General features: G+C 33.3%; 14 protein-coding genes across 19 annotated transcripts; 3 read left to right on the plus strand and 11 right to left on the minus strand.

The window, feature by feature from the left end:
* Positions 1–11578: 11578 nt before the first annotated feature.
* Positions 11579–14448, minus strand: LOC141710529 (BTB/POZ domain-containing protein At5g03250-like). Its single transcript, XM_074513093.1, has 4 exons — positions 14213–14448; positions 13769–13838; positions 12380–13603; positions 11579–12249 (listed from the first exon to the last, which is right to left on the minus strand). Exons 1-4 carry the CDS (start codon positions 14269–14271, stop codon positions 11884–11886), a joined length of 1719 nt encoding a protein of 572 aa, XP_074369194.1. The 5' UTR covers positions 14272–14448; the 3' UTR covers positions 11579–11883.
* Positions 14449–17408: 2960 nt separating this feature from the next.
* On the minus strand, positions 17409–19275 carry LOC141711453 (putative galacturonosyltransferase-like 1). The gene has a single exon (XM_074513897.1). The coding sequence runs from the start codon at positions 18938–18940 to the stop codon at positions 17843–17845; it is 1098 nt and encodes a 365-aa protein (XP_074369998.1). The 5' UTR covers positions 18941–19275; the 3' UTR covers positions 17409–17842.
* A 4070-nt stretch (positions 19276–23345) lies between these two features.
* Positions 23346–30300, minus strand: LOC141711267 (uncharacterized). Its single transcript, XM_074513668.1, is given in 17 exon segments — positions 23346–23911; positions 23913–23972; positions 24738–25057; positions 25566–25661; positions 25742–25894; positions 26004–26073; positions 26232–26331; positions 26416–26542; positions 27447–27779; positions 27967–28027; positions 28121–28213; positions 29051–29125; positions 29218–29291; positions 29392–29505; positions 29638–29770; positions 30101–30241; positions 30283–30300. Coding segments are annotated over 17 exon segments (2097 nt in total). The 3' UTR covers positions 23346–23782.
* Positions 30301–30304: 4 nt separating this feature from the next.
* On the minus strand, positions 30305–31936 carry LOC141711455 (uncharacterized). Its single transcript, XM_074513899.1, has 2 exons — positions 31422–31936; positions 30305–30694 (listed from the first exon to the last, which is right to left on the minus strand). The coding sequence occupies exons 1-2, from the start codon at positions 31506–31508 to the stop codon at positions 30320–30322; spliced, it is 462 nt and encodes a 153-aa protein (XP_074370000.1). The 5' UTR covers positions 31509–31936; the 3' UTR covers positions 30305–30319.
* A 4130-nt stretch (positions 31937–36066) lies between these two features.
* On the minus strand, positions 36067–38124 carry LOC141711454 (calcium uniporter protein 4, mitochondrial-like). Its single transcript, XM_074513898.1, has 2 exons — positions 37473–38124; positions 36067–37165 (listed from the first exon to the last, which is right to left on the minus strand). Exons 1-2 carry the CDS (start codon positions 38022–38024, stop codon positions 36707–36709), a joined length of 1011 nt encoding a protein of 336 aa, XP_074369999.1. The 5' UTR covers positions 38025–38124; the 3' UTR covers positions 36067–36706.
* Positions 38125–48469: 10345 nt separating this feature from the next.
* On the minus strand, positions 48470–53110 carry LOC141711456 (uncharacterized). Of its 2 annotated transcripts, none has more exons than XM_074513901.1 (6): positions 52651–53110; positions 50462–50597; positions 49534–49667; positions 49350–49409; positions 49179–49247; positions 48470–48902 (listed from the first exon to the last, which is right to left on the minus strand). In XM_074513901.1, exons 1-6 carry the CDS (start codon positions 52843–52845, stop codon positions 48831–48833), a joined length of 666 nt encoding a protein of 221 aa, XP_074370002.1. In that variant the 5' UTR covers positions 52846–53110; the 3' UTR covers positions 48470–48830. The 2 variants fall into 2 exon arrangements, with proteins under 2 accessions (XP_074370002.1, XP_074370001.1); XM_074513900.1 differs by having other exon boundaries at positions 49350–49412; positions 52651–53107.
* Positions 53111–58840: 5730 nt separating this feature from the next.
* LOC141711457 (uncharacterized) lies at positions 58841–63765 on the minus strand. 3 transcript variants are annotated; one of them, XM_074513904.1, is made up of 6 exons: positions 63629–63765; positions 62519–62720; positions 61564–61790; positions 61344–61466; positions 60745–61030; positions 58841–59263 (listed from the first exon to the last, which is right to left on the minus strand). In XM_074513904.1, exons 2-6 carry the CDS (start codon positions 62667–62669, stop codon positions 59031–59033), a joined length of 1020 nt encoding a protein of 339 aa, XP_074370005.1. In that variant the 5' UTR covers positions 62670–62720; positions 63629–63765; the 3' UTR covers positions 58841–59030. The 3 variants fall into 3 exon arrangements, with proteins under 3 accessions (XP_074370005.1, XP_074370003.1, XP_074370004.1); XM_074513902.1 differs by having other exon boundaries at positions 60745–61033; positions 63629–63764; XM_074513903.1 differs by lacking the exon at positions 63629–63765 and adding an exon at positions 63414–63549 and having other exon boundaries at positions 60745–61033.
* A 9925-nt stretch (positions 63766–73690) lies between these two features.
* Positions 73691–75148, plus strand: LOC141711458 (geranylgeranyl pyrophosphate synthase, chloroplastic-like). Its single transcript, XM_074513905.1, has one exon. The coding sequence runs from the start codon at positions 73905–73907 to the stop codon at positions 74979–74981; it is 1077 nt and encodes a 358-aa protein (XP_074370006.1). The 5' UTR covers positions 73691–73904; the 3' UTR covers positions 74982–75148.
* A 2061-nt stretch (positions 75149–77209) lies between these two features.
* Positions 77210–82109, plus strand: LOC141711461 (NEDD8-conjugating enzyme Ubc12-like). The gene is made up of 6 exons (XM_074513907.1): positions 77210–77367; positions 79128–79241; positions 81100–81208; positions 81374–81452; positions 81569–81685; positions 81762–82109. The coding sequence occupies exons 2-6, from the start codon at positions 79133–79135 to the stop codon at positions 81897–81899; spliced, it is 552 nt and encodes a 183-aa protein (XP_074370008.1). The 5' UTR covers positions 77210–77367; positions 79128–79132; the 3' UTR covers positions 81900–82109.
* A 705-nt stretch (positions 82110–82814) lies between these two features.
* LOC141711460 (protein BRASSINAZOLE-RESISTANT 1-like) lies at positions 82815–84899 on the plus strand. The gene is made up of 2 exons (XM_074513906.1): positions 82815–83376; positions 83805–84899. Exons 1-2 carry the CDS (start codon positions 83113–83115, stop codon positions 84504–84506), a joined length of 966 nt encoding a protein of 321 aa, XP_074370007.1. The 5' UTR covers positions 82815–83112; the 3' UTR covers positions 84507–84899.
* A 1985-nt stretch (positions 84900–86884) lies between these two features.
* Positions 86885–91142, minus strand: LOC141711462 (deSI-like protein At4g17486). The gene is made up of 4 exons (XM_074513908.1): positions 90807–91142; positions 88828–89070; positions 87563–87850; positions 86885–87475 (listed from the first exon to the last, which is right to left on the minus strand). Exons 2-4 carry the CDS (start codon positions 89033–89035, stop codon positions 87231–87233), a joined length of 741 nt encoding a protein of 246 aa, XP_074370009.1. The 5' UTR covers positions 89036–89070; positions 90807–91142; the 3' UTR covers positions 86885–87230.
* A 1420-nt stretch (positions 91143–92562) lies between these two features.
* LOC141711463 (J domain-containing protein required for chloroplast accumulation response 1-like) lies at positions 92563–103723 on the minus strand. 3 transcript variants are annotated; one of them, XM_074513909.1, is made up of 9 exons: positions 103071–103721; positions 101778–102592; positions 101280–101698; positions 101069–101174; positions 100543–100616; positions 100292–100357; positions 100140–100217; positions 99641–99817; positions 92563–92753 (listed from the first exon to the last, which is right to left on the minus strand). In XM_074513909.1, the coding sequence occupies exons 1-9, from the start codon at positions 103520–103522 to the stop codon at positions 92715–92717; spliced, it is 2226 nt and encodes a 741-aa protein (XP_074370010.1). In that variant the 5' UTR covers positions 103523–103721; the 3' UTR covers positions 92563–92714. The 3 variants fall into 3 exon arrangements, with proteins under 3 accessions (XP_074370010.1, XP_074370012.1, XP_074370011.1); XM_074513911.1 differs by having other exon boundaries at positions 100543–100613; positions 103071–103720; XM_074513910.1 differs by lacking the exon at positions 92563–92753 and adding an exon at positions 98365–98603 and having other exon boundaries at positions 103071–103723.
* Positions 103724–105560: 1837 nt separating this feature from the next.
* On the minus strand, positions 105561–108744 carry LOC141711464 (arabinosyltransferase RRA3-like). Its single transcript, XM_074513912.1, has 2 exons — positions 108393–108744; positions 105561–106997 (listed from the first exon to the last, which is right to left on the minus strand). The coding sequence occupies exons 1-2, from the start codon at positions 108579–108581 to the stop codon at positions 105858–105860; spliced, it is 1329 nt and encodes a 442-aa protein (XP_074370013.1). The 5' UTR covers positions 108582–108744; the 3' UTR covers positions 105561–105857.
* Positions 108745–111012: 2268 nt separating this feature from the next.
* LOC141711465 (zinc finger protein GAI-ASSOCIATED FACTOR 1-like) lies at positions 111013–113821 on the minus strand. The gene is made up of 4 exons (XM_074513913.1): positions 113476–113821; positions 112903–113299; positions 112463–112689; positions 111013–112051 (listed from the first exon to the last, which is right to left on the minus strand). The coding sequence occupies exons 1-4, from the start codon at positions 113603–113605 to the stop codon at positions 111246–111248; spliced, it is 1560 nt and encodes a 519-aa protein (XP_074370014.1). The 5' UTR covers positions 113606–113821; the 3' UTR covers positions 111013–111245.
* Positions 113822–116661: the final 2840 nt, after the last annotated feature.

Genomic DNA, 116661 nt, shown 5'->3' on the forward strand with positions numbered 1-116661 from the left:
AGCTCCATTCCTTAAATTACACCTTAGGATAACAAATAGGGAATCTCTTGAAGTTGCTCTTATAATGATAATATATCTAAAATGCTGAAAAATACAGATAAAAGATTTGATTTGATCCACGAAAATAATAAGAGCTCGAACGTTGTATTCATTTCTGAGAATCCGCTATCTTTTTTCATGAATATCACAGCACCATCATAACAACTATAATTAATTTGTTTATACTCTGTTAAATGGATATTTCGGATAATAACATTAAATCAGTTTGATCGAAATTGTAGAAATTTGTGATGATATGTTTAATAAATCGGAAATAAAAAGTTAGCCCCAAAACTAAATGAACAAATAACATTAAATCGGAATTGGTTCAAATTATTGAAATAAATACAATAATAGAACTATATAAGTATTTAATATTACGAAACTCGAAAATCGATTATGCTCGATTACTTTGTCAAAATTCGAGTAATTAAATAATTTTTAAGTAATAAGACTGAATACTCACTTCGATTATAATCGGTTAAACTCTAACTATCGAGTATTACTCGTCGTAGCCAACTAACTTTTAGAACCCTTGCAGTATTAAAAACAAGACCGGAATAAATGAGGGCTCCTACCTTTATAAAGATATTGTTTTCATAATTTTCGGAAAATATCAAAATTTCAAATGTTAGTTTGTTTCTAGGAAAAAATAAAGTAAAATATGATAATTATTTGGGAACAATGATTTTCTTTAATAATACAATACTTGACTACTTGACCATGGTGGACATACTGAAATCCAAGTTTGATGTTTGCAACATATTTCTTTTCTAGTTTTCTGATAGGGAAGAACAGGTGAAAATGGCATGCATCCTTGTCACAACTCACAGCAGGACAAAACATACCAAAACAAACTAGAGTTCAGTCAATTATGCACAAGTATGTTGTAATAGTATGGATGCCTACTTCGCCGGGCGTTGATTTTTAATACGTTAAGAGGAGAATCAACTGATTACATAGATCGTTTGTCCAAAATAAGAAGAAATACAAAAAGGAGCATAACAGACTGAGTTACATAATGGCGACAGAGAGTAAACATAAATGACGCCGGGTAACATATTTATATGTCTTCTTTTCATTGCCTGATTACAGCTTCTTCTTTGTCGTTGTAAGTGGTGATTGAAAGTTGAGTTGTGAAATCATTTCCAAATGTTAACTTGAACTTGAAACCTAATTTGATATTAAAAACATTTGTAATTAGTGACATATTTAAACGTGTCATAATAGACTTGTAGATTTGAAATATGTGTAACGTTATGATATACCTGATTTGTGTTTTCCTACATAGAGCCGCTCTCAACATCTTTTGGTTCGTTTGGGTCTACGAAACTGCTGCAAATATTAGTTGCGAAGTATATAGTTGCGTTGTGTACTACGTTGACCTCTTTGATGATGAGTTTGAAGTATATAGTTTGATCAGTCAATTATGCACAAGTATGTTGCATTACAAGAAGATTCTAATCTACACCAATACTAGTCCATACTCCAATCTTTGTTATTAGAATATAAAAGGTTGTCTTCTTGATCACTATTTTATCTCTTCTTCTCCTTCATTCTAAGACTAATAAAATCCCTTCTAACTTTAGACATCTGCACATATCCTCAGCAAACTAATTATTCTAAACAGCTTCTTCATATATAATATATGTAGGTAGAATCATTTTTAGCCCAGGCGTGGATACCACTTATAGATTCGTGTTCGATAACTTCTCTTAGCTAAAATGCTCATCACTTAACTCCCAAATCTCTCTTCCATCTTTATATTTTCTTTGTGCTACATACTTGATTTGCGTGAAGCCAATGGAGAGAACCATAAAATGAAACTCAACTCCGTAAAAATTACTGATATGCATCGATCTTAATATCATACTAGATTTTGTAAATCTGACTTCTCATGCATCAGCAACCAAATGTGATCATTCATGATGTTCCACTTTACACATACATTTTTCATTTGGCTTCTCTTCCGCAATGCACGGTATAGCCGGTGAAGGATTTCCTGGTGGATTGGGACGCCGGAAAGGTATGTCACGGACCTGTTAACTACTTTCTGCGATATCAGATTTCATGAGTTTAATTTTTCCATGTATACAAATAAATGAGCATTTAAAACTTTCCGAGTAACAAATTCACAATAAAATATGATATCCAAAACTAGGTAGTATTAAAACATAGAATACAAAGTTGTTTCATCAACGAACACTGCTATTGGAATACCTTAATCATTGCAATATTTGATCAAATATATTCTAAACTATAAATATTTAGAATTAAGGCATATTATAAACCAACATTCACTATACTTGAGGAGATAATAATCCCATCTATACATATCAGTTGCTTCACTCCAGAGTTCCTCTTCTAAACCGCCACCATAAAAAGGAAAAATTAAATTACCCCTTTCAATTGAAGGGACTTGTTAGGCCCTTAACCAACTATAGAGGGGTGAATACAGTTAGTATAATCAACTCGACAAAACTTCAACGGAATCAATAGTTTTTATATTATATGATAAAAACTTATTACACATGTACTTTCTCGAAAGGATTAACAATTATCCTTGAGAGCTGTTAGGTTATGCGAAAGATATAACAATGTCGCAATGCTTATAGCATGAATCTAAACTATGTTTTTATAGAGCACAGCTTCCAATGTATAAGGAATCGTATTCTATTAACAACAAGGAAACCTATACTATTGCTTCATGAGCCTCATGAGCCCTTGAATCTCAGCTTCATGAACCCTGATCCTCTCTTGTACTTCTTGGGTATTCGTCCCTCGTGTGGTTCTGAGGCAGTTGGTTAACATCAAGCATTGGTTATTTACCAGCACGCCTCCTCCTTGGATCCACATCGTCATCCGAAGATTCAGGAACCTCTTTCAGTGTAAGGTCCAGAGAATTCATGGCCCTCCGGAATGGGAGCCAAGCCGCGTATATAAGGGGTGTCTGCCCTTGATCTTCACTCCGATTAGCATGTCCACTTCCTCCAACCTCAGGGTACAGGGGCATTCCGTAAGGGGGGTTAGTGATCACAATAGTTTAATACTCATACCCAACGGGTCGAGGATTCACAGGTGCATGTAGCTGCTGAAGTTGGGAATTCGTTCCTTGAGGAGCCGGGGGATTCTTCCCTTGTGGCTGATGCTCAGTTGCCCCTATTGGGGTTCCACCTTGGGTGGAGGCATAGGATGAGTGTGGGGGTATCTCCACCATTGACGAAATCGTTTGAGTTATTTCAGCCGGTGTTCCTTCGAGGGCATTGTTTCCGCTCTGTGTTCTCACCATGGTTGTGGTTATGCTTTCCCACAGACGGCGCCAAATGTTGTGGATCGATAACTAGGTCGTATTTATTGTGTTAGGGTTCATGAGCTTCGATACTCGATTTGACTGCTCTTATGTTTCGTGACTCGATCTGTCTTAACAAGATGTCTACGTACCTTGTTGTGTGCTAAGGATCAAGTAAAAAACGCAGTTCTGATTTGTGGGGTGAGACCCCTTATATAGGCATGGGATGCCTCTGAATTAGGTTAGGGTTAGGAGACTTGATGGACAAGTCTCAGAATTAGAGTGAACTTTGGAGTTCTAGAAACTAGGAAACTGATTCCTTATCCTATGAGATTTCTTGGAGGGCAATCTCGAAAGAATTGTGTCCTTATTCGGACTCTACTTGACAGCTGATTTATCCCATATTAATCAGTTACGAAATTGATTAGTATTCAGGGTTTTGAGTCCTTTATAATGAGCATTATTGTTAGCCTAATCCGGATAATTAATGCGATTTAATTACACGATCAGGGTTTATTTTACACTGTGTCAATAAAGTGTCGGAAAACAGAGGACATAAGTTACTTCAACTAATTTTAACAAATTTAGGGATCAAAAGAAGAAAGAGCAGGGATATATATATTAGAAGAAAAAGAACAACAGGACCTCTTCCCCTCGGAGTAGTCTAATTTCATAAGCAGTGCAATAAATATAAACTTGAGAGTGATTCTCTTGCAACTCTCCATGTTTGCATGTTGTAATAACCAATATTTTTCTTTGTAAATATATATATATATATATATATATATATATATATATATTAAGTTAATTGTAGTTGAAAAAATAAATATTTATTAAATTGAGTGGGTCCATACACATACATATGCAAGATCTTAAAAATATATATATATATATATATATATTTGAATAATACATTTCTTTATATTTCAAAATATCTTTAAAATAATTATATATTATTTTATATGCTTATATGTCTATTTTTACTTGGTCAAAAAAATAACACGTTATTCAGAGATAAGATATGTGTCATTTAAAAAAATAGTGGGTGATAACTAACCTTTATAATAGCAGGGCACTATGTCAAATTTGTAAATAAATATACGTGTCTCAGCTAGTTTATTTCTTGCACATCATCTTCTTTATCAGGAATTAATTGGAAATATTTTGGACCATCATTAGCCCAGTAAGGTAAGTTAACTCTTCACACTTTATTTTATTTTAAAATCTTTTAAATATTTTTGCACTGCTTTTGTTTTAAAATTTATGGATCAAGTACCCTGTTTTAGAAATAAGAATTACCAGTGAGCTCTGACTTATGAACCGGTTAGTAATTGCGTATAGTTCTGGAACTAGCCTTTGATACCTTACTAGGGAGTGCTACTTATGATGTTTTCGGGAGCGCACACTCTATGATACCTTAGTAAGGGGCCCATTATTGACAGAAATTATGAACTTTTGATACTGTGTCACCAGTTATTTGTGGCCTTAGCGAGCTGTGGAATTTTATATTTTATATCATATGGATTTCGGAAAATGATTTTTGTTTTATAAAATTATGATACTTGATCCACTAGTGTAGAATTATTTTCTTGCTGGGCTCTTGGCTCATTTCTCACAAATTTTCAGGTGCTTAGCTTTTGGGCCATCTTAAAGGTGGACTTGATTTGAGTTTGCTCTGGAATAATATTTTAGTGATTATGTTTGTATTGGAGTTGCGTCTCCCAGGATTTGTTGTATTTTCAGCTTGGATGATTTTATTTATGTCTCGGATTTTAGAATTTTATGAAAAACTGGAAACTTATTCTTATTATGGATTTAATTTGGAGTTTTAGCTGAATATTTAAGTATAACTATTTTCTGAAAAGTCGGGGTATTACAGTTGGTATTCAGAGCCTAGGTTAACTTCCTGTAGACTGCAGTTTTAAGCGTGACCTGTGAGTTGAGAGTTTTAAAATATTAACATTTTGTTGTGACACTTGTAGATGGCAGATAATGATAATATTTGGGGTTTTGAAGATGAGATATTTGATGAGGATGATTCGGAAGAGGAGTTCATGGAGGATGAAGATGAACAAAAGCAGGAGGTAACGACCCCTACTACTATGGATGTAGGGGATTCAGCACGAATTCCTGATTATGATGATTGTGACTCTGTTACTGGACCGGTAGTACCGAGAGGAGGAATTCTTGGGGAGTTGACATATATGGATAATGATACTATTGTTTGGCTGGAGGAGCAGATTGATGAGTTGACTATTGAAAGTGGAAATTTGAAGATAGAAAGAGATGTTTTAGCGGAGGAATTGAAGGATGAAAGGAATAAGTCAAGAATTGCACAACAGACCTATAAAAAGAAATTAGATGAGATTGTCTAATTCACTAACTCTTATGATCCAAAAACTTTAGAAACATGGTGTAATGAAACAAGAGTTAAGGAGATTAATTGTGGCGCCCTCCAAACCCGGGTCAGAAGTTTGGGGTCCACAACACATACACAATATATAAACCTGTATAAGAAATATTATTTGCAATGACACTGCTTTACATAATCACGGATCGCAACAGGTTAAAGTATGAAAATAAGCCACAACCTTAACTTTTATTACAACGTACCAAATCCCAACTAATTTAACTTACAACTGAACAATATAATTATTTTTACAGTCTTACTATCTCACTACCGTAATAAGCTCCAGCTAGCTCGATCCAATTCAATCTGGAATCCTAGCTCGTACATTGAACTAGGAAACCTCGCTATCAACCGTATTCTTCTTAACTGTAGAATACATAAAAAGATTCGCAAGAGTGAGCTAACTAGCTCAGCAAGTCACAATGACAATAATTGAGGGTAATCAACGATCAAACGAGATGATTATGAAGAATCAAGTTTATTGTTAAATAATCATTAGAATTGGATATTCATTTTAAGTTTTAAAACCAATGTTAGGCTGCTGATCAGTCACGCACTAACCCCGAGCAAAGCACACAACACTGCTCTAATTACTGGATCCAAGGCACACATTGGCCTAACTTGACCGTTGATATGGTCTGACCACGAATCTGGTCCATACATAAAAAAAACTATCCAATTCTAAAGCAGTTCAATATGATAAACAATATAATCCGATAAAACAAGATCATATTCAATGATGATTAAACACTTAAATAAAAATGTAAGGAAACTTATTGATATCACAAAGGTATATCAGGTATGGGTGATAAACGGTTTTCAGCCTGTAAAAGGATCAGGTATTAGACAAATAATGATTTTTCAAGGTATAGTTCTTTGGTGTTATAAAGAATAGTTGGAGTATAAAAGTTTCTGTATTTTCAAACAATTTTGTTCCAGTACTTAGTGTTTGGTAGTTATACATTTGGGGAGTAGTATCATATTTGGGTGGTTTGGTATCTGAAAATCAACAAAGGATGGCTTACAAAGAATAAGGCTTATGGCTCGAGATCAAGAAAATCAGGGTTCAAGGTTAAATAGTTTAAAGCACTTGCAATATAAAGCATGAGTTATTTTGAATAATAGCGACATGCTATGAAACAGTTCGAAAATATTTACAATATATCTTGAAGAAAAGTTCAGAAGTACTTGCCTTACAGGGTTTAACAACTATTACTGATCGACTCTGAGCTGACTCTGTCGCTCATGCTTTATTGTCTATCCACTAGATCACCTCTGGATTCGACCTCAACACTTAAATCCTTTGATTGGAACCTTACGGAGCTTTTCGACTGACCACCAACTATCTTTCGTCCAATGCCAATTCTCAGGCATTCCGACTAGAACCTACAAGGTCGAAACACCCTAACTTAGACACTCGATTATGCTTAACATATCCTCGCTAACAATCTACCCATGCGTTAACAAAACCCGACTCGTAACACATACATTATTGCAATACAAGCATCAGTTAAAGTTCACGTCCTCAAAATTAATTCGGTGTTCATTTTCAGAAAATACGTATACTCATCATTGTATGAAATTAGGGTTATTGGTTTTGACAAAACGTTTTACTACCACATACAATCAGGTTTTGTATAAAACATACGTATATGTATTTACTTATACTCGCTCGACGTCCCGATAATCCTCGGATACGCTCCCGTATTTCCGTAGTTCGATTTCCCGGAAATCGGACAGTGTCCCCTTTGTTTATCGGACTACCCGTCGACACATCATCGACGTCAAATCAATCACAACCAGATCCAAACCAACTATAATTCAATTCCCAACCACCAATTTCAGTTAACAACGTCAATTCACAAATCCACCAATACCAATTAAATATAATTATTAATCGTATTTTATTCATTTAATTATTTTAAGATATTAGGACTCAGAATTAAATCATCATCGTCCACCGTCGACTCACCGAAGTTCACCGTAGACGGCGGTAAAATTTATCGGTGCCCGATACGTGTCGGGTTTCCAAATAAATTCAACCGATTATTAAAACCATTATCCATGCGTATTGAATTTAATATCACGAAATATTAATCAAAGTTTTCTGCAAAAAAAGAAGAAATCCAAATTAGAATTACATCAGCCCAAAACCACTGCACATAGACGGACCACACCAGGCCCAACCAAAGCCCAACCAGAAAATCACAATCACAGAACCCACACGGCCACGCGCCGCACGAACACAGCACACACACACTATCACTCGCACACACGCACAAAACACACACACTAAAACAAACACACCCACATAAGCATATACACAGAGACACACATATATGTAGACATGTAGAGCAACAGGGATAAAGCCGGGAAAAATCACCGGAATTAAACTGGAGAACTAAAATGGAGAAAAGAAACAGGGGAAACGGGTGTAAAGAGAACAGGGAAAGAGGAATAAGGGGTAAGAACAGAGGATGGAGTAATCGAGAGATTTAATGAGAGCAAATAAGAGAGATTAAGAGAGGAGAGACAAAGTTATGTGAGATAAAGAGATATATGAAACTGTGATACTCGTGTGTACATTAAGCAGTTGCCACGAAGCAATTAAACAGGACACACAACAAAAAGATAAACGGATTACATTACACGTGTCCCCGACTCGTGTTTCGGAAATTATTGGGTCGCTTTTCTGATAAAATAACGAACCAGCTGCGCATCAAAATGCATCGAAAAAATTACGAATTTTATACCAAAATCCTCGAAATATTCAAGAGGTAATAAAATGAAATAAAATTTTCAAAATTTAGTAGGGCACGTAGGTTTGAAGAGGGGATACGAAGTGAGATAAGGAGGCATGTGTCAGCATTTGAACTAAGTAGTTACAAGATGGTGTTGAACGAAGCTTTAGTAGTGGAGAGAGGATTGATGATAGAGGACAGGAAGGAAAGATTTTGAGTCTAAGAAGAGAGCTGAGCCTACAAGTGGATTTAACGAGAATGGATCATCGAGGAAGTTCAATAATCGAGGAAATTTTAATCGACGTGATTCAGGAGCTAAGCTTTCTTGTTCTAGATGTGGAAGGAATCACTTAGATAAGGATCCAGGAACACTGGAGCCTGCTTTAGCTCTGGGGAGTCGGGGCACAAGATTGCAGAGTGTCCAAAACGCGATACTTCAAAGGACAAGGGCAATAGAAACATTGGCACTCTAGCCGCGCTTGGACCAAACTATGGACGTGTATTTAAGCTTCCTACAGAGTCAAACACAAATTAAGGTACACAATTATTTCTATTATGTTTGGTTCTTAAATAGATATGTTATGTGACTTTTGGAATTTATATATTTTTATGTATGTTTAAATTTGGGAACCAATTTTTTTTTAAGGTGGTTAGAATGTAATAACCAGTATTTTTCTTTGTATATATATATATATATATATATATGAATTAAGTTAATTGTAGTTGTAAAAATAAATATTTATTAAATTGAGTAGATCCATATACATACATATGCAAGATCTTAATATATACATATATATATATTTAATTAATACATTTCTTTATATTTCAAAATATCTTTAAAACAATTATATATTATTTTATATGCTTACATGTCTATTTTTACTTGGTCAAAAAAAATAACACGTTATTCAGAGATAAGATATGGGTCATTTAAAAAAATAGTGGGTGATAACTGACCGTCATAATAGGAGGGAACTACGTCAAATTTGTAAATAAATATACGTGTCTCAGCTAGTTTATTTCTTGCACATCATCTTCTTTATCAGTAATTACTTGGAAATATTTTGGAAAGTCATTAGCCCAGTAAGGTAAGTTAACTCTTCACACTTTATTTTATTTTAAAATCTTTTAAATATTTTTGCACTGCTTTTGTTTTAAAATTTATGGATCAAGTACCCTATTTTAGAAATAAGAATTCCCAGTGAGCTCTGACTTATGAACCGGTTAGTAATTGCGTATAGTTCCGGAACTAGCTTTTGATACCTTACTAGGGAGTTCTACTTATGATGCTTTCGGGAGCGCACACTCTATGATACCTTAGTAAGGGGCGCATTATTGACATAAATTATGAACTTTCGATACTGTGTCATCAGGTATTTGTGGCCTTAGCGAGCTGTGAAATTTTATATCTTATGTCATATAGATTTCGGAAAATGATTTTTGTTTTATAAAATTATGATACTTGATCCACTCGTGTAGAATTGTTTTCTTGCTGGGCTCTTGGCTCATTTCTCACAAATTTTCATGTGCTTAGCTTTTGGGTCATCTTAAAGGTGGACTTGATTTGAGCTTGCTCTGGAATAATATTTTAGTGATTATGTTTGTATTGGAGTTGCGTCTCCCAGGATTTGCTTTATTTTCAGCTTAGATGATTTTATTTCTGTCTCGGATTTTAGAATTTTATGAAAAACTAGAAAGTTATTCTTATTATGGATTTAATTTGGAGTTTTACTGAATATTTAAGTATAACTATTTTCTGAAAAGTCGGGGTATTAGAGTGTGCTTGTTGAATGAAGGCAAGTGAAATACAACAGAATATCCTCTTCGAGTCAGGATTATCTAGAGTACTAATTTCGTACAAAAATTAAATCTCAATGTCGAAGCAAAATAATTAACGATAACAGCAGCAATTAGTAATATTGTATATACATTTGTTACATTATGAATCATTTTAAGAATTTTAGTGAATCTAATTCTCTCATTTTCTCCAAATCTATACTATATTATAATAGAGATAATTTGGTTCAACGATAATTCCCTAATTTTAATTATTACAAAAATAGATAAATAGTGTTATATATCTAATAAACTACTAAATTATTAAACTACTACTAAATATAGTATACTTATTCTACTAAACTACGAATACAACTTATTCTATTATTAAAAGATATAAATAATAGTGTTATATATCTCCCAAACTATTAAATTGTTAAACGAATCTTATATGAAGTAACTAGTTTTTTTAAATAATTTATATTGGATGGTCATGTGCGGTTGCTCATCCTACGTTACTCTAGTGTCCCCATGTTAACTCTCTGGACTCTCGGTGTATATTTGAATTTCACATACTGGATGTCCCAACTTCTCTTTTACACCGTATTCCCGAATCTAGGATAGAAAAGAAAAGAACAGAAAATAACCAATTTTTCTTTTTCTCCTAATCTTTTAAAAAATAAGAAGAAAATTTTGGAGAAAAAAATAAAGAAAACATCTTCCCAAATCTGCAGTTTTCTTTTCTTTTTTTCATAAAAGTTGTTCGGGAATAAGCTGAAAAAATGTATTTTTTACATTTCTTTTATTCGTCAGTTATAAATGTAACCTCTCTTCCTCATCTTTTACATTATTCGCATTCAAATCGTATTTTTCACCTTTCATGTATTTGATTCCGTGCTTACATATTTCATCATTATTTTGAGTATTATCCCTGAAATTGTGATGTTTCCCGTGTCTTTTTAAGTTATTAAGATAAATAATACTTAACACGAGATCCTCAAACATTCAGAAAATAGGGTTAAAACTTGCACTATTAAGAGATTAAGACACATAAATCAAATAGATAGTTCGTAGTAGCTACTATATAACCCAAAAAAATATGAAAGTGCAGGGGGTTTATGAAATTAACACGAGATCATCAAACATTCGAAAAAGTAGAGTTAAAACTTACACGACTAAGATAAACTTTATATGTAACCGAAAAAAATATGGAGGTTTATGTACCTAACACGAGATCATCAAACATTCGAGAAAATAGAGTTGAAACTTAACGCTATTCAGAGATCAAGACAAACAAATCATATGGGCACCGGCAACTTAATGAAATGTTGAGGTGCAATTTGTTTATGAATTGATGGAGTAAGGTGAGTAACAAGGTTCAGAAAATTTCTCTGTCATTCAGAAAGTAAACAAAAATAAAAATCCTGCTACAATGTTGTATAGGATCAGAAATGTAAAATCAATGAAATGCTTTGATATTGCTGACTTCTATTTTCATTTTTCTAGTTTTGCCACCTGCCTGCCAAGGTACGAGATTGGCAACTCATGACTTTCCGCAAGAGGGACAAGAACTCAACCACTGCACCAATCATTTGTTGGGTATTGGTGTTTTAGATGTTATGGCACTACTTAAGTATACCAAACAAACTCCACCTCCTCTTTCTTTTCACCACTCTCCGGAGCTCCTGTTTCATGCCTTGGCAGTCCTTCTCAAGCTCCAACACGCGTGCTTTCACTTCATCCATGCCGTCAGATTGTGCACAGCCCACTTGGCGGAGATTTTGTGAGTTTTCAAGATTTTCCGAGATAAAGAACAGGCCTGAGATTGATGTACGTAGTCGAAGCTGTTCAAAGAAAAGAACCTGCACAATGACGCGGAGAGGCAGTCTCTCATTCTGGGCCGCATGGGTGCTTGCTTCTAATGATAACTTCTGGCAGTTCATAAGCCTGCATATTTGCTCCCGTTCTAAGTCCGTCAGCCAGGGATGCGCCTGCAGTTTAACATGTGTGAGCATGTACTAGTAACAAAAATTCTAGACCTAAACATATAAATGATAAGTTTCAATATATTGAGTAGTTGTTTCATGGTTTATGTTTCAGAGCAGCTAAGGACTTTGTTACCTTCAAATATATATCAACTGCACGATAAATGCCATCAGAGAGTGGTCTGGCATAATCTGGGACAGCGGAACCAAGTGACTGAAACTTTGATAATTTGAAATTAACATCAGGTGCTACATCAGCAAGATAACCATCCACCAGATTGGCTACCACTGTAATTGCTGTCAGTGAATCAGAACTCTCAACTAACTGATTCTCATCAACTACATTTGGAGAATATGGCGCGGAAGAAATCTGCTCTGTTGACAAAAAATAATCGAGGATCCTCTGAAAACAGTCAATGTCATATAAAGTTTCTACTGAGTAGCCCAAATTTGGAATCAGAAGATCATCTAAGGATGCCTGGTCCAACTGTACCCCGACTCTTTTCTCTAGATTTTCTCTGCACGAAAGACTTGCTTGTAAGAGCATAGCAACGCGAAGTAGCCTCACAAGAAACTTAGTCTGCATTACTCCTTTCTGACATGGAAGTAACTCCACAAGTTCTTCAAGGAGAGCCCTCTGATCTGCCTCAGATGGCGTGGAAACATTGTTGCCTGGTTTAGCACTATTTGCGTCCTTGAAGCTAAATTGCCTATTCATCAGGGGAATATATTTTCTAGCATAAACGACAAGAGATCCAGCAATGTTCTCAGGTTTCATACCTACTGTTTCCACAGCTTGGATAAACATTTTATAGAAAGACAAACCTAGATAAGACACATCCTCGTACCACCAACGATCACCCAGTGATTGCGCCTTTGCTGAAGTTGATATTCCATTCCATAATATCCTGCTTTCTTTTTCTTTGTTATCATTACGAGGTGACACGTGCCTATTAAATAACTGCGGATCAGCACAAGCTTTCATTGCCAAGGAATTAACACATCTAGAAACTATACGAAGTTCTTCTGCCTGTGATAAAACTTCTTCACAGGTTTCCAGTGCTTTTATCGTGTCAGACCAGTTCCCGAAAATTTCATTCAGGAAAGCCTCTGCATGGGAAACAAGATTTCCCTCTACAATATCATCGTTCATCTGAAGAAACTCAGCTGCACATCTTACAGTAACGATATTCATAGCAGTAAGCTCTATTTTAACCCCGTAACAGAACTTGGCTATAAGCTCAAACGTTTTAGCTCCACCAGGTAAGTCACAGAGCTGCAATACCTGTACAGTACCATCATCACTAGCTTGTTCCCCTATTTGCTTTGCCAGTAGTCCACTTCTCGACAACAAAGGAAACTGCAGTACTCATCGAAAGCAGAATTTGTAAGATGTCAGAGTACAGATCAATCGATTAATTAGCTTGACAATGAAATACTGAAAGAATTAAATCAGGGACACATTTGTATAACTTAGCAACAACCAAACATGATACTTTTATGTCACAATATATGTTACATGAACCTTATGTAGATTAAACGACATTTCTCCGATCTCAATGGTAACATCACTCGGAAGCCCACTCGTGCATTGCCTGCGATTTTTAAAAAAAGCATCAACTACAGTAACAATATTTTTGAACCTACAAGGCCTAAACAGCATACAGGTAAAAGGAAAATGTTTGCTCTACAGAATTGCGTACAAAATTTGTATAGAATGACATGTGATGAGTTTTAATTGGAATGAGCCCCTTGTATTCACATCAACAAGCCCAATTAAAATATCACACATCAATTGTCATGTCATTCTGTACACCTAGCACCACTCCAGATAAAAACGTACTATGAAGGCCTATGTGTCACATTATAACATGTAACACCTTAAACTAGTTTCCCTAGCAATAATATGTTGCGAAAAATACTAATCAAAGTTCAAAAGAAAAATCTGAGCAAGAGGCATAGTAGGTACCAAGTTTGGCCTTCGCGGTGAAATGCCTCAGGTTTTGTACCGAGCTTCATGGAAGCCATGAATGTATGATATGATCTTCTGCTGAAATTTGTTATAGAATGGAAAGAAATGCAAGGAAGAAAGTGTGAGAAAACATATTAGACAAGAAGAAAATGTGGGGTTTTGGTAACTAATTTATGAATATTGTTAGAGTACTTGGCGAGATAACAGAGTGTGTCCCGAGTCTACTGGAGCAAAGAAGGAGACCAGGAACGCAGTTAGATCCAACCTGAAGATATGATTAAAATAAATTATTTATATTTTTTTCAAATATATTTGAATTGATGATCAATATTAAATCAAATACTACCTTCGTCTCAAATTATCTGTCTTGTTTGACTTTTTGCGGTCAAATTGACCGAACTTTGACCAAAATTTTCACATAGTATGTTATCGAAAATATTTATAAAAATCATATCATTAGAAAGTATGTTTAATCTACTTTAATATGTATTTTTCCGTTTTTCAAAATAATGAAAAAATAATTTTTTTGAGTCAATTTGACTATCAAAAGTGAAACATAAATTGGAATGGAGGGAGTATATTGATTTCATATTTTTTTTTATCTAGAAATGGAAATTTTTAAAAAAGCTAATTGTGAATATCTAGTCAACCTTCCTAAATATGTCGATCAAAAAGTTAAATGTCAAATATTAAAAAAAAAACCTTAGCTTATACTCCCTCTGTCACAATTTATATGTCTTGTTTAATTTTTGATAGTCAAATTGACTCAACTTTGACCGTAAATAAAAACTCATTTTTTCATTATTTTGAAAAATTAAAATATACATATAAAAGTAGATTAAACATATCTTTTGATGATATAAATTTTATAAGTATTTTCATTTGTAGTTAAAGTTGAGTCAATTTAACCGTAAAAAGTCAAACAATAGAGATAAATTGGGACAGAGGGGTTAAAATTCTCTCATACAAATTTAATGACATATTCGTAAATAGTAATAACTCATCCTGAAATTAAAAATTTACTATTTATATGAGAAAATGTTATAAACTCAGGATAATACCCCGAGCTCATCCTCCATTCTCTTTTTCTTATCTTTCTACAAGATGCCGACAAATTCTAACATCGTAATCGCATATATAGATTCATCTAGATTAGCAATCAGTGTGATTAGCTTAATTTGTAGCAAGAAAGCCTCTTCTGAGTTTGTGAGTTTCTCATTTTACATGTGTTTGTATGGATTTTCTGGATTTCTTTAGCACCACAAGCATTCTAGGGACTGTTTATGTTGTATTTTGACTTGAAGTGTTCTCATATATGAAAGTGATTATTCAGCTAAAAACAAAAATTGCATCTACTAGAAACAAAGCATTGACCATATGCGTATTTTCTACCTTTTTCTACCGTAAATTAGATGCTCATGAAATTGAAAGCACGGGGGAAGATGTAACATTTGATTGTTGTATTTTACCTACTGCACACCTAACTCATTCTTGATTGATGATACGAAAAAGATTACGAGTTGTAAGAAGTGTTTTAAAAATTTTCGATTAATCCTAAAAGATATTTGATCGGTTTAATTTTTGAAGTCCGATTAATATTTATAATTTTTTTTGAATTATATATTAGGTAAAATATTAAATATTATTAAAATATTTGAATATATCTGATTTTTTTAAATAAGGTAAATATACGATTAATCTCTTTGATTAATCCCCGATTTATCAATTAATCTCTATTCGGTACATAAACTGATTGGTGCCGATTACCGATTTTTACAACCATAGTTCCAAGTAGAGATAACCGTTTTTAAATGGGCATTGTTCGACGACAATTGATAGCCGGTAAATCATCTATCTCCATGTGGATAATCTAAACACTAAAATTAAAAAGTTATATGTTGATAAAGTGATGTGAATCATGCATTCACGTCGAATTTCCGTGTTAGATTTATCCGTGAAATTTATCGTATACAGATGATTATAATAATCGTTTGTCAGCGATCGATATCTTTCATAAATTTGTGATTTCTTTTTTAGCGGGAGTACAATGATTAACGGGATCCTGACAAACAATTAACCGGAAATTAAACCCTAAAAATCTCCTCTTAATTCTTAACAACCTCTTTAAAATCAAGCTAGTTCGGAATAAAGAAAACATGAACAGTCAATTTGGCAGGCATGATGATCCAACTGCAGATGCAGATGCTTGGCTTTTTGCGTTGTTTTATATTTTGACGTAATAACATAACCATATAAGTGAGATGTTCGTTTGATCTTTCAAAGTCATACTAGAATCAAATAAGATATCTCCTCTCCGATCATCAAATACAATACTCTACGTTGTTCGTTATAATGTACTCCCTCAATCTCATATTAGGTTTCTTGTTTTGACTAGTATATAGTCAACTTTATTATATTTTGATCGTAAATTATATTTAATATATAATTAAATAAGATTTAAAACTTATATCATTAGAAAATATATCTAATACTCTTCAAAATGTTATTTTTAATTTTTTAAAATATTGCATAAATTTGTTTTAATTTTCAGTCAAAGTCTAGTCAATTTTACTATATAATAGTCAAAATAGGACACATAATATCATATGAAAGAATAGTTTCGTACATATAAACGTTTGGTATATAGAATCTTTATTATATATTTAAAGGAAGTTATTTAAATCACCTAACAAGGATGTTGAAGACTTTTGGGAAGTAGATTCACATATTTAAATTTAGTAATCAAACATAGACACATATGACTCAATAGTTTATCTCTTATCGTCTCAGGTTCGATTTTCGCTCAACGAAGATTTAATACATCGCTTTCTCTGTTACAAAATTACATAAAATTAAGTAATCAGCTGGCAGACCATATTACATGCTAGAGGTAGAGCCGTAGAGGAGACTCTGAGATAGTGATGCTGATGTATTGTATGTACATATAATATTAAACCTTGCATTTCGTCATCTTAAGCATGATTACCGAAGTTCCAAGGTCGTGATTAAGGTAATGTTAATATAATTTATTTACTTAAAACACTTGCTAATACCGGAGACTTATGCATTGGTTACGACCATTTAATCCTAGGTATTACATTTCTCCATGTTTTGTTTACGAGGATGGGAGAACTCAAAACCGAGACTCGGATGTCATGTTAAGTAACTAGTTCAATGGTAAGTAACCGGCTCATTCAACCAGAACAATGATATATATTTGGAAAGAATGGTAGAAAAAATCTCTAAAAACAAGTAAAAAGTAGGGATGCATCTATATATTACAAAAGATATGAACACATAAAATTGATGAACAAGTAAATCTAAAACAGAGTTTACAATTTACATAACCAACATGGAGTTGAATGTATAAGCTTGAAAACATTCATGATCATCATCAGTTGTAAAGCCTACAAACTTTTTTTCTGAAGTTCAATTACAGAAATTTATGTATTCACATAAGTCTCGAACCTTCAACCTTAACCAGCATGCATTAGAGGAGACTGGAGAGGGTTTATATACTTCCAAAGATTGTTCACTTGATCTTTGAAATCAGCTTCAAAATTCTTCTTCTTCTTCTTCTTCTTCTTCTTCTTCTTCTTCTTCATTTTGTTGGTTTTAAACTTTTAGTCAAGAATCGAAAGAAAATGGAGGTTTCAAAAGATCATAAGGAGCCCAAAGAGCATCAAGAGGACAAGGCCTATTAGCATCCAATCTTACCCAAGGCTTCCCTTTCCCACTCCAATGCAACAAACTAACACGCCCTGGATGCAAATCACGACAAAGCCCGCGAAAATTATCACCGCCTAGTCCATGTTGATTCCACTTATGATCCACTGCAGCTATGTTACCAGCAAACACAAGCAAAAAAGGAGGCAAAGAGCCTAACTCATATATCCTCATTCTCTTCTGTAACTCCATCCATTCCTCGATTTTTGTCGTGTAATCACCGAGTCTCCAACGATCAAGATCAATCACCATTACCCCGGTGTTGAAGTAACATGCTTTTCTGTTAGCAAACGTTAAGGATAATGATGGATTCGACCAAAATGTTGGTGTGAAATATGTAGTGAAGTTGGCGTCGCAATATTCAGGTGCTGCCAGTACCGAATCTTGGCCTAATGGCGTTTCGGACAATTTTGCAATGTCATCGACTAATATTAAGTCCGAGTCTAAATAGACAATTTTGTTCACGCAATTCGGTAGTATGTCCGATAAGTAGCTACGTGCGTAGTTCAAAGGGCAGTCGAGGGCGGACCGGATCGAGGTGGAAATGAGACGTGCCACGGCATTGTCATCGAAATGGTAGACACGGAATTTAAGGTACGGGAACGAGTTTGCGATGGTTGCGCGAAGCAGTGATGCGTTAGCTGAAATGGAAGTCACAAAGTGGAAAATAATGTTTTGCGGACAAGAGGAGTGTTGGAGGACCGAGAGTATTGCTGCCATTGATCCCCGAATGTACATCGCGTCGAGAGTCATCGCGACGTGGATGTCGTTTTCATAGCATACGTTGTCCTCGTTGTCGTTGTTGCTGTTGTCGTTGTTGTTGTTGTTGTCATTGTTGATGAGGGTGGTGGAGGGACAGTTTGCGGAATTGTAGAACTTGGGAGCTTCTTTGAATTTGTGTAGAATAGAGATTGTGATTTGTGTACTATGTGTTGGGGCTGAGAAGGAAACTAAAATGAAGGAAAAAATGCAGAGGCTGGAGAGCTTCTGGTGTGGCATTTTGAAGTGTTTGAGGGGAATGGTAAGGATTTGCAAAGGTTTGGGGGCTTTTGAAAGACAGGGTCTGGGGAATCGAATGTTGAAATTTGGTTGCCAGGCTGGGAATTTGTAAAAGTTGGAGATTTTAACATCCCACCGGTTCTGGTGCACAAAATACAAAACTATTTAGACTTTTGACTTGATACTAGCCGACCTCCATGAATCTTAAACAGTTTACTAAATACAAAAAGAATGGAAGCTCGTTTGATCACATACTTATACTCCCTCCGTCCCACCGGGTTATTAACGTTTATGTAATCATGTAATCGATACGTATTTTAAGATTCTTAGGCTCTGTTTGAGAGTACTTTTGAACACTGCTGTGCTGTGAGAAAAAACGCCGGCGAAAAAAGTGCTGTCATGAAAATTAGACGACTGTTTGGTATTTTTTTTTAATTTATGCATATTTTGAGATATAATATATAAAAATAATGTTTTTTAGAAGGTTTGATGGTGAAACTGATAGATATTTCTTGCAAAAGTTGAAAACAACTTTTTTCAAAAGCACGAGGGACATGTTTTTGCTAACTGCAGCTTTTAGACCAAAAGCGATTTTCCAGACATCAACTTTTAGAACCAAACACCTTTCATACAGATTTTCAGCAAAAAAAATTGTTTTAACTGTCTGCAACAACAATACCAAACGAGACCTTATTTAGTATAGTTTCATAACTTATTTTTAAAAAAATCTGAATAAAAATTTAATGTTTGAACTTTTATTTAGAAAAAAAAAATTTAAAAAATAAGTTGTGGAACTGTACTAAAAAAGAGCCGCCTTAAAATGTGTGCCGAACTTTTCTATTTCAAATGTTCAAAACCTAGTGCCGAACTTTCTATTTCCCGTTGAATTGTATACATTTGATTTTGACACGGAGGTTAAGAAAAAGTGTAATTTTGTTACAAAATGTAGGAAAAACAGATAAAGTGGTAGAACCGATCAATGAAATAGTAGTTATAAGTGAAGTATAGTTACTTTTTATATTATAAAAATTTTATTATTTTTAATCCAAAAAACGAAATAAAAGTGGTTGAAACATAAATAAAGGAAAGTATATAGAAATTTACGGGATAATAGTAATTTTTAGAGAATCGTGAATCCAGCTTTTCTGCCTTTGGCAGGCAGGTACAATTACTGATGGTGAAATTGAAGCCATCTATTCTTGACACAGTATGTTGGGATATCTTAGTCGGTGAAAATTATCAACTCACCAACTTTGACATTTTATTTTTATTTTTTTGCTAATTCAACTTTGACATTTTTAATTTTATTTATATAAGAAATCTTGGCTTCAAGGTTGAGGAATGTATTGAGATGAATGTAATGAGATTGATGACAAACCACCACCCTACTAGGAAGTTTTTGTTCTAGTATTATATTTTCAAGAATCGAACCGACAACAAATAAATTATTATCACTTGAGTTATCGTATGACGCTCGTTTTTTGAGTTTTGATTACGTCAGCATTCATTCGTATCTTGGAATTATGTATTTAAATCAGATATGTAAAATATGGCATGAGCCATGAGGAGTTGAATGCCTCAATGATGAGGCCTCGTTTGCCCATTAACGTTAGGAAACATATTTATGATTAATTAATTGCTCCCTGGTACCGGATACTGTTAGAAAAATTGAATTTTTAGATCATAGTTTTATTATGTTCTTGATAATAATCCTAAAATCTAATTATTAGAAGTTGTTCCATGATATGTGAATTTAAACTTTCATATATGGTTTTAAGAATTTTTCTTAATGAAATCCATAGAGAAATAGAGTTGAAACTAGTAGCTTGTAAAAATTTGAAATGGAGAATGTGTCATTTGTCCCATATTGAAAATAAATAAAGTGAGAATTTTATTTATTTGTGATTTAATTTTTTAATTAGAATTAATTTATCAGTCGGGCTGGGTTATTGTCTCTGTTGGGCTTGATCACTTTGTAAGTGAGCTGAGTTAGATTCAATGAATCTGGACATGTAACTGATAAATAAAGACTCATAATTAAAAATATTAAAACTGATTTAATGTGTGGATTAAATACAAAAGCTGTTACATTTTATTTAAATTCAAAAACAGCAGTTTTGATTTATGTATTAAATGAGCAGTTTTGATTTCTGATATTAATGTATATTTCAGTCTATTAATGTCATGGTTGTAAGTTACACTTAGCCTCTACTATAAATAGAGGCATAAGTTGTTGATGAAACAAACCACACAACATTCTCTTCTCGTCTCCTTCTCTGCATTTCTCTCCCAAAAAATACAAGTTCGAAGGGCTGTTATTTTTCCGGCGACTGAGGTGCTAGTCGAGGTGAAGGTTTTGTTGCTGTTGTTAACATAAACTCCGAGCTGTTTTATCCTGGTGGAGATATTGCACGCATCCCAAACGCAGCAGGTAGGGAGCAATATTCTCTTCAAGAACAGCCAGGGCTTCGAGCAAGGCCCGGTGACTCGGTTGTGATCGTATTTTCTTGGCGTTTTGTATCTGTGCACCATTATTTTCAGATACGTTTGAAAGTTATGATTTCGGATACATCTTCGTTTTTCTCTTCGTTATTTCAGTTACTAATTTTGTTTACATGCATGTTTTGTTTTGTTAACTGTGGTCTTGGCCTGAACTTGCTAAATTCTTTATATATTTGCCTCTATGTTGCAATATCTGTTAGTGAAATTTACAACAGATACTCCCTCCGTCGCTTTCAATTGTTATCGTTTCTAAAAGAGTGTCCGACACGCATTTTAAGATGAATAAAAAGTATAGTTTTATACCTTTTTTAAAAAAAATTCTTTTCTTGAATAAAAGTTTAAAGATTCTATTTTTATTCAGAAAAATATTTTTTTTTTAAAAAGGTATAGAACTATACTTTATATTCATCTTAAAATGCGTGCCGAACACTCTCTCAGAAACGATAACAATTGGCCGGGATACAGGAAGGTATATATTTAGAGGAGTTCTACCTACCACAAATATTTTTTCTCAAAAATTTTATCAAATGAGATGACTCATAGATTACTGATTTTGGTTTGTGGGCGCATATGAATGCACGCGGGGTCTCATCTATCTGTACTATTATATTAAAGACGAAATATTAAAAATTTGGTTGTTGGTCATTGATAACTCAATTCAGAGTCGTCTGATCAAATCGACAAGAACTGTTAAATTAATTTTTAAAAACTAGTATTATTTAAGAGGTATAATGTTTGAATCATGCCAGCAACATATTAAAATTATAAAAAAATAGTATTATTTAAGAGATATAGGGTTCAAATCCTCGCAGTAACATATTAAAATTAAAATTTATAATAAATGATGATAAAAACAACCGTGCATCGCACGAGTTATATACTAGTATTATTATTAAGAGGATTGTCAACTATTTATGTGACACATCAGATTTGGGGTAAATTTTGGGATAAAAATTTGGAATCCCTAGTATTTTTCATATATTTATAAAAAAATCAAAATTTAAAATTGAAACATGGGCGTCAATTGGTCTCCGTGGTTTATCCCATTGCTCCCAATTAATTTCAACTAACAGGATATCCAAGTTGATGTACATGAATCAGTCAGATTCATCACTTGAGCCATCTTCTTCTTTGTCCTATACATTTACTATATGCATTATTTCTCACGCATTTGTAAATTTATACGAGGGTATGGAACTCAACTCAGGTGACTATTTAATTTCCCATCATGTTCCGGGCACCTACTTTGGTTTTAGAGGAAGGTTTGTAACTAGGATTTCAAAACAATCGGGGCAAATATGAAATTTCGTCTATATCTTGATCAGTATTCCTAAAAATCGATAGACTCGAACGAGTATTTGAAAATCGAAAGTTATCCTATACGAATTTAAGCACGAATTTAAGCGAGTACTCCAATGCTAAAAACTTGTAATCGGAAAATCAGCCGATTAGATTTTGAAGACGCAACCAAGTATATCAGATTTTTTTTTATCGTAGGTAACTCGTAACCGCTACCAAATTTGGGTACGCACTGGGTAAATCCTACGGGCTCACGCAATAGCCTGCAAACCAGTTGAATCACGGTAAACCGCATTTAAGCGACAGACTCCGACTAAAATTTTCAGCTCGGCCAGACCTTGAGCTTAGGATCAACCATGATTCCGTCCATGCTTACGGACACACGAAGATGTTAAGAGAAAAATCATATATTAATTCGCTATCATATTAACACACAAATTTATCAAATTAATTTAAATCAAATGTTTTCTACTCCAAAATTGAGATGTACACAAATTCTAATCCTTCCCTAGTTAAATGGCGTCGCTAAAAATTGAAAATTGTATAGAGAAGCTATAAAATTAACCAAAATCCAAAGATGTGTAACAAAGATCAGAAACAGCAGTAAAGTTTCTAATCCACAGCATATTAACATTGACGAGCAAAAATGAACTTAATTTACAAAGTTGCTTTTACTTTCAGGCCTTCGGCCTAAATGCAAATCATTCATAAACCAGATATTCATCTTTTTTTTTGTTTATCTTTTCTTGTACATACATTTTGCAACTACAGTTCTACATCTAGACTCCCTGCATCTCGAAAGCCTGCTACTCCTTAATGATTCCCACCTAGTTCCGTACTATTTATCTAAATTGACCGAGGACCGGGAAAGGAGACACTGCTCTATTGCACACTTAAACTCGTGCCACCTATCCCTCTACTAAAAAGAGGATAAATTACTAGTGGGAGGAAAATTTAAAGCGAAAAATAAAAATAAAACTAACTGCCTATAATATACAGTTAACCTCTTGTGGAATTATTGCTTGAACCGAGAATACTGCTTTAGACAACACTATAGGCTTCATCCAAGCTACCATAGCCTGTACACAAACCCTCTTCATTCTCATTGCTGAAAAGAGTTTGGTCCAAGCAATCAAGTGACGCGCCACATGCTTTGTTATATGACTGGCACTGCCGAGCGACACACTCTTAGCCTGTTATCACCGTCATGGTCGCACTTCTGAATAGAAATCTGAATCAACATGAAAAAACCAACATTTTACTTATATATAAAGAAAAGAGCACCCCAGCATATGTTTAGTGTAAAGCACATTAATTCTTTTTTTAGCTTATTATTTAGCAGAGTATTATTTGTTACTTAAAGATTGAATATACAGAGTCTTGAATTTGGGAGGACAAACTAGTTGCTTGAAGTGAAGCGAGAATTCAGTAAAACTCAAATACTTTAAAGACCCGGCTTGTTAGACAGACATTCAGCCATTACTTTCCATTACACGGTCAATTACAATCTAGGATGCATCCTACATGTTTTTTCCATGAGCTTTTTGATACAAACCTCTTGTTGAGTAAGCAGCTCATCCATGCTATACAGAGCTTTCTCATCTAAAACCTTAAGGTATTAGAGGTATGCCCCAATAGGATTATATATTTAACACTCCCCCTCACTCGAAAACCCATTTATGGGTCGAAGTGAGAATGTTGGGGGTGGCTGGGAATCGAACCTTAGTTCTTCCGCCAGCCTAAGCTCTGATACCATGTTGAGTAACCAGCTCATCTAAAACCTTAAGTTATTAGAGGTAGGCCCCAATAGGATCATATATTTAACACCTCTCACCTCAGCCAGTTTAGATTTACCGTTGAAATGATCAGTATATACAGAATGGTACCATTCAATACTGCAAGATCATCTTAATTAAATAATTCACAGAGTCAGGTTTGGTTTACGCGGCAGTTTTAGTACTACAGTAGTAAAGTGTTGAAAGATTAGGAAAGTTACCCAGCATGCAAGCCGCCTAGCAGCTCCATCACAGTCACCACCTCTGAAAAAGTTAAAAATTTTACGGGGACCACCAGGAAATAAGCGGTGGTAGTTAGGCTTAACAACTACTTCCTCTAATTGCTGCAATATACTCGTCTCACTAGGAGCACAGTGTTGCACAGATGCATCTTTTCCTAGCAGATCTTTGCATATCAAGAGATTTGAGGAGATCGTGGAGCTGTTTTGACATGTATAGCCAGCATAGTCAGAACAACGGAACTCACAAACCCCATTATCACAAACGCCTCCATGAAGGCTGCATTGTTCATCACAAACAGCTGCACATGCCACTCAAAAGTGTTGGATGATGGAACATAATAGAATCTATAAATGTAAAAATGCGCACACTGATATGAAAGAACTCCTGGTACTCTTGACAGCCTATTGAAATCCTTTGAAGGTGTAGTTATAAGTGTGACAGAAATTTCTTATGTCAGAAGTGTAACAATCCAACAACAAATTTTCAGTTAGAAATAAAGGTAGAATCATCGAACTCCTATCTCTCAACATATCACAACACTACATAGGTTACATGAAAACTATATATACAATCAGTCAATGTAACAATATTATGGCATGGTTTTGCGACTCAACAATGTGCATGAAGTATAAAAATTCCGTTGTTAACTGAAGTGAAATTCTGGATATAAATTCATAATCACACATTGATACAGGGACGGGAAAAAATGAATTTCCAGACTCAACTCTTATACATTTTTTATATAGTTTGTACAGTTAGAAAACAAAGATGGGACAAGAGTGAATTTTCAATAGATAAAGAATTACCAGTAGAGCAGTCGACACCAGTGCGTCCTTTTTCACATTCACAAACACCATTCCGGAGACATTTCCCATGTCCATTACAATTACTAGGACAAGAACCTGCAAGTCATTATAACAATTCTGATAACTTCCCTATCGACGAGATGCACGAGACAGAGATGTGAAAAAGAAGAACATACGCTTGCTACAATCATGACCACCAAACCCAAGAAAGCAGTGACACCTTCCATCAATACAGTCTCCATTGAAATGACAAGAATTTGGACATATTCCAGGCACAGGAACTGAATCTTTTTTACAGAGTTCATGATAAGCTGGACATATTAGCTCACCTAAGGAAAACATTTGGAAGAGACAATCAGATAATGATAACGAACCCCCTCGACAACTTGAAAACAAACATTAATTGACTGTGAACACAAGATAGTAGACGATAATTACCATTAAAGCCAGAAAACTGTACCGGTCCGCCGTGTTCAGGACATACTTTCCAAACATCGTCAACCGCAACCTAGGAAGGAAAAGTGCACATGCTAAGATGCCTCCATGGAAGAACAAAGAAGAAAACTCATTCCTTATTACTCTTTTGCCCCAACAAAAAATTCTAGTGTGCCTCTTGGTGCACTTCATACTTGTTCTAGGACTGAACAGATTAGAAAGTGATATTACCTCTAATGTATTGTTTATACATCTGTGCTTATAACAACCATTTCCTTGGGCAGTGGAGCCCCTTACAAAGCCACTACGTACTAATGATGATGTCATGCACCTAGAGACATTAATGAATAGAAGGACGATCAAATTCAAAATTCAGAAAAAACAAATCACTGCAAGCCTGTAGAACAAAAATTACCTTGAGATACTCCCTCGTACTTCACCCAACATTCTATCAGGAGGTCGTGCACTTCTAATGTCCGTACACGAACCATCAGAGTATGCTACGTAATAGGTGCAATAATCGGCCAAAGATGACTGGCCACCTGCAATGACAATGTACACAAGCCGGCCTTTAGTAAAACTTGTTCGCAGTAAACTTACTCGCACAATTTTCTTAATCTTGGATTCTTACCCCCCCCCCTACACTCAATATTTAAAGGAAGTGGCAAAGGCATTCCATGTATACCCATAACACCACAAGATAATTCTCTAAGAGTCCACTTGCCAATAAATAAAAGATGTCTAACTGGGAAAAATATGCAAGGGAAATCAAATGCAAAAATTCCTTGGTAAAATAGAAACTCCAAACATGCGTGGCAAAATTAGCTATTATTTTATTCTGTAAAGTAAATAGATCTCAAATAATGGTGCAGGTGATGAGACTTCCTAGCTTGAAGCTTCCATTTAGGTACATTGATCAAAAGATATGGGAATTTTTATTTATTAGTAACGCAGCATAGAGTGTCATCAAAGCAGAAAGATAGTTTCATTTGATTTACTTAAACGCAAGAATTTACATTAAAAAAACAACTGCAGGTAAGCAACTGACAGATGTATTCCACAATGTAGATTACATAACAATACTAACCTTTCTTTTATAGTTGATATGTGTTGTAAGGGTGGGAAAGATGAGAATTAGCCTCTAGGCCAGCAACTCAGTTACTGGTCAGTCATTCCTTGATTCTCAATTAATTCTAATTGTTTGAAAGGCTACTTCAAGAACAAAACTGATGGCAGTACAATTTTCTCCGTACATGGCGATTTAAATGTAAATTTATGAATTTTCAGGAACATTTGAGAAATTTATTTCTGGGTACTATGAAACATTTGAAAATGTGGAATCCACAGGAACGATACAAGTTATAACATTAACATATTTACGCTACATATTCATGCAGAAACATAAAAATTTAACAAAATTGCATAGATAACAATATTAAAGTATACCTTTATTAGGTTCTGGAAAATAACGTGCCCATTGAGGAAGATCGCCGCTATAATTTAATATTGGGCAGTAACCCTCGGCCTCCCTGTTGTATGTACACCCTGATAATTGTGTGGTATTGCAGCGATACGCTCCTTTCCATAGGTTGCAAGGGGTTGTAACAAAGTCGGTACCTTGGTTGTGTCCCCAATCAAGATGATCGGCCATATTATAATTAGCTTGGTACCACCCACTATCTTCCAACAAAGCCAGTGTCATCTTCGAAACAACTGACCTTGTGTCCACTGAACCCGTCATAATCTCATTCATTAGAAGCCTTTTCTCCCAGTGGGACCCTGAGGCGCAGAATGAAACTTGATTAGTGACACTGGCTCAATGGAAGAACGGGTGAAGAACGTTCTGATTAAAAAACTGTAATGTACTTCTGAATTTAAGATAAAATATATAAAGAGAATTGAATAAAATTATTCAAGATAACTAAAAGTATAGGTTTCAAACAGAGAATATAGAAGGTGAAGTAACCTGAAGTCCCTCGCCCTCCACCATCTTCTAACTCTAAGCCAGTGAAGTTCTCAGAAAATGCCTGCACTCAACAATTTGAAAAGGCATTGTATATTTCTTTATCCCGTTTTAGAAACCAAAAACTTACAGCCACTATAAGGTAAAAAGGTGATACCCCGTAATGATAGCGTGAATGCATGACAACACGAGGAAGCACCACACGTGTTACCATTCGTCCAATCTTTTCATCCTTCACTTGTTCAGTAACCTAAAAGTAGAACCAACAATTTAAAAATCAGGAGTACCGCTACTTCGACTTTTTATTGCACTACACTAATAAGAAGCTATAAACCCTTCTATTTCCGACTCCTTCATAATTGATTACAACGTGATCAAACATTTTATACATCATTTGAAGACAAACATAGCCACATCAAGAAACCCCTGAGACAGTCGTTTTGTAATTGGTGAAGACTAATCAAGTTCTGATGCGGCAAAAACTACCTATCTTAAAAGTCAAAATCCCTTTACTTGGACTAAATGGCTGGTTGGTATGTGAATGAAAGAGAAGGACCAACTGCCATTAATAACTGATAATGCAATGGTGCTACAGTGTAAATACTTTAGTGGAGTCAATGTATACTTGTGTTGCAATATCTAAGAAATGTTCTTACAACTAAGTCAACGAATTATTAAAAGGCAGCCATGCATTTTTCCCGCTCAAGTTGAGACATTTAAACAAAATAAAACCCACGAATTCTTTAAATACCTGTGTCTTTTGCTATCTGAGTCAAAGTGAGGGATTTACAAAACTCTACATTTCTCAGTCAAGACACATACAATAGTTTATAAAAGTTCCCCCAGCACTGGTATAAATGGCCCCCAAGATGACTCATGTTTAAGATCTAGGACAATTGGTGATAATTGTAAAATGACCATAATTTTAGTACGTCAATTTTTACAATAACATTGTATGTTTATGGTATCGCACTATCGCTTAGGTATCAGATAATATTCATAGACCTACTACAACTCCTCCAGATAAAATAGGACCAGCAGGAATTCAAAACTTCACGGAATAACTTGGTGAGTTATAATTATCAACCTGAATGCGACGCCTTCTCCTCTCGTCCCTAAAATGTGTAAAGGCGTGCGGATCAAAACCAAGTACGTGCATCACCTGAAAAAATTCCACATATTTTCAGTACTTCAATGAACATGAAGAAGACAAATTTTCTTTTTAAGGTATATCTAACTATAAATCCATCTTACTTCATGTATAAGAGTAGCTGAGAGTAAAATTTCTGATTCAGCAGTCAAGTGCCGGGGAGCAACATTAACATGTCCTGCACACAATAATGAACCGTCACTTGATTTGGCTAACTTTCTTACAATGAAAAGAAAATAGAGATGCTTCATAAAAATCATCCTCCATCAAGAAGGTACCTGCAATTGCACGACCCCATTGATCACGCTCGCAAGCCACCGCCCATGCTAAGGTGTTGCCTGTCGTGGGTCTTGTAGTCACTAAAAGAACCAAGTCTGCATCAGCAACACCCTCTGGAAGATGAACAAAAACAGTGAGTGGGTACACTCTGCGTGTGATATACAAACTAGAACCACCAGCGTCCACTAAACAATAACATGAGAAGATGGTGCCTGATCAAAAAACATTATATGCAATTACAATACCTTCTACGTACTCCCGGGGCAGTTGTACACCTCCATCTTGCCCACATGCAGAATATCCACTTAATTGCAAGTTCCCCCTTACACGTTCAACTGACAAGGCCCTTTTAAACCAGCCTGCGGTTTGCTCTAGAGCCTGCGTTGAGTTAGACCACAATTTAGACTCTAGCTTACCAGAGAAAGCTAACTATAACACAAAATTTCCATCTTTAATTGTTTTAAGCATCTACAGAAGGTCCCAACAACATATACACACAAACTTCTATTGTACATAGGACCAATATGGCTGAAAACACTATTGTAGTAGTTTGCACCAATGTGGTCTATTTTGCATGAACAATCCTTTGTAATAAATCAGTGTACAACAACTTATACTGTATGAAGTTTATCAATGTTGGTAACTTTATAGGCACTAAACTTAGAGCAATTTATATAAGGTACCAAAAATATAATGAGATGGTTGTACCTTACGAAGGCGAAGCTTTTTGTCTTCTCCAGCTATATCCTCTAAAGTACAATTATACCAGCAATCGGCAGAGACTGGCGGGTCACCATGAGGATTACAGGAAGGCGTGTCTGAATGAGAAGTTAGAGGAGGCTCTCCGAGCTACACAAGAAACAGAAAATTACATAGTTAAGCAGAAAAACAGGCCACAGAGTAATCATTAAACTTAAGGTAGCCAAATTATTGGTAATACACACCTTTACAATGTTCGCCAATATTTCGACAGTCTCTATCAGGTGAGTGACCAACTGCCTCGTAGTTTAAATTAATTCTAATAGGCTGCTTTGCATTGTCTTGTTTCCCTGAAAATTCGGAAACCTCAAGCAATGCCCTTCCCTTCCTTTGGAGGGGTTTCGAGATATGTTGCTCCTTATAAACCTGAGGTGATATAGAGTACACCTTAAACCCCGGTCTCTTCCTCTGTTCAATTATCTGATCATGAATACAAGAATGTGACTTAATGTTATTAGTTCCCTTCTCGGATTCTTGTAACAACAATTCATGTTCCTGGGATATGGCATAACCAGCAGCCGACCATACCAAAACCAATAAAACCTGAAAAAGTAAAAAGACATTAAAGTCATACAACAGCAAAGCTTTGATAGACATAAACCAAACCATAATAATGTCCCAACCGCATTCCCTTTCCAAAATACAAAACCAAGCTACAATTCTCACCAAATAATTGCACCAACCATAAGACTGTATTAAGTTACTTGAGATAACCATAAAATAAACTCCACCCAAATAAACTACTAATGAGTTTTGACATAAAACTCAATAAAACTTTCAATTAAAGAACACACACCACCCTAAAAAATCCCCAATCCATTCAATACAAAAATCCTGTCAAAATTACCAAGATTGCATCAAAAAAAGATTAATTACCAAGTAACTAAGAGAATATAGACATAAAAATATATGTGTCTATCCATATAGTAGTACAGAGGAACATAGTCTTTACAGCAACTAAAATTAAGCAGACCAAAAAGGGCATTACCAAAAATAAAATAAGGAACCTCAGAAAAATTCTCAATTGCGTAATAAATAAAATAGCAACTTTATCAAGATCAATTGTGAGCTGTAAAAGTATACATACAAACTTTCCAATTATTTCCCAACATTTTTTAGCAATATTTTAGGATAATAAAAACTTAAATCTTTTTCAAAAATTCAACAAGAAAATACCCAGAAATATAAAGCAAAACCTAAATTTAGTAGCTCAAATAATTACAAAAAAGGAGAGAGAGAGAGAGAGAGAGAGAGAGAGAGAGAGATTTACCTTGATAAAAAGTAAAGTAAATCTGGGCCTTATAGTACAAAATCTCACAAACAAACATCGATTACAACCACTAATCTTCAACTCCATACGATAAACAATTCACTAACAACAACACTACAAGCATCGGTTCTATCAATTCACCGCCGACGAGTCGCCGATCGGCTCACAAACCCAGAAAAAACTCTTCATTTCCAGCATTGTAGTGACAAAAAAACACAACTCTAGTGGTGAAAACCAGTAAAGATTGAAACTTTACTGAAACGTTTGTAAAAAGAACAAAACTTTGTTGATAAATCAGTGAAAAAGAGTGATGGGGTTTCAAGAAATTGCCTTTAGAAAAATGGGTATGAATTAATTAGTGAAAAAGATTGATAGAGAAGACAGATTACGCGGATATATACATACATAGATAGATACAGTTCAAGAAGCTACAGGGAACAGAAAAATGTGAAAAAGGGGAGAGTGGGTGGAGTAGAGTTGATATTTTTAGTGTGTGTTAGTGTTGTGTGTGTTTTTTTTTATGTAAAAACTTTTGTGTCTTGTTTTTCTGGTTTCCTATTATTTTGCATTTGTTTTGGCTTTTGGTGTTAGAGTTACGTTTATCTCGATATATTGTATTATTGAAAATATTTCGTATTTTCGTTAAATCTTAAAGCAAATATAATTACTTTACTTTGCATAGCGAAATCTTATTTATATATTTCGGAAATCGAAATTATTGGATTGGGCTGTCGATTTATAATTTATCAGACGATTTTTTAAAAATTTGGTAATTTATTGACGATTTATCTAGATTTTTCACCGATTTTTGAGTAATTTATCGACGATTTTTGAAAAATCAGTCAATTTTTATAATCATGTCAAATAAACTTATTAATTAAATTTATATCTAAAAATCTTTATTAATTGTTTAAAAATCGATTTTCGGAAGGTTAAATAGGTACACATTTTGAACACCTAATATTTCTTAAATATTTTTTAAAATATTCTTCACATATTTAAGAGTTTTATTCTAAATGAGGTGTTTTGCCATCAAGTAAATATTAAAAATAAAATTATGAATATTGTAAAATTTCGCTAAAAAATGGTAAAAAAACAAAATACCCAACATTTGGGGGTCTAGTGTCCAAAATACCATTTGGCGGGAGGAAGTGCCCATTTTACCCACTGAATACACATTACCGTCATGCGCAGTCTTTTTTTAAAAAAAATTGCAAAGAATACACATGTATGACATGCGTATTCACTGCTACAGTAAACAGTAAACAGTTGATACGCATTTCAACCATGCGTATTTTTTGCAAAAATTTAAAAACACATAATACGCATCTGTAAAATGCACAGTTCGTTAGTATTTTTGGCCGTTCTTCTGCCGTTAGGTATTCTGGACACTTAAAGCTGGAAAGTGGTATATTTTGGGCATTTTTTTGAAAAAAGATGGGATAAATATTATTAAATGAACAAAATTAGCTTTTAAGGATACACCGGAAACTAATTAATTGACATTAATATGATATCGTCGTATTCGTACATATCGGATCATAACTCCTAAACGTACGTATGTCTTTCTCGAGAACTAGATTTCGAATTGCTAAGTCAACATAACAGTAGATTCACCGATCACGATTAATAAGATCCTTGTGAAGACTTACTAATTCCATGTCAAAGTGTGATTGGATTATGTTTAATAGTTTGTTGAAACTTGACATGCAACTTTTTATTTACAAATAAAATAATAAATATAATCAAAAAAAGTATACAGGCAATTCATCTTAAAATACACGTAAAAGTAAAAAAAAACGACAACTAATTTATCATGGAGGTACTAATTGAAGGTCACCATGGAGGCAGTGTTGTAAAGATCCCAATTTTTTTAAAAAAATCCCTGATTAATCCCTACAAATTATTCGACCGATTCGATCTTTGAAATCTGATTTATTTTTACGAATTTTTCTTTATTGCAGTGAGTTAAGTTCTATGGAGATCACTTTTTTTGGAGACCTTGGAGACCACTTATGTTCTGCAAGCAAAATATTGTAAAAAAACATTGCAAAACATATTATTTTGCGAATCATGCTCTACAAAGATCATTATTTTATTTAAAATCTTGAATATCATATATGTACCGCATGTAAAACATTACAAAAATATTTTATTCTGCAAAACATGTTAAGTTTGCAGAATATTAGTTTAGCTTGCAGAATATACAAATTTTACTTATTAAACTTAAATGATCTTTAACAATTTTAATGAATTATTGATACTTGTAAAACATAATTAATAAAATAATATATTTTAAAGTGTTTTGATTGCAGAACATATGCGGTCTCCGATGAAAAAGTGGTCTCCATAGAATTTTCCTCTATAATTATTTATTAAAATTAAAATATTATATTATTTTTTAAAATGAATAATTATAGAAATTATGATATAATAAATATATATTTGTTAATAAATAACTAATATAATCATAATAATATGTTAAATATAATTTAATATTATAATACATCCGATTTTTAATCCGATTAATCCCCAATTTTCAATTAATCCTAAATCGGTAACTCGACCGATCTTCCCCGATTCCCGATTTTTACAACACTGCATGGGGTACTGATGGGGGTACTAATTGAAGGTCACCAATATTGTTTTCATTTTCAAGCTTCATTTTTCCGTACCAAATCTATTGACTTTAAGGCATATTTTTATTAGCATCGTTCATTATAAATTTGAAGCATCATTGTCTATGTAATGTACGATCATATTTTATTTTTGGATTAGCAACAGGGTCAAGAGCAGGTAATCTATGTTTGTTTGGTTGTTTATCCTCAATCAATGTTTGTTAATCTCAGTTTTAAGATTAATAAAATACTGTTGTAAGCTACCGAACGAATTATTAGCTCTGTTGTAAAAAACGGCCGATTTTTCAAAAATCGCCGATAAATCGCTCAAAAATCGGTCAAAATTTTTGTCCGATTTGACCGATTTCCGATAAATCGTAAATCGATACCTCAACCGAATAGTTCCGATTTCCGAAATCTGTAACACTAATTATTAGTATTTTTACTATTATTAAATTCACAACTAGGCTAGCTTGGTCAGCTAAGCCATGTTAATAGGGAGATTATAGAATTGGTGCTCTCATTTTGTCGTTTCTGATCACTTCTTAATTAACAAAATTAGTAATTTTGTAGCTTTTAAAATTTTAACACTTTGTATTATATTATTTATAATATAGGAGAACCTCGATAAATAACTATTTAATAAACGAATAATCTCGTCAAGTAAATGTTTTCTTCGATCCCAATATAATGAAAACAATAGTATTTTTGACCTCGTTAAATAAATAATTTTGATTGATGAATAAAATAGTTGGTATTTATTTATAAAGGTTTAACCTAGATAAAATATTAAAAGTAGATAGGTTGGTACTATCTCTGTTAAATTAAGTATTCTTACCTAATTAACATAATTCTAATTAATAAGAAATTCAACTTCTTTTAAAATGTAATTAACTTAATAATTAAAGTAAATTATTAGAATCTAATACTAAAATAAATTACCCAATTTTCTCTCTTGTCCAACACCTCCGTCCCTAGTCCACTAGTTACACTTGACAGGAATTTATCAGTAGAGCGAAACGGTTCGCGAGTTACTTAGTCCAGCTAATACGACTTGATAATAATCGAGCCGAACTCAATTTTTTTAAATTTTTATCGAGTCGAGCTCGAGATTCAATTTACTCTGCTTATAACGCACACGAGTCTTATCGAGATTTTATTAGTTTTATTTTTGTTATAAATATATTTTAATATAAATTTTTAATATTATATTTAAACATATGTCAATTTTTTGTTAATATTTAGTGAAATTAATTCAAATTTTCGAGCCGAACTGAAAGCTATCCAACTTTTTATGAGCCGAGTTTCTAATTTTAAATTAAAGTCTCGGTCAATCTCAAACTCGAGTTCGAGCTCGAGCCTCGTTCGGCGGCTCAACCCAATTACACCTTGATCAGAACAGATAATCTAATTTGGCTTCACATTCTAAGAAGTCATCGAAATAAATAAATAAAAATTTAGTTCATACATAACACGGGCTATAATGGACTAACAGGTTAGAAGAATAATTTTTACATGAAATGGGCCTAAACTACTACTGTTTTGGACTTCAACTTTTAGATAAGAGCAGCCTAAACTGGATCCAGTGGGCTAATGTTTGATAGATTAATGTAGTGGACTTTCTTTGTATGCTTGGTCCAATATTTAAAATAGGAGGAAAAATTAAAAAAATAATTGGGAAAAAAGAGTTTTATGTCATCAAAAGGGGTACTAAAATGTGACCATATATAGCAGGTAAATAGACTAGTAAAATAGTGATCTGGTGTTTAGAATGTATTCAGCCCTCCGTCCCAATTTCCATGTCATATTTGACTTTTTTGTCATCAATTTGACTTAATTTTGATCGAAAATTAAATATTAATTTTTCATTATTTTGAAAAAACCGAAAAATATATATTAAAATAGGTTACATGTACTATAATTTTTATAATTTTTTCTGATTATACATTAGATAAAATTTTCGGTAAAAATTAGGTCAATTTAACCACAAAAATTTAAACATAACAGATGAATTGGGACGAAGAGAGTAATAAATAAACGGGTCTTATTATATTAGGCTTCTATTGTTAGTTTTAAAATAAAGTAAATTTTTTTTATATTAATAATCACGCCATGGGACAATTTAGTTTGACACTTTGGTAATGTTTGGATCATGGGATTTCAATACAAAAATGTATTAGAATCTCATTCCCGTTCCCGTTAACCGGGTTGAAATCCCATGATCCAAACCGCGCATCTGTTATTTCCGGTCTCAGGCAACATTTGCGTCTGTAAACAAAATATCGGCACCAAACACCAAAAGTTCGTAGTGTCCGTTAAGAGCATAACACGTATCCATCTGATATTTATAACTGTTCCATCTATACACGGCAATAGCTTTTGTCAGTTGGCCAAGCAAATTAAAAAAACAGTCGATGGCAAACCAGGCATCACCATATATGTACCCCATTATGTAAATCTTCACAACTATTTATCCACCTACTACTCTCCCTCCAACAACGTCTCCGTCTGGATTACGAGATTTCAACTCAGGTAACGAGAATGACAGTAATTACGAGATTTCAATACAGAAACGTATTAAAATTACTATTTCCGTCCATAGTTCGAACCGAACCACACCGCATCGCGCCTAAACCTAACTGCACATACATATTTCTTAAGTAGGCATTATAAGCAACACTTTCCGAAATCTCCGAATTTCGGACTCTCGTTGAAGTTAGGGTAAAAGGCTTGACAAAGCTGGTTATATTTCTGAACATCAAAGTTGTGAACTTTCATGAGCTTTTCTTGCTTGGCCTTGAATCTCCGTTGGAAAAAGCCTTCAAACGTTGGTTCTTTTGATGTTCTGAGGAAGAAAGCATAAGCAAGTGCAAAATGTAGAGAGGTGACAAAGAAGCAAATGGGCTCCATTACATCCCAACTCAGCTCCCAGAAAGTTAGTCTCATGAAGCCCAGTGTTTGAACAACCATGAAGCCCAGCCCACAATAGAGCTCTGCTCTAACTATTGATTCTGCTTTTCTGTCTATCAGTTCCTTTTGCTTCTCCATTTCTCTGAGCTGTTGTTTTCTGGAGTCGTTCGGGGTTGCTATTGTTTCGTAAATTAGCTTCTCCATTGATCTTGCCACCTGTAGTGTTCACGGTAAGTATTTTGGTTAGCGAACTCTGCAGGAAATAGACATTTAACTAACTTTTAAACAAAACTTTCGGATACCTAACACGATACTTCTTTTTTCGTGATAACAATAACATGATGTTCATTATTAACGTATCGTTATAGACATTTTAAAAGTTCTGCGTACATCTCATACTACAATAACATGATGTTCATTATTAACGTTTTGTTATAGACGTTTTAAAAGTTCTGCGTACATCTTACACTACACAGACGGTTATTCTATGAAGCGGAATACATAAGAATGGATGGAATTTTACCTGATCAGGACGGAGAAACACGATATTGCCCAGAACGATGACATTTCCAGCATCATCCAGCATTTTAGCACACTCTAGACCTTGTTCACCATTTTCACAAACATCTGTACAAATTTTAACAAACTCCGAATACTCAACCGAGTTGGCTGGGATTTTCTTTAATGCTGATCTGAGCTTCTCCAATCTCGCGGACCTCAGAATTTTCTTGGCCTCCTGCACAGACATCCCGCCAACATTCTCTGGCGGAGTCAGTCCATCAAAACGAATCCGATTTTCCGAATAACCATAATTAATAGGCCAGAGCTTCTCCCTCAACTTCTCACCAACAGGAACAGACAGAAACTCAGGCAGCTTAGCTGCCGCCTGATTTATCGATCGTCGCTGTAAAAAACGTCGAAAAAAGCCTTTTTCATCATTAGCAGACTCAGAGGAAGTGATCAGCTCACGCTGGAAATTTGTTTTAGCTCCATTCTGATGAATAACAGGAGCAGGAGAATAATTTGCTAGTGTTTTATTAAAAAAGCGCTTTGAAATTGTTCTTCGAAGCGCCATTGTAAGATCAGAGAATTGCGAGATTTTTCGAGTTTCTGGTCGGGTCTCGGACTTGCTCCTCAGGTGCTGGGAGAGGAGGTTTATATAGGGTTGTTGTTATGTGGTGTGAGAAGGTGATGTAAACAGAAAATGAAAATGTAACACAATTTAAGAAAATATCGTGCCTGTTTCTATACTAAACTTGGTAATTTTTAAGTAAATATCAGGCACCTAAAATCTATTGGGAAACCGTCCACTCTAAATTTCGAAAAAAAAACACAAAATCATACATTTTATTTTGGCTAAACATTACTCCATTCATTCGAAGATACAGGTTTCTTAAATTTTTAAGCGTATTTTAAGGTGAATAAAAACGATAGATCTAAAAATCATTTCAAATTTTTTTTCCAGGATAAAGTATACATATTAAATTTTTATTCAAGAAAAAAAAATTAGAAAAAATACGTGAAGCTTTGATTTTTATATACCTTAAAATACGCGTAAAGTCAAACGTAATTATATTTTGGGACGCGAAGTATAAATGTCACAAAAAGAATACATTTATACCAGTCCCTCCCTCCCTTTTAATTGTTACTCTCTCCGTCCCTAAAAACGTTTCATTTTCGTGTTGGACACGTTTGCCAATGCACACTTTTGATCGTTAATATCTTTAAATTTGTATTAGTATTTAATATAAAAATTTCACTGTATTAAAGTACTGATAAATACGAATCCAACGAGATCACTCATGACTATGTTTGATATTATAGATTATACGTAAATTAGTTGTCAATCGCTTACCGTGAACAGTACCGAAAGTCAATATAGGAACATCATTTTGGGACGGAGGGAGTAACATTTTGTAGAAAGTATCCGACACGCATTTTAATGTGCATATAAATTATAATTCTGTAAAAAAAATTACAATTTTGTGTTTCTGAATAAAAATTAAAACATTCAACTTTTATTCAGAAAAAGAAAATTGTAAAAATAAGTTATATAACTATATTTTTTATATACCTTAAAATACGTACCGGAAACTTACTCAAAAATGTAAATAATTGAAAGAAACTGAGGGAGTATTATTTAGTTTCCTTGTAAAGCGACACGTGAATAAATAATTAAAAATGAAATGTCGGTAAAATAATGAGCGTAAAATACGAGTATGTAATTTGCAGTACGGCAATAAATATTTAGCTAAATAAGAAAGAACAAGCTTAATTTGAATGAATGTTTGTCGTGCCAAAACTGATGAAGAAACATGATTTAAAAACAGAGGGAAACCGACTGATGAAGATCGAAACGACTTGTATAATTCGGTGCAACAACTTTTTTAATCTCCCCTGATCTTTTCTTTTGCAGTTTAGAAAAAATAAAATAAAACTAGCTTACATATTCATTAATAGCAAAAAGAAAATATAATTAGACAAGATTCGAAATCTTAACATGTCATAAGCAGTTTTACATATTTCGAAAATCGGAATTATTTCGTTGAGATACTGATTTACGATTTATCGGACGATTTTTAAAAATCAGATGATTTATCGGCGATTTATCAGAAATCAGTCAAATCGGAACAAAATTTTTGAGCGATTTTCGGCGATTTTTTGGAAGATCAGTCGATTTCTATAACAGAAGAAAAAATGAGGAAGACACGCTTCATGAAGAGATGTCTGGTATATTAATTCTAGTGAAACATAAAAGCGACATTTTAGTCGCGATTTTTGGTTGTAATAATACAACTCGAGCCCCCCTTCCGGGAAGTCGAGATTAAAAAAATAAAAATATTTTATAATACTCGCTTTGTCACTTTTTAGTTATTATATTTTGATTTTTGATGGTTAAATTAACCGAATTTGAATGACATTTACGTATATTATATAATAAAATGATTTTGGAAAACTATATCATTAAAGACTACAAGTAATTTACCTTACTATGTAATTTTCCATTCTTTAAAATAATAAACAAAATTTTTAGTTAAAAAATTATTAATTTCATCACAGATAAATTAAATGTGACAACTGACAAATGACATGACAAAAGGCGTAAGGCCTATTGTATAACTAAAAAAGGACGGAGGCATAAATCTCTTTGTGCAAGTGATCAAGAGTATCGGTGTAAATGAGTCAAAGTGTTCCTGAGTTGTTCAACTCGGTTTGTAAAATATTTGAATTTTATACCGAACTCGAACTTCAAATTACTCGACTCGTAAGGTTCGCGAGCTTAGTTGAGCCTTTACTATATTCTTTTTAGTATAAATATATTTTTATATAAATATGTAATAATTTATTTATATTTTATATAATTAATTTAATCGAACTCGAGCCAAACCAATCTTATTTCTAGTTTTTGTTAATATTTGGGGAAATCGAATCGAGCTTTCGAGTCGAACTCGAGCCTATCAAACTTTTTACGAGTTGAGATTCAAGCTTGATATTTAAGGTTTGGTCAAATTCGAGGTCGAGCACGAATATTTTTAATCGAACTCGAGCCGAGGCTGACAGTGTTTGACTCGGTTCGGCTCGATTACCTCTGCTTTGACAGTAGTTTAAGGACTTAGAGCAGCTCTAAGAACCACCCTATACATCCTCTTTAGCTAAAATTTGAGGAAAATTACAACAAAAATCAACTCCAACAACCTCCTTGTCTCTCCTCAAAATGTTAGAAGCTATAAACATCTCCTCAATTGTGAGGAGCATCTTTTGCCTCCTCTTTCACTTTTATATTACTCCGTGTGTTTTTTTCATTATTTACACTTTTCTTTTTTGGATGTCTAATTCATTTTTTTACATTTTAAAACTTATCAAAAATAGTCTATGGATCCTCTTATTTCCCCACTTTTTCTTCCTTTTCACACTACTTTTACCCTATTATCTCTTTTTTATACAATAAAAATCAATGAGTCCCGCCACTTTACCCACTTTTCTTTCTCTTTTTCACTACTTTATACATATTTCTTAATCTCCGTCTTTAATCCTTTTGATAACAAATCAAAAGGACGGAAGAAGTAGCATTTATTGGAATGATGTGAAGTTCAATGGCAATATTTGATACTATTATAATCATTGTTAACAGAAAATTGATTAAATAACATATAGAGATGATCAATGAGGAGGCTTGGAATGAAACTATAAATTTGAATCTTAAATAGGTAAGATCCTATATAATAATAATTTTTATAAGGAGAATGGTAAATGACTCTTGGAGTTGCTGTTAGACGAGGGAAAATATGATTTATGGGAGAATAAGTGCATGTGAAAGAGGTTTCAACTTCCAAGGGGCATGGAAGTGGGAAATATTCCATCAAGGTGACGGTGGCGCATGAATTCAGGCAGCTGTAGAATCAAAGCTCAGTTGGGGGGAGTATAGTAGCTATGATTCAATATTCATAGATAGTTGATTGAGTGAGAAATATAGAATCCCAACCAATTGGGAAGTGGGAATCACACAAGGATGCTCATATTGGATTCCACCCATTTTAAGATTCTAGTGCTGTGTCTACTACTCCCATCAAACTTGTTTTCCTTGTTCTCACACCCTAATTACTACAACTACTATTCTCATTGCATTGTCTACAAGTTCATTTCTTTCAAACATTTCAAAACAAAACTAACTTACTAACTTAGTAATTAGCTAGTTCTTATCTGATGGAACTAGTCTACCTCATTTCGTTCTCAATTGGTTCACGTTAACCAGTTCATGGCTCCATTTTGCATTTTGTGTTACTCGCTCCGTCACTAAAAACGTTTTCCGTTTATGTTGAACATGTTTGCCAATACACACTTTTGATTGTTAATATCTTTAATTTCGTATTAATATTAAATACAAAAATTTCATTGTATTAAAATATTCATAAATATGAATCCAACAAAATCGCTCAAGACTATGTTTAATCTTATAAATTAGACGTAAATTAATAGTCAATCACTTACCATGAACAGTAAAAATGTCAAAATGGAAAAAACATTTTGGGACGGAGGGAGTATTAAACGCCGAGCTAGGTAGAGTCCACTCTACTCATTTATAGGACAAATTTAATAACCACAAGTTATTACTCTCTCCGTCTTCTAATATAAATGTCTTTCGCTTTTTGCGCGTACTTTAAAATGTATAAAAGTAATAATTCCGCATATTTAATTCTAAAATTTCTTTTCTTTAATTAAAATTTAATGTGTATACTTTTATTAATAAAAAGAAAATTGAAAAAAAATTATGTAGCTATCATTTTCATTCACCATAAAATACATCGTTATAAAAAGTCAAATGGACCTGTATTTTAAGATGGAGGGAGTCTGTGATTGCAATTTATAAAAAATTTGAATTCAAGGTGTACTGCTACTATATTTTTATTTAGAAAAAATATTAGGCACTACTAGAAAATGTAATCGAATTCGAGAATCATTACGTTTAAGACACTACAAAAAGAGAAATGATATAGTTTCCAAAACAATTCTCAAAATTGTTCTCAAATGCTGATGTATAAGTTGCGACTTGAAAAAAATTATGACAACTGTTATCTGACGTCATTAAGGAAATTTTTTGGGAACGGATTCAGGAATCCGGAATAGTACAGTGTTGCATGAGATTTTCCGAACTGTGTGGGAGCGGAAGTCGTGTCGTAACTGATCGTGTCAGTCAAGATTGCAAGATTTATAAAAATTAAGAACGTCACATGTGCAGGTTAGGTTTAAACTTGAGTTTATAAAATATCAGCGTAAGCTTCCACTAAATTTGTTTTGTGCTTGTGTACATATAAAATTTTAATATTTCTGTAAAGCGATGGAGACGGGCCTAATAATGGTGATGGCAATTATGATGACAAACTCAAACTTCCTTGCAAGATAGATTTCCACTTACTCAGCCAATAGTAACAAAGCTTGATTTGTAGCAGAAATAGGGTTTCAACAAATCTTTATGTATATGCTCCTTAGATCTAGATGATTGAGGTAGACACGTACAAGCAGGGGTGTACGCGGTTAGGTTTAGTGCGGTTGGGATGTCAAAATCGCAACAAATCATGTATTCCGGTTTTCTTAAATCTCCAATCTCAGTTGCATTTGCGGTTGCGGTTAATCGCGACCTTTTCAAACGCGCAGTTGCGGTTGGTGCGGATCGACTTGCGGTTTAACCATCGACTTGTACGATAAATGACAAATAAAAATAGTTCATTACAATTATAGTTATTAAATCTTGGAAATTTATAAAAATAAAATGTACTGCAAAAGTACAAGTGGATAATACAAATTATATATGGATGTTTCTCCGTTTGATGATACATATTATATCCCAAAACCCCAAACTCTTTATCTTTTAATTCTTATATATGATTGTTTCTGCGTTTGATGATATATATATTATATATTATATTATATATATACAGCGGTTTGCGGTTGCGGTTTGACTTTTGCGATTATTTAAAAATTAAATTCGCAGTCAATTCACGGATATGCGGTTCCTGTAATTTCAATTCGCATTCGATCCGCATTTTGCGGTTATCCGCAAAGAGCGGTGCGGTTGCGAGTGGTGCGAGCGATTTGTGCGATTGAGCGGGTTACCTTTACAACACTACATACAAGTACGTTTAGTGTTGTGACATATATCCGATGAAATATCAGTTTTCCGATAAATCATGACTAACGTACTACAACAAATATGATCATTTACGACAAGGACCGGGTGCAGTGTGATGACTGATGAGCATGCAATGGTATTACATACTAGTAGGCTCATGGCAGAACCTGCAACTTGGTTGCTGGGACAGAGTATTTGGCATCTTAACTAGCTGTTTCATGGACCTCTCCATTTAAAGGATCTAGATCGAGCAACATTGTTCATTGTTCAAGGGATTTTAGTCGAAATTAGATTATGGGAGAATTGAAAATTTTGAGGGCTTTAGGTATTTCGGACCATTAGGCGTAAGATTTGTTCGCCTATACCGGTTGTCACCTCTTCACACTAGCTTGCGATGTGAGTGCATTCGTAAGTTCTAACACAGAAATTGTGTTCAAGTAAGCCGAGAAAAGGCTACTGAATTAAGTGGAGATGGTGACATAGATACTTTCTGCTTACTATAAAAAAATATAGGCTTAATGACCTTTTCGGCCTCAAAGTTTGTATCAGTGCACTCATAAAATCCTTAAGTTTAAAAGCGTACTTTTTCAGCTCTCAGGTATCCAAAATGTACTTTTTAACCCTTGGACCGGGAAAAAAACATAGTGAAAACGGCCGATCTAAGGGTAAAATGTTACGTTTTCAGTACCTGAGAGACAAAAAAGTACTATAATGAATTACATGGGCTAATGAGTATATTAGTACAAACTTTGAGGTTTAAAAGGTCATTAAGCCAATATGTGGTAGCTGACCTCCTTATCAATTAATCTAGATTGATTTTTCCATTCAAATATCTTAGTGTTTATTACCTCTTTTTTGGTATGCATACACTCTTTTACTTGCAACTTAAACTCGAATCCTCAACCTCGACTGAAACATGAATTCTCGACCTCGTTTTAGTAGTAGTTGCCAGTTCTCAGGGTTATGATCACCACTAATGAGTCATGGTGTAAAAAGAAATGCATTGTTCCCTCGAGCCTTTATACTATACCTAACGTTCAACAAAAGATGAATTATTGGAACACAAATCATATGTTAATTTTATAAGCAATTGCATCGAGCATTACTGGCTAGCAGCATTATAACTTAGAAGCATCATCAATAAACTACAATGGCTAATGAGTTGCATTTCTAGAAGTAGTGCTACGTCTAGATAGCATAACTGTGTGACTTGGCCACTAACAGCATCATCAAAGTATAGGATTCCACACACAAAAATATGCTGGCTAACGTAACACAAAAAACATACGTATCCAGAATTGACAGCAGTGACATTACATGGAATCGGCACTGAGATTGTGGATAATGAGAGTTTATATCAATATCCTCCCCCGGCCTACTAAGAATCAGATTCTGATTCATCAACTGTCCCAACAATTCATAACAGTTGCAGCCTCGTAGGCTTTGTAGCGATTTTTCTTCTGCAACTAACGCACGTGCTTAAGCCTAATTTGCATTACGCAAAACTAATTAGTAATTTGTTTTTCAAGTTCAGATATCTGCGTTAGCACACGTTAGATGTGAAGTTAGACAAAATGGACAAACCTGAATACAAAAAGGTAACGACAATCTTTTGGGAGCGATTTTGGGGACTCTAGCATTTCTCTAAATATAAACACGATACAAACTAAAGAGAATTAGATGTATCTGCAGACTTCAGTCTTCAGCTAGTATCATCTATAACAGTTTAACATAAATAAAGAAAGGGATTAGTTTCGGCATGATTTATCGTTATCATCCAAGACAAGCGAAACAGGATCAGAATCTTAAGTGGCCAAAGTGGCGAAACAGGATCCGGATACCCTTGATTTCTGAAACAGAATTTTCATTGTTGATATATTCCGAGGCAACAGCAAAGGAATCAAGAGTTGACAATGTTCATCAAATCGAAAAGTAACCAATGAAATTTTTAAGGAACTGAATATAGCAGGTCACTGCAGACTCAGGAGGCATGAGCATAAGTGAATAACATGACATGATTATTCTTGTATAAATTGCCAACTAGTTGAGAATTTGATGCTAACTTAACAGAGGATAAAAGGAATGTCATGTGCTTTCATATCCCAAGTATTAGTTAGTTCATGAATGTGTAAATACAATGTAAACCAAAAATGATACTGTAATCTGGGGAGATTATATTCTTATTATACCAGGAATCAGAATAACCACAGATTATATTCTTATTATACCAGGAATCAGAATAACTATGTCAGATATTCACTATATAAGATAACAGGGAATCTTAAGTAATGCTGCATATGTTATTATCGACAGTTGGGGTTTTTCCCGACTGTATTACATTCAAGTTAATGAAAGTTTTCTGAATTTGTCAACAAAAAAAAAAAAGAAATCAGCCTAATTTGTTGCTCAATTGTTGCTCAGTAGATACTAGATAGAGCAGCATAGAATATTTGATCATCTCTAATCTCTGTTACGCAAGACACCCATTTTATGATTGAAGAGAGCTGGCTCGTTTAGTGTACTTTCGTGTCGTATACTTTCGTGTTTCGTGTCATGAATGTCTAAATCTAATCCGAACCGTTAAGGATTCGCTTCGTTTCGTATTCTTGTACCTTCATTTCGTGTACGTTTCGTGTCGTGTCTCGTGTAACATTAAATTAATAATAAAAATAAATATAATTTATATTTAAATATTAAATTTTTACTATTCAAGTATTAAGTCGATAAGTTATAAAAACTCAAGAGCAGTCAAGTCTTTTAAAATTTAAATTTAAATCTATTTTTTTTGTAAAAATTATATGTAAAATATTATTGTAAGATAATATATATATATATATATACATTCATATAATTTTGATTAGTTTATTTATATGTTTATTTATTTCGTGTACTTCCCTTTCATGTTGTGTATCTAACGATAAAATCAAAACCGACACAAAATTTTTCCGTGTAATTTCATGTTGTGTACGAAATTGCCTGCGCAAAATTAAACACACCGACTGGCTCACTTGTATCGCAGGATTCAAACTTGCGACCTCTCATAAAATAAACGAGGACATAACGACCACCTTATAAATTTATAATAAAAATAATTGAATAACATGTGGTCGTAATTTAGTATAATAAATAAACTATTTCTAGTAGTTTAACAATTTAGTAGTTTAGCAGATATATAACACTATTATTTATATCTTTTAATAATAGAATAAGTTGTATTCGTAGTTTAGTAGGATAAGTTGTATTCGTAGTTTAGCAGAATAAGTATACTATATTTAGTAGTTTATTATATATATAACACTATTTATCTATTTTTGTAATAATTAAAATTAGGGAATTATTGTTGAACCAAACCGTTGAACTAAATTATCTCTATTCCGGCTATTATAGTATAGTATAGATTAACAGAGGTAACATGTGAGAAAAGAAAAATAACAAGGGGTGTGACGAGTGATGCCCAGTTCTTCGTTTTTACGCTTCTTGATGATTCTTAAGTGGACGACTCTATCACTGCTTTTGTAGTATTTTAGTTGCTAGCAGCTAGCTCTACCTATTTGCTTACAAATTACAATTGAGTTCACTTTTGCCGAACTAAAATGCTAGAGTACTCGGAATTAAATCTCGAAATGGTTTTCAAATGTCACGTGGCATTCCCTAATCCGTTACGATGAAACCGTGACGTAACCTCTGTCACATCATTTGGTACCTAATTTGGGACCTCTCGCACAAAATATCGTTTTAATCAAACACCATTTTTTCCACGTTGATAGTAGTAAAGAATGTCTTTAGACTGCACTTTTGTTTTCTTCAATCAAGTAGTAGTAAACTTTGTATGTATTGGCAAATGAATTGACAATCTGTTCTTAAGTGTTTGATGATGACCTTTACACAGGGAAAAGATGAACTAGAGCATGCTTGATTACAAGTTTTCTTGATCTAGATTTCACTTATCGATGTGCCATTTTCCTCGTGCTTGACGTGATAATCATCTTTAATCGCTTTAGTGCCCGTTTGGGAAATCTGAAAATAAATAACTTACGTCTTAAAATCAATAACTGAATTATAAGTGATAAAGAGAAGAATACTTACAGATTAAATAAGTGTTTGAATAGTTTTACTTGTAAATCAAAAAAAAAATATTTTTAAATAAACTAAAATTAATAATTATTAAATATAATTATCTAAATTCATGAATTGTAAGTTAGATTAACATTTAAAAATAATTTTTTTAAACTGAGATTAATAAATCAGCGAAAAATCAAAATAAGTTGGGAAAAATACGTCATTATTAGCATTCAGCTTATCAGCTTATAAGTTATAAATTCAGCTTATAAGTTATAAATTCAACTTATAAGTTGAGTCGAAAAACATTAGTAGATAAACTGTTACGGACTTATAAGTCATAAATGGCTTATAAGTTGTGTGCCAAACAAGCCCTTGATCACAAAACCAGAAACTTTCTCAAGCAATATATAAGGACAGCACTACAAACAAGATTCAACCTGGAATTTGTCTGCAGGAAGTGATTGAAGCTGCTTTGTTAAATGCGCCTTTCAACACCCCAACCACGACTAAAATCGAAAGGCAGTTCAGAAAGATCAGGCTCGACCGTCCAATATTTGATCTTTGGATGCACATTCATAACACCACGAATGAATCAAAACCTTCCCAAACAGCAAAACCCTGTTACATGCACATTTCCTTCTGTAGTCTCCAGTGCCACAGACAAAATAAATTTTCAATATATATTCACAGAACTAAGGACATTAGGGTTCACGCTGTAAAACTGCCAAACCATGCAGCTCATCTCAGTGACTATCAAATAAGCATTTGATGTGTTCTCAAACACATTAATATTATGCACGCTAAACTGTACTGAATCAATCTTGAAAAAGTTCCGAAAAGGGAAATTTGCTGAATTTTGTAAACAAACCCAAGTTTGTTACTGGAAGAGACAATATTAAGACATACTATACATTTTAAATTAAAAGCAACAACCTTCTTGTCAGCAATGCAATGCATCCACTGATCTTAGATAGAGAAGACTGGAGGTACCTTAAGGTTCAATTCCCAATTTACATAACCTACATAACTAAAACTAGACATGGATACTAAACTCTACAAAGACACCTAACCATGATAGAACTGTAGCATATACACATGGTGACTTATATACTACGGTGGGGTTGAATAGTTTTGAGTTCCATTAGTATCTGTTAGCGTCAGACAACAAAATGGTCTACGGACTCTTAGTTGTCATTTACACACCATCTTCAATCTCTTAGCAGACTGCACAAACCCCGGTATGACCTGCAACTCGTCCAATTGCTTCACCAACAACATATAAATTGTTTAAAGTCAATACACATATGCAGAAAGCCAAAAACTAATATACTAAGAGTAGCAGTCACTAACAAGTTATTATTTGGTTAGAAAGATCAAGCATACACTATATATCAGTTGCTGGAACAATCGTACGACTGGTCCAAGTCCCAACACTCTTAAACATGAGGAGGGTTTTGGGACAATATTTATATTATTAATATAATGACAGTTAGCAAGTTCGCAATTTAAAAAGATTATTTAAAAAAATGCATAAATTACCATCATCATGAAATGCCTCTGAACTACATCAACCAGTTGCTCTTTGGTTGGGTTGGAGATTGCATCAGCCTAAAATACAAACCGCGTTATTACATATAAGTATACAATCAAAGGATATTCGACCACAACAACTCTAAGAAATTATAACATTGGTCTACATAACAAACTCACAAGGTTAAAGTGTCGCCAATATCTCCATAAGGCCGTCACTTCAAGCTTGCTGAGATCAATCTTCTGTGCAAGAAATTTTGGATGGCAAGAAATTATTTAGTGCATCAATAAATACAACAATCAGGCATGTGGTTGCAAAGGAAAATATGTGCATAAAAATGTAAGATATACAGTTCTTTATTACCCTGGGTCCCTTTTCCATCCATCCCTTAGTCTGTGAGTCATAAGAGCGAGATCTACTCATAAACCTCTGTGATGACCCAGTTGATTTGTGTGTGCAATGTCTTGACCGGTGAGACTTCTGAGTATCATCGGATGCTGTAGAATTGTTTAAGCACAGGGAACTCATATGAGTAGGATCAGAAATGATAAGAAATGTGCAGAATAAAGAATTCTAATCAAATATTGACAAAAAATTCATTCCCAAGTCATTTAATACGACCTTATTTTAATAAGTCGCAATAAATGTGAAAGTAAATATACCCTTGTTTCATTTTCAGAAGTCAGTTGGACCATCTTCTAAGCAATTAGGATTTTGAATGAGATTACGACAATAGATGTATTCATAAATGTCAAATTCATATCTCCAGGTATCTCACTAACACCTTCAAATGTTAGTGCAAGCACCCCCATCACATTTAAATGAGGAAAGATGGTTGTGTTCTGTATCAATATCAATAGCCGAACATAAAACTCTCCTCTGGGTATTCGTTTAAAGTTAGTGCAAGCTATAGCACAGAATAAAACACCCCAAACACCCCACAGCTATTTCTTGTATCGAAATTACTAAATACCAAATTAAACATATTCTTTTACCGAACTAAGAATTGAAAGTGTGGCAGTTTGCTAACCGAACTGAAATATCTCAGTTATTTTGATTTAGTTTTCACTTTGCCTAAACGAATGAACAAACAAATTTACAGAACCAAAGAAATTTCTTAACTCAATAATATCTTCCAATAATAGAATCTCAAGTCTAATGATGGAGTAAGATATGCAGCACATAAACGTGAAGAACTTGAAACGGTTTGCACTTTGCAGCTTAAAAACAATGCAAATGATACTGTTTCTATTTTAACAGTGCAAAAGAGAACAGAGTATAACTAACTAACCAAGTTCACCCATATCTGAGCCATTCCACTGCACATTTTCGAATTCAAGGTCGTCATCTTGCTCATCACCAGTAGGACCTTCAATAACACTCAAAGCATTTCTTTGTAGTTTTACCTCTATGCCATTAGTAAGCACCTGCAATATATGAAAATTAACATTAATCTCGCTAAAAAATTATTCAGTCCCCAGTTCTATTAAAAACAATCCACAAGTAAACGGGTACTACACCACATGCATCCCCTACCATTGGACCTCAAAAAAAAAGACTAATGTGATAATAGATGAACAATAAATTCACAAATTCAGTTACAGAGGAAAATGCTAATAGAACAAACATTATAATTCTAAGCAGAGCATTTTGATCATATCTGTTACAGTGGTAATCAAGCAATAAACGTGCAATATCCAATTTTAAAATTTAAAAACAAGGAGACACAGTCCAAAGCTTTAGATTTCAAGTAAATTAAATTTCAAAACCTAAAACTGGTTCAAATCACATCTAAGAAAAACGTACTTATTTTTTGGGTGCTAGTTGTTCAATTTCTGTTAGATAATAGTATTATCACAAGTCCAGAAGAAACTGTACATCATTATATAAAGGTCAGTTGGTCATCGGGAAGAAAGAAGCATAAAATTATAGAAAAGACTTGGAGAAGACTGGAATCCGAAAATGTTCAAAACATACTACTAAAAGAGATCGGTTGCTTTCCACAAGACAAGACGCTAGACTATCAGAAATATAAATGCATTGGCCATTATGTCACCAGAAAGCTAAATCAATAAAAAAAGGTCAAGAACATGTGAAAGCTATACCACATTTTACATAAGTGGGACCAGAACATATCAAATGCATGCACCTGAAAACTGCACAGTCAAGTCAATAAATTTTAAAGCAATGCTGGAAATTAAAATCAAATTTTAAAAATAGATTTTCAAGTCATGTGTTGCGTGTTGAATATCTTATACATTGATCTAAACAACAGCCAGACTAACAGGGAGGCAAACACAGGAACAAGATAGCAGAACAACATTCTCTGATCTCTGATACTTTGTCAGGTTTAGTGGTGATGCCCTCAGTTTGCGTAATAATACACATATTATATGATAAATAACTGAATTATGGTTAATTAAATGCCAAGTTGGCACTGGAGACCACTAAGACTGAGACTGGAATCTTTACATAGATTAGATTATTGCAATACCCAAAGAGATTGTCTAAAAGTTATATTTAAAAATTATGCAAAATATATATCGTATGCGGACAATCATGTGAATTCAACCAATACCATATAAAGTTTTAGGATTACCCAAAACCAAGCTTATGCCCAAATTGCAGCCTGGTTTATGATGCAGTAACCTACATGGCTCATGGCTTTTAACCAACATTCCATTTTAGCTTGGGAAATTATTACTTGTAATGTTTAGCTTGGGAAATCATTCCATTTCATGATTTGCACCCAAAAATCCTCTTTTACCTTTGATTTTAGAAGTGAAAATTTCAGGGAACAAAATCAAAGCTACGGTGAGCAATTAATCACTCAAAGAATTAGCATTATAGTTCATTAAACCACATTTACAGCAGCACAAATAATTACCTTCACAGCTAGTAATATGAAACCAACCATTTAATCAAACAAAAATACAACAAGTTTTAGAATCTTTAATATGTAACTGCAAATTCCTAAACAAGCTATAAAGTATGGATGATATAATCTGAGTTCATACCGATCATTTAAATTGAAAAACCTCATCACACACACAAACACACACTAGATCTACTTACATAAACCCAAAATGCAGTAAAGAAACAATTTTTAAACCTGCCATGATACTAATACTGCAGTGACACAGATAAATTAAACGCTGAGCAACCCAGATTCCAGAATCTAAATTAAGCAGCAAAAGTAGTAACCAATCATATCATATTTTAAACAAAAACACAATATTTCTAGTCAAATAACATACAATCACTAAACTCCCAAAAAATCTCACATTGTCAAAAAAACATAAAAAGTACAAAAAAAAACCAATAAAAATCAATCTGCATTACACACAAACACACACACAAGATCAAAATTAACCAAATTCACCATATAACAAATCAACATACACAATTACACATACATAAACTTAAAGAACAGTTATATAACTAATTGTTATATATATAGTGTAAGTGTAAGTATTATACCAGCCAATGCCAGCCACCAAGACCAACAGCTTTCTTGACAACACCATGAAGACCAACAAGCACAGACTTAGTTCTATTGTTCCCAGTTACAACAACCTTTGTATGTCTTGGTAATACTGTCAGTTCTTCTTCACTGCTGTCCCCACAACTCTGTAAGCAATATCCATATGAACTCTCCACTGCTTCTACCATCATATTATTCTCTCTCTCTCTCTCTTCAATAAATCATCAATTTTTATGCAAAAAATGAGGCATTTGAAGATCAGACAACGGGGGTGTTAAAAAGATTGGATTTTGGTGGGGTTAGTGAGAGAAAAGTGTGGGAGTGTTTGAAGTTTTGGAGAGGGAGAAAAAAGAAAACAGCTTCTTCTTTTTGTTTTTGTGAGAGAGAGTGGGAGAGAAAGAGGATGAGAGAGGAGAGAGAGAGGGAGACAGGAGTGTGTTTGTTTAGGAGTGATGGTGCGGATCCCGAGGTAATGGAATGAACTAATGGAAGTTTAACACGTGGGCATGGAAGGTGGCTGTTTTATCTTGCATTTGTGTTGTGTTTTTTGATTTTTTTACCGGGGGATGCATGTTGAATGACTATTTTGTCCTTTTGGCTTTTTTGCCAAATGTTAATTTAAAATTGAGGATCTTTTTGTGATGGAATAATCGTTCGATGTTCATACTCTCGTATAAATAATTTAGTTGTTTGAAATAAATATAATTTTTTAACAAATTTCGAGAATGAGGGTCGGATTTAAATTCTCATAAAAAATAAGGAGCTCAACCTTTTTTCTTTACTATAACTCTACAGATAAATATTTATGACTTCGGCTCTTGATATTGAGAGAAAAATATATCCTAAATATATATTAAATTTCGCATTAATTATACTTGGATTTCTTGTTTGAAATCTCGTACAAACATGTCTGTTCCGAACTCATAGCAAACTCAAGACGGCCTATGTAGAAAGGCGCACCAACTGAGGTCGTTAAGGTCCACGAACGCAAAATTTTCACGGACTATGCCCAATAAGGCCGGAAGAACAGATACATGTGTTCTAAACGGAATCAAAATGCTACACAGAAAGTTATATAATTCATTCCCTTGTAGGTTTCCTAACTATCATCTAAGTTGGAGACTTGTCCACCAAGTATTTCAACATAAGTCTAACCCGAGACTCTCCTCTATATAAAGAACTCTATCCCTCAACCTATATCTACGTTTAAGTCTAACCCGAGACTCTCCTCTATATAAAGAACTCTATCCCTCAACCTATATCTACGTTTTTTGCTTGATTATTTACAACAAGAGATACGTAGGCATCTTGTAAGGACCAATAGTTCCGAACGCAAGAGCAACCATTAAAATTCGAAACTCACAAACCCTGGTATTAAATACTAACGTACTCAGGTTTTTATTTCATAACAGCTTTGTCTGGCATTATTGATGCAGATAGTAATCACAACATTTTGCATAAAATCAGTTAAAAAAATATTTAATAAAATTCAAAAATTGTTTTCTAAGAAGTATTTTTCGCCTAAAAATCGTTGTCGCATAAAGTGTGTTTCCTCGTGCTGTCAAAAAATTTATTTTCCAACTTTTACGGGAATCAGTTGTTTATTTTGCCATCAAATCTCATAAAATTTATGAAAATACTATTTTTTCTAACTTTTTATATATAAATTTATACATATAAAAAATTATTATCAAACAATTATCTAATTTTTGTAACCATATTTTTTTCTCCAACCATTTTTCTAAAATCTTTTAAGAGTCAGATATTAAGAGATATCGATAGAGAAATGTTACCCCCTCTTTTTTTTAATAATCGTTTGATTTTTCTGCATTAATTTATAGGCGTTGAGACTGTATAGGTAAAAGAAAAAAAATAAAATAAAATTGAATAAAAAATATAATTTAAACTATTATTTATAAAAAGAAATTTTAGAAATGATAAATTTACAATGTATTTTGAGATGTGTGTCGAAAATTTAATACCCCCTCTTATTTTTTTTATATCGTTTGATTTTCTTTCACACAATTCTAAATTCTTTGACCGTATAGAAAAAATAATAATTTTCAATTTTTTTGTATTAATTAAAGTTTTAGTTTTATATTTTTATTTACAAAAAAAAATTGAAAATTATTATTTTAACTATACAACTAAAATATTTATAAGTGTGTACAAAAGTCAAACGTAATATTAATAAAATAGACGCCCGCAAGGGTTGGCTCAGTTGGTTAAAGAGAGGAAAATTGTCCTCTTGGTCACAGGTTCGAATCCCACGAGAGGAGAATTTATGATTATGCCTCCTAAGTCAGAGCATGTCGCTTAAATGCGGTTTACCTTGGTTCACGTGGTTTGCAGGCTATTGCGTGAGCCCGTAGGGTTTACCCAGTGCGCACCCGAAGGGTAGCGGCTGCGGGTTATCTACGATAAAAAAAAAAAAACTACATAGTTAAAATGAAACACAAGTGAGGAAGAGAGGAGCCCAAAGGACGCGAAATTAGAAACAGGGACCCACTTGTAATTACGTCTCTACCTGCCCCGCTTCGTATTGTCGTCGTCTTTCTGCAACTTTTAAAAAAATAAATTGAAATAACTTAATTTGAATTATATATATTAATATAATATTTTTAATACATAATAATGAGAGTAGAATAAAATTATAAATACAGAAATTCAAAAAATAATATTACCCAAATTACAAATATTGATTATCAATTTTTTATTAAATATTAAAATATAATAATGAATATTGGTGTAAATAAAATTAATTTTGAATAAAATAAAATTAGTGAAGAAAATAAAACTATTATAAATATTAATTTAAGAAATTAAGACGAGAAAGAAAGAGAATGAGAAATTGGTAAGAGAAAAAAGAGAAATAAGTGAGAGAGAGAATTAATGGAGGTAATGAATAAATGAGAGAGGTTAAAAGTAAATTAAATGAGAAACGAATTGTTAGTGGAAGATGACATTAAAAAAATTGATGAGAGCTTAACACATGCATTTCATGATGTAAACTCTTAAAATAGAGTTTGACAAATAAGATATGATGATGTAATTTGTACTTCATTTTAACATAATGTAGATACTTAATGTGAACCAACCGAAATTTGTTTGACAAGTTAAATGTAATTGTTCGGATTAAACGTAACCTAATACAGATATATATATATATATAACAGCACGTTAATAAAATTTACTATTAAATGTATCAACAAATCATGAACTTTTGAGATATGTGACGGGGTTGTTATTTATCGAAATTGATTGTACTTGAGTCAATAAACTTTGGTTTATTTCGGACTCGAAACTGAAACTCGGCCCAATTCTCGAAAAGGACTCGGATCTGATTCGAAGTGTCACAATTAAGTTGTCCACAAATTGTTTTGACCAATTTAATAAATCGTAGAATAAGTGATGGATAAATAACATTTTTTGAAAAATCATTGCTCAACTATAATCGATTAGTTCCGATTTCAGAATTTCGTAATAGAAAATAAAACTGTTTTGTGTTTGACATGAAGTTTCCCGCCAAAAGCAAGTAACATGGGCGGGCGGGAATTAAGGATGAGAACGGAGACGAGCCGTAGGATATATTCGGCGGGACGTTGGATGAGAAGTCCAGGACAAAAGTGCATCAAAGACAAAAGTGGCCAAATCAACACATTGTTAAAATTTCAAAGTTAGAACCCCCAATTATAGATTATTACCAGTGTTATAGATTTCGTAAATTAGAATTATTCAGCTTAGAAACTGATTTTCGATTTATCGGACGATTTTTAAAAAATTGGATGATTTATTGGAAATCAGTCAAACTGAACAAATATTTTTAACCGATTTTTGAGCGATTTATCGACAATTTTTGAAAAGTCGACTGATTTCTATAACAGAGATTAGTACACCGTTTCTTCCATTTATTTCTATACATCATTCTTTTTTTAATATTTCAATCAATTTTTTTATTTAAAAATTTATAAAAAAATAAGAAAATTTTCTAATATAAAAATTAACTATATCTTTCCCAATTATTATCGTATTCCCCCACAATCGTTTTATATATTTAAATATAAATTGGTCCTTTCATCTAACGATTTTTTTCTACGTTTTCAATTAATTATATTTTTAATAAACTAAGACTCTGTTTGAGAGTGCGGTTGAAAACTGCTTTGCTGTGAGAAAAAAGTGTTGGTGGAAAATTAGATGATTGTATGGTATTTTTTTTTAAAATCTATGCATATTTTGAGATATAATATGTAAAAGTAATATTTTTGAGAAGGTTTAATGGTGAAACTGATAATTACTTTCTGCAAAAACTGAAAACAGCTTTTTTCCACAAACACGAGGACATGTTTTTGCTAACAACAGTTTTTAGACAAAAACGATTTTCCAAATAGCGGTTTTTGGAATTTACCAAATAACAACTGTCGTAACTGTCTGCAACAACAACACTAACAAACGGAGGTGAGCGGCATATTACTACAAAGTTTTCTAATTTCTAGTGATGTCTATTTTATCAACACCAACTTTATATCCCAAAGACACCTGTACTGCTTTCTTTTCACAATTGTATTACCTGATTTAATTATTTTCATTTTCACAATTGTTGTTCTTCAATCTTCATAGTGATTTATCACTATTCTTGTTTAAGAGGTACGGTCAAGGTTACCCTCTTTCCTTTTTGGATAATTTGTACCCTTAAATTTTCAATCATTTCGCATTAATTTTTTATCACATAAATATAAATAATTTAAGAATATATAAAAATTTAACGGAGAACACTTGATAAGGCCTACATGGGTGGCAATTCATGCAGTCGAGAACCATTATTTAAAAAATATAAATACATAATTTATTTCATTTTTCATCATATATAGTTACAAATTTTAATTACCAAATTAAAATCAAAGTTGCACAATTTTTTTATTTAAAAAAACATTGAAATTTGATAAAATAGTTTGAAGTTGTTCTGTAGTAGAATCACGGTAAAATCACACTTACCCAAAATTGTTCCATAGTAGAATCAAATTTAAAATCACTTATTTTTTTTAAATTTCAATTGTTAAACGTTTTATTATATTTAAATATAATTATTATTCTACATTAGCGATTAATTTAATTAAATTCTATAATAGAATTAAGGTTCTTAGAGGGTCCTCCCTTGAACAAAGACCTACACATATATATATATATACAAATAATTGCTTTAAATAATTAATCAAAAATTTAATATTATATTTCATTTCAAAACTTAAAAATCACTGTAAAGATCGTAATTACCAGATTATCAAAAATATGTTACAATGTTTAAATACCAAATTAGGACAAAAATAATAAGATATACTCCCTACGTCCCACTGAATTGTTTACGTTACTTTTCAGCACGCTTTTTAATACTCATTTAAAGTATACTTCCATAATATTTTCTTTTTTAAAAATTCTGAAAATAAGTTTCATGTTTAAACTTTTTTTTAAAAAAAAATTAAGAAAAAACATTATGAGCTTTATTGAAGTCTCGAAATACGTGTAAACAGTGCGTAAACTATGCGCACAAATATTTATTTGACTACGAATGAAGCTGCACATTATTGCAGTATGGATATGGGGGGTAGCATGTGACTTGCCTCCTGGCAGGGGACAAGAGTAATTAATTTGCTTAGATTAATTAAGCAACACTCAAAAACTGTCGTACTCTACTGCTGATCTGAGTGTTTGTTGTTTTGACTAGACACTATAAAATTTAAATACTTACAGTATAGTTTTATTACTTAAACTCAATATTCTAAAAAGCGGAAATCCATATTATTCGGTAGAGTAATCTTTCAGTGATTAATCGAATAATCGATAATTAAATAAAGCATTAATCGTATGTGTTTAATAAAATACAAAAAAAATTATTTTATTAAACTAAATATATTAATCTAATAAAAAATGCAGTGATTAATCTCATTATAAAATCAAATCGATAGGGAATATTGAAATAATTAATCGGATGATTAATTGATAAAGTCGTTAATTTTTAGAACAAAGATTAAACTATCGTAATGATTTAGAATTGAGAAACATTGCTAGATGTGAGGCCTGAAGGGTTTTTCCTATTGGGCTTTAAATCCAGTTATCTCTGCTATTAAGGCCCATGATTTCTCATGTAGCAATGAATAAGAATAACAGTTAGCTCACTGAGAAGTGTAAAGCTATAAATTGAAAACACCTTGATGACTTGTTTAATGAAGGACATATATACATGTGTGATGGTTAATGAAAAACAGTAATCCAGGAGTCAAAATCTCATGACATGTTACATGCAGTTTTTATCAATGTATTTCAAATGAAAAAGAATGAACCGTGTCGAGCTTGTAATGTTTGTGAGTGGATCTAGGACGAGTCAGAGGCAGAAGAACTTCTGCAACTTCTTGATTTGGCCGGGGGCACCTTTCTTTTCCTTTCGCTTTTCATTAACAGCTTGATGGTGATCAGAAGATGCAGACGCATTTTCTGAAGAATACGCAGCTTCAGTTTCTTGCTTGCATTCAACTGCAAGTCTATCTTTTTCTCCTCCACCAACCAAGGCGGGTACAGAACAGTTGGATTTCATGGGGTCTTCAGTTGTCAGCTTACCTAGAAGACAAATTAGAAGGAACTACATCAAGAATACTTCTTGCGGAGTTGGTTTAAGGACACGAAAGAATTTCAAAGTTATGTGGTAAAACATATCGGAAATGCAAATGGCATCAAAACCTCATAATATTAAGAAAAAATAGTATCTGAGTGTCTAAAACAATGAATTGTGTTAGTTCCAAGTATTTCAATACTATATCACAACAGGGATGATATGAACAAGTGAGCTAATTGTAAACAACTACAACTCATTTCAATTATTTAAAAATCGCCATATTCCTTCAGCCAAGTATGATAACGTAAACAACATATTGGAATCAAGACTATGGGTTGTTATTCTATAAGGAATTTGGAAGTATTTTTTACTCAAGTACGACACATAATGTAACATGTGTGTAATAGATCTGCAGCCAACTTTTATCTGCTAATTAATACTTCTACATTTTCGCCACCAATCCCAAGAGAATTGCAAAAGAAAACTTCAATGAATTCTAAGAGAGAGCATAGGGCCTGAAATTATTACTAGCATATAAGACGTCCCTTTCCTTGGTCTTAAAAGATGCTGTCGTTTCTCGAAACCTTTTTATAACTGATATAGGAGCATGTAACAGATAAAAATGGCATACAAAGTAGTTACCCCCAACTAGAAAATTTTCATCCAAGGAATAATTAAACAGAAGTTTGGAACCTGTCAAAAAAAAGTACAGAACTAATCGAAGTACCACCACATTCCCTAAATCTGACTGAACTTGGCGCTTGGTTTTATGTTACCAGAACTTAAACGAGGACAGACTGGTGCTTTTGGACAGTTGGACCTTATAAACCCTAATGTTCTGTATTTGGTTTCTGACCATGCAGAAAGTTTGAGTTTTTATTATATTTTTTGTGACAATGAGCCAATGACCATGTTCTCCTATTTTTTGTTATTCAAACTTTAACATCTTTTTTAATTTGCAATTTTATAGTAATCTAAACAATTGGCACATGTGACTCAAACTATATATTGTCGGAAAATATTCAGATCTTTAACACATATAGGTTTGGAAAGTCCAAGTAGAAAATTTAAGTTAGGGCAGATTACTGATCAATTCTCAAGCTTGAAAAGCAATCCAGCCAATTTGAAATTGAAGCAAAGTCAGTTAGATTCAGCTAAATTGGTTTCTGAACATCACAGACCATGTAAAAACAATTACTAACTTCTAATTGTCCTTTACATGCCAATCCAAATGAAACAGAGGAGTCAACTATCTTTACGAAGTCGAAATAGGCAAGTCTAATATCTTATATGGAGTATATTCCTTAATGACATCTAATTGACAGTCTGCAATGTGGTTAAGCCTGTTACGAGATTGTAATACCATCTAAAGCTTTGAAGCAACCCCGGGTGCATGCGAATGAGAAAGAGGATGTTGATAAAAAACAAACTGTACAAGAAATCTCGTGTTAATGAGTGAAATGAACTATTAGAAAGTTGCACATACCTACAAGCGCTGGACGCATAACCACCTCATTAGGTTTGACTGTACTAGAGATGGTGTACTTGAATTGTTCTTTCTGATCTATTCTTTTGTCCTCCAGCTCTTGCAACAGCATGTCTGAATCAAACCATTCCTCCGAAGCTAAGGTTGGGCAACTTGAATTGAATGAAGTGGAAAATGGTGATTGTTGATCAGCAAGATCATCCAACTCCAGGAAGTCCCCTCTCAATGCACAATCACGTTTCTCAGCTGAAGTCAACGATGCTGCATCAACGTCCCCATTCTCATTCTTCTACAGTAAAAAGTTTAAATATCATGCATCTGGTGGACAATAACCGAAGTGCGCCAAGGGAAAATGTCATGCAACTAGTGGACAATAACCAAAATTGTGCCAAAAGAAAATCATTCAAATTCGTGCAGATCCTGCATCTTTCCCTTAGAGATAAATATCTCTATATTTCAAAATAAAATAGAAAAATATTTATTACACAAGAAATGTGTACATTCATAGAAAGAAACATGGTAAATCATAAGGGGAACCAGAGCAACAAACAATCACATCTACGAAAATTTACATTAGCGTGAACAATGCATTGAGCTACCTGAGCTTCACTTTTTGTTCCTTGGCCACCAATATAATTAGACTTTGTCAGGGCAGTCATGTTTATCCCTTGATCCGGGATGTGTTTTTCAGATTGCAAGATTCTACATAGAGACCCATAATCCTGCATATCATCCGGTCAATGAACCATGGTCAGACAGCAACATAAAGATTCAAACAAAAGCATAATATGAAGAAGTAATATTTCAGGTTGATTGTACCTTTGCTTTGCTTCCATCACCCAGGCCCTTTAGTGTGATTCTGTATTCTTGCATCACCCATTCAGTTTTCTTTTCATTAGGGGATTGACCTTCAAAAAATTCAAAAGTAGTTCTCCAGCCAGTCAAAACAGAGTTTGTGAATATCTCACATGGCTCTGCATTTGCTTTCCAGGATCCAAATTGTGTATCTTTCTTAACCTTTGAGCTCAAGAAGTATCCAATCCCATCTGCATATACCAAACACCTTGTAACGATTTTTTGAGTAATAGCAAGCCTAAAAATCATTATTTTTATTCGAGTCTAACAGCTCAATGATTTTAATACTATCCAACACTTTACTTAAACTGTGCAGATTAATGTAACAGTATATCGAATTTGATGACTACTAGGATGACCTTTGTGTCGTAGGTTGCATATCAAATCATGTATCATTACTAGTTAATGGGATGCACGTATTGATCTATTAGAATGTTGAATAGATATGTGACTTATCTGTGGAACAAATTTCTTAGCAAATGGGATTCTCCAGGAATATAGAGGGAGTAACGGTTAGTACACATAAAGAGTGCTGAATAATCAAGTTGAACATAGGAATTCAAGATCATGTTTATCGTGTAAAACTAGACTGCAGAAAATAGTATCGAGAAATACAGCCTTTGGTAATATGGTAACCAATTCCAGCTTAACAAGTGAGGCGAAAATATGTAATTTAAACAATTAAACGGTAGGTTGCTGGTTGCCATTCAAAAAACTAACAAAATTAATGCAACAGAACCAGACTTCACTTTTACTTTTTGCTTCCTACAATCTTCTAAAGATAATTAAGAAAAACAGATTTCCCTAAAGGAAGAAATATAATTTATTGCAATTATCAATGAGGGGAATATGTTTTATGTTTGGAGGCTAATAATTATATCATACAAACGGAAAAAAACTTTCCCCGCATTGCACTGACCAGGTAAATGTGAAGGCAGGTAGTTGTATGGATTCAAATCTGAAAGCAAATTGGGAGGAAGAGGCTTTCCTTGATTGTAATCCTCCAATGACAGGGTGATCATCTCATCAGTCCATGAACTGAAAGCAACTGGAGGATTTGGAGGAGACATTGCAGCACAACGTTGATGTGGCTAAAATGAAACGCTGTACAAAATCCTCTTCTGTGTTGATTAAGATTGACATTAGTCCAAAACACCTTAAAATAAGCAAATGTACATCACATTCGACTTAACAAGGCAGTTACATTGTAGAAATGTATAATTTAAAGGCGAAGAAACATGAAATTACTATGGAGTTCAAAATAAATTACTTCAAGATCTATAGAAATTACTATGGAAAGTGAAATCGACTCAATTAGAAAGTCCTATGACTATAATTAGACATAACAAAACAAGCCTATCATAACACTTCTAACAATAGTATCAGCAATTTAAGAATGAAACTAAAGAATACCTACAGGCTACAAACAATGCTCCATTAAATCGAATACCAAGAATGCCCTAATCCACAATCCAAGTATCCAACATTTGCCAAAAACAATTGAGAACAATCAACATGACAACATACAAATATGCAGGGAATATTCAAGAACAATCAGAATCTAGTTCAAGCGCCATAAATTACAAAATCAATACTTCAATAACATTCGAGGCCCATCACAAAACCCATACTATCAATTGATTAGCATCCCAAAATCGGGATTTCAACAAAATTGAAAAGATCATATTAAATTAGAAAGTTATGCTTAGGCAAGTTCCAACACAAAATCAAGACTTGAAAAATTAAATATTTCATCATCAGAATGTTATTAAACAAAAACAAGAACTATAACTTTATAAATAATGATCACTCACCCAACAAGATAAATTTAACAAGGACATTCCAACATTTCATCAAAATCCAAAAAAAAGGGGGACATCTAAATAACAATTTCAAGAATAAAAACACAAAGAACTTGATAAATCTTTAAAGGGTTATCTAGAAAAAGCAACTAAAAACAAAAACTCTCATTACATAAACATGAAACCTAAAATTGAAGAAGACAAAGAAGTGGGTTAGGTTTAAAGACCTTGAAGAGCAGAGAGAGCAAGTTGCTGGCTGCTGCACTTTCCCTTTCTCTCTCTAGGCTTCACTTGTTCACTTTGCTAAGTAAACTGAGAGACTGAGTGTTTATTTATAAATGAGCGGGGAGTTATTTTTTAGTTTCAGTGTGGTGGTGAGGGAACGTGGCAGTCACTGAGTGGCTGCATTACGTTATTACATGCACTGTAGCTGTAAGAATTGATCACTCTAAACAGACCGGGTCTTCACTTTCCAAGAAACGTGTTCACATATCTTTCTTATTCATGATTAATGATGACATAATAAGAGATGACGATATCACTTCAATTACCCCAATGGATCCTCGCACGTGCTCTTATTAAATCTAGTTGTATAATTTTTTTTATAATTTTTTTTTTAAATAAAATTATAATGTTCAAACTTTTATATAAAAAAAGAAAATTTTGAAAATAAATTACGAAAGTATACTTTATAGTTGTCTTAAAATGCGTGTCAATCATGTGAAAAAACTGTAAAAAAATGAGAAGGAGGTAGTAATTGTTAAAGTAATAATTTCGTTAAAATAATATTTTTTCTCGGTTTCAGCATAAAGAACATAGTGCATTTTTCCGATGAAGTAATAAACTCGGAAAAATAATATTTTTTTCTGAGTCTCAACCCTAATACTTTAAAGTGGTATAAGTGTTGCTTGCTCTAAAAAATTATGATGATACTGTAATTATAAAATATTAAAAAAAATTATAAAACCATCGTCAATGTTTTACATCAACAACTTTCGTATTGGTGTTTTCAGAAGTTGCCGATTTCGATTGATTGACTTATGTTAGACTCATTAAACACACATGCGAAAATAATAAGAATTTGCATATTTTCGGAAGTTGGTTTTTAATGACTTATATTCGACAAATTTGATACATTTGAACATAATAACGATTTATAAAAAATGACATCAAAATATTATAAACAAACATATTAGGATGACACATGTTGAAGAATATAAGATGTCTTTCATCTGCCATCTTAATTTTTAGTGCGATTGATTAGTTAACATGATATTATAGCTCAATTTATAGAGAGACTCGGGTTCGAGTCCTCCCACCCCCATTTATTTAATTTAAATATTTGTTATTAATACTCGAGTCCTAACGCCCCCATTTATTTAATTTAAATAATTGTTATTGATATTTATATTGGTATTGGTTGTATTTAGCGTTGTCAATTATAGCAAAACGTATCGTACAATTCAGCAAGAAAGTGTTGAAAAGTATAAAATTTTACCACCTAAAAATTTTAGTGCGATTGGTTACTTAAACTTTAAGGATAGACGTTATATACTTATATTGATAGAATAAGAGAATTTCGTGTGGATACAAATTTGGAGTTATTAGATAAGTGATTAGCATTATCATATTTCACATAATCTTTTTGTGAAAGCAAACTTGTCATAAGTGCAGTTATTATGTTATCTAATGTCAATTAGCCAAATAAAATGTAGTTATTTTGTCTGTTAATCCCTATTTAATCGTTTACGTTATTCTTTTTTCTTATATCACATTTTTATCCTCAATATTTTTCAATTTATTCTTAAGTTTCTTATTGGATAAATGACATGTATTAATTTTATTAACTTTCTTTCAATTGATGCATTCCATATATTTTCTGCCTAACTTATTTAGAGTTTTCTCAAAAACATTAATTTTATCTTTCAACGGATCATTATATATTGTACATTTTCACGTCTTCTCGCATAATGTTTTAATTTCTTGCAGATCAATATTGTTTTTATGAACATTACAGGTTTCTTTTTCACTTAGCAATCATTTCATATTCTTTTTATAACTATTTTTTGAGAATTTATATTCTTTTCAAAATAACAATCAATTCATCTTTAATAACTTTAAATTCTTTATTATATTTTTCTAATTTAAGTTACTTATAGTTTCCAACAAATCATATATTTCAGTTAACAATACATTAGAGGTTTCAAATATAATATTTACATTAGTGAGAGATTTAAGAATGATATGCAAGTTATATAATTAAGTAGACATAGAATTTAAAAATTTTTGAAGCTAAAAACGAAATCAAAGACATCTCAAGCGATCCAAATTGCACTAGCATCTCTAAAGATAACAACATCGCAATTGACCAAATCACGTAAAAACTATGATTAGCCCAATGTTCAGAAACAACAATCGCATAAAATGAGATTAAAGAAGCGGCACCCCAGCTATCTACATGCCGAAAACATCCCAACTATCTGCATGCCGGATACCAGCTATAAACATGTCGAAAGTGTAAACCCATAAAAGATGAACAATCTTTGGTTGTGAAATGCACCGTCCCAGATTCGATACAGGTTTTGCAGATCACCAAAACTATCAGCAACTTCGTCCTCAACAGATCCAATACCAAATTAATCCAAGAATGACTAAACAAAAACATAACAAACACTCCAAAAGGAGAGACAAACACACTCCAAAAGGAGAGACATATGAATACCCAAAAGATTTGGATTTTATTGAAAAAAAATCAATCAGAATAAAAGAAAATGAAAAGATCGGGCTTTCCCCTGAAGAAAACCAGTAGAAGCCCCTCAATTTACTTTAGTAATTATTACTTAATTGACTGAGGAGTTAAATTTTTGTTCATAAATCTTAGCCATCAAAGTAAACTTGAGATATTATGTATTTTTATCATAATCATCCCATAAATCCAGTCTTTCTCTTTGGTAATGAGAATTGCCTAATAAGCTTAAAATATATTTTCTTGTAATCAACAGCTTGAAAGGGCTTGTCCCTTTTCTCGGTCTTTGACTTTTTGCATCCGGGTGGACCATAGAAGGGGCTAGGGTTGGCTATGTCCCGGTCAACATTAAGCAGATCCTTTACCATGTAGGTGTTTAATACTCCCTCTGTCCCTAAATACTTTTCCCATTTGTGTCGTATACGTTTGTGAATGTCAAAATGCACGTTTTTTATTATTAATATCTTTAATTTCATATTTGTATTAAATATAAAAATTTCATTGTATTAAAGTACTCGTAAACACTAATACAACAAGATCATTCATGATTATGTTTGATCTTATAAATTAACCGTAAATTAATAATCAATCGCTTAACGTGAACAGTGACAAAAGTCAAAACGGGAAAAGTATTTTGGTACAGAGGGAGTACAATTCAGTCCCAGCAGGAGTTAAAAAGAAGCACATATGATTAAATTATTTGAATGTATTTCTCCACATTCATGTTTATCAAATTGACTCAATCAGTTAAAATCTAATTAAACAAAATTACATTTGTGATTCAATTTTTTATTTTGCAATTTTGTTTCTTATTTATCCCAATTTAATTTCTAGACTTTGGGTATTGATGTTAGTAATAAAAATTATAATTTGTTTTTTATTTGCTCGAATTTTTGTTTTTAATATGTGGGGTGCTGATTATTTATATTTTTATTGAAATAGTGTAATATAAACCTTGATTTTTTTTTGAGATATTTTATGATTTGAGATCAGGAACTTTTAATTTTTGTAATAATAGTTGATGGAACATAGTTTGTATTTTTTATTAATCTGTTAATATATTTTTTTTTTATCATAAACTAGTATCGTTATCACTTATTCAACCTACATGTTGAATTTAAAATTAATAGCATGAATAAACATATGCTTTCGATTTAATATTTTTAATTTGTGTGGCTCATTTATTAGCTGTTTCTTGAGTTTGCCCCGTTAGAAATTAAATCCAATGCCCACATCATCATCTAACAAAATCTCAACATCATTGAGAGTCTCTGCTGAATGATTTGGGAGCTGACTTTTTTTGGACATTAATACTAAATATTCATTCAAATTTCAAGCTTATCTCGAGTTTAGGATTCATTATCGTCATTAATCTTTCATAATCGAAATGAGCAATTTTGATTCAGTTTAAATTGAACTTTTTTTTAAAAAAAATCGGTTATTTTGATTTGAACCGAAATAAAATCGGTTTGGTTTGACTTTCCCGAATACCGGTCCCGTTAAAACTAAATTTATCGAATTACATATATATATATAGCTTTATTATATTTTAGAAATAACATACTGGTGTAATCATATTATTAATACTAATATTATCACTACAATAAAGGAGACACCGTCTATTACTACCTTATCACGACCTAAGATATTGAGGACCTGTTTGGCAATATACTTATAAGACACTTATGGTTTATAAGTCCGTAACAGCTTATCGACGAGTGTTTGTCGACCCAACTTATAAGCTGAATTTACAACTTATAAGCTGATAAGTTGAAAGTTGGCAGTGACGTACTTTTTTCCAACTTATTTTCATTTTTTCACTTTTTTCTAAAGTTTTGATTTTAAAATATAATTTTTTAAATATTTACTAATTTAAGATTCATGAACTAAGATAATTGTATTTAATAATTATTTATTTTAATTCATTTAAATAAAAAAACTTCTGACTTGTAAGTAAATTTATCCAAACACTTATAGAACTTATAAGTATTGATCAACTTATCACTTATTTCGCACTTAATCATTTTAAATTATAAGTTATTTATTTTAAAATTTCCCAAACGGACACGAGTTACGACCCAAATATTTTTTCCAACTCTGCCACTTACCACCGACATGCAAATCAGCAATTCAGTTCCCCAAGTATCAAAGATTCTCAATCAGTCCAAATCGAATTAGTATATTTAGTGTTGCATAATTACTTTTCTCATGTTTTAAGTTAAAGACCTAATGACTTTAACTATTTTAATTCTTATTATTGTTGGTCTCAGACTCTCATGTCGGCACACTGCACAATAATTACTACTAGTATTGTTTTATTGCATTTTGGTGTTTGTTGTTCGTTGCGATTATTTATTTTTTAATAATCCATAATTTGAATGTAAGAGATTCTAAAATTTTGGATTTTAGAAAGCAAAACGAATAACTGAAATAATTTGGTTCTGTCTTTTGGTCAGTTCATAAGTAACTTCGATTCGGTTTAAAAAAATACTAATTCGATTATTTCGGTTTGATTTGATTTTCGAACGAACCAGCCGAATGGTCAGCTATATTATCAGTTCTCATTTTGAAACATGTGCTCATTTAAGCACCATCTTTTAATTTTATGAAAAGATATAAATATATAATTTATACAGTTTGTATTCACTAATTTATATAATATTAATAACTATTTGTTTCTAAAAAATTTCTTCTGGAATAATTTATATCCTTAAATTTAAGATAAAATGTTATAAGTTCGTTGCTTTTAACTATATTTTTAGTTTTATTTTTTGAGTTTTCTTTAACTTTAAATATATAAATCAAAATTCCTTTTCTTAATAAAAAAATATAAAAGAAGTATCTAAAAATATATATTTAATATATTTAAATCCATATAAAAGCCCAAATCCAAACTTTTTCGGTTTAAGAAATACATTTATGTCAAAATCGAAATCAAATTCTAAATTTAAGCTCATGTAAAATGTAATCATTCTGACATCTTTATATAATAATACTTAATTTTTTTTTATACTATAAATTATCGTGCTCCCATATTCTTAAAAAAAACAACAATTTAGTGTAATTAGAGTACAATATCCATTTCTCTTACAGTTAAAAAGGAATACGGATTCTGAGATAAATCTTGAAATATTTTTCTTGAGATCATGACAGTTACAATTTACAAGTAAACATATAAATACATTCCGATTGGTCATCATACAATTAAAAAGATGAATCTCATGCATTCACATAAATCACATTAATTTAAATAGTTTAAAATGACACCTCATTCATATTACATCATTTTTTACCCAATCTCGGATTTATTGTACTACTCAATTGATATTTACTAACTAAAATGTGTATTTTAAATAAATTTCAATACATTCAAGTTATAAATTTGCAAGGTGAACAGACTACATGATGTACGGCAAGACCTTGTTTAATTGCATCCTGTCGAGTCTGATGTCTTTATATTCTTATTCATGATCTTTTGCACTCTTCTCAAAAATTTAACTGCAACAAAAATCAAAAACTCAAACGTGTTAAGGGCAAAGAGTATAAAACTTTGTTGAATATTCTTACAAGCCTGATCATACTTAATAATTTCCACTTCAGCTGTTTTAATCGCCTTGTGACCAAGCATAAATACTTGTTTACCAAAACCGCTACGTGGGAAAACTCAAGTAATATCACACATTTATTAACCCAACAAGCTTATCATTCTTTTGCCAAAAAAACCTTTTAAATATTTTTTTCATCAAAAACCCCAATGAATTGTACTAAAGTATGATTGAGGTTTTTTGGCAAAAAATTGATAAGCTTGTTGAACTATACTAAAGTATGAACTCGCAAGAGTTGATTCAGTTGGTTAAAAAGAGGATAATTATCCTCTTGGTTACAGTTCTGAATTTCACTTCACGGGAGGAACATTTATGATTAAGTCTCATGTACCAGAGTCTGTCGCTTAAGTGTCGTTTATCTTGGTTAGCCTGTGGGGTTTACCCCGTGCGTATCCGAATGGGAGCGGCTCCAGGTTCCCTATGAAAAAAGAAAGAATGAGAAAAATTTAAAAACCTAACCGTGATTAAATTTATGAATCTTGGTTATGAATTAAATATTTTTACACTTGTTGGCTGCAAAAAACGTAACCATCATCCAATTTATAATTTTTTTAGATCATTTTTTTTTAAAGTTCAGTATGCAAAAGAATAGTTTTCCTCCTAAAAACCTATATTTACTTATGAGTAATTGCCTACTTTATATTAATATTTTGATGATTTTAGATAATTTATACTAATTTATCTAAATTAACACTACTAATATAAATTTATGATTTTTAATTGCAATATTCGTTTTAAGATTTTGTTGAAAAATTTACATTAAATAAATTCTAATAATTTATAATTGACATATATTATTATACGATTTTGGATTAGTTTTATGTATTCTGTTCATTTTAAAATTTAAAATGTTTTTTTCATTGTTTGATTAATAACTTCAAAAAATTAATTATAGTTATTGTAATTAATATTTAATCTACTTAGCCATGTCAACAATAAATAACTATAGTTAATTATTTTAACCTAATTATGAAAGTTCATTGAGGTTGTTGGTGTTTAAAAATTTATTGGCAAAAAAAGGACAAGTTTATTGAGTTTTTTTGACTTATAATTTCGTTTTTTTTTTGCTAAATACTTGTAATTTAGTTTACTTTACTTATAATTAAAATATCCCCCAATTTTAGAAATAACTGAAAGAAATGTAGTACAATATACAAGCGGTGTTGTTCATAACAAATTCAAGTAAATATGTAATTACGAGTATTATTTGATATTTACTTTCTTATAATTTATTTTACTTTACTTATAAATTAGAATTCAGATAGCACCTCGATAAACTTTCCTAAAGTTTAGACCTACTCTCAAATTAGAATAAAAATATCCTCTATTTTTAGAAATAAATAAACTAGAAATTTTTGCCCGCTTCGCATGGTTCGAGTGATAATTTTTGTAATTTACATAATTATTTTATTAGTGATAAGAAAACGCAAAATGCGTTGAAACAAATAATTTTAAAGAATATATAATCGATATATCATAAATAATAAAGAAAGTCTATACACCACCACGTGCTTGTTATTTAATAAAGTGCATGATATCGCTAATAATATTATAATCAAAATATCCTCTAATATTATAAATAAATAAAGACTAATTTGCTGCACCCCGAAATTTAGAAACGCCGTCAATAAATATCCCTTTAACGGTTCTGACGTTAAGTCAGACGTTAATGTTATTGTCAAAGGGGTATTTCTGGTAATATTTATTTTTTAAAAAATTATGCAAATATAAATTAAAGTCTGCATCCCATATTTTTATAATCATAAAAAATAGTAAGTATAGTTAGTTGGATTTGGTTCATATAACGGGTCTCAAACTACCATAATTTTTTTGTCATTAACACATAAAATTTGACATAAAATTTTACTATTAATTTGGGTTTAAACATATTAAACCAACATAAATCTGAATATAGTTAGTTGGATTTGGCCTGTTAACAGACTAGTGACAATTCGTATACTATGGATATCAGCTAAAATTTATCTTTTAATTAAATATAATAATATTTCGTAAACACACCTATAAATATTAATAAAAAATAAAAAATTTAATCATTATATTATTTTTTAAAACTGCAGCATCACTAACTTATATAGCTATGTGTATATTAATGAGTTCTTCACGAAGTTCAAGACTAGGCGCGAAAGCTTAGCCTGGAGTATGCGGGTTTTAAGCTAGTCATTTATATTTGACATATATTATTATACGATTCTAGATTAGTTTCATGTTCTATCTATTATATATATGATAAAGCAAATAGGGGGTTTATGAGATATTTTATTCATGTTAAAATTATTATTTTTCCCTCATAGTATTATATATTAATAATATTATATTTAATACGCATGTATTAATTGTAGACATGTATTAATTAGTAATTATTACATCTAATCATTACAATTTCATTATTTATATTAACAATTTAGTACTTTATATAAATTTTACATTTATTTCATTATAATTTAACACCAATTGATAACACAATGTTTGAAATTTATTATTTTGAGTGAATATATTAATTACATCGATTATATTCAAGGAAAACAACGCTATTAAAGTTAGTAGATTTGAGCACGGAAATGTGAAGAAAGTTTTACTGGTAGAGGTTATGGAGATTATAATTATAAAAACATCGTTCGACCAAAATTAAATATAAATAGAGACGAACCAGAGTTTTCACAAATGACGAATTGATTATGACAACGATTGTTAATCGTAAGGTGAAAGAATTTGTCAATAAATTTGGAAAGAATACACATGTGAATAAATATGAAGAGTCGTTATAAAATAATCTAGGGGTTTATGAGACATTTTATTTATGTTAAAATTACTATATTGCCCCCATATTATTATATATTAATGATTTTTTATTTAATGCGCATGTATTAATTGTATTTTTTATATTAATTGAATTGAATTTAATATAAATGTATTTGTTTTTATTGCATATAAGCATTACAATTTAATTATTTATATTAACAATTTATTACTTTACATTAATTATATTTATCGGATTATCATTATAATATTAACACAAATCGATAACACAGTGTTTAAAATTTATCATTTTGAGGAATATATTTATTATACTGATTATATTAAAGGAAAATCGTTGTTAGAGATAGTGCACTTAGCACGAAATTGAAAAATATTTTTAATACCAAATTTACTATGGTATCGATTGTTAATTAATAATATGAGAAAGAATTTGTTAATGAATTTAGAATGAGATTTTCAGAATACACAAATCAATACGAAGAGTCGTTTATAAAATATTCATAATTTACGTATCATGAAAAGTAAATTATAAATAGATAATACGCATGCATGTAACAATATATATATATAATATTTGTTTGCTATCTTTCCTAATAAATTATTATATTTAGACTATAAACAAAAATAAACCCATATCAATGTAATAAATATCAAAGTTTCATATTTAAAAGAATAATTAAATAAAGGGGATCATTAACATTACAAAACATGATATATCATGTCAAGATATTGATCATATAAATAATTTAATACTAACTCATTTATCGTAAATATGTAGATATATATTATATTTAAAAAAAATATATTTAATATAGAACTTATCCGTGCCATGCACGGGTTAAATAGTTAGTTCATTTTAAAATTAAAGGTGTTTTGTTTCATTGTTTAATTGATAACTTCAAAAAACTAATTATAGTTATTCTAATTAATATTGAATCAACTTAACCATGTCAACCATAAATAACTATAGTTAAATCTATTTATGAAAGTTCATTGAGGTTGTTGGTGTTTAAAAATTTACTGGTAAAAAAAGGACAAGTTTATTGGGTTTTTTAACTTATAATTTTAATTTAGTTTACTTTACTTATAATTAAAATATCCTCCAATTTTAGAAATGAACAAATGCATAGAAACACAATTGATTGATTCCTAAGAAAAGAAAAGTGAAATAAACAAATGGTGGTGTTGGTTGATGATGTAGATCTCCATCCAAAATCCTATCTTCATCCATGCCACCATCCCACAATCTAAGTGTCCATTTCTCAACCCTCCACTAAACATACATTCACACATTTGTAAATCAAACACACACATTCATTCCCAATTAAACACTCTTCAAACACATTCCTAGGATTCACACACACCAATTCGGACATGAAGTGTTTGAACATGTTGAATCCATGGCTTCTTCAAACCAACTCAATCTTCAATCACTCAAACACTTTCATGACAACTTATTACAGACAATCAAACCAACTCAAACCCACTTACCCAAATCCAAAACCAATCCGACCCATTTCATCCGTTGTTACAAATCAACAAACCAAACAAACCCCACCTCAAACATTCAATTTCGACTCTTATGTGATTGAAAAAGCTGTTTTAGTTAACACTGCACTAAACGACGCCGTTTCAGTCCAAGAACCCCCAATGATACACGAAGCTATGCGATACTCTCTTCTCGCCGGCGGCAAGCGTGTCCGGCCGATGCTATGTCTCGCCGCCTGTGAGCTAGTCGGCGGGCACCAATCAGCCGCCATGCCCGCTGCTTGCGCAGTCGAAATGATACACACGATGTCGTTAATTCACGATGATTTACCTTGTATGGACGATGATGATCTTCGTCGTGGGAAGCCCACAAACCATAAGGTTTATGGCGAAGATGTGGCGGTCCTGGCCGGTGATTCATTACTAGCATTTGCATTCTATCACATTGCTACTTCAACTACGGGGGTTACATCAAGCAGAATTGTTTTAGCCATTGGCGAACTCGCTAAAGCAATTGGGACACAAGGGTTAGTGGCTGGACAAGTGGTGGATATTTTATTAACGGGAGATTCTTCAGTTGGATTAGAACAGCTCGAATTTATCCACATTCATAAGACCGCGGCATTGCTTGAGGCATCGGTGGTTTTGGGAGCTATTTTAGGGGGAGGAGATGAGGAAGAGGTGGAGAAACTTAGACAATTTGCGAGGTGTGTGGGACTGTTGTTTCAAGTAGTTGATGATATTTTGGATGTGACAAAATCATCGAAAGAATTGGGGAAAACTGCGGGGAAGGATTTGATGGTGGATAAGTCTACGTATCCGAAGCTATTGGGGTTGGAGAAATCGAGAGAGTTTGCTGAGAAGTTGAACAAGGAAGCTAAAGATCAGCTGGTGGGATTTGATGAGGTTAAGGCAGCTCCTTTGATTGCTTTGGCTGATTACATTGCTTATAGGGAAAATTAGTCGTAGAGTCTGGTTCATTGCAGACGTATGTTACAGAAATCGTTTATCATGTGTCTTAGTTAGAATGGTGCTACATGTTGATGATTTCAAGTGTAGTAGTTAATTTGCTGGTGCAAGATTTGTGCACTCTTGTTCTTGATTCAGCTTTTGTATTTAATTTGTGTCAACTGAGTCATTTTTTTCGTAGTTTTGTAAATTTGTGCTAGAGAACTCAAACTTTAGGTAGTTTTGTAAAGGGGATTCTTAATCAGCTGCATTGAGGTAAATGTCATATGGATTGACAACGAGATACAGGAAATGTTATAAAATAGGTGGGTTCGGTCCGTGGCAACCGTTTGCCACATATGAGTTATATAACAAACGGTTTTGGCTGTTGGATGAACCATGTAACGGCTGTAATTAAAAAAAATAGGTATAGGGACCGCGAACATTGTCTGAGTTTCGGAGAAAATACCTTTTTGCCCTCTTGTCACGAACCGTGGACATTGTCTGCTGCTGAGACTTGATTTTAATATGGGGTTCATTTTCACTTATTAAATAGAAATTTATTTCTGTCCGCCGTCCGTCTCTCTGAACCACTGACAATATCCGCAACCTCTATAGGTATTTTTTTAATCACAACCGTTGGATAATTGATCTAACGGACAAAAAACTGTTTGTTGTATAAAGACTCTTGACAAATCGTTGTCAGATACCCTCCCGCTATAAAAAAATGGGATAGATGAAAATGTTATTTGCCACATGATCCGTGTACCAACGAGTATTCTCTTCGTCCCATCCAATTATTCATTCGATCATTGTATCGTGCGAAACGGAAATTGGACTTATTTTTTGAACGGAACGGGCGTTAGAATAATCCCACAAACATATGGAAAATGGGATTCATTCCTATTTGTAGAACACAATGACACTTGAACAATAGTAGAAGAGTTGTCTATATACAACTCATGTTGACAAACTTGTTTATGAAAGTTTAGAAAGTCTACATGAAGTGAATGATGAAGAAAAGAAAACATATGATGAGGACCGCATGCAACCTCCATTCTACATCAAGTATATCAGTCCCAAAAGCTTATCAATTATTGGGGACTATTTCGAAACCGAAATCTTTTCTCGTGACCAATAGGCTGGAGCATATCAATAGTGTTTGCCTAAAATTTGATAAATCTGGCCGAAATATTGTACCTAATTTTTGACTTATTCGTCACAGTTTTAGCATACATTGTTTCCACTTTGCTAAATGTTACTCCCTCGGTCGCGGTAACTGTTATTGTTTATGGGAGAGTGTCCGACACACATTTTAAGATGAATATAAAGTATAGTTCTATAATTTTTTTTTTAAATTTTCTTTTTCTGAATAAAAATAGAATGTTTAAACTTTTATTCAGAAAAAGATTTTTTTTTAAAAAAATTATAAAACTATACTTTATATTCATCTTAAAATGCGTGTCAGACACTCTCCTAGAAACGATAACAATTGGGAGAGACGGAGGAATTATATATTTAGTTAAACGGTTTTTCTGGTGTGCATCGAATGGTACATACTAAAAATTCGTATATGATAAGTTGTCAAAATTTTATTGATGAAATTTTTTATAAATATAAGTGATTCATCATTATTAATAAACTATTGACAATTTTTTTGATAGCTCATTAAATATGAACTGTTAGAGTATTTCCAACGATATTAGTTAAAATGGTTGACTAAAATAATATAAAATAATGATTATATAAAATTTGCTCAACCTGTAATGTGATGTGCTCCAACAAGGCTTGGTTATAATTACTAAATTTGTGTTTATAATTTTGTTACAGTTCTGGAGAGATTCGACAAATTTAGCCAATGTAATCACATTGGTTATAATTTTTGTTAAAGATTTTGTATGATTGGAGTTCTCAAAATTATACAAATTATGTATAATTTGTGACAGATAGGATATTTTTGCTAAAGATTTATCTCATTAAAAATGCTCTTAGCACGTGAACTTAAACACACACTATAAAATTCCTATGGTTGTGAATAAGAAGGGGTAGATGCACATGGTGAAATGTGGCAAGTTAAATATATGTAATTAAGCATAAGTCTCAAAAAATTATTAATTAATATATAATCAATTAAAAAGAGTAACGTATAATAAGTTAAACAAGGAAGAGCTGGCATCTAGTGTACAAAAATGAGAGAAAATAAACAAGAGGCTTACATGAAACAGAACAAATAATTAATTAATAAAAAAGGAGCTAACTCAATTCAGCGTATTTTTCACACAGATTCATCTTTTTCATATTCTTTTTCACCCCCTCCTCATTATTAGACCCCTCTTCTCTCTTGTAATCTTTATATCCATTTCTTTCTTTAGACCTTTCTCTCAGACATTTCATCAAACAGGTTTGTTGCCTTCCTAAACTTTCCATTACTTTACATACTTTCACTCAATATATTTATGTCTTTTATGTGTATTTGAAATGGGTTTTTGTTTTTGTTGTTTTATGTCTGTGTTTCTTGGATGTTTATCAGATCGGTTAATTCTTAGATTTGGTTTGATGTTTTTGTTTGTTACTGTGGAGCTTTTATTTGTTTTAGTGATTATTGGTTTGACTGATTCTAGTTGTGAATTTTGATATCTGGGGTTTACTTATTTAAGATTTTGATATCTGGGGTTTACTTATTTAAGATTTTGTGTGTATGTGTTTCTTGCAACGATGGATCAAGAGCCCTTTATCTGTAAAATGAGATTCGAGTTAGTTTACGGGAGATTAATTGGATGAGTTAAGTTCTTGAACTGGATACGTGAATTTTGTGCTCTCTTTTGTAGCTTGTGGTCTAAAATAGTGTGATCAAATCGAAATTTTTTATACTTGAATATGTCTAGGATAGCATGGCTTTGGAGGAGCTGAAAGTAGGTTTCGTGGTGTGTTTAAGTTCCTGAACTGGATACGTGTATTTTGTGCTCTCTTTTGTAGCTTGTGGTGTAAAATAGCGTGATCAAATCAAATTTTTTTACACTTGAATGTGTCTAGGATAGCATGGCTTTGGAGGAGCTGAAAGTAGGTTTCTCGGTGTGTTTCTGCTATGTCATTAAACACTTAGTGTCATGTCACTTGTTATGAATTTTATGGCATTGACTGACCTGTAAGGAGTCAGTATCATGTCACTTGTTATGTTTTTTTAGTTGAAGACCTTTATGATCATAATGAGAAACCATTTATTTAATTCTGTTTCAGTTGAAGACTAAGATGTTGAAACTTGATCGAGATTTGGTTGATGCATAAAAACTTTGTAATGGCTTTGTTAGTGTTGTTGAAAAATTCAACTGAGATTTGGTTGGTGCTTAGAAAGCTTGTAACAGTTTTCTTAGTGTAGTTGAATACTGAATTGTGGCTATTGTATTTGGTAAGATATGATTTATAAACCAAAATATGAGCTTCATCAGCTATTTTTTTTAACTTTCTCAATTTTTTCTCCTGGGCTATAATGGTTCAGAGAAATAAAACTGGAAGCTTAAACCTCTAGCAATTACTTTTTTTTAAAGATATGCTTGAACGGTAGTCAATTTTAATGAAAAGAATATGCCCCTTACTGCTTATCACTTGTGAAATAAAACATTGCAATATTCACTTCCATTTCTTATTTACTCTTTTACTTTCTGATCACCATTGGCAACCATCATAACATTATCTTGCTCTAATGTTCACACCCATCCACCCCATATGCTTATGTACCTGCTGTCTTTCTCATCTTCCCATCATAACATTAGTTAATACGAGTAAATAATATAGATACATAGGAAGACAATGACCCATTACCACCGCTGTAATTTTTTAACAATGATAATTGTATTCGTGCCAATTTAAGTGCAAAATATGTGTTTTGGCCAAGATATATGCCATTTGTAAATGAAATTGGACCAAGGCAAAAGTGTATCTCGTTACTGAACTAAAATATCTTAAATAAATCAAACTAGATTATACTTAGATATATATGGAATCTATATTTAGATTTAAGAGCGAGACTTAGAAAAATAAATTATATGCACGTTAATCGTTAAACACAGACTGGGATGTAGCCAGATTATAAACACTTGGATGCCAAATTTTACATGCATGCCTTTTGCTCACTATTTGTTTTGTTGTTTCTTATAAATATAGAAACAATGATCAGATTGTTCAAAGTAAAGGAGAAGCAGAGAGAAGCTGCTGAGAATTCTAATGGGAAGCCTCCAGTAAAGAAGCAAAGTGCAGGAGAACTACGACTTCATAAAGGTTATTGATTTGAATAACAGAATCTCAAAGTTAAAATTTTACCGTTTCAAAACTGCTCAGGCAATCTCCAACCCAACTTCAAATTTATAATTTAACACCATTTTAGTGTAAAATTCTTCTCCAACCCAACTCTAAATCTTGCACCATTTTGGTGTTGTACCAAAAGTTACACCAAATTTGGTGTTACACCAAATTTTTATTCTCCTTACCTAAAACAAAATTATTCCGTTTGTATCCTACTAACTTTATTACTTTTATACTTTATTTTGTATTCTAGTAACAAAATAATCTATATAGTACAAGAATGGTGTAAGATTTAGTGTATGTGGATTGGAGATGAATATGAGAATAGTGTAACTTTTACACCATTTTGGTTTAAATTTCACACCAAAATAGTATAATTCATTGGAGATGCTCTCATGTGACCTTAGCACTGTGGATTAAAGTGGCAGAGAGTCAACTTGAACTCTTAGAGCTTGTCCCGGTTTGAGGTGTGGTTTGTTTTTGACTATACACACAGTCACACCTAACTACCCAGCCCTCACTGTTGTAGATGTCTCTTTACAAGAAATATGCTCAAGAAAATACCAATTTAAATTGAATGGTTCGAAATGATGTTACAGCACGAATCAGAATTATAAATTTTACCAGTTTCATCCTTTTAAAAAGGTTTAATTACTTTAAAGATTTGTTTTAAGTTCTCAAATTGCAAATAGTTAGTTATTGTAGTTATAGAATGGGAAAGTGAATTAAAATTTGCAGTTTGAACAAATATTTAGTTATTGTAGTTAAAGGATGGGAAAGTGAATTAAAATTTGCAGTTTGAAGGGCTAGTTATAAAGGCCCCAGGAAACTCCTGACTGGAATTGGGGGTTCGTTCTTTATTGATTCTTTAATCACATTGTGGTATTTTGCATTGTTGAATGGATATATTCTACAAGAATTAGAGGATCACAAAATTATTAGAAAATGGTATTCCTTTTAAGGGCATGATCTGTGCCATTTATGAATGTCTGAATGGTGATGAAATATTACAAAGAAAAGTTGTGTTCTTTACATTCTGTTCTAGTGTTTGGCTGCTGTCAGTTTTACAGACTACAGAGAATTATGTGCATAAAAGTTTACTGTTGTAAAAGATATTGCTTTCATAATTTATATACTTACCATTAGCCGACCTTTTTTTAGTTCGGGGATATCATGGTCTAGAATAGGCTAACTTTTCTTAGGCATCTTCACCAAAACTTGTAAAGTATTCTTAGCGGTCTAACAATGCCTGTATTTAATAAGGGCGAATAGTTACTGAAATTGTAATATTGGAAGAATGAAGGTCATTTTTGTATATTATGTATAAAATCGTGAAAGTTAGATCGGGTATCATAAAATCATAAAAGGCATTTTTCACTTCTCTACAGGCAAATGTTATTAATTTTAAAAAATCAAACTCAAATTTGAATCAGAATCTAGGATTAGTTTGGGTCACTAATTGCCTCCATATATATCTATCAAAGTTATGTTTACTTCGTGTCTTCATCTTAGAAATATATAGTTGTTTGTTACACAAAGGAAGCCACTTGTGGTTGATGGCAATACATCATGAAACAATATCCTTTCGGATGTCTTAAATTTACTGACATGCCCATCAACAATTTATGCCTTTGGGTATGTGTGTACTAAATATGAACAGCGATTGATGCAAATTCAGGAAATGAGATCTCCCTTGTAACAGGGGTAGCTATGCTAGTTTAGTTGTTTATAAGATTATTCTGTTTCATTTAGCAAAAAAAAGATTATTCTGTTTCCTTTGAACTGTTGATATAAATTAATCTGAATGCTATATATCTTTTTTCGTTCTATGTAGATATAAGTGAACTGAACCTTCCTAAGACATGTAGCATGGCATTTCCCAATGGCAAGGATGACCTGATGAACTTTGAAGTCACAATTCGGCCTGATGAAGGATATTACTCGTAGGTATTTCTAAGGAAGTATCATTAATTGTTCAGTTACTTGAAAGGAATTGAGGATAACTTTCAGCCGGTTACCTTTCTAGAAATTGCATGCCCTAGTGATTGTTTCATATGTGCATCTCTGGATTCAATGTCATTTTCATCTCATTTGATGTCTGTTTTCAGGGGTGGCATATTCACATTCACATTCCAAATAGCTACTATCTATCCTCATGAAGCACCAAAAGTTAAATGCAAGACGAAGGTAAAGAAAACCTTGATTTCTTGCAGATGTCTCCCATATTTTAGCCCAGGTACTTAGATGACCTTATATTAAATCAGTTATTGTTTAGTTTCTAATGTGGAATTAACTTTGTGTAGATCTATCATCCGAACATTGATTTGGAAGGGAATGTATGCCTTAACATCCTCCGGGAAGACTGGAAGCCTGTCCTCAACATTAACACAGTCATTTATGGCTTATACCATCTATTCACGGTAGATATTTGTCACTTCGATTTGATGGTTGCATGTTACTGTACTATATCTATAATTGAGCATGTTGTTTATGCAGGAACCAAATCACGAGGACCCCTTAAACCATGATGCAGCAGCAGTGCTGAGGGATAACCCTAAGCTGTTTGAAAATAATGTGCGAAGGGCAATGTCTGGTGGCTACGTGGGTCAGACCTTCTTCACTCGATGCATGTAGAGTGATAGTTGCAGCATCTCATGTTAATGAAGTTGCAAGCTGCCGATGCTGTAAGAATGTGTTTGTAAAAAAGAACTGAAACTTAATGCTGAACCCATATTTTCTGAAATGAAATCTGTACCACGATTAGTGGGGTTCAGTTTTGTTATTCATTGTTGTTGCAAGACGGATGTTTTCATGTAAGCTGTTGTGACGTGCTGTTGGTTTTAACTCTTTTGCTAGTTTAATTTTCGCAGAACTGAATTCTGGATTAAGGAATATGTTGGCAGTAATATATGCTCATTAAACCTTCCCAAGTTTCATTGCTAAATTAGGTGAAATCTGTGACAGCATACTTTGGATCGAGGGATTTCAATCCGGTTAACAAGGAATGAGAGTAAAGTTGTAATATATTTTTTTATCGAAATCACATTTCCATTTCCGTTAACCGGATTGAAATCTCATCATCGAACGGGCAGTGAATCATTTTGTATACTTGTAATAGCAAGAAATGCGGTTTTTCATCCAGAAAATAAGAAGGTTCAGTTACACAATTGAACAACAAAAAATGTCTGTTTCATCAAAAGCAAGATTATAAGGAAACAATACTGAGTCAGCTCAACTGAAATCTAATCATTACGAGGCAATGTGAAACACAACACTGCATAGGTACAAACTTTGAACGTGAAGGCGTTTAACAAAACAATAGCAGCTGCTATACTTATCGCGTGAAGGCAGTTTCATTTGTGTACTATAAGCATAAGCATGACATGGATTCCACAACAGAGAGAGAGAGTATGTTTGTTTGAGAGAGAGAGAGAGAGAGGGGGAGAGAGATAGAGAGAGACAGAGAGAGTATGTTTGTTTGAGAGAGAGAGACAGAGAGAGAGATAGAGAGAGACAGAGAGAGAGAGAGAAAGAGAGAGAGAGAGAGAGAGAGAGAGATTGTGGCCTTGTGGGTTTGTTTGTTTGAGTTTAGTACTACTTTAAAAGTTGCACAAACACAAAAAAAGAAAATAAAAGATAGGCGAGAGAGAGAGAGAGGGAGAGAGAGAGGGAGAGAGGCGTATTCCTCGTGAGTAAAAGCAAAACACAACACAATACTCCCTTGACACGCCCCCACACTTGCACAAACATACACCCCCATACACATCCCCTCTATATATACTTATACAACCTCAGTAACATTTAGGCAATTCAAGAGTGTTTGTATTATAAGACAGAAGAGAGAAGGATGATGAACTGGGAAGGTGAGTCACCGGCTTCATCAGCCGGTGGTGGAGGAGGAGGTGGTAGGAGAAAGCCATCGTGGAGAGAGAGAGAGAATAACAGGAGGAGAGAGAGAAGAAGAAGGGCTATTGCAGCTAAAATTTATGCTGGTTTAAGAGCTCAAGGCAATTTCAATTTGCCAAAACATTGTGATAATAATGAAGTCTTGAAAGCTCTTTGTGCTCAAGCTGGCTGGATTGTTGAACCTGATGGCACTACTTATCCAAAGGTCTTATCTTTTTTTCTTGAATGCATCTGCTTTCTTGATCTGCATTTATGTTGTGTTAATTGGGTGTTTTTGTATAGATCTGTGCTTTATTAATCTGGGGTTTTTCTTGATTTTATTAATTTCATTCCTGCTGTTTTTTTTAATTCTTGAAATGAATCTTGATTTGGGTATTCAATGGTTTAGCTGGGATTGTGATCTATGTGTTTGTGGAAGGGGGGATTGTAGCATTAGCAGAATTTAGTGAAGGGGTTATTAGAATTTGTTAAATTTGATGCTTTTCGAGTTGAATTCCTTGGTTTATCTGCCCTATGAAGTTTTTCGCAGCTGTAATGTGTTTTTCGTGTTGCTTTGTGATCATTTCGTTCAATCTTCGTGATGTATAATTAATAATTATAGTCTAATACTACTTGGTGTAATCTATGATTCAGGGATCACGACCACCCTCTATTGATATTGGAATGATTGATATTGGTGGTAATTCAAACAACACCACTCCATGTTCTTCACGTCGACCAAGTCCTCCATCTTCGTCGTTTCCCAGTCCTATACCTTCATATCAACCTAGTCCCACATCCTCTTCCTTCCCGAGTCCTTCCAGGCTTGAAGCTCACATGTCATCCAATCCTTTTTCGTTCATGCGTTACTCCAACCCATCGTCTCTCCCTCCGCTTAGGATTTCAAACAGTGCACCTGTAACACCGCCTCTTGCATCATCAAATACACGAATTTCTATGCATAATTTTAATTGGGAGTCCATTGCCAAACAATCCGCCTCCTTGAGTTTCCCCTTTCTAGCTGTTTCTGCCCCTGCCAGTCCAACTCGTGGTCAACGTGTCCCTCCTCCAGCTACAATACCGGAATGTGATGAATCTGATGCCTCCACTGTAGATTCAGGACAATGGATGAACTTCAAAACATATGCACCCACTATGGGTCCAACATCTCCGACTTTTAATCTCATGAAGCCTGCAACACAGAACATCTCTTCCCAGAATGCAGTCTCTGATAAAGGAAAAGGGATAGATTTTGAGTTTGAGAGAGAAGCGGTGAAGGCCTGGGAAGGGGAGAGGATTCATGAAGTGGGCTTAGATGATTTGGAGCTGACACTAGGAAGTGGGGGAATGCAATGATTAGAACATTGGTCAGAAGAGTCTCTTGTCCCGACACATTTGTTTTCGTTGCTTTGGTTCCCGATTTGCTCTACTGGTTTACACAACTGATTTTGAAGTCTGAGGTGACATGGTTTAATTATGAAAGACTTCTGTATCTGCTGTATAAGGTTTCCTTCGCAAGAGTGTCAAGTTAAATCTAGATTTGTGTTTGTTAAATAGATTAAATTGGCATGTTTTCTCTGTTATTAGGTTCTCTCTGCAATGTATTTAAAAACAGAGCCTGCTTATATTCTGAGGGGACATAGGGCCTTTCGGCAAGCATTACATGTAGATATCAGGTTCTTTATATGATTGCGATGTAGCATCTTTATATCCATGATGAGAAAATTTGAGGATTGTTTTTTCGTGTTATTGTGATTCATAAAGATGCTAGAACGTAAGAGATCAAATATATTAGGGATCATCTTTAATGATAATTATTCGTCTTCTAAGACCTTGCTGGCAAAATGCTTATGAACTAGAATAGTATCATTAGCAATTCTGTTATAAACAAACATTTGCAGTTAGACGAAATATAGATCTTGCTCTAAATCTCGACATTTACAGTTGACCAGACCATCCTAACCTGCACCTGGCATGTAATCTAGAATTATACGAATTTGACACGTTTACGAACACAAAGAGCTAGAAGATGGAGGTCTAAACTGGTGCTGCCATATGGAATGAAAATGCAATGAAAGCAGTTGTTACCATATGGACTGATAATGAAATATGAAAGCAAAGGATAAGCAGAAGAAAACAATCAGCTGTATTATGAGATGGCCCTGTTGTGCAGTTTGGCTGGAGGGGGCCTGGTCTTTTTGACAACTTTTCAGAACCCCTAAGCTTTAATTTTCATTGTTTCTTGTCATTTGGTGCATGTGGCTTCTATATTACATTTATTGTTTTGATAATTTTATGGACCAAAATCTTATTATGTACCTCCTGCAACTGTTGCAGCTTCAATGAATTTGAATTCATGACCCTACAATAATAATCGAGAGGCTATTGTGACACACTACTTTTGTTACACCGATACCATACTCTACTTGAATGAATATCTAAATTATGGGCAGCCATTCTCGTACAGCCATCCTCGGATACTTTCCTCTAACATAGAGAACAGGGCGCTTTGATGCATGATGAAAATGTGAATCGAAAATGAGAATGAGATAAATGAAAAATCGGAATGAAATGGATGACAATTTCACGCTATCGATGGATTTAAGGTTTCGGATTACTGTTAATCAGACTCATTAAGCATGAATCACAGACATTCATTTGTAAGTCTGCAAATCCAAATTTTAATGAAAACATTCGTGTGCAAGAGATTAAAAAAAATGTGAAATTAAAACTGTTTTATATATTCAAACGAAAACATTTGTAAGTTTCCCTAAATGATGTATTATATATTCGAACGGTTAACATATATAATGATATTATATTATTGGATAATTTTATTATTATAATAGTTTTCTAATTATGATTTTTTTTATTATGTTTGGTAGTTGTCTATATAAGCCCTTGTATAAATGTAATTGAGAACAAGTGTTATTATAATAAAAATCTATTTTTCTCTTTTCCCTCCGTACTTTATCATACTTTATCATAATATCAGAGATATGGTTCGATCGGGATAGGTTGATAATGAGTTATATTGGGTTGGGTTTCCCATGTTGGGTTTAAAACATGTATTACGATTATTGTTCTTTCTCTTCTTATTCAAATCGGTTATTTTTTTTTATGGGATAATTTTGATTTTTAATCACAATCATTGTTTTTTTTCTTCAATTCGGTTGGATTTCTCCGGGGTAAACAAAATTAATTTTGGTTGAAATTTTATCACAAACATCATGACCACCTTGGAGTTCGTAAAAACTACTCCCTCTGTCCCTTCTATTTGTTTACATTTTCCTTTTTTGGATGTCCCGTCCAATTGTTTACATTTCGAAACTTTCCATAAATGGTAAGGTTTTTATAATTTTTAAAATAACTACATCCACTAATTCTCTCCACTATACCCACTTTATACATATAATATTAATCGGTCTCACTACTTTACTCATTTTTTTAACTTTTCTCCACTATTTTATCATTTTTCTTAAACTCCGCGCCCCACCCAAATGTAAACATTTGGGAGGAGGGAGTAGATGATATTGGGTCGAGAAAAACCCAACAACTCTCTGTTGTCCTGGCCCATAAAGACTGCCACAGTGCCATTGCTAGATACATTGCACAGTTTTCTGTTGCAGTGGGCTCTGCAGGCCTTCATTATGGGCCCAATGCTGGAAAATGATCTAGCTGATCTGCTGATGTCTCACTAAAATTGTCTTTTTTCTTTGCTGTGATTGTGAGGTAAAATAAAGTTTACAGTGCTTTTTTTTCTTGGAGAATCTGCTCATTTGTAAAGCATGGATTATAAGAGCTCAACAACTGACATGTTAGCAAGTTCAATGGAGCCACACTACAACTGGTACAGAGTGAACTATAACTAATGTACACTTTGTGCATCATATAGTCACAAGAATAGATTGAGGGGGGAGCATGTTACAGGTAAAGGAACCATATTTAAGAAAGAAAATGCCCAGACAAGGAGTGGTGAATCTGCTAAGCTTTCAAGGCAAGCGCGTAGATGTTGATACCATGTTCCACACATTTCTCCATGTTGAAGATGAGTTGATCTTGTTTAGCAATATATCCATCTTACCTTTCATTTGGCGAAGCATTGTTGGACCTTCTTGCTTCCTGGTGGGGTAAACAGCCTTTCAATGGCGACTGTAAGAACAATGAAGACGTTGACAACTGTTTCTGCCTCGTTGAGATTGAAGAGAGGCAACTAAAGCCACTTCTTAACCTTCTCTTTTCGTTTTCAAATGGTTGGCAACTGGGATCATGTTGCACAGCATCTATTCTAAGAGCCTCTGGTAACATGAAGTTGAACACTGAACCTAAAGGGAAAAAAAGATGGGAACCATAATTTGATTTATGCACCAACATGAACTAATTAGGGCATGAAGTGAATTTAAATGGAGTACCTAATTTGGCAAGTCGATTCACCCATTTAGGGATGTGCTTTCCAGTCAATTTGTAGCAGATGTCCTTGCAAAAATGGTTGCAGTTCTTGACAATCAAGTGATATGAATCACCATTGTAGCTCGCTGCATGATGCTCAATGAATTCCCTAACCTGTACAGGGTCCAAGCATGTAGTCCCAATGAATATGGACTTCCTAAACTTGAAGCCTGGGCATTGACGAGGCTCGACTTCAAAGACACCACTAGTTGGATAGTCATGTGCTCCAAACGCATACTCTACACCATGAACTGTCAAGAACATGCAAGGATCATAACCTTTTTCCTTTTCGTAGGTATGTGACATTAAATAGGAACATACAATATGCATGTGCAAGTTATTTGATAGTATAAACCTTAAATTCTTCATCATTCGTGTCAGAATAATTTACACTGAGACAGTAATGGACTTGGCCCTCTCACTATCCTAGGAAGCTTAAGTTACTTTTTTCTATGTTTTTTTGCTTAGTGGTAGAAGAAGCCTTCAACACTGGAAATTTATGTCCACGTAGGGAGTAGTGGGGGTCTTACTAAATCATAATGCTTGCGGAAAGACAATGAGAGGAAATGAGACTATAGTGTAGTCGGACATTAATGTGTCTTAATCAAGTTGTGGCATCAATTGTTAACGGACAGTTTTAAGTTCATAAGAACATTTTCATAAACTCAAAACTAGATTACATGATCTTGGAACCTTAATAGTGCTTTATAGAGGCCACCTGGTCTAACAGCACTGCTTTATACAGCAAGACCCCGAGGCTAATTCAATCTAAAAGGCTGAGTAGGCTACTGTATACTTCTGCAGATGACTCAGTACTCTGCTAAACAGTTACTCCCTCCGTCCATTGTTACAAGGTAGAAGAACGCACAAGTAACCATGAAATCTACAGGGCTAAGCAAAACATCTATATGCTTTTTATAATATATATTTTGTAGTGTTGGGGAGAGGGGGGGGGGGGTGTTACAAATCAAACTCTAGTCTTTACTAGCACTAGGAGCACCTTTGCCCAAACATGTATATCTTAATTTCTGAAAGCAACAACCAGAAGGTATTTATGAACTAAGGTAAGGGACGAGTACAAAGAAAAATTATAACAAACCACTGGTTTGTACTTTAACTACTGCTGCTATCCTCTCTGGTTAATCTCCATGAAGACAGGTATAAAAATTTGTGTGCAGTGTGTATGCCTGACTGGCATGTATTATGAAAAAGGAATGCATGACTGTACCTTCAACGCCAGAGTGAAAGATACCGAATCCAGCCCAGTAGGCATAGCCATTCATGGGTGTCAAGTCATATACGTTGAGATAAACGGGTGTACTGTCCGAACCATAGTTAGATTTCATCTTGGGGAACAAACAAAAATGTAGATTTGATTTCCCTTGCAAGCGGAGAGGTACTACTGACTTCCATCCCTTCTTCACTCCAAATTTCATAGTGTTTGCTCAAAAAAACACAGGTCAATCAATACCTACAGGCATCCAGCACAGTCAAAAAGTATACAAGCATAAACCAATTTAAGAAATAGCACCAAACAATCAACCAGGAAGAGGGATCTGTGCCTGTGAAGGTATAATGTCAGATTAATATTTCAAAATCATATGAGCATCATAATCTGTACAATGGTAAGCGCTGACACAATTATGTCTCATACATTAGCCACAATCACCTTTGCATATATATCACCACTAATTAACAACAAATTTCCAGGCATGCATTCTAATATTTGTTTAGTTCACCCTACAATGTTGAGGTCAACTACAATTTGCAGGGGGCTCCACAGACATGGATCAAAGTCAGCACACCATGCAATCATTGCCATCAGTTTCATCTTTGAAATCCACATTAACAACAATTAGTACTCTGCTAAACACGTCTTTTGAACATCTAAACTAGATTAAAATTCATTAATTTCATTATCAATAATGGCGTCTGTTGGGACAGTTGACCACATAGCATCTTCCAATGAAAATTTCAAGTACTTGGTTCACCATTATACTATAAATGTACCATAGACTAATCAAGTTTAATCTAATCAAGTTTAATTAAAATTTATATGAGTTTTGACTTTAACCTTATGATGTTACAGGCATATAAAGATAATCAAGACTTCTCTTTAGTATATAATGAAAAAATTGACTAGTGACATGAGTGGAAGACCATAACTCTGCTTATAAGCGTGTTTTGCTTCTTTTAATCCTATTAATTTTTTAATAATTATAAAGATAGGCTACCCTAATTGATTGTTCCTTCTTGTTAATAACTTCAAATTCTATATTGAAAGGCATGAAACACTACTACAAATCAGCTTCTCCAGTAGTTAATACTTAAGGTTGTTCACTGAAATACATCCTATGCCTTGGTAATCATGTATCGAAATAGGTACAGATGCTTTCAGTTTGTTATAAACAGACACCAAGAAGGAATAATGTATGCCGATTCAGAATATATAGATATGCATATCTTGTCACATTGCAAACAGAACTAAGTGAAAAGAGACATAACTTCTAACAATCATACGAGACATTGATGTTTTTTAACACTTTGGAACTGGTGGAAGAAAATTTCAGATCTTGCACAAATGCCTCAATACTTGTGGGGATGAGTCTATGAGTGGGGTTTGAGGGGGGAGGTAAAGAGAGATAAATGACCCTATTAAATAATCAGTACAAAACCTACTGTGCCATTGATAACTATACTGCAATGCAAATTTCATAACTTAGAATCCATTGAACTAGGAAAACCAGAGAACACCATTTGTTATCACTGCAAAAGTCCTAAACTTGTCACATTCAAATAAAAGTGGTGGTGAAAGACTTTTGATATACCAACATTGCAAGTGAATTTGGAACCTTTGGAAACACAATTTGACTCCAAATCTTGAATCAGATGCCCATAGTTCCCAAAATTAAAAAACATTATCCTACTAGAAAAAAAACCAAGAATTTCTAATCCTGTCCTCACAAGTAATTTGCTTTAAAAAGACTCTTGCAGTGTCATTTCAGATCTTGCATATAAAAAAAACATCCCATGGAACAAAATCAAAGATGTGATAGAAACAAATAGATTTAACACACACAGTGAATAAATTAAATTTTTCTGCAGATATGTTAAACCAAGAAACAAGAGAACAAAATAAAATCTAAAGCAAAATGAAATATACACACACATATATATAAACATGACAGGAGAAAGAGAAGGACTTACAAGTTAGAAGAGGATAGCCATGATAATAAAAGTGAATGCCAAAATCAAGAATCTGGAAGAAACTGAAAAAGCAAGCATGCTACTAAAAAGAAGAAGAAAATATCACAAGAAGCATATGGTGGTGTCTAAAAGAAACCAGTTAAAGACTAGGTGGAGTAAAGAGAGTCTCATCAATAATTAAAGACACACACAAACACACACACGTTCATTTTTCTGCAAATCCCCATGTATCAAATCTTGAAAATTACAGACCCTCATTTCTGAGCCCAACATTTTATAACCATATTAAACCAACAGAAACAAACTAGAGTAAAGACATAAACCCAAGTCATGGAAAGTGACACAAGTCCCCACCACTTCTCTCTTATAACTGTAATTCAAGTCGGGCCGCTCGAATTCAAACTCATTTAAGTGCGCTCGACTCGTTTAAGTCCCCACCACTTCTCATCTAAAAATTTATCTTTCATTTTCATTTTTTTATATGTACAATCATTCTAATATTTCTTTTTATGGATGGTGTAAAGTATCAAAATTCTAACAGAAATTTATACACTATAACAGAAAGACCAAGATTCCAAGCAATTTAACAAACAACACCAAAAAAGGTTGAGAATACATGGGAAAACATAACATGAAAACAAGAAGTAAGCCAAAAATAAAAGTTTCTTACTTTTGCAATATTACCTGTCAGTAAAACTGAATCAACCAACTTTATGACAAGTCCATGTCAGTAAAATCAACTCTCTATCATATTATGAAAATAATACATGCAACAATATAAAATCCTCATGGTACTTCAAGACCCCACTATAAAGATTTTTATTTTGCCAAAGTTTATCTCTTTATAAATTGACACTTCAACTATACAAAATTAGTACTACTACATTATCTGTATTTATAAATCAAGATTTGTTCATGAATATGAAGGGACTGAAAATAAACATCACAATTATAAACATTCTGTTTTAATGCAGTTGTGTAGGCATTCTATCTACAATAAAAAATATTGATGATTTTTTAATGTACTTGAATTCTAATATTATAGTACAAGTAGTGTGTACTTGGTGTCCACTTGTTGATGTTGTTGCCAAAGTAAGCAACCAAGTGGAGGTGGTGCTGCTGCTAGTTTTATTTTACTCCAAAAGCAAATTTGATATTCACGAAAATCATGATTATCAGCAAATTCCAAATATTCATGTACATCATGTGTGTTCATTGAGAATTGAGATTATGATTTAATTATACAACTCAAATGTTATTACTAGTAGTCCATGTATACTACAGCCCTTTTGTAGTAGAAATATTAGTTGCGGAAATTTAAATACTATGTTCGGCCATATTTTGTGGGATATACCATATCTCTTAATTTGGTGGGGTTTAGCATAGGAATAGTCTAAAGTAAACGTATATTATAGCATATCATGTCACGATCTTATTCCACAAAAAATTAGAATTTTTGATGTAAATGCATGAGATCATATTTTCACATATTACGGTATGATATATTACAGAAATCGTTATGTCAGGCCCTAGACCATCCCCGTGCATATGTAGGTCAGGGCTGGTCAGGCTATATACTCATGGAAAGAATTACAGCAGCTCTGAGTTAATCTTTTGAGCTTAATTTATGTAGTATGCTTAGAATAATGTTACTGTTGCTATCTTGAAATAATAAAATTATTGTTTGTGCAGAAAAAAGGTGTTTTTGAACTAATACTCCCATTGCATTTGCATGGTGCAATCACTGTACCTCAAGGAACAAGAATTTTTTTTATGTATACACACAAATTGTTTATGTTTACATAATTACATGTATGTACAGTTCAAATGATTGTATACTTTGTATGTATATGACTATATGGACTAGCACTTGTACAGATTCTCCCTTGCCAGTTTAGCTTTGCAGTCTCAAATAGGACCTAGTAAATTGAATTGATCCCAAGCCTCCTGAATATATAAGCAAAAGTTTCTATAATGAGATAATTGAAACTCTTGAAACTTTCAACAAAATTACTAACAGTCATTTGCTAATGGCCAGAAGAGACAAATTTTAAAATAATTAAATTAATAATTAGAAAACAGGTAAGCTTACCAAAGCACAGCTCAGGTCTGGCAATGTATTAGAAAACACTATAACATACAGATCATTTTATCATTTTATATCTTAAATGTCTTTAAATGTGTACTATACCTAATGAATTATGATCACTTGTGAGAAACTGAGAATGAAAGAGGCCAACAGATGACAGTGTTGCTTTATATGTAGATTCTGTTAGCAATCTTGTACGATAAAGACATTGTTATATATATATATTGAATATATAACTACTTCACAAAAACATTGTTAATTCTTAAATCACATAAGCATATGAGAATTAACAATTAAATTAGGAGAAGGGTTTGAGAAAACAAACAGAGATTGGATTTAATCTCGAGTCCAGAAAACTGTCTCCTTAAAGCAGTTTCGCCCCGCACCATCCGTGTTTAGCGACCTGCTTCCCAGGATAAAACGAGATACTAGTATAATCGATAGATCGAATATACTCTCAGCGAACTTGAACTGAGCCCGAGAACTATCACCGGAATATTGGAAAAATTTAAGACTAAAGAGACCAAGAATGAAAGAGATGACTCTTATTTTCTTGACTTAATAAAACTGGTGCCCTAAGACTCTATTTATAAAGAGAGGCTTGAAAGGACTTGTTTTTTTTTTCGATGTGGTACATGGTATTTATAAGAAAAACTAAGGAATAGGTTTGTGCTACTCTCGATGTGGTACAAAGCCACTTTTCATATTAAAAGGTAAAACTTTGGAACATCAGTTCTCATTCACCTTTTACTCATTTTGAGCGTGTTAATATGCGTTGGAATCCCCTCGAAGAGAAGAATACGTTCCAATAAATACACACCACTAACACATAATGTGTCTCACTCATATAGAGTCTCAAAATGATTCACAACTTAGTCTAAAATACTAAGTTTGTCCAACAATCCCCCACAAATGAGATTGATGGTCCAGTAGCACGCACCACATAGACACCACATAGACAGACAGACGCGGAGCTTGACTTGGTGATAGTTCCGGCGGTCAGATATAGCATACGATAGGTAGAGAATGCTCCTTGAACCTTCGCTCGAATAAGTATATCGACTTTACTGGTAGACAGTATGACGCGATGTCCTTGAACTGTTCGACCGTTTGTGTAAACGATGACATACTCATCACTATATCTTTCCTGACTCATTCAGTTCTCATGATTATGTCCATTTTGGCCCTGGAACATCGTCCTGGTTCTGCAAGAGTTTCTAAAGAATTGTGCCTCACAATTCTCCTTTGAAGCGGCCATACTTCTCTCTTACATAGGTGATCTTTATCTTATAGAGTAACCCGCGTTTACTCAACCGAATATTATGTATTCAAACTTGAAATCCTTGTATTCGTCAAAGATCATTAAAAGCATAAAGCTTAACCTCGTACCTTACGGGTCTCACTGTTTCATCATCATAGAAATAGGCCGGGGGTTACCCCCACAGTGATTTAGTCATCATGATTTAGTTATCCCATTGAACCAAGTTCTTGGGATCTCCAGTCAGCAAGGTTGGGTGTCCACCATGACGCCGTTAAGCAATAGGCAAGGCTCATTCCTCTCGATGATTTGACAACTATCTCTCGGTCTAACTAGATTCTCTTGTCTTAAACAGATTCGCTCAGTTTAACCATCTGGTTAGTGGATCCAAACATTATCATTTGACTTTACATAGTCAATAATGATAATTCTCGTTGAGAATAGTTGTTTAATGGTATTATGTCCTCATCATAAATGTGAGACATACCATTTCATACACAATAATGTGATCTCCCAATTTGCATATTGATTACACGATATATGCATATTGAAGACACATTTTCCTTGTCATTTAGGAATATCCTTACAAAGTGGCTACTCGGCCTTTTAACTGCATTTATTTTATGCACCAGACTCGTATTCCATCATGAATCGAGCTAAGTTTAGGATTTCCATGACACGACTGCTAAGTGTGAAATGTATTCTCGAATGACTTTAAAGTTCTTAAAGTCAAATATCTAATTTACATACTATATTCACATAGTACAATTAGATATCTTTCGTATTGAAGTCCAAGCTCACGAGCACATATCATACACCTTAAATCTCATTGCAATCACTTCCAAGTGACCAATTTCCATTGTACTCGTGCATCTACCCAGTTTACCAACTGTGTAGCCTATGTCTAATTTTGTACAATTTTAAAAAGTACAACAGACTTGCAATCCTTCTTGAGAGATCCTTGTTCATCTACACTTGGATATATATAAATCCATTCCAGCTATGACAACTTTAGCTTCGTTGACCTCTTCAAAAGTCACATCACTAACATGTGACATGTATCATCTAAAAGTTTTAAAGTCACGAAGATTGTAATCTTCAAATCAAAACTTTTCAATCTCATCAAGATTTTCAGAGATGATCCTCTTGTCATTACTTCTCGTAATGATCAGATCACTCACATGCAATCAATTATGACTTGCATATCATGTGTAAATAACACATGCACACTTGTCAATTCTCTGATTTTGAATCAGTTTGACATCTCATATTGACATATTTCATATTTATGAAATAACTTTACTAGTTATTACTTAAGGCTTCACTTGTTATTGATATTACCAGCTTTTAGCGTCCCAAAAACCAGCAATTTCAGTTTGCATCATTACCGAGTTTAAGCGTCCTTAAACTGGCAATCCTTATTCACATAGCAACCAATATTGAGCGTCCTCAAAATGGCAACCATGTCATTTATTTGAAGCCATTGCTTATCATAGCAATATCAAATTTAATATGCCATTATTTCGTGTCAATGTTGTTTCACTCAACATGATCACCGAAAATACAGATTTTCTACTCTTGCTTTATCTAGAGCAACCCTCGGGTTCACGTAAATAGATATTTCTCCAAATAACTATTTAGAAAGACCATCTCAATGTTCATTGATGCACTTTTAAATTTCACAATACGATAATTTTAGTATCATCTTAATGAACCTTATTCTCAAACTCGAGAATATTTCATAAATTATATAAGGTCATCACTTTCGACTGTAATATTTTTTGTATCAGTCTGACCTTATACTTCCTTCAGACCCAGATATATTTTTCCAATTTAAAAATTCATTTGGGTCCTAATGCTTCTATCTCGTAAGAAGATCTATATATTTTTTTTAAACAAGATTCTGTCAAACAGAACCACTCTCTCTATTTCTTAACATCCTTTCCCCCACAAAGGACATAGAGAGAACATGCACAATCCATTTTCTAGTACACGTGCTAGAAAATCTTGATTTATTGACTCTTAGTAATAGTCAAATTTTCTCTTGATATATTCACTTATCAAGAAATTATACGAGAAGCACATTGCTTCTATTAAATTTACGAGTTCACCTTCAAGCAAATTATCAAGACATTCGGGACTAGCAATTATCCAAGTCTTTTGCTCTCTGCAGGTTCATCCTCACATTCATCCAATAACTCGTAAGTTCATTTAGATGACTTTTAATTACAGATCTACTAGGATCTACTAGCTTATCGCATAAGCATTCCTAAACTCTGTAATAGTATTCTTACAAATCTCAAAAATTAGATTCATATATCGGATATTATTAGACTCAACCATTGTCTATGTATCCATCCAAAATATCTCAATTGATTTTGGATCTCATGCTACCAACAGAGGTATTGGTATCAAGTTTCGAGATACCCCCACATTTCAATTATTTTCAAGAATGTTTCATTACATTCCAATATTCATAGAAAATTCAATAATTTTCTATTTTAGATACCCCCACAATTTTAATATTTTACAGAATGTCAGAAAATATTCCAAAACTAATAGGAAATTTAATTATTTCCTTCTGTGGTATCATGTTTAAGGAACGATTAGCCCTTCGTAACTAATATCCTCAAATTCAGTGATAGTCTGAGCTGATCACAATCGTTTTGCATCTCTCTCAGAGCGCAACTCAAGCCTGCATCTACTCCATTTATTTAATGCGAGTAAGGTGCAACGACCTCATGAATATTCACGTTGCAAACAGAATTTGCCCGGTGATTATTCATCATCAAATTTATTCACTACCATCTTAATTATCTGTATTAAGTTGGATTTGCCCTTGAGTTTATAGAGCACACATCTCTCTATTTAGCTTCAATATTGACTCGACTACGAGTACGAGTGATAAATGTTTTACTATCAAACCAGACAGTAAACACGTATCGTGTTACTACCTCTCATCTGAGCAGGTTTTACGTTATTCATTAAAACCTATAAGATTTTAATATCATGTTAAAAGAACTTCCCGTAGTTCTTATCATTAAAAATTCAATTACCGAATTTCTCGAAAATATTTACATGGTTCACACGAACCTACATTTATGGCTCACCTACTGGTACAACCAGAAAAGGCCCAAGGAAGAACATAAATCTTCAATAAACCCACATTCAGTGATCCTTGATCAACTGATGCGTTAGGGTTAACAACTTTCCGGATTCTCTCCGAAGTTCAGCATAAATACTGATATCAATATTCGCCGTATTAAGTATCACATGGATCACTATAATAGGCTCGTGTGTCACTGCCGCAGCAGACCGACACCAACATGTGAAATTATTATTTAACTGGAGGAAAAATCCAACCAGAAAAATATAATTTATGTGCCGACCCATAACCTGTACTCCAGGCCCATTAGGTTTTTTAATGTGGAGAATCCTGAGCAATTGTAAATCTGGTTCACTTCAGCTGCCCACCTCGTCACATTATTTAACAACAAACATGTTACTGCATTCTATCCAGTATTACAAGTTTGTGATATAACTCCATTATTAAAGATTAAACAATAATAATTGATGCATTATCATCACTCAACAATGATTAAAAAATTAATCACCAAATAATCAAGTTCCATCATGAAGGGTCACATTTATGTAGCCATATCATTTAATTGCATAGCAATATCATGTTATGAACTTGCAAACATGCATGTAAACTATAGCATATATGATTCTTGTATCAGTGTACTAATAATTCCAAAATCAATTCAGAATTAAGAAATCAATCACCATGTTAACAAAACATAATAAGCTATCCATTAATAGCAAAAACATGGACGAATTATAAATTTGGGTTTAATCTACCAATTTATAATGATCAACCCGAAAGAGATGTCACCAAATATGTCCACTTGAATATAAGTTGATCATAAATCAATAACCATTAAAGCATCAATAGCCTTATAAGAAACCAATTATCCAACAACTTTGTGCTTACTTTTGCCTCGTACCTGTTATGCTTAAACAAAGCACCACTTAAAATCGAATTTATATTAATTTCAAGCACATGGCAACAAGTGATCAAAGAAATTAATGCACTAAATTTAATTTAATTAATGAGGCAAATAATGACCACTCATATACCCATAAATAAATCCAATTTAAACAATCAAATTGACTTTTACGTCTACTCACAAGAAAGTATGAAAATTGAAGGAAACTGCTTTAAGATTGTTAGCAATCTTGTACGATAAAGACATTGTTATATATATATATTGAATATATAACTACTTCACAAAAACATTGTTAATTCTTAAATCACATAAGCATATGAGAATTAACAATTAAATTAGGAGAAGGGTTTGAGAAAACAAACAGAGATTGGATTTAATCTCGAGTCCAGAAAACTGTCTCCTTAAAGCAGTTTCGCCCCGCACCATCCGTGTTTAGCGACCTGCTTCCCAGGATAAAACGAGATACTAGTATAATCGATAGATCGAATATACTCTCAGCGAACTTGAACTGAGCCCGAGAACTATCACCGGAATATTGGAAAAATTTAAGACTAAAGAGACCAAGAATGAAAGAGATGACTCTTATTTTCTTGACTTAATAAAACTGGTGCCCTAAGACTCTATTTATAAAGAGAGGCTTGAAAGGACTTGTTTTTTTTTTCGATGTGGTACATGGTATTTATAAGAAAAACTAAGGAATAGGTTTGTGCTACTCTCGATGTGGTACAAAGCCACTTTTCATATTAAAAGGTAAAACTTTGGAACATCAGTTCTCATTCACCTTTTACTCATTTTGAGCGTGTTAATATGCGTTGGAATCCCCTCGAAGAGAAGAATACGTTTCAATAAATACACACCACTAACACATAATGTGTCTCACTCATATAGAGTCTCAAAATGATTCACAACTTAGTCTAAAATACTAAGTTTGTCCAACAGATTCTTCAACTGATACAATAATCAAAGATAGTTTATGCTCTATTTTGCGGACTCTCTTGTTTTCTCGTTGTACCCGTGTCGACTTGACATCGACACGGGTATATGGAATTTTGAGTATAATTCTTTATATTGAAACACGTGGATATGGGTATGAAAGTAGTGTATGATTCTTCATATTAAAACAGGACACTTAACTTTAAGCATATTAGTTCAATATGAATTTTGAGCTCTAATCGCAACTTGTTAACAGAAAGCGAGATCTCTGTGTGACGTGTTTTCGTGCTATATTAAGATTTACAGGTCATATAAAGTACTTTTCATCATGACCCTATAATCTATATTAAGATTGTATAAATTTTGAGTTGAGTGGCCAATCTTGGATCCATGTCTAAAGAAATTATAGTTTATACGAATTCCTGGATAGACCATATCTGAGACGAATGAGAGTTCAAGGATTAAGTCCTATTTTCTGAGGGGAAAGTTTAAATTTCATATCAGCTAAGTACCATTCTGAACTGGATAATGTTTCAATTGTTACCTGCAATATATCAAAAACTTTTTCTGCGGTGTATTTCTGATGAGGAGAAGCGCCTTTCTGTTGTAGTTTATCCGGGTGTAGGCACAGCATAGCCCTCTGATATGCTCTCTTCACCCCATTTCCCTCGATAATGTTCACAAGAGGAACTGGCTTCCATCCACTCTCCGCCCATAGAACCTGTACATATATAAATAAAAAGACGATAACTCATTTGCTTACACCTTGATCGAGTGACTGTAACACAAAGATATTGACATTTGGCAAAGGGTCTAGAGAGAAGCATGTATGCGGCAAATAAATACATATCATTAGCCGAATTATATGTCAAAGAAACGATGAGAGTATATACGTGTCCATCCATGCACATAAAACAATGATAGAATTGACCTAACAAAAGAGTAATGTAGGGTAAAACAAGACCAAACAAAAGAGTAATGCATATAAGACCAAGCTTGCTACACTCATGGCTCTCAAAACTGCATGAAATTTCTAATCTTACATATTGTAAAGTTGAGAGCAGCGAGCGAATGTTTCCTTTCTTCCCAGTTGCCCATTTTTGAATTTTAGCATCCAAAGCCTGCATTAGACATATTCCTAGTATAAAAACTGTATTTTTATAAATAAAAGCAAGCAAGAAATGAAAAAAATTACTTTTGTGGTCTCGTGATCTTCACTAGTTACTGGAAGATTGATCTGATCCTCAGATAGCTCCTGTATCTGTTTCAACATGCAAGTAAACCAGCTCAATGGAAAACATCAGTTGCATTTTGATTAAATTGGTAAAAGTAACACTAATGTGGTGAGAATACATGTGCGTTGTGCGATCTGATATTCTAGTGTCCGTCATATATAAAAGAAATTGCAGTTTTACTCGACCGATGTGAAGTGGAAGGATTTCATACCATGTAATTCATTTGAGATAGGTCATCTAGGTCTTCAACGGTTTTAACTTTAGAGCAATCAGAGGTCGGCTCTGCTAAGAAGGGGGAGAAATTTCACATGAAAACTTCTGATCAGATAGTTATCGAGTATATGCTTCAGAACTTGTCCAATCAGAGTAGTAATGCAATTTCAATCCTGGTACTTAAGAATGCCTCAAATACATTAAGCTTCTCAATATAAATGATATATAAGAGTTTTGCAAATATGTTCTGCCTTACTGACTGGATAGTATAGAGTATAAGCCATCTTTATGAATATAATTTATAACACTTGCAATATGCGGAATGATTGTTTGTGGCAACCAAACTTAATACCCTGGACATTTGCTTCTTCAAACTTAATACTTTCATATTTACACTGACAGCTGATTCAGAATAGGCCAGGCTAGCAGTGGGATGCATACCACTGCTATCAGAATATTTACGTTCTACTTTTATATATTAAAAAAGGTTCAAAAGGATGATAATACCAGAATTAACAACTTACCAGCATGTGAATCAGGCTCCTTATTAGAAGATTTTGCTGTGCTCGTAGTGATTGTAGGGCTATCAGGAAAATGGTATTTCTCCTGCTGTTCAAGTTTTTCAACCACCTGAAAAGACAGGAGGTCTTAGTTTACATTTAGCACCCAGAAAAAAGTTAAAACCAGATTGTTTAGAATGGAATAAGATAGAATAAAATTATTTAAGGTGGATACCACAAAGGAAGCATCTGGCAGTTTGCTGGCATTCGGCAAATGCAGTTCAGTGTCCATCTCAGATGTGCCAACTTGCCCAGCACTTGCATCATTAACTTCTGTTCCGGTAAAATTTCCTTCCCATCTACAGCTCTGAGTTCGAGCCTCTAAATTATTTTTTTTCTTTGAAGTCGATTCTTGAGTAAAAAACTTGGCGAACTCTTTAACTTTTCCCCTAGCTCCACTTCTCTTAACATTTTCACTTTGACTTTTTGGTGAGCCTTGGCTTTTAGCTTTGTTCACTTCCTTTTTATGTGAACTGATTTTTTTCACTTCATATTCCTTAACGACTTTACTAGCACCAATATTTGAATTAGATAATTTGGCTGTTTTTGCTACATTGTCTCTTCCTTCTGCCTTAGCAGTAATATCTTCATTGCCTGCACCACAGCAACAATATAACATTTTAGTTGATTTTAATCCAGGTTTGCTTGAATTCCTAGATAAAACACATTGTACCTTGTACATTAATCTCATTGCGTAGGATTGAATGCGGACGCTTCAATTCTGGTTTTTGAGCTTCTTCCGTGAACACAGTAGCTTCGTTCTTGGTTTCTTCAGTCAAGCTTACCTCAGCTAGATAACTAGGTTTTGTTTCTTCACTTTTAGTACTCAGAACAGTATCGTCCAACTCATTTACTGTATTACGTCTAGTTAACAAAGTTTCTTGTGCCTGACTTCTAACTTCTTCCATAGGAAAGCGGCATATTTCTTCTTTGTTATGGGTGTTTGCTTCTTCTAGATTCTCAAATGGCATTTTTGAGTTCTTCGAATTCTCTGATACATTGGGAGTTAGAGTTGGCAGTAGCTTGCTAATTGTGTCCTCATTAACTCTCCCTTTAGAGCTATAACTTTTATTAAGTGTATCCTTCTCTTTTGACTTTGATTTAATCCTTTGATGAAGAGGGATCACTACTGGTATCTCATATCGTGGCCACTTGTATATCGAGAAATGGAACTCATTAGTGCAAGCTGAAGCTTCGGTTGATTTTGAAAAGCCATTAAAATCTCTGCTCCTTTCTGTTTCATAAAGTTTGCTTGTGTAGGTTGATTCCTCTTTTCTTGGAGAATATTCATTTGACAAAGGGCTTGGGTGACTTGATGACCAAACATCACTTCTGAAATGGTCCTGTTCTTGCATTGTTTGGCTTGAAAACCGTGAAAGATGATAACTTGGAGAACTTCTTCCATTTGAACTACCTTCCTTCTTCTTAGATGAGCTACTTGAAGCAAATGTTGGATAGTCCATACTGTTGGTTAACGTCGCAGGAAGGCTAAAAAGGACAACAGAAGGAACACAAAACTGCGTGATCACAAGGAAGCATAAAAGAAATTCCAAATGAAAGACAAGAACTGAGTAACATACAACAAAATTTTTACTAAGAATCAAAGAAGCAAGAAACAAGTGCAGGACAAAGTACTTCTAATGAAATTCAGAAAAGAGACAAAGGTAGAAATAATATCGATAATTTCACGTGATTATCAGAATGGCCAGATCTTTTCCTGCAAAGTTTATGTTAGACGACGAGGATACATTGTGAAAGAAAGCAGCTTATAGCAGTGAATCAAACTTAAGTTCATGTTAAGTAACCAGTCACACTAAAACCTTAAGGTAGTAGAGGAAGGCCCCAACATGATCTTATAATCTTTAACACAGAGGACAACACTCGTCTTTATCTAACTAAACTATGTAAAACAGAACATGAACCTTCAAAATTAACCAAATTTTTAGGTAGAAAAGAAATCACAAACCTAAAATGAGCAGGAAGTGAAGCCCCAAAAGGCTCTGATTTCGGTGGCAAAGGACGAGAAGGGCTCATTATTCGAGAACCAGGCAAAGAACTAACAAAATCCCTTCCAGGAGAACTGCAAAATTTATCACCACCTCTATAAATATCATCAAAAAAATCATTGCACTGGTGATTCTTCCTCCTGATCACACTACCCTCTTCACCGAAAACCGGCTTTTCGCTACTAAAACTGCGAATGGACGTAGCATCTTCAGTACTCATAGCCCCATCAGAATTTTGAACAGAAAACCTCCTAGGTGGCCCGCCAAAAACATCATTAAAATCAACCTCATCAGAGTTTATTCTTCTTCTTGGTATACTGGTGCTACTAGTACTACTACTACTGGGGCTCTCATGTGATCTTTCTGCAGCATAGTTTAACAAGAAACTCTCTCTCTGGCTAACTCTTTCCATTTGCAATCAAATGACAATTTTGGCGCGAAATTCTTGTGAATTGTGAATATTATGGTATCTTAAAAATGGGTTTTGTAAAATCTTGCATGTTATGAATGAATCAAAGAAAAATTTTAATGTGATCTAGGAGTGGGTTAGAGAGGGGAGAATTGAAGCCACAGGCTTATAGATGGTGAACTAAGTGGTAGTCAAGCTATGGATAAGAAGAGTTCAAAAAATTAATGTAGTTTTTGCCAACAAGACAAACGAAGATTTTTTTGTTGGTTTTCTGGGACACTTGAGGGTCCATTTTTTTTTGCTTTCTTGGCGCCTATCTCATATACATTTACAGTGAGAAAGTTACATGGAGACCACTTTTTCATCGGAGACCTTGGAGACCACATATGTTCTGCAATCAAAACACTTTAAAATAAATTATTTTATGAAGAATGTTTTACAAGTATCACTAATTCATTAAAATTGTTGAAGATCATTTAAGTTTAATAAGTAAAATTTGTATGTTCTGCAAGCTAAACAAATGTTCTGCAAACTTGACATATTTTGCAGAATAAAATATTTTTGTAATGTTTTACATGCGGTACATATATGATATTCAAAATTTTGAATAAAATAAGGATTTTGGTGGTGCATGATTCGCAAAATAATATGGTTTACAATGTTTTTGTGCAATATTTTGCTTGCAGAACATAAGTGGTCTCCAAGGTCTCCAAAAAAAATTGGTCTCCATATAACTTAACTCTACATTTATGTATATTTGCTTTTCTTAATACTGCGGAGTTTGAACAAAAACTGAAAAGTTGTTTGATACCAATATTTCATAATTTTTTGTTTCTAGTAATGATTTATACCCCCTTACTATTATATAATAATATAACAAAATAAATGAAATAAATAGCACGGGCAACCCATCCTATAAACACCAAATTCAAATCATACCACCGAAATTCCCTTACTCCAATTATATATACGACGATATAATAATATACATGGTTAAAAAAGTAATGCAATTCAACATCAGTCTGCATATTTGTTACAATAATATTGTAACAAATGATCAAAATAAATATAATATTGAAATAACATCAAAAATTAAAATATATAAACATTAGAAAATTAGAAAAAGTAAAATTTAAAAACTCGTTTATAATCTAGCATTATATAATAGAGAAAACTGGACATGGATGTGGCCTGAGATTATAAGAATTTTGAATAAAATTTTAAATGGGTAGTTTTGTAATTTTAAGTCAACCCCTGTATTTACAAAAATACCCCTACTATCTCAGCCAGAACTCAAGGACAACCTCGGGCGCATCAATTTCTGTATAATATACACAGGAGGATATACACACACGCAACCAGCCGCGCCTAAATACGCCGCCACGCCATGAGCAGCGCCGTCTTGAGCCTGCCGGTAAAACGAATAGATTTGTATGCCAACGACGATAGCATGCCGCCGGAGAAGCGTGCGAAGAAGATGGGTGACAGCGGTACGCGATGATTTATGTTCGATGACTTTTCATGTTATTAATCTGATTGCTATAATCGTTCAATCAATCAATAATCTCTAATTCATTAATTTTGAGTTAACCTAATATTGCTTTCTTTTCTTTTATTTTGTTGGGGGGTAGCAATGGAGCTGCAACTTATTGCTGACACATATGATGCACATTGTATGATCTGTGGATGTAATACTGATCACGATCAATTTGGCTGCCCTGAGAGACCGAAGATGATGGCAATGGCCTGTGCTGTATGTCTTCAACCCTGTGTAATCAAAGAGCATCAAGATATGCCCGAGATTCGTAAACTCATATTCTGTGCCCGTTGTGATGTCATTGGTGATCACTGGAGCGACGACTGTCCTGATCCAATATTCGACGAATGCGATTTCTTCTAATCACGAACAGTATAGTATGGACTGCATACAAATGTTTACGAGTTGATGGAGTTCATGTCATATGTGTTGTTATTATGGAGCAATACAGACTGTAACGAAAAATAAGAACATATAGGTGCAAATCTAGCAAGGCAAAACAGATGACCTCCAAAACGATTAAATTAAATCATTCCTCCACCAAAATGCTGTTTTCTCATATGAAAACGTGGCGCTGCCACGAAAGAAAAGTAAAGAGTGGAAAATAACGCGCACATATCTGACTTGCAAGTTTTAACCATCTGTAACTGTGAATGGATGGGAAGCTGAGACACATATATTGTTCACCGTAAAGTATAATCAACCAGTCAAAAGATTACCTGCATCCAACTAAGATTTGCAAGAGCTAAATGTATGCTTAGCGTGTACTCAATGAGGAAGATACCTTGTATCAGTTAGTTCTTAACTTCCTTTTGAATTTGTTTCCCAGTCAGAACCATCTGGAAAAGCATCCAATGCATCTTGTTTGCCATCAACATAAAATTCGACAACTGCTTGCATTCTGTATAGCTTATCCGGGTGGTAATTTACATGAACTGTAACCGGCTTCAACTTTTTCAGATTACTATCTTTCCTAACGGTCTTAAAAAGAACCTTACTATTCATAAAGAGATAGAAGTCCATGGTTCTTTTGGCAATGTGAAGCCCATTGTACCCAGGATGTGAAGGGAAAAAGAGCTCTTCGTTAAAAACAGCCTGATCCCAAGACTTTGGTTCCTTGGCAAGCCGGTTAGCGACACGATCAAGAAGCTCGATTGAAGGAATTGTAGGTCTGATATAAAATAAGCCAGAGTTGTACACCCAAATACGCATTGTGTGGGCGTATCGCGCCCAACCCATTGCAGGTTCATCAAAGACATCATCATATCCATATGCTGTCATATTATTGTGACCATCAGTCATTGACTCCACATCTGAATCGCGATATATATGATGGAACGGGTTTTGCAAATATACTATATCAACATCTGACAGAAGCACACTGTAACCTAGCTGCAAAAACTCCCTCAAGATGCGGAACTTAAGTCCGGAAACGGCATGGTTACTACCACCCCTTGCAATCACGTCCACATCCTCATCAGGATCTCTCTTGTACACATGAACGCCATTTGATTTACAAAATTCTGCTACAGCATCATCGAGAGCTACTACCAGATAATTTAATATACCCGATTTCTTAATGCTAGTGACCTGTACCTCCAACATAGGTTTGACATTTGTATTAGCAAGTACAACTATAAGCTCTTTCCGGACAGCAACTTCTGTCAAAATCTTGGCCAGTCTAGGATTTGCAGATTCGTCAGGTATTACAGTTGGGTTAGTTCTCAAACTCTTGACTGTACCAAAAGGACCAGCTTTATATGGTTTACCCAACACCATAAACTGCTCCTGTGCATGATCTTTTCCCAGATCAGCCAATCGTAGCTTTTCAGTGAGTTCGTCAACCTGTTTTTTCAACTCAATATTCTTGTCTGACAACCCCATAATATCAGATTTCAATCTATTGACCTTCTCAGGCGATTCACATGAGGATGATCCCATCTATGAAACAAAAACACAAAATTTAAATCCATTACACGACCCTCAGCATCACATTATCCGATTTCCCTATACATTTATAACATTCGCAATCAAATCCAAATAGGCAGCTTAAAAAACTAAAAGATTCAGCTAAACTAATCTAGTAAAAATATGTTGCAACATTTACCCCATTAAAGCTATCCCAAGGTTCAAACTTGAAACCCATAAGTTCGATAATCCACTAATTCTACTGTTTCTCGTATAGCAATCTACATCCTAACCAAAATCCCAGATATCAATTAACAAAGACTACATTGTACCCAAACTTTAAACAAAGTTACAACCTTTAACAATCAAGAAAGAATATACAAAGGTCAACCACACCGATATCAATTAACAAAGACCACATTGTATCCTAACTCGAAATAAAGCTACAATCTTTAACAATCAAGAAAACCAAGAAAGAACATACAAAGGCCAACCACACCGATATCAATTAAGAAAGACCACATTGCATCCTAACTCGAAACAAAGCTACAACCTTTAACAATCAAGAAACCCAAAAAAGAATATACAAACTCAACCACGCTTCATTGACCACTAATCATAACATGGGTACTACAAATTCACAAAAGATCATCACTTTACAAGCAAATATATAATTCAACATACAAACTAAAATGGGGGTGCATAAAAAATCAGGAAAACAGAATAAAACTAAAAAAAATAATATTGGACAAAAGACTACATTCCACCCAAACTCGAAACAAAGTTACAACCTTTAACAATCAAAAAAACCAAGAACGAAATATACAAAGGTCAACCACACCGATATCAATTAACAAAGACCACATTGCATCCTAACTCGAAACAAAGCTACAATCTTTAACAATCAAGAAACACAAAAAAGAATATACAAACTCAACCACACTTCATTTACCACTAAACATAACATGGGTACTACAAATTCACAAAAGATCATCACTTTACAAGCAAATATATAATTCAACATACAAACTAAAATGGGGGTGCATAGAAAATCAAGAAAACAGCTTAAAACTAAAAAAACAAAATTGAACAAAGGACTACATTCTACCCAAACTCGAAACAAAGTTATCAAAATAACCAAGAAAGAACATACAAAGGTCAACCACACCGATATCAATTAACAAAGACCACATTGCATCCTAACTCGAAACAAAGCTACAATCTTTAACAATCAAGAAACCCAAAAAAGAACATACAAACTCAACCACACTTCATTTACCACTAAACATAACATGGGTACTACAAATTCACAAAAGATCATCACTTTACAAGAATATATGTAACTCAGCATACAAACTAAAATGGGGGTGCATAAAAAATCAAGAAAGCAGCATAAAACTAAAATAGAAAGAGAGATCAATTTAGAACCTGTAGATTAGATTTGGAGAGAGGGAGAGTATTGTAAGAAGAGGGAGAGTAAAAGAGACCATGAGGGAATAAAAAGGCAAAGATGCAACCCATTATTATTCCAATCAAAATGGCAACACCAATTCTTCTAGATCCAAACACTGATGATGATGATGATGATGATCCTTTGTCTTTGCGCCCACCCATCATTCTTGATTAGTATTGTTTATATGAATGTATCAAGTGTTGAGGCTCAAGAATTGAATTGGGTTAAATGGGTGTGTTTTATTGTTCTAGTATCATCAGTGGAACGGAGAGATTGTGATTTGAGAAGGGTCTTCGCTGGGGGTTGTTGAAAGTTGATATATTGAATGGGGTGATTAGTTTTAACTTTTAATTAGTTTTGCTTAATCAATCAGTTGGGTTGGCTGGCTGGCTGGTTCAGCATCTTATTCAAAACTGTACATTTTTTTATTTAACTTTTAAGACCAGAATCTAATTCAGGTAACCAAATTTACAATTTTATCTACCTATCTACTTCATTTTGTGATTAAAAAAATAGTTGATTTTTTTTTGAATTAATGAGTTATTTTGAATTTAAATATTTTTTATGACTGTTTATTAATGAATGATTTTGATTTATTTTTTTTTAAAAAAATCTTCAAATAGTTGAAGAATATTTATTCTGTAAAAGGTCAAAATATTTTTAAATAACGTAACGTATACAATGTAAATGAATTGACGAATTGTATAACTACAAACATTTTTATGTACCGTGTATTTTATTTTTATCCCATAATGGTACAAAAATGTACATAACTGGAACAAGTCATTTAGTAACTTAACATTATTTTTGAAATAAAAATGAAATTTTGATCAATTATTAAATACGGATATTTAGCATGTCTTTTTGGACCCACACAACAAAATTCAAAATAAAAAAAACTGTTAAGAACTTTTTAAGTTTGGTAGAGTACAAATTTAGGAAATGATACTAGTCACGGCTCTTGTATTTTTAGCAATAATTTAACAGCTACAACAAATCTTAATAACTGTCCTATTTAATAAGGTAACTATTTGCACGTATTTTGAGACTTTGATAAAGTATAATTTCATAATTTTTTAATTTTTTTTTAATTAAGGTTTAAACATAAAACTTTTATTCAGAAAAAAAATTCAAAAAAATATTGGGATTTTTTATGGTGTGCCCAAGTGCACACAATAGTCACTAACTCCCTTATAAATGAGCTCTTCTTATTGGTGGTTGAATAATAAATGTTAATGGCCCCCTGCATTCACATTAATTCCATCAATAAAAAGAGCCTATTTTTATTGGAGTTAGTGACTCACACATTAGAAAGACCGAAAAATATTATGGAGTTATATTTTAAAGAAATATTGAAAAACGTGTTAAAAAGTAATTTATAAAATTTAATGAGACAGTCTAAAAGGGAGAAAGGTTAACGGAAAAGGAACAGCTTGTTTACTAATGAGATTATCTAAACCACCAAAATCATATACTCTCTCGTTCCCATTCAATTCTATATATCACTTTTGGACACGCTTTTCAATACTCGTTTAAAGTATAATTCCATAATATTTTTTTTAAATTTTTTTTTTCTGAATAAAAGTTTCATATTTAAACTTTTATTTTATTTTTTTTTGAAAAATATCATAAAATAATATTTTATAAAAGTCTCGAAATACGTGGTACACGTATATAATCCAGAGGGACGGAGGTAGCATTAACTATGACCTAAATGAAAGAGGAATGTTTAGAATTTTAGATGAATCTTTTAGTTTTTCTGATTTGACACCATTGCTGGCGCATTACCACCCCAGCAAGAAACCATCAAATATTAAACACAATCAACCTAATTAAAATCATAGCCAATCGCTGGCGGGTCCGGATAGAATCAAATGTAAGCGAATTTTATCTTTATCGAGATATTGCTTGGATAATGAGATTTCGAAAATGAGAAAGAGATTCTAGCTATATTAGAAATGTCATTCTTTAAATAAAACCGCAACTAATTGCATGCGGATCCGGAAAGACTCAGATGTAAGCGAATTTTATATTTATCTAGATGTTTGGATAATGAGATTTCAATCAGATTAGCGGAAACGAGAATGAGATTTCTAGCTGTGCTAGAAATCTCATTCTTCAAAATTTCATAATCCAAAGAGACACCAAGTAAACTTACTACTCATGAGTCATGAGAATCAACTACATTATTTCAGATAAGTGCATAGCACAAGAGCTGAGGAGCATAACAATGTAAACATCTGTGGTGGAAAGTGAGGAATATGGTCCATGCCTATGACCAAATAGGCAACAAATGATTCCTCAACAGTCTACTTTGGACTTGCTTTGCCCTTTAAAATTTCCCCAAACTAGTTTATTGCATTTTGCTAGCTTCAGGTCCATGGTATCATCATCATCATCCCCAATCTTTGCTTTACACACACAAATATATACCCTTTCTATCAGATCAGCAGTACCACTCAAAACTCCCACTCACTCACTAACAATACTGTGCATGCATTATGCATATGCTCTTGCAACAAGATACAACTAATAACTGAAATGAAAAGAGAGCTGGAATCATTTAAGCACAACAGAAGTACACAACACACCTACTAAATCTGATTCTGTTCCTGCTGCTCAAATAAAGAAATTATGAGTATAAACAAGAGCACACATCACCAAATGTGATCTTTTCCTTCCATCTTTTCTACAATTCACATTTTAATAGTTTACTGCTAACTTTGCTAAAGCTTGAGATTTAACAAAATGAACTCTCAATAGACATGCATAGTGTACATAAGCAGAGCACAGAAGAACGACGACAAAAAAGTAAATACTCGTGTTAACTAGAGGAATGTTGGCTTCCTATCTGAAGCATCATCCCAATTTTCTCCAGTAGAGTTTAAATGTCCATAAGGAGCATTGAGCCCACCTCTGATGGAACTGTAAAATGATGAGTACTCATCGGAGGAAAGTGCACCACCTCCTCCAATTCCAAGCCCGAGTAGATCGAGAGTTGTAGGTTTGTTCACATACAAAGATGGCGAGCCACCCAACATTAGGTTTGTCAAGTGTGAGCCCCTGGTATCGGAAGAAAATCCCAGTCCAAGGTCAGCTGCCAGTGGATGGTTATTGCTCTCGTTCATTGTACTGCCTCCATTCCATTGCGTTGTAGGCGAGGTCATCATGTCATCTTGGGGGTCATTAGGGCCTGACGACATTGATAATCCAAGGCCACGAAGGAATGAAGAACTCGACGAGGTTGAACCCATTTGAGCTGCCTTTTGTAGCAATGCAGTAGCAGATAATGCTGGCTGTGACGATGCCTTGTACTGACACTGAGACGAAGCTGGGAATAAAGGCGAGGCAGTGCTTGAAAAATATAGGGACGATGAGAGTGAAAGCGAGATGAATTCTGAGGGAGTTCGGTCAGAGCCAGATATGGCACAATAGGAGTCTGTGTAAGATGCTGGTGGTTGTGGGGATTGTGCAACCACCACTGGAGCTGCTTTTGATGATGCAAATATACTGGCAAATACGCCACTGCTGTTACTCACTTTGCCACTACTGGTGGTCGAGGAGCCACTTGCACTCGTGGTGGCAGGTGGTGGTGGTGGTGGTTGCAAAACCCCACTAGGATTATCCTGTACCTCTGATAAGAGAAAACAAGAGCTGAAAATCAGATTCAGCAAATCAAATTAAAAAAAAAGGGGGCTTTTCCTTTTAAAAAGTTTCAACTTATTGAATCATGTCTAGCAGTAGATCTAAACTTTTGTAAATTGAGTAAAAGCTAACAGGGGCAATCATGGCTTCACAAAATCTCAATTTCTTAATGGCCTTTTGTCCTTGTTTCTCAATTTAACTTGTAAATTATTCACTCCCAAAAGTTACCAATAAAGAAAGAACCAACAATATGAATCTCTTCTAAGTAGCATCACTAATAGACAAACCCTAACACTAACAATAAAATATCTCTTACAACTGAACTGAACAAAACAAAATCAATACCATTTGACATGTACAATGTGGACAACATTAAACAAGGATTCATAGCTTAATTTACCTGAACTCTGTATCGACAGAACAGGAGACAATACTCCGGTTGTGGGAGTATTAGGCGGCAGCGGACTCGATGGCACCGGAGGCGGATTCACCGGAACCGAGACCGCCTCATCCGCTTCATCCTTCATAGCATCATCATCTTCACCAATCTTCGAAGGCTGAGTCGATTTAGCCGCTTCCTGAGCTAAAATATCACAAAACGCTCTATGTGTAATAAAGCTATCTCTCCTACAAATTAAAATCAAACAAACTAAACTTAATTCCCCAAAGCGAAAAAATCTAATAACAATAACAAATTAACTTATAACATCATCAAAAAACAACCTAGCAGTAAATGTTAGAATATAGATTCGGTTGACCTTCCTCTAACACCTTAACGTTTTAGTGGGACTGTTACTTAACAGTATAAACGTATCTCGAAAAAAACTCAAATTAACAAACCTCGAAAACAAAGTTCCGCAATCACATCTATACTCTCGAGAGCCACAAGTCTTAACATGCGCTTTCCAATCCGACTGCACAGCGTACTTCTTCAAGCATCGATCACACTTCCACTTCTTTTCTCCGTGTTTTCGACTAAAATGTTTCTTAATTCCCGTAAGATCTCCGAGCGCACGAGCCGGATCGTGATGGACGCAACTAGATTCAGGACAAACATAAACACGCTTCTTAATTTCTTTACTAGTTCTCTGCTTTAACTTCCACGGCAAGTTATGACCTCGTCTATGAAGCTGCAAATTCTGATCTCTTTGAAATCCTTTGCTGCAAATCTCGCACACAAATCTGTTTGTAGCTTGTAGTGTTTTTGGTGATAGCGCAATCACTTCAGCATCTGGATCTACAAATTTGATAACAATAAATAATTATCAAATACGATAAACATATAAATATCTGTGTTAAGTTACCGGTTCTCCTAAAACCTCGAGGCATGACTCTGTTAAGTCACCGAGGATGACTGTGTTAAGTTACCGGTTCTCCTAAAACCTCGAGAAATGACAGGAGCTTATGTACTACCTGGCATTCCGGGGAGATTGCGTTTCTTCTTGAGAGGTGGTGGTGGTGGAGGTGGCATTGATGAGGTACGAGTAGGTGAAGAACACACACTAGCTTCTGCTGCTGCACATGAGTTTTCAAGCTCTGCCATTTTCTTTTGTTATTGAGGTTTGTTTATTACAACAACTTAAAAGCTAAGTTTGGATATGTATGAGAGAATAGACAAAGGAAGATCTAGGGGGTTATAATTGTGGTGACAAAAAAAGGGACAATAGTATATTCATAGGAAATTGTGAGCTAAGATGAACTGATTTTCAAGGAGGAGAGTAGGAACAAGGAAATGGAGTTTATTTATATAGACTGGCTTTTCTCCCAAGTGCCGGTGAACACGTAAACGCGAATATTTATAATTTTAGATCAATTTAATTGGGTTTTTTTTAATACTCCCTCCGTCCCGTGATAACATTTCGTATTTTGTGTTATTCACTTTCAGTTAATATGGTAATTTAATTATTAATTATGTTAATATTTTTGAAAAATAATACCCCCTCCGTCCCTTTCAATTATTTACGGTGCATATAAAGTATAATTCTGTAATTTTTTTTTACAATTTTATTTTTCTGAATAAAAACTAAAACATTCAACTTTTATTCAGAAAAAGAAAACCGTAAAAATAAGTTACATAACTATACTTTTTATGGACCTTAAAATGTGTGTTGGACACTTCCCGAGAAATGTAAACAATTGGAAGGGACTGAAGGAGTATAATATTTTGGTAACCATTAGTTCATGTAATTTGATTGAATAAAAGAGAAAAATCTGATTATGAACAAAATAAGTGACACGGAGGGAGTATTAATGAACCTTTTGCATTTACACTAACTATATCAATTAAATTAATATAAAATTATAAATTTTAGCGTTTATAATATTTTCGGGAACACGCATTAGAAAAATGGTACTTCCTCCGTCCCAATTTATCTGTCATATTTGACTTTTTGTGGTCAAATTGACTCTACTTTGACCATAAATTAAACATCAACTTTTCATTATTTTCAAAAACTGAAATATACATATTAAAGTAGATTATATGTACTTTCTAATGATATAATTTTTATAATTTTTTTCATTATATATCATATGAATTGTTTGGTCAACATTGGGTCAACTTGACTATAAAAAATCAAACATGACAGATAAATCGGAACGGAAGGAGTATATAGATAGATGTATTAATATATTATACGTAGTGATGAAGATGTAATAAAAGCGGCGACAGTAGTGTGTGTTATTACAACTTACAAGTACTGCAATAGTTTGGTGGCCTTGACTGCTTAACAACTGTGTCATATTGTTTCTTATTTTTGGTTTACTTGACTTTCTTGATATAGTTGTCAATTATTTTGGTATTTATTAGTCTTTTTCTTAATAAAACATACCCGACATGTTTGTCAGGTGAGTGGTAAAAATTACCAAGGGAAGTGTTGCAGGTAGAAAAATATCAAAATTTATTTTTAAATGATTTGAAACTCAAATTTAATAATTTGGGATGATTTTATTGATATAATTTAGGGGAATGTCGGAGATTATTGTACGAGATACGTGACATTGATATTCATTTTGGATATCAATTTAGAAGGTTTAGCATTTTTCAAATTATAATTTACCGTTTTCAAGTCAAAGTTTACTGTCCAATTATTTGTTGTAATAAAATTTTTATTACGATTTACGGAAATAAATTTAAATGTAGTTGATAATATGATAAGAAAGTTAGATATTTACATACATATATACTAATAATTATAAATTTATAATAATAAAAATAACAAATAATTAGGAAGAAGTCGTAATTTAGTAGGATCAGGTTGCGGGATAAAAATGCTATATTTAGTAGTTTTTTTTGACTAATATAGCTTATATGTCTTACAATAATTGAGTATCAACAAATCTCGGGGGTGAGCGAGAATCGAATCCAGAATCTGGGACAACAAGAGATAAACCCCTTAACCACTTGAGTTATCTCATTACGCTCAACAATTTAGTAGTTTAGTAAGACTATAACACTATTTTTTTAATAAATAAAATAGAGAATAACCGTTAAAGCATAATATACATCATTTCGGTTATTATATTATAATTTGCAAATGTCAGGTTTAAGAAACAAACTACCAATCTCTCGCTCGAATTTAAATGCCTTAATTTATTTGTCGTGATTTATGTTTTATTTATCTGTTTTGTTACTTACGTACACAAATACAATTGTTGCTTGTATTTTCACAATCGTTTAACACATGGAGCTAAAACATTTGTGAAATGAATGGGACATGATCGAATAGGTCTTAATCATACTATTCATAGTTTGTGATAGCATCCGACTAAAAAAGGGTGAACAATATGCTTATAGTAATTGCCGCTTTTTTAAATATTGTTAACAAATTATTGATAATTTTTTCAAAGAAAATTAACCAATTCAAGAAATTATCTATAAATAATTGACATTTTTTTAAAAAAAATCGATAAATTATAAATCAGTATTCAAACTGATTAGTTTTGATTTACGAGATCTACAATAATTGTAACTGTTGCTACTATATGGTAATATGGATGTGTTAAAAGAGTATAAGATATTGTTCGAGTTTTCCTCTATCACCTTAAGATTTTAAGGTTTTAGTTCGATTTGTTATTTAACATGATATCAAAACTCGGTTTAGAGGAAAGACACAGATTCGAGTCCTCCAATTTCAATATCATACGATTGAGGAAGAATTATAAAAAATATAATGACCCGTTTGGAATACTGGATTTCATTTGAAATTCTGCATTTGATCAAATAAGCTGTTTGGTAATTTGGATTTGAATTTAATTTGAAATTCAAAATATTGAAATATTAGTATAAATATGGGAATTTGAAATGACAACTCAAATCCTGTAATTTGAAATTTCTCATTTGAAATGAAATGCAAGTTTTTAAACGCTCTCTAAAATCTTTTTCGTATTTTCCTCTATTACCTTAAAATTTTAGTGTGATCGGTTAGTTAACGGGATGAAAAGCATGGGGATCTGCAGTTATTAAAAAAGGAGTTGTTGGAAGAAAGGTGAATAAAAGATGAATATGTCTAGATTTTGTTAAACTTTAAATATCTAAAAACTGGGCACATAAAAGAGGACAAAATAGATAAGGGAAATACAGAAAACGATCAGAAGGAT

Source organism: Apium graveolens, chromosome 3 (assembly GCF_009905375.1).
Source record: "Apium graveolens cultivar Ventura chromosome 3, ASM990537v1, whole genome shotgun sequence".
Classification (NCBI taxonomy): Eukaryota; Viridiplantae; Streptophyta; class Magnoliopsida; order Apiales; family Apiaceae; genus Apium; species Apium graveolens.

What these genes read in the sequence shown, in the direction of transcription:
- LOC141711454 (XM_074513898.1), bottom strand. Translation starts at nt 38,024, where the DNA reads ATGGCGCTTCGAAGAACAATTTCAAAGCGCTTTTTTAATAAAACACTA. An exon ending in TGTTTCTCCGTCCTGATCAG is followed by an intron (nt 37,166 to 37,472) that starts GTAAAATTCCAT and finishes TGAACACTACAG; the next exon opens with GTGGCAAGATCAATGGAGAA.
- LOC141711462 (XM_074513908.1), bottom strand. Translation starts at nt 89,035, where the DNA reads ATGAAATTTGGAGTGAAGAAGGGATGGAAGTCAGTAGTACCTCTCCGC. An exon ending in CTTTCACTCTGGCGTTGAAG is followed by an intron (nt 87,851 to 88,827) that starts GTACAGTCATGC and finishes TGTTCTTGACAG; the next exon opens with TTCATGGTGTAGAGTATGCG. An exon ending in GAATCGACTTGCCAAATTAG is followed by an intron (nt 87,476 to 87,562) that starts GTACTCCATTTA and finishes TTTTCCCTTTAG; the next exon opens with GTTCAGTGTTCAACTTCATG.
- LOC141711456 (XM_074513900.1), bottom strand. Translation starts at nt 52,845, where the DNA reads ATGATGGTAGAAGCAGTGGAGAGTTCATATGGATATTGCTTACAGAGT. An exon ending in CTCAGATATGGGTGAACTTG is followed by an intron (nt 49,668 to 50,461) that starts GTTAGTTAGTTA and finishes ACAATTCTACAG; the next exon opens with CATCCGATGATACTCAGAAG. An exon ending in ATTGGCGACACTTTAACCTT is followed by an intron (nt 49,248 to 49,349) that starts GTGAGTTTGTTA and finishes TTTGTATTTTAG; the next exon opens with GCTGATGCAATCTCCAACCC.
- LOC141711453 (XM_074513897.1), bottom strand. Translation starts at nt 18,940, where the DNA reads ATGCCACACCAGAAGCTCTCCAGCCTCTGCATTTTTTCCTTCATTTTA.
- LOC141711457 (XM_074513902.1), bottom strand. Translation starts at nt 62,669, where the DNA reads ATGTCTCCTCCAAATCCTCCAGTTGCTTTCAGTTCATGGACTGATGAG. An exon ending in GTGATGGAAGCAAAGCAAAG is followed by an intron (nt 61,467 to 61,563) that starts GTACAATCAACC and finishes GATGATATGCAG; the next exon opens with GATTATGGGTCTCTATGTAG. An exon ending in TATGCGTCCAGCGCTTGTAG is followed by an intron (nt 59,264 to 60,744) that starts GTATGTGCAACT and finishes TTTGTCTTCTAG; the next exon opens with GTAAGCTGACAACTGAAGAC.
- LOC141711464 (XM_074513912.1), bottom strand. Translation starts at nt 108,581, where the DNA reads ATGATGGGTGGGCGCAAAGACAAAGGATCATCATCATCATCATCATCA. An exon ending in TCTCCAAATCTAATCTACAG is followed by an intron (nt 106,998 to 108,392) that starts GTTCTAAATTGA and finishes TTTGTTTCATAG; the next exon opens with ATGGGATCATCCTCATGTGA.
- LOC141711463 (XM_074513909.1), bottom strand. Translation starts at nt 103,522, where the DNA reads ATGGAAAGAGTTAGCCAGAGAGAGAGTTTCTTGTTAAACTATGCTGCA. An exon ending in TATCTCAAATGAATTACATG is followed by an intron (nt 100,358 to 100,542) that starts GTATGAAATCCT and finishes ATGTTGAAACAG; the next exon opens with ATACAGGAGCTATCTGAGGA. An exon ending in TGCTCTCAACTTTACAATAT is followed by an intron (nt 99,818 to 100,139) that starts GTAAGATTAGAA and finishes ATATATGTACAG; the next exon opens with GTTCTATGGGCGGAGAGTGG.
- LOC141711458 (XM_074513905.1), top strand. Translation starts at nt 73,905, where the DNA reads ATGAAGTGTTTGAACATGTTGAATCCATGGCTTCTTCAAACCAACTCA.
- LOC141711460 (XM_074513906.1), top strand. Translation starts at nt 83,113, where the DNA reads ATGATGAACTGGGAAGGTGAGTCACCGGCTTCATCAGCCGGTGGTGGA. An exon ending in ATGGCACTACTTATCCAAAG is followed by an intron (nt 83,377 to 83,804) that starts GTCTTATCTTTT and finishes TCTATGATTCAG; the next exon opens with GGATCACGACCACCCTCTAT.
- LOC141711455 (XM_074513899.1), bottom strand. Translation starts at nt 31,508, where the DNA reads ATGGAGTTGAAGATTAGTGGTTGTAATCGATGTTTGTTTGTGAGATTT. An exon ending in TTACTTTACTTTTTATCAAG is followed by an intron (nt 30,695 to 31,421) that starts GTAAATCTCTCT and finishes TTACTTTTTCAG; the next exon opens with GTTTTATTGGTTTTGGTATG.
- LOC141711461 (XM_074513907.1), top strand. Translation starts at nt 79,133, where the DNA reads ATGATCAGATTGTTCAAAGTAAAGGAGAAGCAGAGAGAAGCTGCTGAG. An exon ending in CCTGATGAAGGATATTACTC is followed by an intron (nt 81,209 to 81,373) that starts GTAGGTATTTCT and finishes GTCTGTTTTCAG; the next exon opens with GGGTGGCATATTCACATTCA. An exon ending in AAGTTAAATGCAAGACGAAG is followed by an intron (nt 81,453 to 81,568) that starts GTAAAGAAAACC and finishes AACTTTGTGTAG; the next exon opens with ATCTATCATCCGAACATTGA.
- LOC141711465 (XM_074513913.1), bottom strand. Translation starts at nt 113,605, where the DNA reads ATGGCAGAGCTTGAAAACTCATGTGCAGCAGCAGAAGCTAGTGTGTGT. An exon ending in TGCGGAACTTTGTTTTCGAG is followed by an intron (nt 112,690 to 112,902) that starts GTTTGTTAATTT and finishes TTTAATTTGTAG; the next exon opens with GAGAGATAGCTTTATTACAC. An exon ending in TCTGTCGATACAGAGTTCAG is followed by an intron (nt 112,052 to 112,462) that starts GTAAATTAAGCT and finishes TTCTCTTATCAG; the next exon opens with AGGTACAGGATAATCCTAGT.
- LOC141710529 (XM_074513093.1), bottom strand. Translation starts at nt 14,271, where the DNA reads ATGGCTTCCATGAAGCTCGGTACAAAACCTGAGGCATTTCACCGCGAA. An exon ending in TGTCGTTTAATCTACATAAG is followed by an intron (nt 13,604 to 13,768) that starts GTTCATGTAACA and finishes TGAGTACTGCAG; the next exon opens with TTTCCTTTGTTGTCGAGAAG. An exon ending in CAGTTGATATATATTTGAAG is followed by an intron (nt 12,250 to 12,379) that starts GTAACAAAGTCC and finishes GTTAAACTGCAG; the next exon opens with GCGCATCCCTGGCTGACGGA.